This window comes from Mytilus californianus, unplaced genomic scaffold (assembly GCF_021869535.1).
Source record: "Mytilus californianus isolate M0D057914Y unplaced genomic scaffold, xbMytCali1.0.p SCAF_4, whole genome shotgun sequence".
NCBI classification, from domain to species: Eukaryota; Metazoa; Mollusca; class Bivalvia; order Mytilida; family Mytilidae; genus Mytilus; species Mytilus californianus.
The window spans coordinates 107,793,867-107,938,045 of record NW_026262690.1 but is presented as its reverse complement, the minus strand read 5'-3'; the positions used below and the strand labels follow the sequence as shown (position 1 = coordinate 107,938,045).

General features: G+C 33.2%; 3 protein-coding genes and 2 long non-coding RNA genes across 6 annotated transcripts in view; 3 read left to right on the top strand and 2 right to left on the bottom strand.

The window, feature by feature from the left end:
• Window positions 1–18,240: 18,240 nt before the first annotated feature.
• Window positions 18,241–19,327, bottom strand: LOC127737180 (ras-interacting protein RIP3-like). The gene is made up of 2 exons (XM_052247712.1): window positions 19,099–19,327; window positions 18,241–18,728 (listed from the first exon to the last, which is right to left on the bottom strand). The coding sequence occupies exons 1-2, from the start codon at window positions 19,325–19,327 to the stop codon at window positions 18,241–18,243; spliced, it is 717 nt and encodes a 238-aa protein (XP_052103672.1).
• A 53,338-nt stretch (window positions 19,328–72,665) lies between these two features.
• LOC127739053 (uncharacterized) lies at window positions 72,666–77,315 on the top strand. The gene is made up of 3 exons (XR_008000260.1): window positions 72,666–72,691; window positions 73,069–73,158; window positions 77,169–77,315. It is a non-coding gene; the product is annotated as an uncharacterized LOC127739053 (long non-coding RNA).
• Window positions 77,316–78,767: 1,452 nt separating this feature from the next.
• LOC127737179 (uncharacterized) lies at window positions 78,768–107,495 on the top strand. Its single transcript, XM_052247711.1, has 8 exons — window positions 78,768–78,917; window positions 82,008–82,097; window positions 85,145–85,220; window positions 100,980–101,222; window positions 101,661–102,146; window positions 105,365–105,471; window positions 107,114–107,406; window positions 107,492–107,495. Exons 1-8 carry the CDS (start codon window positions 78,846–78,848, stop codon window positions 107,493–107,495), a joined length of 1,371 nt encoding a protein of 456 aa, XP_052103671.1. The 5' UTR covers window positions 78,768–78,845.
• On the top strand, window positions 107,364–130,195 carry LOC127739049 (uncharacterized). Of its 2 annotated transcripts, none has more exons than XM_052250607.1 (8): window positions 107,364–107,555; window positions 109,678–110,450; window positions 111,127–111,157; window positions 111,727–111,998; window positions 114,734–114,761; window positions 121,354–121,680; window positions 123,526–123,825; window positions 128,848–130,195. In XM_052250607.1, exons 1-8 carry the CDS (start codon window positions 107,525–107,527, stop codon window positions 129,180–129,182), a joined length of 2,097 nt encoding a protein of 698 aa, XP_052106567.1. In that variant the 5' UTR covers window positions 107,364–107,524; the 3' UTR covers window positions 129,183–130,195. The 2 variants fall into 2 exon arrangements, with proteins under 2 accessions (XP_052106567.1, XP_052106568.1); XM_052250608.1 differs by lacking the exon at window positions 128,848–130,195 and adding an exon at window positions 128,486–128,553.
• A 9,938-nt stretch (window positions 130,196–140,133) lies between these two features.
• Window positions 140,134–144,179, bottom strand: part of LOC127739051 (uncharacterized) — a 4,820-nt gene continuing 774 nt past the window's right edge. The window contains exons 2-3 of the long non-coding RNA XR_008000258.1: window positions 141,897–141,985; window positions 140,134–140,908 (exon numbers count right to left, since the gene is read on the bottom strand). This is a non-coding gene — a long non-coding RNA (uncharacterized LOC127739051). The remainder of the gene's footprint in view (window positions 140,909–141,896; window positions 141,986–144,179) is intronic.

Below are 144,179 nucleotides of genomic sequence, written 5' to 3'. Positions count from 1 at the left end.
ATACAAAATGTGGTTCAAAAATTGATCAAAACTGGTCATGAATCCGCAACTGTCCCTGTAGATTACACATTACCAGATATTGAGATTGATTCTTTGTTGAGGGACCGTCAACAATTTCAAATTCCAGTTCAGTTTAATAAACCAACTTGGTTATCACAGGTACCACATGGGGAAGAGTTAGCTTTCCCATGGCTTTTCCCAGAGGGGAAAGGTGGCATGTATGATTCGCGATCAACAAAATTATCTGTTCTTGAATATTTCCAATATCGCCTATACAATAAAGATGCACGGTGGAGAAAAAACATTACTTATTTGATGTATGCAGTAAATCATATGGAACAGTCAAAGTTAAGTAATGAAATTGAAATACAAATGCGTCTAAAAAAATCAGATGGTAAATTGACAGCAGGAACTCTCTCGCAAAATTCGAATTTATCAAATATAAACAAAATTCATTTATGTTTATGAAAAACATTCGGGGCACTGTTGCTTACTGGGCAGATGTCTTACAAAATCTCTTAGCAACAGTTAAAAGTTTAGGACCACCAACATTATTCCTTACTTTATCAGCAGATGACTGTAGTTGGCCAGAGTTGAAAATGTTATTGACTGATATATCTTATGAGGAATCATTCAACATACCTGAATGTCCCAATGAAAACATGAGGAAAGACCCTCTTTTTTCATCTCTACATTTTGAAAGAAGGTGGAAAGCTTTCTTTAAGTACGTCTTCATGGGAAAAGAAAAGCCTTTAGGTAATAATGAAGATTACTTTGCACGTATTGAATACCAAAACAGAGGTAGTCCACATTTGCATATTTTTTTTTATGGATTACACATGCACCAACATTAATAAGTAGTACATCATCAGAAATAACACAATATATTGACAAAGTAATTTGTACTACAATACCATCAGAAGAAAAAGAACCAGACTTGTATTTCTTAGTCAATCGCTTACAAATACATCATCATACAAATTCATGTAAAAGAAACAATGCTTGTCGATTTGGATTTCCAAAGTTACCTAGCACACAAACAAAAATACTTGCAAATGTGAATATAAAAAGCCCATCTAATCAGGGACATTTCTATCAAACCAAAAGATCACTTAATGATCAATATGTAAATGCTTACAATCCAGATTTACTTATGAAATGGAGAGCCAACATGGATATACAAATGGTAAGTGGTGTCCATGGATTGGCATATTATGTATGCAGCTATATAGCCAAAGCTGAACCAGATGATTTAAAGCATGCATTGAGTAAAATTTATGAAGATATAAATTCAAGTCTGCACCAATATACTGCAAAAAAACAGATGTATCTTATTGGAAACTGCATTTTAAAAACAAGACGCTTGTCAGCTCAGGAAGCAGCAGCAAGGGTAGGGCATTTACAATTGATTTGGTGATCAAGGACAACTGTTTTCTTAAATACTAGGCCAAAAGAAGAACGTTTTAAAGTATTGTTGCCAAAGCAGCTTAGAAACCAGTTGCCTGATAATAGCACAGACATTTTTTGCTCAAATATAATAGATTATTACATTGATCGTCCACTGATATGGAAAAAATATCTCTTTTTAAGTTTGCATCTTGGTACAAAATGTCATCTTCTCAAACTACTCATGTTTCATCTAGATGTAATGAAAGAATTGAATTAATGACTCGTAAGAAAATAATGCAAAAAAGGAGTAAGTCTGCTATTATAAAAAACCAAAATTTCAAGGCAACAGTGAACAATATTATTACTCAATTATCATGTTACATTTGCCATTTCGCAATGAAAGTAAACTGATTCAACCCTTTTTATCAGCACAACAAGCATTTGTAGAAAAAAATCATCTGTTTGACTTGGCAGATATTTCCATTTGAAGCATATTTACATGATATTGAAAGAGCAGTTAGACTGTTGAGTGCTATGCAAGAAGATATTGGTCCTGTAGTTGCACCTAATACTCATGATTATGAAGAAAGTGATGACCAAATATCAGACGACCATTCTTTTATTAATGCAGAAAATATTGAAATATCTGGGTGTTGTGATCAAAATCTGACAAATAATTCCATCAATGAGTCTTTCCACTCGCTGCAGGTTAATATGCTATCACCCGAAGAATTAGATAACGATATAAGCAAATTAACATCAGATCAAAGAACAGTATTTACAGTTATAAAAAAACATTTTGATAATAAATGTAAAAAGCCATTACATTTATTTATTAGTGGTGGTGCAGGAACGGGCAAATCATTTCTTATTAAGATATTGGTTGAATGGTTAAGACTATTTACAGCACCATGTATTGGCTCCAATCCAGTTCTAGTATGTGGACCAACTGGTATGAGTGCTAAGAATATTCATGGAAAGACTCTTCATTCAGCATTTAAACTACCTGTACAACATGGTTCTGAACCAACATATAAAGAACTAAGTAGCAGGACACTGCAGGAATTACGTACAGTTTATCGTTCAGTACACACGATTGTAATTGATGAAATCTCAATGGTTTCAAGTCAGACATTACTTTATAGCCATAGACGCTTATCAGCAATTAAGGGAAATGAGGATTATTTTGGTGGTGTAAATGTTATTTTAATTGGTGATTTCCACCAACTCAAACCTGTAAGAGGAACTTTTGCATTTCAAAATATTGTTCTCTGGAATTTATTTGACACATACATTTTAGAAACAAACATGAGACAAACTTCCTATGATGGCTACAGTGAACTTTTAAATAGAATTAGAGTAGGAACATTTACATCAGAGGATATTGATATATTGATACCAAGATTAATAGAAAAAAATGATCCTAGATTTCATGGTGTTTTAAGAGTATATCCAACTTTGAAAGAAGTAAAAGAATACAATGAACAACAACAAAATAGACTGTTAGAAAATGCTTTAGAAATTAATACTATCCATGAATTTAGCACAAGTGATACTGTACACGATGAAGATATTTGTAATTTTATACCAATCGATGATCGAAATGCTGGAGGATTACCTAACAGATTAATTTTATCACTCAGTACAAAATCTCATAGTATCAAATCGCAATATTGCAACTGAACATGGTTTAGTCAATGGAGCACTAGGTTTTGTGCAGCATATTGAATTTGATAAAAACAAACCTTTTCGAGTATATGTACGTTTTGATAACAATACCATAGGGCGTCTTTTCTACGATGACGGTCACAATGCCACTATAATTGAACAAGTTTCCCAGGAATTTTACTACAAAGGACGATCAATTACTAGAACTCAATTTCCTATTACTCCAGCTTGGGCATCAACTATTCATAAAGTTCAGGTCATAACTTGCGATAAAATAGTACTTGGATTGGGCAAAAGTGTTTTTGCAGAAGGCCAGTCCTATATAGCTTTATCAAGAGTTAAATAATTGGATGGATTAGGAATAGAATCATTTGATCCAACAAAAATTAAGACAAATCAAGCAGTAATCAATTATTACAGTTCTATATCACCACTGAAAACACATACTCATAATTAACAACATTCACATTCATTTATATAAAATTTCTCAATTTGTACAGTTCTGTATCACCACTAAAAACAAACTCATGATTAACAACATACATGTATATTAAATTTTTGCTGTTTTAATGAAGGTTGCATATATATTCCCAAATACCTATGATTAACATTTAATCTTCCATGGTCTTAACAAACTTATTTTCAGTATCATGCTGGAAAAAATTTGTTCTTCTATAAGTTTATGTGTAATATTCATCTTCCTTCGGCGTCCATCGTTATACAATGTTATACATGTTATACTAGCCAGGAGAGTTTGCGTCTCTAATTGTTAAATTTATCCTTCTATAATTATTTTTGGCATATCTTTATTTCAAATATGTATATGAGTTTAAAAGTATAATATATACTAGATGACAAATAGATAATGATAAATTTCAAAGGTGTTGGATTCAGAAGCATATCTTGGAACAAGTGGAGTACAATTATGACCTTGTGTTACACAATATTTTAATGCACACTCGATTATAAATATTACACTAATTGTAGAAGCTTTGGGCAGTATTGAAATTTATTGTCAAAATCACAAAAGAATTGCAAAAGTTAAGACTTTTAAAGTGTTTCTAAAATTTAAAGATTGACAAAAAATAAATTAAAATATGTACATGATCTAAGTAGCAAATTTAAGCACATAAAAAAAATTTGTAATACAGCATCTCCCTTTGGTGATATTCAAAAAGAGTTTGCGTCTCTAGCTGTTTAATTTATCCATCTATAGTTTCAATTGGCATATATCTTAATTTCAAATATAAAAAAAAATAAGAAGATGTGGTATTATTGCCAATGAGACAAATCTCCACAAGAGACCAAATGACCAAACTATAGGTCACCGTACAGCCTTCAACAATAAGCAAAACCCATACCGCATAGTAAGCTGTATATGTATACATATGGGATAGAAAGTATACTTATTTGAAATTAAGATATATGCTGTTATTTATTGTAATTCAATCACATTTTAATCTTATTTCAATATTTTAAACTTTACTCAAATTAAAAATTTCAATATTTTTAACTTTACTCAAATTAAAACTATTATTATTAAAGGAGATCGCCAAATTGCAGACATCCCGCGAGGGAATTAGAAGTACGAAACCAATCAGAGTTAAGATAGTGTCAGCACAGCCTCCAAGGGAATACACCAATGCTAACAATAAGAAGATGGTTGTAGTGGAGGCAGTAATTGCAGATGACTCTGGGTTTAAGAAATTGTCCTGTTACAACAGAGTTGCATTTCCATTCTTAAAGAAAGACAATTCTATTATGCTGTTGAATATCATTGGAAAGACACAAGAAATTGTAGCAACAGGAGACAGCAAAATTATCATGAATCCGAATGTGAGAGTGTCGGAAGAAATTATTTCTTCAGCACTGACAACACAAAATATCACAACAGTTACTGCAAAAACCATTACATCTATTGAGCAACTTTTGGAAGAAAAAGAAGGAACTGTTTTTTAATATTATTGGAAAAGTGATTGAGGTAACGTTAATTGCCATTAAATTAATAATTTGTGTGATTTCACTATTATGAAGACCAATTACAAAGTATATTTGTACACGTACATATACCGGTATATAAAAACATTATTGCTTAGAATGAAAGATTGCTGAGTTAATGTGAAATACTTCTATGTTCTGTTTCGATAAGGCATGATTGCCAATGAGACAACTATTCATCAAATACCAAATGATATAGATGTAAGCAACTATAGCTCATGAAAAAGCCTGCAACAATGAGAAAAACTCATACCCAATAGTAAACTATAAAAGACCCTAACATGACAACATACCAAAAAATCTATAAGTAAATACATGTAAATTAAATTCATGTCAGTCAAACATTATTTGATTTTGTACAAAGTATAATTTCATTTTACATCCTTTATACAGTAAGACACATCATGTCGATATTTTCGTACTACATGGGGGAAAAAAAGTTGATTATATATTAGATAATATGAATATTCTAAAGTTCTACAATTATTGCACATTGTATAATAATCTTGGATTTTTTTACAGCTGGAAAAGAAAATTAATGTCACAACACAGTGGAATTCCACGGTTGACGTAAGAAATGGGAAAATAGCAGATAATACGACAGCAATCGATTTTGCCTTTTGGCGAAATTTGGCTGATTTTCCATTAAAAGAAGGGGAAGTAATAAAAATCACTAACGGTCAAATGTCAAAAACAAGTTCCAACCTGCCAAAAATCACTGGTGGAAGATACACAGCTATAGAGGTTAGTTAAATTTGATTACACCTTATGATAGTAATCACTATCATTCATGTCTAAAGTCTAATAATATTTAATGTCTATTGATAGCTTAACAAAGATTGTTACAATTTAGTGATTTAATTAGCCTATTTTTACTCAAAAAGCAGCATGAACCAATATATGAGAAACAACTGCTCATTTTTTGCGTCAGTAATAGTTTTGGTTCGGCATGCATGATGTCACCAATATCTACTCTGATTGGACGAAATTACGGAATTGAAAAAAAAAACAACAAAAAAGATATATGCTACAATCAAAGGAAAACATTATGGACATGAAATCAAACTCAAAAATGAAATTATCCAGATAAATAAAATAGATTCAGGTAAAGATGGTGTCATTATCACCACTTTCAAATTGTTTGGATTTTGTAGGCTTCGCCTTTAATACTTGAGCAGGTAAATATCACTGGCAGGTTCATTAGATCTACAATTGAAGCTAATGCTGGTCAATTAGGCTATTAATAGCTCGAGTGCTATAAATATCTTATCGACTTTGTGTACTTGCAAGTGCAGTCTAAAACTTCAAAGGCATAATAATAATCTCAAAGAGTATAAAATATTATACTTGAAATAAAGAATGTCAAAATACATATATCGCAAATTTAAATACTTGTCTAAAGCTGTATTATATAGATCATCTTTCTTTGGCGTCCGTCCATCCCCGATATACACACCGAAATAGGTTGTATCTCTAATTGTTAGAGTTGTGCTTGACATGTAGCTATAATTGACATTTCTTCATGGTTCTAAACTGTTTCAAGTTTGTTATTCATTACAGATTGTAACTTAATAATATCTTATGTTTATGTCTATATCACAGCTTCTGTCCAATAAGTCAATTCTAACAATATTTATAAAATATTGAATTTATAACCTATTATTAAAATTATTGGACTCAAAGGATTTTCTTTTTGTAGATTCTTCCAACAGAGATGATATCTGATGTTGTCACAGTGACACACGAAGATTTGTTTTCAGAAACAGCAGAGATTATCGGGATTGCATCTCTAGAGACTTACAAATCCTGCAACAACAAAAGATGCTACAAAAAAAAATTGGTAAACAACATATGTCCCACATGCTCTCAAGCAAATGATGAACAAAATAATAATACATCAGTAGTGTGCAGTGTTCTGATCAACAAAGATGAAGAATTCAAAGAACTCACTTTGTTTACTCCACAGGTGGAAGAGCTATTGCAGGAACCAATATCTCCAGAAAAGAAACAAATTGAAAACAACTTATTATCCTGCATTCCAATGAAAATCAAATATATTGAAAGCCCAAAAAAAGACAACACAGTGTCAAAAATAAAAAGACAGTAACATGTGTAACTTTAAAAAAAATCACTCCAAAGATGAAACAACTTTTCTTTTTACAATTCTTAATTGTAATGATGCTTTTATATAAGTAAGAAAAGCTTATGATAATTTATCTGATTTTGGAAAAAAACAACTTCATCACTTACTAGCTACATTGAAAAACATTAATTTTTATTTCTGCCAATTTCACAGGTATCAATTCATTTTTCTTAATGATTTAAGAGCAAAACATGTATGAGGCTACTCTTCAACAGTATACTTTGTCAATTTCATATATTTTTTATGAATGTAACTTATCTTTGTCCATGCTGAGATTGGAGTTCATAATTATATTCATACATTTGTCATAAGTAGTATTTTATACTATATTTTCATTTCATTGATGCAAAATGTCAGAGCACACTTTCTGTATATGTCTAGTCATTTACTGGTACACATCTTCACATCACACAATTTTTACTTTTATGGCCTGCCTTCAGTAGTAGAGGGGCACTATATTTATCAGACTAATTATTTTTTGTTATAAAGGTAGTTAACCTAACATTGCAAAATGTAACAGCATATGCTCTTTATATATTTAGTCATTTACTGATACAGCTCTATACATCACACAATTTTATTTTTATGGACTGCTGGCAATAGTAGAGGGGCACTAATTTTTCTGGTCAGTTCGTCTGTCCATTGGCATTTGTCCATCCACCTGTTTTTCTGTTTGTCCCATATCAAGTTAAACGTTTTGGTTAAGGTAGCTTACTCAACAGTGCAATATGAAAGAGCATACTCTCTTTATATATCTAGTCATTTAGTGGTACAGGTCTGTACATCACACAATTTTATATTTATGGGTTGTCTGCAATAGTAACACGGCACTATGTTTTCTGGTTAGTTTGTCCGTCCATTTGTCTGCCGGCTTGTGATTTTGTCCGTCCCATATGAGCTTAAAGTTTAAGGTTAAGGTAGTTTGCCAATTTGAAACATAGTACACATGATCATTGTCAGGTTAACTTTAAAATTATATGACAAATTGTGATTTTGACCCCAATTTCAATTTCACTGAACAAAGATATAGGATATTGTTAGTTGGGCATAGTATCCTATGAACATATATTATTGTTTTATCTTGTTGTAGGTTTTTAATGCATAAGTAGTATTTCAGTAATATGTCACTTTTTAATAATGACACAATTACAAAATATATGAGGCAGCTCCCAAATTGTTTTAATATAACTTGCTGACAGGATTTTTTCAATGCAAGTTATTCAAAGTTTTTATACGGAACATAGTTTAGTGTTATAGTAGTATTTTAAAGATATCATTGTTTTTCATATACATGTAGCTTTCCTAATACATGTTCAATGTATTTCTGATATGACATTTATATTTTTATCCTGATTATACATGTAGTTAATATCAGATAATTTTGAAAATACATGTATATGTAGTATTCTAAACATTTATTGATTTTCATACCATCTATATGTGATAAATATATTAGGCAACTTTTGCATTGTTTTAATCTATCTTGAGCAATACAACTATTTCGAAAACATGGAATTTTTGTTTCAATAGTTTTATCAGTTATGTTTATGTAGTATTTTAGGCATATATTTCTTTTCCGCATTATGTTTATGTAAGAGAGCTCTTATACTTTTCTTATAAATACCTTGCCATAAACATGAGTACAATTTGATTTTACAAAGAAAACCTACACCTAAATCTGTTAAACTTTGATTGGTGTTAAAATCCATAATCAAATACAAGATGATGTTTAAATTTTTTAAAGAAAGTTTTTTGATAAAATATTAGATAAAATTGTGTTGCATGGTTCCTTGGATTATCCTACTCCAATTGTAAGCTAATGTTCAATCAACCTGTTAAATTTTAAACCTGGACATCATGACCCCAAATCTAGTATTTACTGTCCATTAATTATTCTGTTCTTATATAAATTTTGCATTTCAATTCTGAAAAATATGCACAAATTTTGTACCTTGTCAAAATATTAGAAATCTTCTATAAGACCTTCCTTTCTTATCTCAAAGTTGAATTTGATTAGTTATGACTTAATGTACAATATATTTTACTTTTTGTAAGAACAATGACTGAAAGCAAATGAAAATATTATAGTTGAGTGCTTCAGCATCTTGGAAGCTTCTACTTATACTACCAATAGTTTCTAGCTTTGTTAACCATGAATTAAGTGTTAATATTAATGTAAACAGTAGTAAATGTAAATATGTTTCTTGTTATTTGCACTGGATTTTTTGACGAATAAAATGTTTAGGTGTCATCACAATATTCTTATATATTTTTGCCTTAAAATAACCAGACTTAGTAAAGAATTTCTTGTAGTAACATTCAGATGGAGATTTAATTAAAGAGGTCCTGCGTCATTAATTCATTGTGCTTCTGAAGGTTATCGAAATGATAGTTTTAAACATATACTCAAATTTAAATACGTCGGATATCTTTTTTAAAGATTGTTCTTGTTGACTTTTTGGTCTCTGTTCAGATTTGAGTGTTTATTGACAGAGTGTGAATTTCGCTTGTTTGTTGCGGATGTTGGTGTTTGTTTGGTTAAGGATGTTGTATCGGGTAAACTTGGGTGTACCAGTAATCGAGTAAGATCCTTCACTGGGGTTCTGAAAACAATCCAACAGAAACTTGAAATATAGGTGTTTATTAATTGGAAGCAAATCAGTAAGTCATACACAAATACAATACAGAGGCTGTAAACTAAAATTATGGATTAATAAAAACTATCAATGATAATCATGAAAAAATACACATTTGTGACGGATAAAAGTAAAACCTACATAGCAATACATAGCATTATTATTTATTCGTGAAACTCAATCAATCAACATTAAGACGTAATGACTACTACTGAATAAAGCGATAAAGTGAAATTCATAAATAAATGTGTATACTTTTGCGTACCAAATAAAATATAAGTTTTCTGCTTAACTGGGTGGTATTTAAAATTACGAAACATTCCTCATAATAAAACTATACTAACAACAAAAACTATCTACAACTAACAAACAAAAGACACATCTTGCAAAGATAACATATCAAAATGAAGGGTAAATAATATAGATCCTGGATTTAAGTACATGTATAACAAATAAGGGAGGGACTAGCTCCTTTATTTAGTTTTGGATAAGAGTGGACCTACATTCTATAATTTGTAAAGTAGTTAAGATTCTATTCATAAGATAAATACTTATTTGACAATTGATACATCTCTTATTAAGGGGAGATAATCATACTTTTATGCATGGGTGTCTTACAAGGCATTAATTCTACTAAAAGGGTGATAAGTTATTATGTTCTGTGAAAAACATAGATATGATTATGATTCTTTAACTAAAATGCAGTACACACTATATACATTAGAATAATTACTTACAACTGATGATTAAAACAAAATAAAGGGAGATAATTAATCTCAACATGGGATGAAATTACTAATAGTCTTTATTCTGTCAGGGGGGAATTATCCAGAACAAAACATGTAAGGAATAAAATAATATATACACTTTCATACATCAGCCGATAATACTACGATTTCTATTGCTTAACTTCACGAGTAAAACAGTGGCTACCAGTCTGCCAACATTATCATACAAATATTAAGACAAAAACAGATTCTGTATACTAGTACATAGAATATTAAGACTACGCTGTTAGATAATATTATAGAAATTCTGCCAATCGGCTTTAGGCAAACAAGTCTTACCATGATTCTAAATATCTGTTCAAAGTAAAAACTTGCTTTCATTTACAAAGCGCCTTTTCTATTTTTATCACAACAGAAATGGGTTATCGGACTTGATTTAATCTAGCTATTTATAGATAGGCTTTGAACTCTTAATAATTTTTATAAAAATGAACAGGTATTCTTAATAAAAGAAGGATAACTAATTGATCTAAATACAAAAACATATAACGCATATTATTTACAATAAAGGCTACCCCTTTTTTCTATGTCTCAAGACTTCTTTTAAATAGATATAAAAAGAATTTCATAATCAAATAAAATAAATGTAATTTCACTAACCTGAAAACAATCCAAGAGAAACTTGAAATATAGGTGTTTATTAATTGGAAGCAAATCAGTAAGTGATTTGTTTCCAAGAAATAGTATTTCAATTTCCCCATGGATTATTTTCTCTGTAACCAATCATATTTCTAGATCCTTAGAAAAATAGGGGGGGGGGGGGCTTGTCATTTCTTAAAATAAGGGCGGTCTTAAAATAGCGTGCCCTGGTCAAAAGTGCTAATTGAAATAACCTACATTTCAGGCCGATAACAGTAGCAGCTTAATTAAATCTCTGTCTTCAAGTTTGTATCTGCCAAAGTTAAATAGGGTTGAGTCAAAGGTGTTAATCTCATGACAAAGACTATTTGATAAAATTCTAGAAAAGTATTAAAAAGTAAGCTACAATCCAGATTCAAAGTAAATACAATAAAAACTTAGTTCCGTCTTAAACGCTTCAAAATGTTAACTTAAAACCTATTATATAAGATATAACTAAATCTTTATCTTGAGCCGTAATTTGGAAAGTTTTCTATGTAAATGAAGAAATAAATAATAATTTATTTTAACTATGAACTATTGAAACTATCTTTTCTCTAATAAATGAATTTATACTAGTATTTGGGGTTGGTGACTGGAAATTAAATTTGAACGAAAAATACACCATGTCAACTCCACCTTGGCCCAACTGCTTTGGACCCCAAAGCTTCAAAATGTTAATATCACTTCTGAAAAATATCAATACACAAATATTAGAAAAAAAAGGACAATACAGAAGTATCTTTCTAAAACATATATACAATTTTCAGTGTACGGTACACAAAATAAAGCATAAAAATTATAATATATATATACATATAGACAATTCCAATTAAAATATAGAAAAATATGCAGAGATCAGTTTTGTAATCAAGGTCCTGATTTATTCTAAAAATATGGAATAGCCTGATTGACTCAAATTAAAAAAAAAATTTGTATACATTTCTTTAAAGGTTATTTTCAAATGAAAGTTATGTAACAAGGTCGCGTTTACACTCATTGAACATCAATGTACAAAATATATGTAAAAATTTCCAAAAATTCAAAATAAAATAGCATGCAGTTCATATGCCATTAGAAGTTAAAGTGAAATTGTTGAGTCAATCAAGCTTTGGATACAATGATGTTGCTTCATCAACCTTTACATGTACATCATCAACATGATCATAAGACTGTGATATACAAGATGGATTCAGTGTGAAGGCAAAACCTTGATGGGTTATTAGAACATAAACATTAAATTGTTGATTTATAATCTGACTAATTTTATAACGGGTAATGCTATTAATATCTATAGTGGATGGTATTTTTACAGTCTGTCCAGTGACTCTGTTTGTAACAATAAATGATGACCATGCAACAAATAATTTTGATTGTGGAAATGCAGAAATTGAGAGATCATGTACTTTTGGTACAGGAAAATTGTAATAGGATGGACATAATGACAAACTTAGTATTGGCACTGTTACACAACTTCCACCTGAAGTTATTTCAAGCATGACTTTTGTTGACTTTTGATTTTTTGATTTGTACAAAGAGTATATGATAAAAATCAAAAATACTAATACAATGGCATTTAAAATAACAGATACATGGCTCCACGAAAACTCTTGTTTCATCAATTTTTCAATGATAGATGGAGATGAATTTTGTTTTCGACATTTGGTTTGCGATATATGAATGATGGTATGCTTTGTGAATTTATTTGTAGTGTGTGTTGTAAAATAAGCAGTGTTATTGCCATTTGTCTAACTTTACAAAACATCAAAATACAACAAAAAATTATTATTCTGGAGATACCAGCTTTAAAATCAATCAGAAAGTTGTTTGAATCAGGCCATGTTGCCTCTGATTCAAAGTTTTGTGTAAATAAGGGTAGATTTTCAATGTTCTTGGGTGACTCAATCTGGAAAGTGGGTAACCATGATTCTTGGGTAATAAATGACTGGACTTGTTCTGTAAATACATTTCCATAGTTGATCCTTTGGGTGAGTTTTCCATTTTTGGGGGACAATAGGACTGTGATGAGACTTAATATGACTATGATGGAGTAGAGAAGACTATTCTGATGAGCGAACAAGAAATCTACAAAATATGAAAAAATATTTTAATCTTTTTTTGTTTTTTTTTTTTTTTTTAAAGTTTATTTTATTTGTAACAAAAAGTTATGTGTTGATTGTCGGTGAAAGTATACCTGTACACAGTTTACAATCTAGCACTTAAAACAGTAGAACCAGCTAACTACACAAACATGACCACCACACACAATATTTCGTTTTCTCTTTAAATAAAATATTTGTTATACCAAAATGAATTTTTATATTTCTGATAAGAATAATTTTACTACCGAAGAAGAGAAGAAAAAAAAATTGACTAAATATATGCGCATTGTTGCTCATCAGAACAAATGTCTATAAAACCGGTGTGTCTATTGACCATCAAATTACCATAAAGGTTTTCGTCTAAGCCTATCACAGTAAAAGGGTGTGTGGATGGGGGGTCTGAAAAACATATGTATTCAATGTGGGATCCATATATATATATGTGTGTGTATGAGGGGAGGGGGGGGGGCTAATGACATCTAAGAATTTTCTGGGGAGGGGGAACTAATGACATCTAAGAATTTCTGGGGAAGTGGGGGGCTTATGACATCTAAGAATATTCTGAGAATTCAGACCTTTTATGTTGAGGCCTTAGGAAGGAGACATTCTTTTTGTTAAACAGTGTTCTTTTGCGTTTTCCCTTTTTGGTGAATATGCGGTCTATTTCTTCTATTATATCTGGGTCAAATCTGGTATCTGGTTCCCAGATACGTGAATTGTCTGCCCATTCTACTCGGGTTTGTCTGTGTCCATTCTTGAATCGACCTTTCAGTAGATCTTTAACTACATATTTTGTACTGGGGTCTGGAGTGGGCAGAGTTGGGGGTTATGGATTCTGTTGAGTTTTGGGGTTTGGATTCTGTTGAGTTTGAGCAACATCTTCATCTACCTGAGGTTGTATGTCATTATTGACATCTGCATTTTGTTCTGGTGGGTCATTATTTTGTGGATTTTCAGCTTCAGGTCATCATATTTTCTTCTGACAGGTCCAGGGGGTAGTAGCGTCTCAAATTTGTGGCATTTATTAGGGAAGGATAAATGCGATGATCAGAAAGTCTTTTCAACTTATATGTGTAGTTAGGGCCAAGCTCTATGATACGATAAGGACCTTCAGATTTGTCATAAAGCTTGCGTGAGAGACCCTTTTGGTGTTTTTTGTATTTTCAATAAAACTTGGTCACCAATGGATAATTCAGATATCTTAGCTTTAAGGTCATGACGCTCTTTATCTTTAGCCTTCTGTTCTGTTTCATTTTTAAGACCAATTTCATGAGCCATTTTCAAATTAGATAGAAATTCTTGTATAAAGTGTCTACTGTCTGGAGGCAAAGAATCTTTTGGTTCTAATGCAATATCAAAGGGCAATCTCATCTCTTGACCAAAAACCATGTAGAAAGGTGAGAATTTTGTTGTGTTGTTTGATGGTGCACGTCGAAATGCCATCATTATACTAGGAATCAAGGCTGGCCAGTTTTTTCTGATTATTATTGCAATACGTTCTCAAGGAGGCAGCAAGTGTACTGTTTTGACGCTCAACTGTGCAATTTGTATTTGGATGATAAGAACTTGTGTGACCTCAAATATTTCACATATAGCTCGTATGAGTTTTGAGGTAAAAGCAGCTCCACTATCAGAAGTGAGGCAGCGAGATGCCCCATAACGAGTTATAACCTAATTGTAAAGAACAGTACCTATTTCTTTTGCTGATTGAGTGCGAAGAGGGAATGCCTCACACCAGCTAGTGAAAGCATCAACGACTACAAGAATGAATTCATAGTTGTCAGCAGTTTTATAAATAGGGCCAAGAACATCAATATGCCAAATCTACCTGCTTGTGGCATTGGAGACCGGGGAGGTTTATTTGGATCATTGTTTCTTTTTGCTCTTTGACACCTGTCTCAAGACTTTATGTATTCAACTACGTCTGCATGCATTGCTGGCCACCAGTAACTTTGTAAGAGAGAAGATCTACATTTTTCAATGACAAGGTGGCCACCACCTGCTAGAGAATCATGATAGGATTTTAGAGCATCAAGCCTAAGACATTTAGGTAGGGCAATTTGTAGAATGTGACGCAACTCTTCTTGGACATTTCTGCAACGCCTTTGATACCAGTGGTATAACACATTATTTTGAATGGAATAGTATGCACTTTCCACAATAATATGCCTACTAGTTTTTGTGTCATCTGGAAGAGTTTTGTCATATAGATGTGCATAGATTTCTTTTGTAGCTCTGACAGAGATGTATTGTTACCTATGATATCATTTATATCAGGACCAACCTCTAAAGCATAAATAGAAGGAAAAGTGTCTTCAGAATCATTAGCATAGACAAAAGTGACCTCACGCTGATAGCCATCTTCATCAAATGAAACATCATTTTGAAGAGAACAAACATTAGCAGAAGAAGAGTCTGAATCATCATAAGGTCGACGACTAAGGCAGTCGGCTACAACATTACTTTTACCTGGTCTATGGACTATGTCAAAGTTAAGATATTGAATTTTTAATGCCCATCTTTCTAAACGACCTGTGTGTTTTGCAGTTTGCAACCATACAAGTTCTTTGTGGTCAGTTATTATGGTGAAATGAGTACCTGACAAGTAGGGACGATAAGCTTCAATGCCTTTTATCACAGCATAACATTCTTTTTCAGAAGTTGACCATTTTCTTTCATCTAAGGTTAAAGATTTACCTACATAACAAATGACATATTCCTTACCCTCATCATCTTTTTGACCTAGAATATAGCTTATGGCTTGATTTGAAGCATCGCATGTCAAGATGAAAGGCTTAGAGCTATTAGCATAGGAAAGAACAGGTGCTGAGATCAAGGCATTTTTGATAGTTTGGAAAGATTTTTCACAGTCCTCAGTCCAATCAAAAGATTTGTCTTTTCTAAAAAGAGCGTTTAAATGACTAACAATCTGAGAGTAGTTCCTGATGAATCTCCTGTAATAATTAGACATGCCAAGAAAGCTACGAACTTGTTTTTGGGTCTTTGGGTTAGGATACTCACTGACTGCTCTAGTTTTCTCTGAGTCTACTTCAACTCCATCTCTAGAAATAATGTGACCCAAGAACTTTAACTGTTTTACAGCAAAATGACATTTTGAAGGGTGGAGTTTGAGATTTGCTTCATTCAACCGAGTGAAAACCTGGCCAATATGTGAAAGATGTTCCTCAAATGAGCGACTGAAGATAAGGATGTCATCAAAATAGACAAGAACAAATTTCCAGTTAAGCCCTCTCAAAACGTTAGACATCATGCTAGCAAAAGTAATGCTACTGTTTCTTAAACCAAATGGCATTCTTTTCCATTGATAGACACCAGACTGAGTGATAAAAGCACTTTTGATTTGACTTTCAGGGTCTAGTGGGACTTGCCAAAAAGAACTTCTCATGTCGAGTGACGTAAAGAATTTACTTGTGCTTCTCCAATGGAATCGAACACACTATCTAGATGCAGTAAGGGAAAATTTTCTGCGAAAGATATACGGTTTAATTTTCTATAATCAATACAGAACCTGTATTCCACTTTGTCAGATTCCTTATCGTGTGCCTTTTTACGGACTAAAACAACAGGAGAAGACCAGTTAGAAGTGGAGTGCTGGATAATGTCATTTTGCAACATTTCTTCAATGTGTTTATTTGTTTCTTTCTCCATGTGAGGGGATTGTCTATAAAAGTTTTGTCTGACTGGTTGGGTGTTTGGGATTGTTTCAATGTGATGGGTATAGGATGAAGTAAGACCTAACTCACACATATCAGCAGCAAAAGTACCTCTGTGATCTTTTAGGAACGCATTTAACTTTGTCTTTTGACCTTCTGTTAAATCACTATCTGCTAAATCAAACTGAATATCATTATGATGTTTTGTTTTGCTAGAATTCATAGATGAAACAGAAAAATTGTTTGATTCATCTTGTGGTTTATCAAAAGAGTGTATTTCTGCACCTTGTAAACATTCAACTGTTGCTAATTCTCTGTTTGCTCTTAAATGTACATCTTTGTTTGTTGGGTTAAGCAATTTTAAAAAGCCTCTATTTTTGTTAACCTTCACTACACATTTTGCGGCAAGTAAATTTTGACTAGCTAGATTGTGAAGTGGTTATAGTAAAACCTCAGCGCCATGTTTTTGTCTTGAAATTTTGACTGATATAATTTCTCAGACATTTTAGGAATTATAACAGCATTTTTTACTCTTGCTAACCCAGATTTCGTGTCCATTTTTATAACAGTTGATATGCTTGGGTTGTCTGTTAAAGTAACTGTGTCTGTGTCAAAGCATAAATTTGCTTTTGAATTTTTCAAAAAATCTACCCCTAATATTAATGAATGGTGAAGTTTATTTAGCACATAGACCATTTGTTGATAGTCTCTTTCTCCTATAATTGTGACCTTGATTTTTATTTTACCTAATATTCTGACATGATTACCATTCACTGCAATTATAGATGGTATATCAGCAGGAAGAAGTTTGTCTTTTGCATATGTAGTTTTGTTTAGAAATTTAGAATGCATGACTGAGATATTTGCCCCACTGTCTAACAAAGCATGAGTTTTCGCGTCACCAACAGAAACTTGTGTAGTACTCTTTTGAGGATGAAAAGTTGTCAACAAATTTACAATTGCCTTATGATTGTGATTGTCATTATGCCCACCTATAGACCTTGGTTGCCTACAAGCAGGCTCGCACCCCTTTTGGAAATTGACAGACTGTTGAAAGTTTTGCCCACATACATACTGAAAATTACCTTGTTTACCACATTTTAAACAAAACTTATTAAATGCAGGACATTTGGACCTTGATATACAAAACTTACCACAGCCTTTACAATTTGTAGTTTGGTTTGACAGGTTTTGTGGTGACCATTGCTGTCTCTGGTTTGTGCTCTACTGATATCTTGGTCTATTCTGCTGTTGTGGCTGGAATTGCTGGCGTGGTTGGAATTGCTGGAATTGCTGGCGTGGCTGGAATTGTTGGAATTTCTGTCGTGGCTGATAGTTATTCTGGAGTTGTGGTTGGTACTGATGTTGGTAATAAGCCTGTTGTTGTGGTTGATATTGTTGTTGTTCATACTGATGGTTTTCAACTAGTCTATTGGTATTTGGGTTGTAACTGGTCAATTTTTCGTCCATGGAAGAATTGATGGCAGAAATGGTGCTTGAGAATCTTTCTGCCAAGTTGTCCATGAGTCTGGCTTCAGCTGATGCCACAAATTTTTCCACATTGTCATTTAGGTTAGTTTCATCTTGAGATTTTGTTTGGTTAACTGTCATCTCAGCTATCGAAGCAATTTTCCTTAATTCTTCCATTGTTTGTGGTTGTTGAGGAATGATTATGTGGGCAATTGAGGATCTCATTCCATTATTAGCAAGTTCTATTAAAAAAGGTACTGAGGCACTTCTATATTTATTGTATTGAATTGCCCGATGAATGTAATCTTCAATATTTTCTGTTGGAGACTGTTTTAATTTTGTCAAGTTAATACTTGAACTGACTTTTGGTTCAAATCTGCTGATGAAGGCCTTCTTGATAGTTGCCAAAGATTGTTTTGCCTCATCGGCTAGGGTTGAAAACCATTCACCTGGTTTGTCTTCCAAATGGAACGGCAATGAGAGCACAGCTTGTTTGTCTGTCATATGTTGGAGTGTGATAAATGCCAAGAAACTTTTACCACCATTGACTTGGCGAAACTTTCCCATCATACGGTTTTATGTGAACATTTATTTTATGTTCTATCTGGAAACCTGGTGGTATTGGTTGGGTAGATGGTTGAGGTGGTGGTTGATATGCAATGACTGGTGCATTAGTACTCACTGTTGGAGCTGTGGCTGTTGCTGTTGTAGGTACTGTTGTAGTTGTAGTGTTTGTTGCTGTTGAAATTGGTGCTGGTTGGAGACCAGATGCTCCTGGTTGTTGGAGGATAAGATTTGTTTCTCCAGCTGATGTTGCAGGGGTGCCATTTTCTGGAAACATACTTAAAAGCCAAGAGTGATGTGGGTCTATTGGTCCTTTGGATCTGGTCCACATATATTCTTCTACACTAGGGATCTTTAAGTCGCTCCGTCAATTGACAGAGTGTGAATTTCGCTTGTTTGTTGCGGATGTTGGTGTTTGTTTGGTTAAGGATGTTGTATCGGGTAAACTTGGGTGTACCAGTAATCGAGTAAGATCCTTCACTGGGGTTCTGAAATTAATCCAAGAGAAACTTGAAATATAGGTGTTTATTAATTGGAAGCAAATCAGTAAGTCATACACAAGTACAATACATAGGCTGTAAACTAAAATTATGGATTAATAAAAACTATCAATGATAATCATGAAAAAATACACATTTGTGACGGATAAAAGTAAAACCTACATAGCAATACATAGCATTATTATTTATTCGTGAAACTCAATCAATCAACATTAAGACGTAATGACTACTACTGAATAAAGCGATAAAGTGAAATTCATAAATAAATGTGTATACTTTTGCGTACCAAATAAAATATAAGTTTTCTGCTTAACTGGGTGGTATTTGAAATTACGAAACATTCCTCATAATAAAACTATACTAAAAACAAACACTATCTACATTCTATAATTTGTAAAGTAGTTAAGATTCTATTCATAAGATAAATACTTATTTGACAATTGATACATTTCTTATTAAGGAGAGATAATCATACTTTTATGCATGGGTGTCTTGCAAGGCATTAATTCTACTAAAAGGGAATTAGAATAATTACTTACAACTGATGATTAAAACAAAATAAGGGGAGATGATTAATCTCAAAATGGGATGAAATTACTAATAGTCTTTATTCTGTCAGGGGGGGGGAGGGGATTTATTCAGAACAAAACATGTAAGGAATAAAATAATATATACACTTTCATACATCAGCCGATAATACTACGATTTCTATTGCTTAACTTCACGAGTAAAACAGTGGCTACCAGTCTGCCAACATTATCATACAAATATTAAGACAAAAACTGATTCTGTATACATAGAATATTAAGACTACGCTGTTAGATAATATTATAAAAATTCTGCCAATCGGCTTTAGGCAAACAAGTCTTACCATGATTCTAAATATCTTTTCAAAGTAAAAACTTGCTTTCATTTACAAAGCGCCTTTTCTATTTTTATCACAACAGAAATGGGTTATCGGACTTGATTTAATTTAGCTATTTATAGATAGGCTTTGAACTCTTAATAATTTTTATAAAAATGAACATGTATTCTTAACAAAAGAAGGATAACTAATTGACTAAATACAAAAATATATAACGCTTACTATTTACAATAAAGGCTAACCCTTTTTTCTATGTCTCAAGACTTCTTTTAAATAGATATAAAAAAAAATTTCATAATCAAATAAAATAAATGTAATTTCACTAACCTGAAAACAATCCAAGAGAAACTTGAAATATAGGTGTTTATTAATTGGAAGCAAATCAGTAAGTGATTTGTTTCCAAGAAGTAGTATTTCAACATCCCCATGGATTATTTTCTCTGTAACCAATCATATTTCTAGATCCTTAGAAAAATAGGGGGGCTTGTCATTTCTTAAAATAAGGGCGGTCCTAAAATAGCGTGCCCTGGTCAAAAGTGCTAATTGAAATTACCTACATTTCAGGCCGATAACAATAGCAGCTTAATTAAATCTCTGTCTTCAAGTTTGTATCTGCCAAAGTTAAATAGGGTTGAGTCAAAGGTGTTAATCTCATGACAAAGACTATTTGATAAAATTCTAGAAAAGTATTAAAAAGTAAGCTACAATCCAGATTCAAAGTAAATACAATAAAAACTTAGTTCCGTCTTAAACGCTTCAAAATGTTAACTTAAAACCTATTATATAAGATATAACTAAATCTTTATCTTGAGCCGTAATTTGGAAAGTTTTCTATGTAAATGAAGAAATAAATAATAATTTATTTTAACTATGAACTATTGAAACTATCTTTTCTCTAATAAATGAATGTATACTAGTATTTGGGGTTGGTGACTGGAAACTAAATTTGAACGAAAAATACACCATGTGAACTCCCCCTTGGCCCAACTGCTTTGGACCCCAAAGCTTCAAAATGTTAATATCACTTCTGAAAAATATCAATACACAAATATTAGAAAAAAAGGACAATACAGAAGTATCTTTCTAAAACATATATACAATTTTCAGTGTACGGTACACAAAATAAAGCATAAAAATTATAATATATATATACATTTAGACAATACCAATTAAAATATAGAAAAATATGTAGAGATCAGTTTTGTAATCAAGGTCCTGATTTATTCTAAAAATATGGAACAGCCTGATTGACTCAAATTAAAAAAAAAATTGTATACAATTCTTTAAAGGTTATTTTCAAATGAAAGTTATGTAACAAGGTCGCGTTTACACTCATTGAACATCAATGTACAAAATATAAGTAAAAAGTTCCAAAAATTCAAAATAAAATAGCATGCAGTTTATATGCCATTAGAAGTTAAAGTGAAATTATTGAGTCAATCAAGCTTTGGATACAATGATGTTGCTTCATCAACCTTCACATGTACATCATCAACATGATCATTAGACTGTGGTATACAAGATGGATTCAGTGTGAAGGCAAAACCTTGATGGGTTATTAGAACATAAACATTAAATTGTTGATTTATAATCTGACTAATTTTATAACGGGTAATGATATTAATATCTATAGTGGATGGTATTTTTACAGTCTGTCCAGTGACTCTGTTTGTAACAATAAATGATGACCATGCAACAAATAATTTTGATTGTGGAAATGCAGAAATTGAGAGATCATGTACTTGTGGTACAGGAAAATTGTAATAGGATGGACATAATGACAAACTTAGTATTGGCACTGTTACACGACTTCCACCTGAAGTTATTTCAAGCATGACTTTTGTTGACCTTTGATTTTTTGATTTGTACAAAGAGTATATGATAAAAATCAAAAATACTAATACAATGGCATTTAAAATAACAGATACATCTTGAGCCGTAATTTGGAAAGTTTTCTATGTAAATGAAGAAATAAATAATAATTAATTTTAACTATGAACTATTGAAACTATCTTTTCTCTAATAAATGAATTTATACTAGTATTTGGGGTTGGTGGCTGGAAATTAAATTTGAACGAAAAATACACCATGTCATTATGGTGAAATTAGATTCAGAACAGCACGACATTTATGTACAGTGACGGTTACGTATTACACTTAAATGACTTGGGTGTTATGTACAAATGATAGAAGAGCAGTTTAGTATTGCCTCGTTCTAATTAACTGTTTGCTTCCTGCTCTTCTAGTCAATTTGGGGTGATACACTAAAAAGGCGATGAAATAATTTCAAACCAGCGTGATGTAGATGTAATAGATTTAGAAGGTAAGTAAACTTGTTTTGTTTTATATGTTGCTAGAAAAGAGATACTATACCCAAACGTTCCAAAAGGTTGTGCCAAATACAGCTATGGTTATATGTCTGGGATAAGAAAATCCTTAGTATTTAGAATAATTCATACTTTTGCAAACAGTAAATTACATATATATTTTCTATTCTGTACCTTTTTTAAAACAACTATGCTTTAGAACAAACACGTACATATAATATTGGTCGAGTATTCTTATACGGCTAATGTTTAATAACCATAATAAATGTATCTTGTACATTTAACTTAATTCGTGATAGCATCTGGACGACAGTTTAAAAACACTGGTTTGGTAAAGATGTTATATATGATAAACGATAAATTTGATTTGTTAAATGCAGATGAGTCCATTTGATAGATTCTGTCAGTTTTTATGGATTTTCCTTTTTTTAATTTACCATGTAGTTCCGTATTTTTGTTAAAGATGTTTGCCAATTAACTGATCAATAAAAATGAGACTAAAAATATTCCTGTTCAGTAACATTTAAATTAAAAAAAAAGGCAAGATGGTTGTGTATCAACTTTGTTTGACACCAGACAATATGCAATAAAATCCACCGATTGAATATCATGTCTGTCTCAATGACACCAGACAATACGTAATAAAACCCACCGATTGATTATGCTGTCTGTCTCAATGACACATGCCAACATATAATATAATCCACGGATTGATTATTCTGTTTGTCTCATTGACGTCAGACAACATATAATATCATCCACTGATTGATTATGCTGTCTGTCTCAATGACGTCAGACAACATGTAACAGAAAAATGATATTTGAAACAACAGGGAGAGGGACACAAATGATATCTACTGTTTTAAGCTATAATAAACCTCCATAATACAGAACCGAAAACAAAATTAACTTAAATAATACTGTTTAAGGTAAAGAATTAAGATACTTGCACACGATTAAGCGTTAAACTTGACTAAAGAAATGAAACAAAAACCATTGTTTGATAAGTTCTCGAAACAAGTTGTATTTACAGCATTGGCATAAATTTTTTTCTCCATATTACCCTTAATATAATAAATATTTACTAGACTGATGATTAAATGCATCGGAAAGTACAATAATAAAAGTCAAAACAAGTTAATGAAGAGAATAAAACGTTTGTACATGTACTTGTAATTTTGGGATGATGTCAAGTTTAAATCGTTAATATTTACAACCTATATCTTCCTGTTATGATGAGTCAACGATCAACTTATAATGTTATCACCTAGTACTTATCCTGTATCCTGTTTATACTTGTGTTCAAGGTCGACCTTAATCACTGGTGTTAAACTGATAATCGTAACTGGAATTACGACGATCCCAATATGGCGACGGCAGAAATAGGTAAAATCTTATCAGTCATTTTTCTCAAATGTAGCCCGTTGTTGTCAAGAGTTACTCAGCTGCAAGGTTTTTCTATACCATTACATCATATTTGAATCGTAACGGTGCACTATAATTGTCTAAGCGCTTAGAAAATTGCCGTCGAAAAATTCGGGATGATAATCGTAACTCGCAAAAATGATAATCGTAATTTCGGTATTAATAAATAAGAAGATAATCGTAACTGGACATAGTGTTTGATTGGTATTGACACGAAAAACGTCTATCTAATAGCATATGATGAAAATATGGTGATGAATTAATCACGAAAACGTTCCCACATCTTATGACATTTCTTTTTGTGCATATATGATTAACAGTTCTGATGTAAACAGCTACATACTAGTATATATCATAAAATTGGAAGGGGACCAGCTTCAATAAATTTGTAAATGGGGAAACACGAACCATGTTAAAATTGAGAATGGAAATGGGGAATGTGTCAAAGAGACAACAACCCGACCATAGAACAGACAACAGCAGAAGGTCACCAACAGGTCTTCAATGCAGCGAGAAATTCCCGCACCCGGAGGCGTCCTTTAGCTGGCCCCTAAACAAATATATATACTAGTTCAGTGATAATGAACGCCATACTAAACTCCAAATTGTACACAAGAAACTAAAATTAAAAATAATACAAGACTAACAAAGGCTAGAGGCTCCTGACTTGGGACAGGCGCAAAAATGCGGCGGGGTTAAACATGTTTATGAGATCTCAACCCTCCCCCTATACCTCTAGCCAATGTAGAAAAGTAAACGCAAAGCCATAACAATACGCACATTAAAATTCATGTTAAAATACTGAAAACTCCAGGAACTAGGACCGTCACAAAATATGGGAGAAAATTTAAAAAAAAATGTCATCATGATCTCTTCATGTTTAGAGTTAAAAAGAAATATTGTTTGGTATTCTATTTTAATACGGAATTGAAAACAAATGTCACACCTTTTTGAATGTGTAAAAAGTTGTATAGCCCATAAATACTATAAAGATGCTTAGCTACTTCATGACCGTCACTGACATTTCGATATCTCAGAAAATAACTATAAATTTTAACAACACTAATTCAGTTTGGCATTCTAATAATATGACATACTTAGAACGTTTAATGATAATATAAGAGTAGAGAAAAGTTGGAATGCTTTTTGTGTTATGGAGTTAAGCACATGGTGACGTGGAGTTCATTGGCAAACATGGATTTGTGTTCTTTAATAGTTCGGTCAAAAGCCCGAAGATCAAGAAATCAAATTGATGTGGCCTTAAATTACCTTAAAAGCTATACTTATTCAAAGAATGACTGCAACTTTAAGAAATCATAGCGCATTTTCCGCCATATCAGAAACAAACTGATTCAAGAAATCATAAATACTTGGTATATGAAAAATATGCTGCATACATATGTAGGGAAGACAAGTTATTGTAGAGAAAAAATAATGGAGGTAACAAAGAACATTTTTGTACTTGCATAATTACCATATACTTAGTACTTTTCTATCAAATGAAAACAAGAATTAGCCTTTCATAATTGTCATAAAATTGAGAATGGAAATGGGGAATGTGTCAAAGAGACAACAACCCGACCATAGAGCAGACAACTGCCGAAGGCCACCAATGTGTCTTCAATGCAGCGAGAAACTCCCACACCCGGAGGCATCCTTCATTTTTTTCATGCATTTTTCTGAAGCACAACATATTTGTTTTATTGTCTATTAAAGTCTTTGTAATTAAACCAGTTTCGACCGTGATGATCTACATATTATGCCTTAAGGACCAATACACAAATATATATAATATATATTTGTGTTTTGTTTTTCAGTCCTTCAAATGCTTCGCAAGACTATACGCGCCATTTAGTTAAGGCTAATAAAAACAATAAACACAAGTAACAATAAACACATGGAACAATAAACACAAGGAACAATAAACACAAGGAACAATAAACACAAGGAACAATAAACAATAGTAACAATAAACTGATAACTATTCTAGATCCTTTACCATCCACCCTGTTTAAAGAAACGTCCTAAAATACATGGGTATTTAATCAAAATATTTGAGTTTAATTTTTAAAATCATATAAAATATCAGTGTAAAACAGAACAAAAGTGAATTCACTTGAAAAATATGAACGGCTATTTTAACCGGGATACATTTCACTCCAAAATTAAACTATATGTATTTCTATTGAAATATAAGGAAAAGGGCAAAATGTAAACTCATATCCACCAATCAAAGTATCAACTGTTAAATCCAATAATGCAGTTAAGTAACTGATGGAAAATTTTGTTCATTTCTCGCAGAAATTTAGTATAAACGTTCAGTTTATAGCACACCCCACCCATTTCCCTTTTACATAATTTGTGGACCCATCCCCGAATATAAACAACAGGGAACTCAAAACTGACAGCGATCTTATGATAAATGAGGTCTGTATATGGCACGGGGGAAGGGGTGGTGTCACTTCTGGCGTGCTGCTGAAATTTAAAAAAAATTTCTCCCTTCATATATTGCCGAAGACCAAAAATCTGATCCATGTTATAACTTATATATTTATATAGGAAGTTACCCACAGCCACCCCGTGGTATAGGGAATATTGAGATAGGGGAGGTTAACTTGCCTTTATTATTGATTTAAAAGTCGATTGGATAAATGCAATATTTGAAGCAAAACATATGGCATATTGAAATGTGGTATACGGGACTTTCATTTGAAAGGATTGCACTTTTGGGATATGGGATAATGCTAATAACCTACCCCCTCCCCCCCCCCCCCTTTCCCCACTTCCAAAAAAAAAAAAACCCTAAACGCGAAAACAACATTGAAACTTTGAAAGAATTTAAATTATCTATTTACCACAATAACTGACTCGACAGCTGCTTCATTTTCCATATCTTTAACAGGTACATGTATATATTAAAAGGTTATGCATATTGTTGTCATTTATAAATCGAGATATATATACATGTAAGTAAATTTGTCCTAAATATTAACCTGTAAGTTGCTTCATTATTTTTTATTTTGCGCGTTAATGTCATCGTTTAACTGGACAGTGCCGTTTTTACACACAAATTACCATTGACAAGCTGGAAGACACATTTATTATTTTTCAGTTACTATTATCCCATAAAGAAATTACGATTATCAAACAAGAAAAATGCCATCGAATTACGATTATCATCCCGAATTTTTCGACGGCAATTTTCTAAGCGCTTAGACAATTATAGTGCACCGTTACGATTCAAATATGATGTAATGGTATAGAAAAACCTTGCAGCTGAGTAACTCTTGACAACAACAGGCTATATTTGAGAAAAATGACTGATAAGATTTTACCTATTTCTGCCGTCGCCATATTGGGATCGTCGTAATTCCAGTTACGATTATCAGTTTAACACCAGTGATTGTGTAGATTGGCCGAGTTTTATTCCTGTAGATTTGCCGTGTTTAAACTTATGTATTGACCGAGTGGTATTTTTGTAAGTTGTTGATGTCGGTTTGTTGATTGTTTAAGCGGTCTGTTGTATTGCGTACTATTCAATTGACTTAAAGAATTAAGTCGCAACTATATTGTCTAAACGTTCGTAATTATCACATGCACACACGTGTGTAAAAAGTTATTACATGCACACACATATGTTAAAAGATAATACATGTACGTATATGTGTTAAAAGTTATTAACATGTACTCACATGTGTTAAAGATATTACACGTACACACATGTGTTAAAAGTTATTACATGTACACACATGTGTTAAAAGTTGCAGAGATATTACCAACTGTAATTGTTTACTGCGACATTTAATCAAAACTGAATTTAATATCAACTTATTCATTTTTTATCTCGATATTCTTTTTGTGAATTAGTTAATGCCGATATGGTTTTGTTAAGTAATAAACCAAAAGCGCAATGTTCTTATCAAGTTTGTAAATGCCATTTGTGATTTCTGTTAAGGAATGATGCTTCCCGTACGAAATTATAAGGCGTATTACGCCTGGAAATCTGGCGTAAACCAAGCGTAAGTGGTAGTTACGTGTCCAGATCCAGGCGTAAGGGAACAGGAAACGTAAATTTGTAGTCCTTACGGGCGTAGAAAATATGGTAAACCTGGCGTAATTTGAAATAAGCAAGGCGTAAATTTTCCTACGGGCGTAAAACTGTTGTAATGGCCTTAATCATAATACCCATAATGCTTTGTTGATAAAGGATCATGGGATTTTTTTTTCAAAATTTGGCTCTTTGGTATTATTTTGCAAGCGTTGGACTTATGGCAGCTTTATATATTCAGGGATAATTTGGAAGAATTTGAAATTGGAATTATGGAATCAAATTGATTAATGAAAATTGTGAAATAAAAGGAAAGTAATATACATGGTAAAAGATAATTATGTGAGTAACTAAGTTTTATTTTTTAACAGTAATTTTGAATTCTGAAAACCTTCATCCTTGGATGATAACATTAAAATCTTTCACATTAAGTTAAATTGCAGTATTATCATTGATATTTTGGTTCAAATGACATTAATTTTCAAAACAAAACTTAGTTAAAATGCTGGTTTTATTTCAGGAAGAATTAATTGCCATAATTCTAATTTAAACTTAAACTTATTTGAGCCAGTGTCTGTCCAATATGTATTTATTTATATAACTTCTTCAATTAATGGTTAATATTTCAAGTTTCAAGTCAAACAATGAGAAATTTAAGCACTAGTACAGAAGTTTGTATCAAATACACAAAAGTACACAGCTAGGGTAATACACTGATTTAAAATAAGTGAAGTATTATGTAAGGATATTACGCCTGTTTTTTTTATTAACCAGGCGTACTCATTTGCATATAACGCCTGGTTTTCTGTGGACCAGGCGTACTCATTTAAATATTACACCTAATTTTACGCCTGGTTTCCGCCTCAGTTACGCTTGGTTTCCGTTTGGTTTACGCCTGGTTGACGCCTGGACATGCATTCCATAAACACTACAATGACGCCCTGATAAAGTATGATTTCTACGCCTGGTTTCCGTGTCATTTACGGGCGTCCCATTTCGTACAGGTTACACAAGTATTGTCGACAGCTGTTTTAGTTAATGTCTATAAAGTTCATATAGAAATCACAAAATTTCAAGCTGGTAGATGGTTGTTTAAAGCCAACGTCAAGTTAACTGTATATCTAGGACTAAACAAAATCAACTTATTTCAAATGCATTTTTCTGTGATAGCTGTAAGTTTGTTTTTTTATAAATTATTATTTGTGAGAGACGTTTTCAACATCCTTCAAATCACGAATTACGTTGTGACTAGTTGACATCTTTTGTCTGCGGAGATGTGTTGCAGTTATATGACATATTTTATGGATGATGCGAACTTGTGTTTAAAGGTTTGGATGATCAAACTATTATTTAAATATTGATAATCAGTGACAATGGCGTCGTCTTTATTTTTTATCAATGACCACAATTTTGTTTCTTAAGACATTTTTCCGTCTTACCAAGAAATATCTTCCCGTAAAGAGTAAAGTCTAGTCTCGTGTCATTATGTCCTGATTTACGATGTAAGATTCTCGTAGCTCCTGGTCAATTTAGAATTGTCAGTGTGATTGAGGGTTCATTGTCATTCTCATATTGAACCGTTCCAGTTTGAAATCAGCCATTTCAATTCTACAAACATATGTTAATAACACTGTCTTTGTTTTTACTATTAAATCAGAATATTACTTTTCTTGTACATCTTTACTAATCTCTAACAAGTCAATCGTACAAGTGAAATGTGCACGCATCAACGGTAAATAAAAAGAACCTTTTTCAATGAATGAAACATGAATTAGAAATAGGCTACTGGTGATTTGTATTAACAATATGGACGGTGAATACAATATCAATATTAAGTTTTTTATAAACGTGAGCTGTTCAATCAAGATACGCTAAGCCTGCTGACACAATATTGATTGGTGTAAATGACTCTTTGAATAACTGAGGTTTATAGTGACGTATTAACAAATGCATTTTGATACCAGAAGTATATATAAAAAAAATGCAGTAAAATGAAAGTCGTTTTTGAACTTCAAGCATCCCCTGTCAACACAATACAATTTGTGTTTATGTTTGAAAAATATTTTGATAAAAGTTAGTTGTAAGAATATTGTTAAAAAGTAACACAATCACATTACTTTGTAGGGCGCTTATAGCTTGTCCAAACATTTTCCATGTCAAAGCTATTATTAAATGTTAATGAATCTTGACTATGTTTTTAATGTTTATAAACGTTTTGAGTTTCAAATAGGTTTGGTTATAAAATACTATTAAAACATAAAAGAAATTTATTCATGTTAAAATGTTTTGATAATGTTATAAAAACTATTTTCATTTTATTTTTCATTCATCGTAACATAATGTGTCAATAATGTTTATATTTTCAAAACTTCTTTAACATATTATATTTACATCAGAAGACAAAGATCTCCCTACATCATCTTTCAAAGATTTTAAAAAGTACTCGGAAAGAACATCTTTACCATATTTAGAAAACGACTACAGACGTACCGATCTATACCATGATCTCTTATTATACAAATTGTCGGTATTCCTTTGGAAACGAATTGTGCACCTTTTCTGTTGACCTTTTTGTATGTCCATATGGGTCGGAATTCCTTCAGACAATTGTCAAAAACAAGAAGATAAAAGAAGCCAGATCCGCGTTTTCAACTGTTATCAGTGCTACCACGACCAACACAATTCAAGATAACGTGTGCCGATTGCTTAATTAGTCTAGAAAACAAGATTATTCGTTAGATGTAATATGGTTTGAACTAATTTCAATAGTTGAGATTACTCTTATATCGGAGGTTTGTGGTTATGTTTACTCGTAAATTGGTTTATTTGTGCTTCGTGCAAATTTATTTAGTTAAGCCATGTGCATCTTTTTTTTTGGCAGATTGTTCTCATGTTGTGCAGTAACACACTGTCCCAAGTTAAGAGAGGGTTGAGCGCTTATGAAAAGATGTTTGTTGGTTGTATATAGTTCATGTCTGTCATATTTGTTTTTCATAACTTGTACTTGATAAATGATGATGTTTGTTTTTTAGTTTGCACATTTTTTCATGCGGGGGTCTGTTATAGCTGACGATACGGTATGGGAATTTCTCATTGTTGAAGGCAATACGATGACCTACAATTGCTTTTGTCTTTATATACTTCTTGCAAAATCACTATCATATTTTCTTTACTATAGAACATTGTCATTCTTTGCAAATTATTCACACTTCACAGTTTTGATGATTTTTCTCATAAACGAACTGAATAAGAAGTTTTAATTCTGGTATCTATAATGAGTTTATTGGTACAAATGTTCATTCATACTTATGTTTTTCAGTGTTTACATTCAAATAATCATTAATCTCAAATGTATACTGTTTCTAAGGATTTCTAAGAAAATTTGATAAATTAAAAAGAAGAATTGAATAATTATGATTTGACCGTAAACATTTTACTTGCCTGGACTGTAAAAGTTTTTAAAATCCTGGAAACTGTATAAATAAGACATCTAACTATATCATCTTTTGCAATTAAAAATGTGTTTCTAATTTTGAAATGCTTGCAAACCTCACTATGACTCACTTTGTCACAATACTTCACTTGATTCATGTAAAATAAACAAAATATCAAAAAGGCAACACACCGAAGGTCTCGCATAGCAACCGCTTTAATAGGTCCAGATGTCTGTTTGCTTATGCGACATACTACAACTACGAAGATATACAAAACAATTTCATATATGATTTCAAAATTTATCAAGTTAGTTCAAAGATATATTTTTATGATGAGTTCGGTTGATGAGAAAATGGTTACACATAAATGTCCATTGATTATCAATAGACCAGTTTTGGTATTTCAAAAGCCTGAAAAGCAAATAGTGTAATAGTGTACTTCAGTTAGTCGCGGTTTTATCAGTTTGATTGGCTTTTGACCCAGTCAGGTTATAGACCGACAATGAATCAAAACCATTATGTAAATAGGAAAGTACTAGTTTATATAAAAAAATGACGAAACCCGTGTACATGTTAGTAACCAAAAATTTGAAATAAAGCGTCAGTCTTCGCTCACATTGTATGCTTAGTTGTACTTGTTTTAAACATTATATGCAACTATTTGTTTAGTGATTCTGTTTAACAAATCAGGAACTTGTGCAGTCAGAATCAAACAGCCGGACGTGTTTATGTCTCGTTTGAATTACTAAAGTTTAAACTAAACCTTATAGTATTACCCATAAAATTAACAATAAAACTGAAACAAAATCATATAAATGTCATTTAAAGTATCTGTAACCCCTTCTATATCAATTCTGATATCCATTTGACATCAATATCATAATAGTTGCACCGAATAAATCATTACCCCCTTTTGATTGTGTTTGCTGACACTCGTAATAATTCTAGGAATATGTTTATCAAATCAGCTTGAACTTTGATGGATAGATGTCTCTATGGCAATCCTACCACATCTCGATTTTTTTAATTGGTTATCTTCAGACGCATTTATATGTTGTACAAATGAGAGCTATTGTCACATCTTAACAGTTATTTAAACTTCCGGTATCTAGTTTCAAAATCGATTAGGACCATGTCTGTAAAGTGTTTAGAACAGCTTTATTTTGACTTTATAACGTTCGCTGTCGGCACTAACTACATCATATTGCGTCACATTAAATAGCTTACTTGACTGTACGATACATTGGAATAGAAGACAACTCACTCCATTGTAAAATTAAAAATGGTTTATTGCTTCTAAATAAAGATCTGTCAACTCGTCACTCAAATGCACAGGAGTGTAATCTAGTTAAGAAAAGACATGCCCACTCGTCAAACTTATGGGGAAAAAAACCTGTTTAATACCGCTATGTAAGGACCTAAAACCACGACGAACATGTGAAAAGACGTTTGATCCCTCTGACGAAAGACCTGCCAACTCGGTCCTACACGTGCTAAGGTTAGGAGTAATTTAATACCCCTAAATAAAGATATCAAAACTCGACTTACTAATGAAAATGATATGCAACCCTTGCTTTTTTAAGATTTCGTTATATTTATAGCCTTGAGTGAGTACTATTTTAATAAATTAAATAAAAACGCGTACATATTTTCAGCCTCCCCATCCGTAATACAGTTAATGTATACTACACTCAAAATTGAAAGCATTGGATAATACAATGAATACGGTCAAACCAAGCTGATGTAGAGAATATAATGTTATCAGATGTAACCTACGGAAGATTTCAAGTTCAAATCGTTAATATTTACACCCTTCATCTTCCTGTTGTGAATAGTCAACGTTCAATTTTGTCACGTTGTACTTATCCCGTATATAAAACATGTTCAAGGTCGAACTAAATGATAACAATAACAGAACTTTTGCAGTCTGATTTATTATATATATATTACCTTATTGTGGTTATCTTATGTAGATTAGCCGTGGTTATTTGGTTAAAATTTCTTGTATTCGTTTGTGATTCAAAATCTTTTTGTTTTTCCTAATAAGATATTTCAAAATGTTGCAAAACACTTGTCCTACCTCCAAATATGTTGTTGTCCCCGCAGATAAAGCCCCAAACAACATCGTTTGTGTGTGTAAATCTCATTACATAAACTGCTTGAAATGAATCAGGTATTGACGATTCACTTGGAAACTCAACATATACCTTCACGATACTTACCAAGGAGGACATCCTGGATATTCATAGGTATGTTCTATGTTCCTTTGGAATTTCAACCAAAGGTGAAGAACTTGATCTTCCATCACTGTACTGGATATCTAAACTACAAAGATGGATATTTGCACTGCTGAACAGGATTAGAAAAGCCGATTCACGGTGAAAAAAATATTTGCTATCTCCGAAACTTTAATTAAGAAAAATTTGATATAATTCATATTTTCAAAAATCATTAAATTGCGTTACCTTCTTTGTCTCAGTACGATTCAAATGATTTTCATTACTGCAATAACTAACTTTTATTAAAAGTCTTGAAACAATAAACAATTTGATATATAGAAATGAAGAATTGTAAATCCTGACGCCTTTTAGAAATATGTTGAAATGACTTACAGGGATGTTATGATGTTATTTTCTTCCGAATGTGAATCAAATACGCGTAATGATCTTCTTTTCAGTAAATGTTAATCTCTCTGTTTAATTTTTAACAAAATGACAGAAATTTCATCTGTACATTAGTTTCAACTTCCTTTTAACAGGATGTTTTTCTCGTCAATTTGAAATTCTGATAAATTGTAAAATCCATTAACAATGAAAAATAGGTTAAGGATTCTTAATTCTTGGAAGTATATTTATATAGACACAACTTATGAATACTAACCAACTAATAAGGACAAGTTGCGAATATCTGATAACGCGTTACGGACTTAGATATTTGTAACACTCGTTTCAATTACAAAGTTATGATGTTATGAAGACAGATAGTTACGGATTGTTTTTTTTTTTTTTTTTTTTTTCCTGACAGAATATTGATATATTGGAGATACAAAGACTTTCAGAATGTATCTTAATAATCATATCTGTGAATTGTTGTAGAATTGTTTTGATTGTAAGACAACTCTTATCTATGGTGTCCATCTTGTATCTGACTGAAATTTTAATTAGGACAAAAGTAAAATAACCATCTAATTGTTTCTTATTTAGACTATTTATCTTTTACCCGACGCGTGAATTTCCTTTACCATAACTACTTCAAAATGCAAAACAATGTGATATTTTGAAATTTTCTACAAATATGTTATGCTAAAATAATTGTCATTATAATGTTATTTTGTGGTTACGAAATTTAGAAACGTATATGTATATTTATCATTTGTTCATTTTATAAAATATATCGAAATTACCATTTCCATGCAAAATACATTGAGGGGAATTGTGATGAAGGACATTGTGACAGTGATCACGAAGATGAGAAGATGACGTAGTAGGAACACATGTCGTGGTATATTCTTTCTTTTCTTTCTTATTTTCCTAATTGTGATTGTGTCAGATGATGTTTAGTTACTTATTTTGGTAGATCTGTTACAGTATCATTTTAGTATTACTACCCAGAATACATTGTTTAATATGGTCATCAAACAACTTTATATTCTAACCCGTCCTCCAATTCCGAAGAATTCATATTGAACCTTACGTTAGAATTGACATCGCCGTTGTTTTTTTATACATATTATAAGTACTTAAAGATGCCAAAGTTCAGCAAGTTACAATTTCAATTTATCATTTAAATGCATTGTAAGTTGGGATTGAAAAAAGTAAAATAACAAAAATACCGAACTTCAAGGAAAATTCAAATCGGAAGTCCCTTATCAAATGTGTGACACAATGGAACACTTGTACTCGAGGAACACAGATAATGGTATATGGATAAGAGGAGACATTAACCTACCATACATCAACTGGAAAACTAACCAGATTGAGGGCCATCAATACCCAGTTCCTATCAGTCAAACGTTCATTGATACTTTCAGAGACATAGGAAGCCAACAGGTCATTGATTTTCCAACACCTCAAAACAAACAGTCTATTACTTGTAAGCACATGTACTGCAGTACCCGGCCTAAGGGATGACGACATCATCCTTATAGACACCAAGATAATAGCAAAACGGCGACGACCAGTAAGAAGACTCATACAAATTTGGTCGAAAGCAATTACTGAAGACAATTTCAACGAACTGGAACAGTACTCAAAGACCCTACAAGAACGAAAAATTACCAATCAATACGTTGGTGATCAATTTTAAATCTATATGTACAACTACCATCAACAAACATGTACCATCAAAATACACATCAACTAGATAAAGCTAGCCTTGGTACAACCATAACATCAAAAAGCATAGTAGAAAAAGAAGAGAGCTCATAAGAAGGCAAAACAACCCAACACAAAAGCAGACTGGGATAGATACCGTAGAGTCCAAGACGAAAGTAAAGATGTATGCAGGACAACCTACAACAACTACATCAATAACATGGTATCAGACGATAAAACAAACAAGAAATTCTACTTATTTATCAAAAGCAAACAATCTGACAACTCTGGTATTGCCCCACTACTTGACGAGGGCACATTACATTCAACACCATCAGAAAAAGCGGAAATACTGAACCGCCAATTTCATCAGTCTTCAAAATCGAGAACTCAAACAGTATGCCACACCTTGGGGATTCACCAAACAGCCAAGCACCACACATTACGGTTACAGAGAATGGTGTACAGAAATTGTTGAAAGTTTTGAATCCTCATAAAGCTAGTGGACCAGACAACATACCAACCGTGTTTCTGAAGACTATAGCGGCAGTGATCATTCCAACTTTAACAATGCTGTTCCAGACATTAATTGATCAAGGAACTGTCCAAAATGACTGGAAGCTAGCATTCGTCACTCCAATATTCAAAAAAAAAGAGATAAAGCCAAGGCATCCAACTACCGTCCTGTATCACTAACATCAGTTTGCTGTAAGGTTGAAGAGCACATGATTTACAACCAAATCATCAATCAGCTAGAGGCTAATAACATACTTACCGATTAACAGCATGGTTTCAAGAAAAGGCGATCATGTAAAAGCCAGTTCAATGACCTCGTCAAGGGACTGAATTCAAAACAGCAGATAGATGCCATCCTGCTTGATTTCAGTAAGGTTCTCGACAAAGTCCCCCATGAGAGACTAGCTATGACATTGCACTACTATGGTTTTTGAGGCAATACCCTGCAGTGGATTACTAGCTTCCTTGCAGACAGACAGCAGCAAGCAGATGTCGATGGCGTGTCATCGTAGCCAGTTCCTGGAGTGCCACAGGGAACAGTCCTTGGACCATTCCCTTTTCTAGTCAAAATAAATGACCTACCAACAAAAGTCCGGTCTAGAACTAGACTATTTGCAGACGATTGCCTTATGTTTAAAACTAGTGAGAGCTCTAAAGATGCCAAGATATTACAACACGATTTTGATCAACTGCAACAGTGGGAGAAAGACTGGATGATGAGCTTCAACCCTGAAAAATGTCTTCTTACATTTGTATCATATCGTCTTGAGGTTTAGTCGAAGACTTTTTATTGTAAGAGTTATCTTCCCAAACACTTTTTTCTTTGTGGTGATATCTCATCCGTAGCCGTAAAAGAAAGCGACAAATTTATTTTACTAAATTGCTTGCTATATCTTCAGGATTTTTGTCCAATTTTGACGGAGCGATACGAAGACTCCATATGAAAGTTATTTCCCCTAATGCATTTGAAATAAGTGATATGCATGTGTTACTGGTAAACCATAAGTGATAGAGAGGGTTTGTTGATTTGAGGTCCTTGGTCCAAAGAATAGAAAACTAGGTAAAGGTCAAAGGTCAAAGGTCAAATTCTAAATTTTGACTTTTCCTTGTTCCTTGATCTCCTCTGTCACTTTTAAAGATATTTATAAAAGAACTATGCAAAATGTTTGCCTGATTGTGATTAAGATATGCCTGCATACGGAGTAAGCAGCGCCTGCATACGGAGTATATATCTCCCAATTGATACGATATTCCCGGGCTTGTATTTCCTATCATGATTTCCTGGATAGAGGATTGCTGCTCACAAGGAAGCTATTAAACCAAGAGTTCCAAATGGTGAAGTTGAAATCATCCCTTCGTTAATTTTACGGACGCCATCACGAGTTGGTTGACCGTTATGGAATAACTGTTTCACAGATGATATCGGATATGTTCCTTGTGTCCCTACAATACCCTTCCCTTTTCACGAATGTGACCTACCGAATTAGACTGTTTACCGGATTTGTTATAACATAAGCAACACGACGGGTGCCACATGTGGAGCATGATCTGCTTACCCTTCCGGAGCACCTGAGATCACCCCCAGTTTTTGGTGGGGTTCCTGTTGCTTAGTATTTAGTTTTTTATGTTGTGTCATCTGTACTATTATTTGTCTGTTTGTCTTTTTATTTTTAGCCATGGCGTTGTCAGTTTGTTTTCGATCTATGAGTTTGACTGTCCCTCTGGTATCTTTCGTCCCTCTTATATGACACATTTTGTCTGAAACAATCCAATGACATCTTATAAGAGTTATTGGACCTGAAATGATTCAATTTAAGGTTAATTGATTATTGCTCCAACTTGGTACATGATAAAGCCATAGGGTCTTTTGAAAACTGTTGGTTGACATATGACATTGTAGAAAATCAACCGGAAGTGACCTTGAGTAAACCGGAAGTAGCTATTTTTTGCACTTATTTCATGGAAAAGTACCTAGAAACTAAATATCTTTTAAATATGCATACATAAACCTATCACTTGAGACCGGAAGTGAATTTCACTAAACCGGAAGTACCTAATATCTTTAATATTACAGGCAAAAGTATATAGAAACCATATATTTTTGGAATCAGTGTAAATAAAGCTATCATGTGAGACCGGAAGTGACATTTTAAACTTTTTGACAATTATCTCCCTTATTTCAGGCAAAAATATATAGAAACATTTTTTAATTGAATCAGTTTGAAGAATCATATGCTTAGACGCCAAAAGTATCTTTGAGTAAACCGATAGTAGCTTCTCATCAATAATTTATAAAATTGCTGTGGAAAGATCTTGTTCAGAGAACAATTGGTTTTTAATTATATCTGCCTTTTTTATGTGTGAATTATGGTTAGAAATTCTTAATTTACAATCTCAGATAAATATTCGTTTGTAAGCTTGTAACATGTGCGTAATTGGTTTTGGTCTTCACCTGATAAACATGAGAAGAAGTATTGTTCATATCTTTCCAGTCATCTTTCTTTTCATCGGAGATATGGGCTTTCTTTCTGACAGTGTTCCTTTATTAATCCAGACATGATCAAAATCAATGAATTTTAGAAACTGAAATATGTGTGTGTTAAAGATACAGTCAAATTCTTCGATTGATTTATATGCTAATTTTTTTCAAAAATTCAAAAGAGGTTCTTTATACAAATATAGCAAGTAGTTAAGAGACAGCAAAATAGTAAATATCACATTGGGTAGCGACTAAGTTCTGCCATATTGTCAAAATTAGAAGCATATTTAATGCCACCAAGTACAAAACAAGTGTGAATCTTTGCAGCAATCTAATTAAAATAAAGAACTCGGATTCCGTTTTACTTCATACTCATATGGAGTATAACGACATCAAAGTTTAGATAACTAATAATAACACATGCATGTGTTAACCATATTAACTTATCGTTTGCGATCTTTATTTCCATGCAACCTTAAGATAACTACCTAGTTTCTTAAATAAACTTCTTTGGCCCAGCTTGTAACAAAAAAATTACCTTTCATGTATTTGGCAACAAACAATAATACTTTGGCAAAAAGTTACATCTGAGTGTTCCATATGCAGGACACATCAACATAAAATGGTATTCATCTTAAATATTATTCATTTTACAACATCGACAAATACGTTTGTTTCTGGGAAAATTGTCATATCGACCTGTTTCTTAATTTAATTTTAAGCTTCCACAACGTAATTTGGAAAGTATATTGGTATTAAAATAATATCGTTAATATTTCTCAGTACAATAATCTACTTTAAAATATTTATAGATACACAGTTTTTTTCACTAGCATTAATATTTGCATACCAAATTTGGTAATAATGATCGTTAATACGAGATTTAATAGAGTCAAATGATACATTTATATTATTTTGGTCAATCCATATATACTTCAAACCTAAACTAAACAAAAAGGTCTCTTACATTGGATGCCCAATTTGTTTTGCCATTCGAAGCATCAATACATAACATTTTAAAGACATCAAAAACAATATAAGGTTGGTCAGGAACCAAACGCAACCATTATTTAACAATTGTTTATTCTCTTCTTTCTTAAAAAAAAAAAATGCTATCGTGAACCTCAATCAGGAATCTGATGTTCAGTAGTTGTCGTTTGTTGATGTGGTTCATAAGTGTTTTTCTCGTTTCTCGTTTTTTTATATAGATTATACCGTTGGTTTTCCCGTTTGAATGGTTTTACACTAGTAATTTTTGGGGCCCTTTATATCTTGCTGTTTCGGTGTGAGCCAAGGCTCCGTGTTGAAGACCGTACTTTGACCTATAATGGTTAAACTTTACTTTTATAAATTTTGACTTGGATTGAGAGACGTCTCATTGGCACCCATACCTTATCTTCTTATATCTACTCAATGCCTGTTTTGCATGAAAGATCAAATAAAAGTTCAATAGAGATGCATGGTTTTACCTCTTTTTTGATGTACAAGATATTGAAACTGACATGGATTGTTAATTTAATTGCTCTTCAATGTGAGGCAAATATTCTTGTAAATGAATCATTTATCTTTCTCCCCTCTCTCTCCCGACTGATAACATTATAACACGCTAAATAGGTGCCTCCCACTGGGCTGAATATTTTTGAAATTAAAGTATTGATTTTCTAGCTAAAGTCGAAATGCAAACGTCAAGAAATGTTATTAAATTTTTCATGATACTTTTTTTTGTAGCAGTTTGAAAAAAGAAATTTCTCAGCTGTATTCTTCATGTTCTTATTTGATAATCCCGAACTAAAACCGTTCTTGAAAACCAATCAACCTGTTTTATATGGTTTTATCATAAGTTATCATACTCAAGATATGTACATGTATCATTTCAATATATGTATACCACAGGCGACAAACTACTACAATATGCTTTAGGAGTGAAAAAGTTTGAAACCTCAACTTTATATTTGTTCAAAAAAATCTCAAATGTTCATTTCTAACTTCTGCGTTTGTAAATTAGCCAAAATAAAATGAAGTTGTTGTTTTGTTGTTTTTGTACGGTTGTTTGATAGACAGAAGGGTCAATGCAGTGTATGTCCAGTTAAACATGCTGTTTTATCAATTGCCTGTCCGTTGAATACGGATATCTATTTTTTAGAAAAATAATTTTTACTCAGCTGGATCCTTTTTTATAAAAATTTCAGAGGGCAAGTTTTTGTATCGCCTTATGTGTTAGCATATCGTCCTATTTTGTTGCCAAGCACATTCTATGCCTCTGTCATCTAGACCCTCTAACCTGGCTTACAGACTCCTTGAAAAATTATGACAGAATTATCAGAATCTTGCAATGATTCTCTTATAGATGGAAAACGAAGTGGTGCTTATCTATTAATCAACTGTTTCAATATGACATATTGTGTTTTTGCATTTTGGGCCAATTAAAAGTAATTCATAAAGTTTCATCCCTGCGTGCCCCTCTGAAATCGTCTTGCTCCGATTGTTTTTATTTTAAAAAAAATGCTATTTCCGGATTTTGTTCATTTTTAATACCTGTAACCGCCGATAATTTTTTTTCATTCAGAACTTGCGGTTTCAAATTTCGTTTTTCAAGTTTCTTCGAGTTATATAATCAAAATGATTAAGTCGACATATTCTACTGCTCATTGATGACATTATCTTTGAGAATTAAGATTAATTACTAGAAGGGCGTGACATATTTGGGTTATATTTAAGTGACATATTATGAGTTATAGATGTAGAATAGGTGGTGTCCAAAGCGTAAATATCAGTATAACACAAATTTCATTGATTAGGGCGAAATCATTTAACTTCAAGGATAAGTTATGAATTTTTTTTTCGCGCAAAACACGATTTTTTTTTTATCCCTGTACAGTGCGAAACGAAACAGAGCGAAACAAAACGAAACATTGCTTAACGAAACGAAACGTAAAAAACTGAGAAACGAAACGGAACAAAATTTGTATTTTTAGGAACCTTTTTTTTTATTTTCGTCTATAAAACAAGTGAATGCCTAGCTTTGACAGTTGGTGTCCTTATCATATATTTTTATAAATTAAAACATTGTATGTTATGTTTTTGATGTCTTAAAGGGCTACTTCTTTCAAAAATTAATTATCATCCATGAAAAATATTGAAGCGTGAATTCCGAGGTTTTTTTGCCTTGATCTTTGCCGCTAATAATATATCAAATAGTCATATAAGTGAGAGCACAATCTTTGATGTTTTATCCCTTTGATTTTTCAACTGGAACAGATGAGTGGTTCACATAACCAGATCCATCAGCTCACTGAAAACATTTGACATAGCAGGTTGGAAGGCAAATCCTCAAATTATAAACATTAATTTAGGGCGGAGAGAATTGAAAATATTAATTGTATGTCTATATTAAGGCCTGAGATTTGGTATGATTGCCAATGAGACAACTATTCACTAGACTCCAAGTGAATGTAAGCAAAGATAGGTTACCGTACGGCCATCAAAAATGAGCAAAACCCAAACTTTCTAGTCGTTAATTAACAACCCGACATTACAAAATGTTAAACAATTTAAACGAGAAAACCAGTATACTGATTTATGACTTAGCCATTCAAGAAAACCAAATATGACAGACAGAAACCAACTACAACCACTGAATAACAGGCTCTTGACTTGGGGAAGACACATTTTGATATGGCGGGGTTAAACAATATTTTTTTCTTAACATGGGCTGGTGGTGTTGTGGCATAACATTAAACAAAATGCAAAAATATGACAACAAACTGTCTTTGGTGCTGTGTTCAATCAATTGTTGTGTAAAATTGCGTACTTGTTTCAATTTGAATTTATATCCGTTTGTAATCAGAACTTAAAGATGTCAAAACTCCAAATTCAATGTTACATTTTAGTGAGGATTTAACGCTTGTACCTCCATCCCTCCTTCCTGCACTGGGGGAAAGCGGCCCAATATGGCAGATGACCGTACCGATATGATTTTATATTTCCTTAATACTTTTGATCAAAAGCATTGTTGGTAGAGAAAATTGGTAAAAGTCTGTATAATATGTATGACAACACAAATGTCAAGCGTTCTGGAGATAGAATACCGAAATAATGGTTTTATACGACGGTAAAAAAAAACAAGAAGCCGTACGTAACTTTAAGAATGAAAATAAAAAAGTTTTTCGTAACGTATTTTACGGCCGTGCGTAACTTACATATAAGTTTATTGATTTGTCAACTGTATACTGAAAACTGCTTTCAATTTAACAATTGTAATGCACATATTGCCCTGTTTTCAAAATACGGACAAGTCGTGGAATGCGGATACAAAATAAAATAATATGTACGGAAGTTTCCGGTCATGAATATGATTTATAGTAACAAAATTACTGTATATAAATTAGATTTATACATATTTCTTAATGAGCTTTACATCTAGACACTTTACTATTTTATATTTTATTTGCCTGCCCACTGTCCAGCCCCTCCCCCAAGTTATTGACACTTCAATTGAAACTATACTTTGGTGAGTAGAATTAATTTTCTATAATAAATTTTCCCAAATCTGCTTGAAGATAAAATGAATTGAAAATATGTTCTACAGAATGATTGTTAGATTTAATGCAATACGTTTTCTCTAAAAAAAAAAAATGATAATTTAGTCTAAGATACATGGTGTATTTTTATAAGTTGTTATTGGCTTTGACCTAGCTGTCAGTTACTGTGAGTACTCTCAGATCTGTACTTATTGTATTTTTGTTGTTGGGATGTACAAGTACCCGGCTACGTTCACTCTGTGTTTCTGTTAGATGTATTTCTATTTGTATCCATCTGATGAGTTAAGTCTTTTTAACTGATTTTTATTGTTCGTATTTATGTTGTACTGTTACACCACTGTCCCAGGTTAGGTGAGGGTTGGGATCCCGCGAACATGTTTAACTCCGCCACATTCTGTATGTTTGTGCCTGTCCCAAGTCAGGAGCCTGTAATTCAGTGGTTGTTGTTGTTAGTTTAAACATATTTTATTGTTCAAAGTGACAAATTGATCAGACACAAGTTTTACAACTGATAACGTCTTCTTGCTGTGTTACATATTTGTTTTTTGTTCATTTTTGGACATGAATTAGGCCGTTAGTTTTCTCGTTTGAATTGTTTTACATTAATTTTGTCATTGTGAAGAGTTGTTTCATTGGCAATCATACCACATCTTCTTTTTTATACAAACATGAATGATACCATCATGGAAGCCGTTTATGTTGTAGTAAGTATAACTTTGTCTGGTAATTAGTAGAACTTTTATTTATACACATATATATATATATATATGAAACTAACAACTTTTTATCAAAATAGCAGTGTTTTAATCTATCTGTTGAAATGGGATCAGTTGAAGTTCTAAATTTTCACATTATTATTATTATCATTATTATTCTGATAATAATTATAATATATTTATATACACACTTTTACACTGTTTTTAGAAAATTAGCAAATGAATAAATGGTGATTCTGTATCTTTTGAATTTTACTTTTATTCAACTTTATTCAAAATCCAACTACATACTATGATTTAAAAAACATGTTTTACATGACATATATAGCGTCAAATAAAAATTACGAATACTTTTGTATATTTATATCTAGATTTCTATTGGGAAGGTAGTGTTTTCTTATATATGTATGTATGGTCATCCATATTATCTGTCTGATCTCTATTCAATGCTCTGTTTTTATTTAGTAAAATGTCTTTCTGTTACTTGTCAAATAAAATAACAATACTACATTTCGATTTTCGTTTAACGTTACGAACATCCGTTCTATATAAATACTTTACGTTGCGAACGACTACCTTTAAAGTTACGTACGGCTTCTTATTTTTTTTGCCGTCTTATAAAACCATTATTTCGTTATTCTATCTCCAGAACGCTTGATATTCGTTTTGTCCTACATATTATACAGACATTTAAAATTTTAAAATTTCTCTACCAACAATGCTTTTGATCAAAAGTATCTAGGAAATGTAAAATCTTATCGGTACGGTCATCTGCCATATTGGGCCATACGTAACGGAAGTTACGAACAGCCGCTTTCCCTCAGTGTTCCTGGATATCATTCATATCCGACAATTTACACATTCTCTTTTTAACCCTAAGTCCGGTGGACAAAAACGAGATGCAGTTTTTCGTGTTTGATAACAAACTCACTCGAGGTAGAGGGGATTTACAGATTATGCTGGATACTATTGCAATGATTCAATCAAATGAAAGTATGATCAACAGGGGCCGATACAGGATTTTAGTTTAGGGGCGCAAACTTAAATTTTCGCCGAGCGAGTGGCAATGTAGATATCTCGCCAAGCAAAGCGTGACCAGAAATTAAAGTTTCAAGCTAAAACCGCCTAAATCCACCACTGACAACAATCTATACAATCACAATAATTAACAAATCTGTGAGCTTCTATTCATTGAGACTACCCCCATATATTTACTGTAAAACGAGACTGAAGACAAGTAGAATAGAAACAGACCTCAATCCGGAGTACACAAGCTGACCCTTCATATAAAAAAAATCAAGCGAATGTAATGTCAATGGTTGCTGGGAAAACTGGTGTTACACTCATATTAGTCAATCGAATATATTCGGGGGGAAATTAAGTAATGACGTAATTGATATGTATGCGTGCAAATGCAATACTGGAATGCTTGCGGATCCTCCAGATCAAATATCAAGTGACTGACTGACGGATGGATGGATGAAGTGAGGTGAAACAATATGTCCATGTTTCCACGAAGAGCCTATAAAGTATGATAACAAGGTCTCCTTTAAACTTGAAAAATCAACAACAATCTCCTAATATCCCAAAGTGAAACGCGCCAGATGACAATAGCTCACTTGACCAATATTAGATTTTACAAACGAAAATGTCTACTTTTACCAGCGATTTTGAATTGTCTTTTCATAATTACTGTTTTTATTTTTTTTATTTTACGAGGTCGTGTCAGACTTAGTATTGCTGTGTGTTTCTTTTTTCTACATTGGCTAGAGGTATAACATGTAAAGGAGGAGGGTTGAGACCTCGCTAAACACGTTTTACCCTGCCGCATTTTTGCGACTGTCCCAAGTCAAGAGCCTCTGGCCTTTGATAGTCTTGTATCTTTTTTAATTGGAAGGTTCATTTATATGTTTTGGAGTTTAGTATGACATCCATTTTCACTGAACTAGTACACATTTTTATTTAGGGGCCAGCAAAGGGCCCACCTCCGGGTGCGGGATTTTCTCACCTGCGTTGAAGACCCATAGGTTGCAATCGTCTGTTGTCACCTCTTTGGTCGGGTTTTTGTCTCTTTGACATATTCCCCATTTCCATTCTCAATATTTTCAATATATACTGATTTCACGGCAAACCAATAAAATCAGAATGAGATGCTTTTACGAAGTTATGTTTATTTTCTTGGGATCCCATGTAATATGGTAGTACGGACCGTTTCTGCATACTTCGGCAAAAGTTTTAGGTTACAAGTGAGAAATATATATAGACACAGAGATATTAAATAATGATACAAAATAAACTAAATTTCGCTTGAACCAGTATATCTATCTTTCATTAAGAAAGAATCTAACTGCTAAACGCCTTTATGTGTTTCTATTTGTATCCATCTGATGAGTTAAGCCTTTTTCAACTGATTTTTATAGTTCGTTCTTATGTTGTACTGTTACACCACTGTCCCAGGTTAGGGTAGGGTTGGGATCCCGCTAACATGTTTAACCCCGCCACATTCTGTATGTATGTGCCTGTCCCAAGTCAGGAGCCTGTAATTCAGTGGTTGTCGTTTGTTGATGTGTTACATATTTGTTTTTCGTTCATTTTTTGTACATAGATTAGGCCGTTAGTTTTCTCGTTTGAACTGTTTTACATTTGTCATTTCGAGGCCTTTTATAGCGTGTATAGCTGACTATGCGGTATGTTCTTTGCTCATTGTTGAAGGCCGTACGGTGACCTATAGTTGTTGATTTCTGAGCCATTTGGTCTCTTGTGGAGAGTTGTCTCATTAGCAATCATACCACATCTTCTTTTTTATATTTAATATTTGTCATATAACGCAGCGACCGCGTTTGACACACCTTCCTTTGAAGTTTTTTTTATATTTGGGCATGGAACCCATTTTTTTGGCTACACTGAGAAAAACAGTCTATTTAATTTGACATATTTACAATTTTCTACAATGTATAGACAAATAACAAGTCTCAACAATCCTTAACTAATCGATTACAATAACTTATCTACTTTCCGCACGAACCCCAAGTGAAAAAAGAAGTGGAAGAAAAGTTATTGTAATCAACTAGTTACGTCTTATATGTCTTTACATTGTAGAAAAATTATATGACTTAGCTCTTTCTTGTACGACTTTTATATTACAGTGGGACCAAAAAAGGGGGGGTCAATGCCCCGAATACCTGTGTAAGGGAGCTACCATTTGATTTTTATGGGGGGGGGGGGGGCTAGGATGAAATTTGAAAAAATAGGCAGGACAGGAGTTTTGAGTAAAAAAAAAGGCAGTACTTGATAAATTGCATGCATATATTGGTGATTTTGAATCTGTTCAAAGTTTTGATTTTTCTACCCTATATACCACTTTGCCTCATATTCTTATTAAGAAAAAATTCACACACCTATTTAAATGCGCATTTAAAAAGTCGGAATGCGAATACATATGTTCAATCTCTTTTAGATTATTTTTTAGTAGCAACAAACAAAAGAGCTATGTCAATTGGACATGCTTTGATACTATATCTGCCCTTGAATTTTTACTTGATAACATTTTTGTTCGCTTTGGAGATTCCGTATATCGTCAAGTTATCGGAATTCCAATGGGGACTAACTGTGCACCACTTATTGCGGACCTGTTTTTGTATTGTTATGAGTTACAATTTATGACTAAAATCAGCAAAGACCCATCGAAACAACATCTGATACAAAAATTTAACAATACTTTTAGATATTTGGATGATATATTGGCTCTCAATAATGACAACTTCAGTATGTATACTAAAGAAATTTATCCTGTTGAACTTACTTTAAATAAAGCTAATACTAACAATGACCACTGTCCTTTCCTCGATCTTGATATCTATATCATTAACGGGAAGCTTAATACAAAAATTTATGATAAAAGAGATGATTTTTCATTTCCTATCGTTAATTATCCATTTTTAGATGGTGACGTTCCCTTGTCACCATCTTATGGTGTTTATATATCTCAACTTGTACGATTCGCTCGTGTATGTAACAACGTATTAGATTTAAACGAGAGAAATTTATATATTACTGAAAAATTATTTCACCAGGGTTTTCGATATCATAAACTAGTCAAAACATTTACTAAATTTTATCATCGTTATAAGGACATCATTCGTAAATATAACTCAACATGCAGACATCTTATACGTTCGGGTATTTCACATCCAATCTTTTATGGTAATATTCTTTACAAAGCTCAAAAATGTCAGTATTCACCTCAAAAGCTAACAAAACCTTTAAACAGACTTATTAAGAAGGGATATAGTTACGATACTGTTGTCAGGTCATTAAAGATTGCATATTTTGGCTTTAATATTGATTCACTTATAGGGTCTTTGCATCGGAATTAAACATACTTATTCTAAAACCAGTTGTTGGAATGACACGGGTTATGTTCTTCTCATATATTTTATGACGGTATAATACTAAACCCCTAACAGGAGGGATTGTGCTTGATATTCATATGATGAAGACATAATCTTTCAATCAGTTTAATTGAGGTCTGGAGCTGGCATGTCAGTAACTGCTAGTAGTCTGTTGTTATTTATGTATTATTGTCATTTTGTTTATTTTCTTTTGTTTCCTATTCTGACATCGGACTCGGACTTCTCTTAAACTGAGTTTTACTGTGCGTACTGTTGTACGTTTGTTTTTCTACATTGGCTAGAGGTATAGGGGGAGGGTTGAGATCTCAAAAAACATGTTTAACCCCGCCGCATTTTTGCGCCTGTCCCAAGTCAGGAGCCTCTGGCCTTTGTTAGTCTTGTATCATTTTAAATTTTAGTTTCTTGTGTATAATTTGGAGTTTAGTATGACGTCCATTATCACTGAACTAGTATACATATTTTTTTAGGGGCCAGCTGAATGACGCCTCCGGGTGCGGGAGTTTCTCGCTGCATTGAAGACCCATTGGTGGCCTTCGGCTGTTGTCTGCTCTATGGTCGGGTTGTTGTCTCTTTGACACATTCCCCATATCCATTCTCAATTTTAGGATGAGACACTTGCAATAAAAAAAAAGTCAGGATGACAGTTTAGGTAAAAAAAAGTCAGGATAAACTTTAAAAAAAAATGCAGGACCGAATAGAGTGAAAAATAAAAAGGCAGGACAAAGATTACAACTAAAAAAAAATGCAGGACAACATTTTTCATCCTAGCCCCCCCCCATAAAAATCAAATGTTAGCTCCCTAATATTTATAGAACTTAAATAAACCGTAAGTCAGTTGATTAGTTATTATGCTGATTCTGTTAAACTTACTGTTTTATATACTTTGAATGTTAAAAAAACGGATGGAATGTGCGATGGCATTATTTTCGTCGTATCTTCAGATACTTTATTCAGCTGAGGACAACCCATGCTTTACAAATTTTAGGGGGAGGGGCACACGCCAGCCAAGCCCCTGCCTGAATCCGCCCTTGATCAAATCATGTAAAAGGAGTGTCAGCAATTGTCAATACTTATTATCCATTTCCGTCATTTAACACGTGCAAGGCCGAGAACAAAAGGTGGTGTTGGGTATATATTAATGTTTCAGCAACCCTACGACAAAAACAACCAGAAGACATATTATCTTTAACAAAATGTATGCATGAGTCAAACTCTAAACTACCCAGAGTCTATAAGGGTTGTTGATATTACAATTGCTGAAAAATTAGATTAGCATACTGAATAAAAACCAATACTTTATAATTCAATTATCTTTGGTCACGATTTGGTCTTTAATATTGCACATAATACATGTATGTAATCTTATTCATTAATGATGAAAAGTTTGAATATCGCCTTCTCTGAAACAAAATAAACATTCCAAAATATACTCAATCAAACTTTAAACAATATTCTAAATTATTGTTTCAAGCATGTCAATGAGACAGCAACATATCGACACAAACAACCGAAAGACATCTGGAGGTAAAAATGAACAATAGATAGGCGTTTATTCATTATATCTAAATCATCGAAATAGCAACATGAAATACTATAACCGTTTCCTAGTAATATGATGAAACAGCAGCATATAACAATACTAAAAAAATATACATATTGATATTCAACCGTAAGAAAATTATTATTTCTGTTATTCATCGTTCTCTTATTGTCAAGGGCTGTTCAAATCAAACATGAAATACTATTCATACATCAGTTATTACAATTCTATCTGTTTTCTGATCAGATTTAGGGTGTCCTTTGGCAATTTTAGGCTACTATAATTGCAAACCTAGACCTTGGTGTAAACTTTCCGCCTTCTTCGTTGCCAATACCGAATATTTCATTCAACTTAGAAAATTGGACTTACCATTTACATTGGTATCTACGTGCATAAGTGGCAATTCGTCATCTTTTTTTGTTAAATGTGAGGCTTAGGTGCGTCAGCTATGCTACAGATACACATACGAAGATATGGTATGAGTGCCAAAGAGACAACTCTCCATCCAAGTCACAATTTGTGAAAGTAACCCGTTGCAGGTCAAAGTACGGTCTTCAACACGGAGCCTGGTCAAATATTAAGGCTTCTTGTCATGTGCAAAAATGAGGAAACATTGAAATTAGAATAGCTGTTACTGTGGATCGTCTGAATATCAGTCTCAAACATAATTGGCCGTTCTTTCCTTTGTGTTCAAGTCAACTCGAAACTATAGACAAGTTCGTTATGACATTGTCTTTTTGAAATATGTGCTAAAATAGTTATTTGAACCATAATTTGCGACTCAATGAACATGTAAATGTGATATTTTAAGCGATTGATACTGTTCTTTGGATACATGTTCTTGTTTTTCTTATTATTTTTTCTCTTAGTTTCAGAGATATTTATTATAGCAGTCCATGGCAAATTTTTTTAATGTGGTGCAAAGCAAGCAAGGCATAATCTCGTTACAAGTTCAATTCATATTATCCTTTTAAACTACTTGCAACAGGTTCCATCGACTTCAACTTCATGGAGAGACCGTATGTACTTCGTAGTTTCTCTTTTGAAAATGTGGTAGATACTAGCTAGTAACATGCGTCTGTCAAGATAATTGGCGAATAACAAAACACAATGTATTAGCTTTTTCGTGGGTTAATTAATTTAAAAGAAGAAAGTAGAATATGAAGAGTCGAACATACAATATGATATAAATAAAGGAGAAACAGGATGCTTCAGTAGGGTAATCACCTGAGGTCACAAGTTCACGATTAAAAATTTCTTCGGGTATCCAGGTCACTTTTAAGCAAACTATTCAGTTCTAAACTGATTTGATACACGATTTAAACATTTCAAAGGTCACATGTACTTTCAGAAGAGACGTCAGGTTGCAAGATGGCCAATCGACCTACACCTCTAAACCTAGCAGGTCGGATTTGACCGTGTTGTAGTCGGACATAGGGTGAATGATCCAACATTCAGATCCTACTACCGTGGCAAAGTGACCATACCATTTATACATTTTGGCTATGGTTATTTCACTTGGAATACTTAAGTGTTTCATTCATGAATACAAATACTTTAATTGGCACAAACTCATTAACAATAAATGGTAAAGACCTATTGCAGATTATTAAAAGACGTGATAAAATGCAAAGTTATACATACTAATATATCATAATATTATTAACGATAACAACGTATGGGACTATAAAGCATTGACAAATACAGAGCACAATATGGATGTAATGCGTTCTTTCTAGTGCGGCAATCAGTGAAATTAAGTCAATTATGTAATGCGTCTTCGAATAAACCATTAATTGTGTAGTTATGCATACATTCTCTTAGGAGTAAATCTGATCTTTTGTAAAAAAAAAGCAGAGAGAGATCCAGGGTTGAGGGGAAGGTAGAAGCGTAACTGTTCAAAAGACAAACATACCACAGACTATCTTTTTGACGATTTTTAAGCAAACCATTTGATTTTTTCCGATCATAAGGGCCCTCTAAACCGCCCTCAATGATCTTCGGCTATGCACATATACACATTATACTACACTATCTCGTCAGGAAGATGTTTTTATGGGTCGTTCCTCAATATACAGATTTTGTTCCGTTTCTTTGTGTTTCGTTTCGTTTCACCGTGTTTCGTTTCGTTTCACTGTGTGTTGTTTTGTGTCGCTGTGTTTCGTTTCGTTTCACCATGTTTCGTTTCGTATCGCTCTGTTTCGTTCTCTGTTCCGTTTCTCACTTTTTAGGGACAATGTTTTTTTTACTTTTCCGACGCTATCAATCACATTTTTTTTTCAAATTTAACATTATACGGTATGTGGAAAATCTGGATTCAGAATATTTTGTTTCGTCATCAAATTGAGTATCAGAATATTTTTTTACGAAAAAAACATAACCCCCTGTTGAAGTTAAAATGGTCGTTCCCTTAGAAAATTGTTGATTGTTTTAATTTTGCAATGACTTTGTGTCAGGAAATTTGAACTATGAAATATATCCAAAGCGCATGAATCGTGGAATACAGTTGCATTGGTACAAAAACATGACTGGAATAAAGTGTTTGACACAAGCACGAACTTATGCGATGTACGACCGGTCTGTTTTTCAAGTACTTTAAGCAATTGGTCAGCTACATTTGGTGTATAGAATAATGTTAAGGTGTACATTGTTTACATGTCTGTCTGGAAGGTATCATCTTAACTTGTCCTAAAATTTATGGTTCATCTCAATAAGTTTTTGTATTTTTGTCTGTTTTTCAATTAGCATATGCAATAGGTCAACTTTATTTGGTGTTTACCAAAATTGTAAGGTGTATATGTCCGTCTGACCATTGTCATAGATTTAAAAAAAAAACATGTGTTTCTGTAATGCTTTTAATAAACTGTTTTATCTTTAAGACTTTCAGCATAAAATCAGTGGTCAGTAAAACAGGCGAGACATTTCAGCGTGTGCACTCTTGTTTTTCATTGTGACTTTTTATCTATTTAACTATAATAAATAGACAGAAACTATAAAGAAAAAAATATAAGCTAGACATGTTCTACATATAAGTCTAATGGTTGAATTCGTTAGTCCCCTCCTTATTATAGTTATGACCCTTTGATGACGATTTTTTTCCAAGTCTTTGTGTTTTGCCTTATAATTTAAAAATTATAATAGATAGGTAGAAACCTAAACCGGCAAATATTATCAGCAAGACAAGACCTACAATTAATACATTATGATGGAAATTGTCCCATGACTCCATTTTGGAGTTATTGCTATTTATTGCAGAGTTTTACCATTTTATTAGTGTTGTGCCTTATATTATGACAATTAAAATAGAAAGGTAGACAGGCCAATAAGCAAAATTGATTAGCAAGACAAGATCTAATAACAAAACAAATTTTGCCTATACAGTTAGTAGACTGTCACCCTTTAGAGGAGTGATTGCCCTTAATTTAGGATTTTTTTAACCCTCATTTGTGTTTTGAACAAAAATTAAATAAGATAGAGAGAACTAAAAAGTCTAAATGATTAGCAATACAAGATCAACAAAACAGAATTTTTATCATGAATTCTATTCTCGCCTACAATGTTGGCGAGTGTCATTTGTTGAATATGCATAAAGACCAAGGTGATCGACTCAAGCTCTTTAGATCCTCTTGTTTTTAATATTATTTACACTGATGGAAGCTTCTACACATCCAGAATGTGCTTTTGGAGCATGTTTTAGTCGGATGCAGCAATGTGCACGTCAGTTTTGCAGACTAAACCTATCTACTCTGCAATATCACTTTTTGTATGACCGAAAAAAAAATTGCGTTCGTATAATGTTATCATGTCGTCGTCATCGTTGTCGTTGGCGTCGTTGTCCGTAGACACATTTGGTTTCCGGCTGATGCACAATATTTTAAACAGGGATGTAACAAATTGAATGAAAAATCAACTTGAATAATGCCTATAATCTGGTCACTGTTCTGAAAGAGTTACCGGTATGTTTCTAGAAAGAAATTCTTTGTGTAACCTCTTCTGGATGTCCTGTACTGAATAAAAAATATGGAATCACACTCATGCTCTTTTCCATTTGCTCGGAAGTAGTGTTATGTTTGAAATATGAATGATAACATCAATAATTAAGGTTTTTTTTAGTCTTTATCAATTGCAAGAATGATAATGTATTTATAATTAGTATCTAAACAAATTGGTGATGCATTTGTACACATTAATTTTTTGGGGAAAAACAGATTTTTGGCTGGGTTCTCCTTTTTCAGAAATTCGTTCATACTTTTGATAAGTTTGCTATACATAATTTGCTTTTATCAAAATAAGAACCATTTAAACTGATTTTGTCACACATATAATGTTCAAAAGGAAAACCTTTTTACTAATATCTTTTAACAGTTTTTAGAGGTCTTTGAAACGTTACAGACGATACATTTATTTTCCAATTGCTTTGATTATATCTTGTTATGTTAAAATTTTGAAAGATATCATCAATAATTAAAGGTATTTAGGCTTTTCAATAATTGCAAGAATGAAAATGTATAATTATTACCTACAAAATTTGGCGATATCCTTATATTTTGGAAAGAATTGATTTTTGTCCGTGTTTTCCTTCTTCAGAAATGTGTTCATTCTTTAATTAGATTGCTATTAAAATAAATTATTCTAATAAAACAAGAACTTCTTTAATTTTTGGGAGTTCTCAACCTTGTATTACTATTTTTGATATTGGGCCCCATATGTAAATTGGCCTACTCTGAGGTCCAAAGGGTTCAAAATTAAACAAACTTAATTTCATCAAAAACTGAATTATATGCTGAATCTTATAGTGCATTTATATTTTTTTTTTTGTTCCCTGTTAAGGATGTTCGCTACTCTGTTTCAAAATAACAAGCTTTTTAAAAGACTATTATAAATTGATAGTATATAAATAAAGGAACTGAAAAAGCAGAAAAAAATGTAGGGTCCGTGTACTTGTTTTAGAGATATAAGCCATTGAAAATTTGGCGGGAAATAATTCTCTCTAGACTTTTCTTACATTTAACATTGGCACCCTTTTTCTTTTAAAATTTATGAAAAAATAACAAGGATTTGATAAGATTTTCAAATATGGCTTTTTAAACTATTTGTAATAAAATCATAAAAAGAAAAGTAGGGGTTAGCGGGGAAATTTTTTTAATGACACTACATGGATAAAACCAGAGGATTTCGAATATCTGGCAATAATTTCAAACCCAATAGGAGCGAACATCCTTAAAATTAAAGTTTTGGTGGTTTTTTTTTTGCTGAATCCAACTATGTTGTTAGATTTTGGATATCAGACCATTCTAGGTAAATCAAATGTCCGGTTTCAAAAATTTAAGATCTTTGACCACATTTTTTTTGTGTAAGAAACCTATATTATGTCACTTATTTGATCACAATCCAAATTCAGACAGTATCAAGTTTGAATATTGTGTCCAAACTTGTCCCATTTGTTCTGGGTTCGACCTCTGCAGTCGTATCAGGCTGTGCCCGGCGAAGCTTTTTTTGGGAGAAAATATCTTGATTTTCCCTTACATTGTACATGATTGAACTCTATTTTTGAAAGAGCATTTTTCAATTTAGCTGCGAAACCATTATGTAAATTTAAACTATCTTCATAGGCATTTGAAGCATATATTTCTTCTTTTACATTCAAAATCAATTTGAACCAAAACACTACAGAAGCCTAAAACTGAGCACTAAGCACTGTGTTAACTGCAGCTGTAATTACACCACGATATTATTTAGCATTTTTTAATTTAAAATTATAGGTTAAGGTTTGAAACAACTTTTAAACAGTATTAAATGTGGATAAATATTAAGTTTAATAATCAGAGATTTTTTTTTATCAAAATCAGTTACAGTATTTCAAGTAAAATGAAATCTAATAAGAATAACAAAATGTATAAGTTGAAGTTAAATTTAAAAAGTAAATACAATTGTCTTTTGATATACCTCGCGTTGTTGTAATTTAGAATTTAGTAAATCGAACCAAAATAATGCCAATGTAGTTGTTGATAATTAACTCCATTGGAATAGGTAGATTCCTGCGAGCTACATGTATATACGAGAAGGGTTGCTGTGGTACACTGCTGGCTAATAAATACATGTGGAGAATGTCCCCACCGGAACAAGTCCTGATCATATATACATGTGGAGAGTGTCCACACCGGAACAACTCAAGATCATATATACATGTGGAGAGTGTCCCCAGTGGAGCAACTCAAGATCATATATACAAGTGGAGAGTGTCCCCACCGGAACAACTCCTTATCATGTATACATGTGGAGAGTGTGCCCAGCGGAACAACTCCTGATCGTATAAACATGTGGAGAGTGTCCCCACCGGAACAACTCCTGATCATATATACATGTGAAGAGTGTCCCCACTGGAACAACTCCTGATCAAATATATACATGTGGAGAGTGTCCACTTCGGAACAACTCCTGATCATATATACATGTGGAGAGTGTCCTCACTGGAACAACTCCTGATCATATATACATATGGAGAGTATCCCCACCGGAACAACTCCTGATTATATATACAGGTGGAGAGTGTCATCACTGGAACAACTCCTGATCATATATACATGTGGAAAGTATCCCCACCTGAACAACTCCTGATCATATATACAGGTGGAGAGTGTCTCCACCGGAAAAACTCCTGATCATATAAACATGTGGAAATTGTCCCCACCGGAGCAACTCCTGATCATATATACATGTGGAGAGTGTCCCCACCGGAACAACTCCTGATCATATATACATGTGGATAGTGTCCCCACCGGAGCAACTCCTGATCATATATACATGTGGAGAGTGTCCCAACTTGAACAACTCCTGATCATATATAGATGTGGAGAGTGTCCCCACCAGAACAACTCCTGATCATATTAAATGTGGAGAGTGTCCCCACCGGAACAACTCCTGATCATATATAGATGTGGAGAGTGTCCCACCGGAACAACTCCTGATCATATATAGATGTGGAGAATGTTCCACTGGAACAACTCCTGATCATATATACCTATGGAAAGCTTCCTTTCCTGAACAACTCCTGATCATATATACACGTGTAGAGTGTCCCCACCGGAACAACTCCTGATCATATATACATGTGACGTGTCCCACTGGAACAACTCCTGATCATATATACCTATGGAGAGATTCCTTACCGGAACAACTCATGATCATATATACATGTGTAGAGTGTCCCCCCTTGAGCAACTCAAGATCTTAGATACATGTGGAGAGTGTCCCCACTGGAGCAACTCAAGATCATATGTATGTGGAGAGTCTTCCCACTGGAGCAACTCAAGATCATATGTATTAGCAGAGTGTCCCCACAGGAACAACTCCTGATCATATAAACATGTGGAGAGTGTCCCCACCGGAACAACTCCTGATCATATATACATGTGAAGAGTGTCCCCACTGGAACAACTCCTGATCAAATATATACATGTGGAGAGTGTCCACTTCGGAACAACTCCTGATCATATATACATGTGGAGAGTGTCCTCACTGGAACAACTCCTGATCATATATACATATGGAGAGTATCCCCACCGGAACAACTCCTGATTATATATACAGGTGGAGAGTGTCATCACTGGAACAACTCCTGATCATATATACATGTGGAAAGTATCCCCACCTGAACAACTCCTGATCATATATACAGGTGGAGAGTGTCTCCACCGGAAAAACTCCTGATCATATATATATGTGGAAAGTGTCCCCACCGGAGCAACTCCTGATCATATATACATGTGGAGAGTGTCCCCACCGGAACAACTCCTGATCATATATACATGTGGATAGTGTCCCCACAGGAGCAACTCCTGATCATATATACATGTGGAGAGTGTCCCAACTTGAACAACTCCTGATCATATATAGATGTGGAGAGTGTCCCCACCGGAACAACTCCTGATCATATATAAATGTGGAGAGTGTCCCCACCGGAACAACTCCTGATCATATATAGATGTGGAGAGTGTCCCACCGGAACAACTCCTGATCATATATAGATGTGGAGAATGTTCCACTGGAACAACTCCTGATCATATATACCTATGGAAAGCTTCCTTGCCGGAACAACTCCTGATCATATACTGTGGATTCATTTTTATTCGTGGTATACCAATTTTCGTGGGTTTCGTGGGTCACAGCGAACCACGAATTTAAGAATTCAACGAAGAATAATCCTGAAAAATGTGTATGGAGTCGGATGTTTATTTCCGGTTATGTTATGCAGTTCTGGTATAGTGTTGACTAGCGATAAACATTGTAACATAACACGTGTTTTTATTGAAATAAGATACAAGTATTTTGATAAAATCAATAATAAATATATCGACTATCAGTGATAGTTTACTTTTTAAAATTGATTAAAACTCTTCATGAAAAATAACTGCAAGTTGTTTATTACCGTGTCATAGTTTGGTTTACTGGTGATTAACAATCAATAGAATTAATTAAGTACGGGGATATTGCCCGTAGGTAATATTGTTTATGACAGGAACATTTATTTTCACACCTTTAACTTATATGACTGTTAATTATATCGTGATTAGGGAAATGAGCTTTCAATCAAAGAGTTTTGAATGCCTTATAAAATTCCGACAAGAATTTATAAATTGTAAAACAAACAAATAATTTGTCTCTGCCCACTATTGTAATAGAAGTTTTCAATGAACACTTTCACCTAGAATGACCAAGTGAAGATTTTTACAATTCAAAACTTTTTTAATGATTCCTATCTTTTTGGTTGTTTTTTATTGATCAAACCAAGGAGGTTATATGATTTTCTAAATCAAAAAGAAATCCACGAATTACGTATCTATTTTTTTTTTGTGATCAGCGATCCACGAAATTACGTATACCACGAAACGTCTTTTTTTCTCTATCCACGAAAATTGATACCCACGAAAATAAATGAATCCACAGTATACACGTGTAGAGTGTCCCCACCGGAACAACTCCTGATCATATATACATGTGACGTGTCCCATTGAAACAACTCCTGATTATATATACCTATGGAGAGCTTCCTTACCGGAACAACTCATGATCATATATACACGTGTAGAGTGTCCCCCCTTGAGCAACTCAAGATCTTACATACATGTGGAGAGTGTCCCCACTGGAGCAACTCAAGATCATATGTATGTGGAGAGTGTCCCCACAGGAACAACTCCTGATCATATATACCTGTGGAGAGCTTCCTTACGGGAACATTTCCTGATCATATATACAGGTGGAGAGTGTGCTTCTCCCCACCCGAGCAACTCCTGGTCAAGTTTTAGAGAAAAACTTATAACTTTAAAGATGTATTTAAAAATATGATATTGAAGAAATATCAAATATAAATGACTCTCTTATAGTTGTGGCATGTTATATATTTCTTGCATGAAGAGATATATCTTGTATCAGACTCACAGAGTAAGATACGAATAAGTGATACGAAAAGTGCATTAATTTAATTGGCTTATACAGCATCATGAAATGATATTACGACATTTTCATTGGCTATTCGTTAGGTCATTGATAACTTTCAAAGGTTAGGACGATGTACATTTCTTTCATGGCAACAGACATATGTGATTTTTTTTAATAATATATATACAAAACACTCACACATTTCACCTGGAAATCTTCATTTTATCAAATTTCATTACATTCTGAAGCCTACAAAAAAGTTTTTTTAAATGTCTAATGTTAAAGTTTGACACTGGAATAGAACATATGACGTCACTCCTGGTATGTACAAAAGACTAGATCAACGATTCACATAATTTTTAATTTAACACAAAAAGAGCGTTAACCATATAAGAGAAGTGGGTTTAACAACTCGTGAGAATTTTATATCGCTTGAAATTGACTTTTGTTATTTAGTTAGTCCCCTACCGGATAAGTCGAAGGGGACTTTGTATTTGCACTTTGTCTGTCTGTTTGTCAGTCGGTCCGTCCGTCCGTCCGTCCGTCCGTCAAATCAGTTTTCCACACTTTTTTCTTCTTGCTTGAAGATATTGATTTAAAATTTGGTATATAGTTTTATCATTTTTTTCTATAATAAATTGTTTATTTACTTTTCTGTAATTTGAGTGACAGTTTATATACTTTTCTGTAATTTGAGTGAAAGTTTATATACTTTGCTGTAATTTGAGAGAAAGTTAATATACTTTTTTGTAATTTGATATAATGTGTCCCAAAATTAATATTGATTGATTGATTGTTGGTTGCTTAACGTCCAGTGGAAAATATTTCATGCATATTTAGGACGAGAACAAATTAACAATAAATACAATAGGTAGGTTCTATAATAGAGGCGTCCGGGATTAAGGTCGGAGAAGTTTAGACTGCCACGGGAAATGAGGGTATATTGGATAGGGACAAATTTATTTAGCCTTGCAACAGGTCACCTACGGACCCCTCAAAAGAGTTGTTGCAAGGGTTCTTAACGTGCATAAGAGCGAGGCACTCTCTTCACATGAGGCATCGGATTTAACGTCCCCATTCTGACCGGACGTGGCTGAAAATTTGTACATCCAGCACAGCCAAACGGACGCCCCACTTTGACGCGGGTTTTACTGCCGGTCGGAGGAAGACCAATGGTGACCATACTTCTATTCCCCAGTCACCCGTGGGGTCCCAAAATTAATACATTACACTGTAAACATATTTTTTTGGATAGAGCAGCTGCGATTTTTTTTTTAATTTGCCTTTTCTGTCTTAATACTCTCAGAATGATTGTCTAATTAGTAATGATAAACTCGCCGAAGGCTTGTTCATTAGTATATTGAAATTAAACAACTTGAGTTGATATCAAGCGAGAACTGTAAAATATGACAAACATGAACCATCAACAACCACTGAACTACAGGCTTCTGACTTGGGACAGGCACATATAGAATGTTGCGGGGTTAAACATGTTTGAATGCTTCAAGACAATATAATATAACATATCATGATCAGTACAGCAGTTGTGAAATTTTAGCTTGCACCTCTTGGTCATCTAACATTTATTATTTTTACATGAAGTTAATTTTATGTTAAACTTTATTTGCATATTGTTATTAACCTGTGGCATCTCGTATTCATGCCATGAAGATACCGTTTAAAATAAGACGAAGTTGCAATTGAAGTTTGATGAAGGATTGTTTATAGTTATTGACAGTTTCAGAACTAGAACCAACAAACTTCCGTTTGGGTATTTCATCGTACTAATTATAGGTTTCTGATGTATAGGTGTAGGTGTCTTTTTTAAGACATCCACCACAGTGAGTCTTTTTATAAGTAAAGTAAAATATCTTGGTAGCTTTGATGGCATGAGCCAATAACTAAAAACATTGCAGAATCATCTGTGTCATTCAAGTAATGTAAAACTACGACGGAATGATGAAATATAACAAATCAATTATTGTTAAGCAAAAAAGATATTTAGTCCAAAACCAAAATGTTGCACCTGTACCTAAATATTTACTTAGTCGATAATCTACCAAAATTGTCCAACATCAAGACCTATGTACAAATAAAGAAAAGTCAAACACATCAACATGAAGTTGTAACCACATTGTTAGACAACACTTTGTCTTCTGAAAAAAAAAAGATTCAGAGTCAAAGGTCAAACATCAACATGAAGTTGTAACCACATTATTAGGCAACACTTCGTCATCTGAAGAAAATAAGATTCAGAGTCAAAGGTCACATATCAACATGAAGTTGTAACCACATTGTTAGACAACACTATCTTCTGAAAAAAAAAATGAGATTCAGAGCTCAAGGTCAAACATCAACATGAAGTTGTAACCACATTGTTAGACAACACTTCGTCATCTGAAGAAAAAAATAGATTCAGAGTCAAAGGTCAAACATCAACATGAAATTCTAACCACATTGTTAGACGACACTTGGTCTTCTGGAAAAAAAAAGAGTAACAGTCTAGAAATACGAGGACCATTGTCATTCACTTCCTAATGCAACTATTGATAACGACTAATACAAGAGAAATATTTTGATGTAAGGACAATAAATCAGTCAAATTAATCTTCTCATATATATAAAATTAAGGAGATGTGGTATGATTGCCAATGAGACAACTATCAAACAATGGTAAAAATTAAGTGGGTGTTTAGCGATTATAGTCAACTGCACTGCCTTTAAAATGTGACAACCCATACTGTACAGTTGCCTTTAAAAGACACAGAAAGACTTTAAAAATCCCATTAAAAGACATAAAAAATGTGAAACAATTTACTTGAAATTAAAAAGCCTGATTTAGAAAACCACTGAACTACAGGTTCCTGACTTGGGACAGATACCCCTATAAGGTAAGAATATGGCGGGGTTAAATATCTTGGTGAGTGCTCAACCCTCCCCTACCCTGGGACAGCGGTGTTACAGCCCAACATAAGAACAAGCTCACAAAATAAGTTGCAATTGGCTTTTAAACTCAAGATTGTTACGAGTCATAAACATACCTTACATTAAAATAATAGACACAAAGCATCGAAATAAGAGTTCTTGCGATTACTGAAAGCTAGTCCAAAGCCATTTACAACTAATAGATAAATCCTTGACCTCATCATGTAAGGTCCAAAAATGTAATCACATTTTTTCGTTATACAAATTTTGACTTCTATAAGTCAGTAACCAAAACATACTTGTTAATGTCTGAGGTCTGACAGATGTTTATACTTACATAATAGTTATTGAAAAACTGGGCATTATCGTGATATATGGACTGCCCAAAGGACAGTGGTATTGACTAAGACAGCGATAATGACTGAGCCGTATACGTAGGCGAGGCCATTATCGCAGTCGCAGTCAATACCACTGTCCTACGGGCAGTCCATGTATCACGATAATGACCAGTTCTTCGATAACTATTATGTTTATTTCATTGAGGAGCCATGTTTTTAAAATTCTCATAAATTCAAATTGTTCAAAACAAACTCGAGTTATTGTACAATTTCTATAGGAAAGAGTGAAGACCAGTCATAATGATAACTATAAGTCACTACCATTCATTTAAGACCAGACTCAAGCTAGCGACCAATTCCAGCGACCAATCAAGCTAGCGACCAATTCTATCGACCACTAAAGTTAGCAATGATAATCAACTTGTCAAAGAATCATAATGCGGTATGTGTGAAAACCACAAAACCCCATTATGAAGAAACGTTCTGTTAAAAAAAAATCTATCTACCAGTACGGTATATATTGTTTTTTGACGTTTAAATGACCAGAGATGTCCAGCATTTGAAGTGAAAGTGGAACACATCAACACCAATGACGTCTGTAACTCAATGCTCTGACTAGCTTGCTTGCTAAATGCCGGGATATTGATATCAAGGAGTAAAGAAATATATAGTTTCTATAAAAAAAAAAACGTGTCAGCAATTCGAAAAAAGTCCAAATATCTTAATTTAGCCTGTGTCAGATGTATGATGTTTGATGAAATTTTGAATATGTCTATTATTAATACAGTCTTTGTAAACAAACTATTTTTATTCTGCTGCATCTAAACACATACTAAATATTATCATACATGTATTTATATAAATGAAAGTGCACCCCCTCCCCGGATTTTACACCATCGGGAAAGGGACAAGTTGGGAAAATAACCATATTTTGACGTCTTCTTTACGTTTTCTGTATTTTCCATACTCTAAACCTATCATATTGTAAACTTGTATCAGTTATTGCAAATAAATATTAAAGACGTCTATCTCATAAGCATATAATGGCTATATAAAAGCACATGACGGATCAGAAATGAGAATGAAAAGTAAACAAATTGAATTTGAAAAAAACAAGAATATCTGTTCATGATGATTTGCTCGCACATCATTTTCCATATTCAGTGAACCGTAAAACTTGTGTCAAAATGTTAATGTTGGCATTCAATTTAGAAAGATCACATTAAAATGAACATGTGTACTACGTTTCAAGTTGATTTGACTACAACTTCATCTTCAACTACATTCATTAATAACGTTAATCTAATGCAGTATGAATGGACGGACGGACGGATAAAAGAACGATCGAACGGATGAACGGTGAAACGAACGAACGAACGAATGAAAGAACACACAGACCAGAGAATATCATGCGTTTTACTATCGTAGGCCGAGCATAAAAATATATATTTAATTTTTTGGGGGTTAGGCCCATTCTGGAATTGTAGGGGTTCAAAGTTGTTGTTAATAAAAAAAAATACGTGTCCACCCAACACTCTTTCGGTAAGCCTCGACAGCTTCGTACGGCAAAGTTCTTTACCGGACATGGCTCAAATGAAAGGTAATAAATCAGAGCAGAGCCCACTGAAATAATTTTTTGGGGGTTAGGCCCATTCGGGAATTGTAGGGGTTCAAAGTGTACATTTTTCCTTTAATCAGAAGTCTTTTTTTACCTGTCGATACATTTATTTCAAGTAAAGGTGCATGCCGTACAAAATAGTGCACGTATAATTTCATTTGAAAGTACTTATTATCGGCATGAAATACACCCTTACAGCTTGCTCTTCCATATGTTTTCATATTTAGTATAGGAAATAGACATTAAAAGGTCCTTTTCTAAAAAGTACAGGATATTTGAGGATGCCGAGTGTATGGAAAGCCAGTATATAGTAATTCTATCGCACATAGTATTTTTCTTATTTCATTTATTTGAAAGCATATATATTGTACTAAGGAACAAGTTTAAGTCAACTCACATTAAATATATATTTTTATGCTCGGCCGACGACGGTAAAGCGCATGGTCTGTGTGTTCGTTCATTCGTTCGTTCGTTCGTTTCACCGTTCATCCGTTCGATCGTTCTTTTATCCGTCCGTCCGTCCATTCATACTGCATTAGATTAACCGTTATTAATCATGAATGTAGTTGAAGATGAAGTTGTAGTCAAATCAACTTGAAACGTAGTACACATGTTCATTATAATGTGATCTTTCTAAATTGAATGCCAACATTAGCATTTTGACACAAGTTTTACGGTTCACTGACTATGGAAAATGATGTGCGAGCAAATCATCATGGACAGATATTCTTGTTTTTTTTAAATTCGATTTGTTAACTTTTTATTCTCTGATCCGCCATGTGCTTTTATATAGCCATTATATGCTTATGAGATAGACGACTTTAATATTTATTTGCAATAACTGATACAAGTTTACAATATGATAGGTTTAGAGTATGGAAAACACAGAAAACGTAAAGAAGACGTCAAAATATGGTTATTTTCCCAACTTGTCCCTTTCCCGATGGTGTAAAATCCGGGGAGGGGGTGCACTTTCATTTATATAAATACATGTATGATAATATTTAGTATGTGTTTAGATGCAGCGGAATAAAAATAGTTCGTTAACAAAGACTGTATTAATAATAGACATATTCAAAATTTCATCAAACATCATACATGTGACACAGGCTAAATTAAGATATTTGGACTTTTTTCGAATTGCTGACACGTTTTTTTTTTTTATAGAAACTATATATTTCTTTACTCCTTGATATCAATATGCCGGCATTCAGTTACAGACGTCATTGGTGTTGATGTGTTCCACTTTCACTTCAAATGCTGGACATCTCTGGTCATTTAAACGTAAAAAAACAATATATATACCGTACTGGTAGATAGATTTTTTTTTAACAGAACGTTTCTTCATAATGGGGTTTTGTGGTTTTCACACATACCGCAGTATGATTCTTTGACAAGTTGATTCTCATTGCTAACTTTAGTGGTCGATAGAATTGGTCGCTAGCTTGATTGGTCGCTGGAATTGGTCGCTAGCTTGAGTCTGGTTCATTTTAGTGCAATTTTCAATATATAAAAACATAATAAAGTTTTCTATAATTTTGAACTTAACGAAAACATATGGTAAACAACTCCAATATATTAAAAAATGAAACCAGGAAAATGTTTTAATAAAGGGAGATCACTCTAAACAGAGAAACCACGCCCCACCGGTCATTAACATGTAAAATTCTGTTAAAGACTAAATTTTCTATGTGCCTAGTTAGGGAACACAGCCAGACATATGTTATTTCTGGTGGTGTAACATGTTAGTATACTGTCCTTGTCATGTCTGCGTGCCTTGTCAGTGTAAGTGCTGGACAGATATTGTTTCTAGTAAAATACACATATAAAAGGGGAGATAATCAAATTAACTTTCTTAAGTATACTGTCCATATGTAAATATGCCTTGTCGGTGTAACAGCTGGACATATATTGTTTCTGGTGGTCTCATTTAAAGCCTTCTTCTCTAATGAGAAAGGTAAATATGCTAGATATACTTACTGGAGGTGTGATGGGATGATATGAAGCTGTTAATTTTCTCCTTGATAATATTTATGTACGTTTTGGCAACAAAGTTTTTCGACAGGTTGTAGGTATTCCAATGGGCACTACTTGCGCCCCTTTATAATTGCAGACTTGTTTTTGTACTGTTATGAATCACAGCTTGAAAGGAGCCGTGGTGTAGTGGTTAGCGCATCGGACAACTAAGACAAAGGTTCCTGGTTCGATCCCCGTTCCCGGGAGAAAAATTTCAGGGACTGAATTTTCGGCTCTCCCTTGACACCATTTGCGAGTATGGTCTTGAGAAACGATGATAGTCCGTCGGAAGGGGACGATAAATGACTGACCCGTGTTAAGAGAGAGTCATATCTCTTGCACGTTAAAGTCATCCTTGTAGAATTCCAAAAAGAGCAGGCTAATGCCGCTACAAAGCAGCACTCGCACCCGCAAAGTGGAAAGGGATTAATATAAGTTGCAATAACTTGTTTCCCAATCCACTATAAATAAATATGTTTAAACTAATCACAGTTTATGACCAAACTCAGTAATTACCTGTCTAAATTGCATTTAATTGATAAATTCAACAACATTTACCGTTATCTTGATGATATTTTTTCGTTAAATAATCAAGAATTTTCTAAATATACTGCCGAAATTTATTCAAAGGAACTTACTTTAAATAAATCAAATTTAAACGGTAATAACTGTCCTATTCTAGATTTAGATATTTCGGTTTTACACGGGAAACTCCACACTAAAATTTACGACAAAAGGTACGATTTTTCGTTCCCTATTGTCAATTTTCCCTCTTTGGATGGTGATGTTCCTTTGGCACCACCTTACGGTGTTTTTATTCCACAACTCGTTCAGAATGCCCGTGTCTGTTGTGACGTTTTTGATTTTAACGAACGTAATCTATGTATTACTGGTAAATTATCAAGCCAGGGATTTCGTTACCACAGATAACTTAAAACCTTTACTAAATTCTTCCATAGATATAAAGATTAGGTTTTGAAGCTTATTTCATATGGGATAGCACATCCTCATTTTTACGGAGATGTTGTTTACCGTGCCTTAGAAACGATCCTGGTAAACTTATCGATCCTTTAAATAAACTTATTATAAAAGGATACCAATTTAACACTGTAATTAGATAATTGAATATTGTTTTTATTAGCTCACCTGGCCCGAAGGGCCAAGTGAGCTTTTCTCATCACTTGGCGTCTGTCGTCCGGCGTCGTCCGTCGTCGGCGTTAACTTTTTACATTTTGAACTTCTTCTAGAGAACCACTGAATGGAATGAAACCAAACATGGCATGAATGTTCCTTATGAGGTGTTGACCAAGTGTTGTTACTTTGTAGCGGATCCATCATCAAAGATGGCCGCCAGCGGGGGACTTAGTTTAACATAGGACCCTATGGGAAATACATACAAATGTCTTCTTTTAGAGAACCACTGAATGGAATGAAACCAAACATGGCATGAATGTTTCTTATGAGGTGCTGACCGAGTGTTGTTACTTTGAAGCCGATCCATAATCCAAGATGGCCACCAGCGGGGGACTTAGTTTAACATAGGACCCTATGGGAAATACATACAAATCTCTTCTTTTAGAGAACCACTGAATGGAATGAAACCAAACATGGCATGAATGTTTCTTATGAGGTGCTGACCAAGTGTTGTTACTTTGAAGCCGATCCATAATCCAAGATGGCCACCAGCGGGGGACTTAGTTTAACATAGGACCCTATGGGAAATACATACAAATGTCTTCTTTTAGAGAACCACTGATTGGAATGAAACCAAACATTGTATGAATGTTCCTTATGAGGTGCTGACCGAGTGTTGTTACTTTGAAGCCGATCCATAATCCAAGATGGCCACCAGCGGGGGACTTAGTTTAACATAGGACCCTATGGGAAATACATACAAATGTCTTCTTTTAGAGAACCACTGAATGGAATGAAACCAAACATTGTATGAATGTTCCTTATGAGGTGCTGACCAAGTGTTGTTACTATGAAGCTGATCCATAATCCAAGATGGCCGCCTGCAGGGAACTTAGTTTAACATGGGACCCTATGAGAAATACAAACAAATGTCTTCTTTTAGAGAACCACTGAATCGAATGAAACCAAACATGGCATGAATGTTCCTTATGAGGTGCTGACCGAGTGTTGTTACTTTGAAGCCGATCCATAATCCAAGATGGCTGCCAGCGGGGGACTTAGTTTAACATAGGACCCTATGAGAAATACGTACAAATGTTTTCTTTTAGAGAACCATTGAATAGAATGAAACCAAACATGGCATGCATGTTCCTTTTGAGGTGCTGACCAAGTGTTGTTACTTTGAAGCTGATCCTTCATTAATGATGGCTGCCAGATTGGGACAATGTTTAACAAAGGACCCTATGGACAATACATACAAATGTCTTCTTTTAGAGATCCACATACTGAATGGATTGAAACCAAACATGGCATGAATGTTCCTTATGAGGTGCTGACTAAGTTTTGTTACTTTGAAGCTGATCCTTCATCCAAGATGGCCGCCAATGGGGGGGACTTCCTTTAACATAAGACCCTATGGGAAATACATACAAATGCTTCTTCTAGAGATGCACTGAATGGAATGAAACCAAAACATGGCATAAATGTTTCTTATGAGGTGCTGATTAAGTAATGCTTCTTTGTTGCCGATTTTCTGTTCAAGATGGCCACCAGGATTTTTATTAAATTACAGGACCAATATTAAACCAAATTTGGCCTCACTCATTATTAGTGTATCTTTTATGATTTTAATCTATTTTTACATGATTTCCAAAACCAAAGTAGAATCAGGTGAGCGACACAGGCTCTTGAGAGCCTCTAGTTAGTATTAATATTGATTTTATATTCAGTAAATTAAAAGCAAACTAAATATTATTGTTATATACAATACACATTCATGGATCTACAATCTGTCGATACCTGAATCTTGGCATTGCACAAGGTCATCATTTTCTCTGACTGTTTATGACGTCTTTACACTAAATTCATTGGATGTTGGATGTGTACTGATTGATAATTTAGTCTTAGATGCATGATTTTTTTATGAGTTGTTAGTGGCTTTGAAGTAGCTGTCAGTAACTGCGAGTACTATCAGATCTGTACTTTTTGATGTTGGGATATACAAGTACCCTGCCACATTCACGCAGTGTTTTTTGTTAGATATATTTCTATTTGTGTCCATATGATGAGTTAAGCCCTTTTCAACTGATTTTGATAGTTCGTTCTTATGTTGTACTGTTACACCACTGTCCCAGGTTAGGGGGAGGGTTGGGATCCCGCTAACATGTTTATCCCCGCCACATTCTGTATGTATGTGCCTGTCTCAAGTCAGAAGCCTGTCATTCAGTGGTTGTCGTTTGTTGATGTGTAACATATTTGTTTTTTTTTTTTTCCTTCATTTTATTGGACATCAATTAGGCCGTTAGTTTTCTCGTTTGAATTGTTTTACATTTGTCATTTAGGGACCTTATATAGCTGACTGTGCAGTGTGGGCTTTGCTCATTGTTGAAGGCCGTATGGTGACATAAAGTTGTTCATTTCTGTGTCATTTGGTCTCTTGTGGAGAGTTGTCTCATTGGCAATCATACCACATCTTCTTTTTTTATATAAAATGTTAAAGGGGAGATAATCAAATCAACTTTCTTCAATATTCTGTCCATATGTCTGTGTGCTTTGTCAGTGTCACAGCTGGACAGATATTGTGTCAAATGGTCTAACATGTTAAAGCGGAGATAATCAAATCAACTTTCTCAATTTTCAATTTGATTGATAGTTTGCCATGTCAGGGGTCTAAATATCTTTTCAATGAACAGACTGTTTATTTATTTAAAGCAGCTGATCAAAAAAAGGGGGCTAGGGTAATTGCTCCCCGAATTGTTGATTTACCTTACATTGACAATGGTGCACTCTGAGGCATTTTCAGACTATTTACATACAAGTGCTTAAAGAATGAGGTTTTATAGTAATGTTATCTTTTTTTCTGCTTGTAAGGTCATTCTTGTGATTTTGCTTATTTTAAAAATCCAAATAAAAATATATCAATTTTGATCTTAAAATTGTAATGGTATTGCCAGATTTTACAAAAAGTAAGAAAGCAGTGGAGGGGCAGCATTAATTATGATACCAAAAAAGAATCTAGAAATAACCTAAACACACAAAAATAATCTATCCAAACATTTTATATCATGGCCTTATATAGATGACTATATGGTTTCGGGTTTTCTCGTTGTTGAAGGTCGTATGGTTGCCTTTTAATTGATACATCCACTTCATTTGAACTTTGGTAGATAATTGTCTCATTAGCAATCATACAACATTACTTTTTTTATTTTTTATATGAAATCATAGGCGGTTCCAGGGGGACCCTGAGTGGCCCGGGTCCCCCTGTGCGGGAAAAATGGTTGATTATATAGGGAAATCTGAAGCATGACTGTAGCGGGCCCCCTCTTATGGCTGTCAGTGCCCCCTTATAAAATATTCTTGATCCCCCACTGGAAACATAACACAATGCATAAGCTGCCTTTATCTGTTCGTGTGCTAAGGAAGAGGCCAGGATAAACAATAAACAGCTTCCATGAGCGCACAATACGCCCGTTGCTTTTTTAAAGTTCAATGTCATATCAGAAATTCTTGTAAAACTAAAGAGAGGTTATTGTAATAGATATAAAACAGTCACCAAAATTTCATGATAACTGATAAAAGCGTTCTCCGAAAACTGGGAAACAAAAACTTTCTTTATGAATAAAATCACATAACTCGGAAACGGAAAATCTATTTTCTTTTTAAAATCGATAGGGAGCTTATGTCATTAGATATAAACAATTCACTAAAGTTTCATGAAAACTGCTGAAGGCATTTTTGAGTTATTGTCCTAAAACTTGAAAATCCCCCCTTTTAAGTGAATAAAACCCCGGAAACGTAAAATCGAAAATTAATAAAAATCGAAAGGGAGCTCATGTCAATAGATATAAAGAATTCACCAAAGTTTCTTGCAATTTGGTGAGTGTTTTTGATTTCTTGTCCGAAAACTGAAAAATCCCCCTTTTTGTAATGAAAAAAAAACCCCTAAAACTCGGAAAATTTAAATCTAAAATGTATAAAAATCAAAAGGGAGCTCACGTCAATAAATATAAACAATTCACCAAAGTTTCATGCGAATTAGTTCAAGCGTTTTTGAGTTATTGTCCGACATGTTGACGACGGACGGACGGTAAGACGGAAGGACAACGGTATACCATAGTAAGTCCCGTAAACCTGCGTATAAATACACTACTTAAACACTTCTAATCTTCACAGGCAGGACCCATCCTAGCTTTGGTAGTTTTTTTTAAATAGTGGGTTAATAATAAGCAAGGGAAAAAATATTACTTATAAAAAATACAACCTTTTCTCTAGCCTTGACATTCACCCTCCTCCCTGTTTTTTTCAGTAAAACTTGAGGGGAAAAGTCCACTTATAAATACGAATTTGGAAGCATTCCTCCTCTCTTAGCTCTTAGGTTCCTTTGTTGATCCCATCCCCACCAATGTAAATATTCGGTGAACCAGTATATAATTCTGTTTAAAGAATAGGGACCATCTTCAGCTTACCCTTTGGTATGAAGGTGCCATGACCATGGCTGTTGATGTACATTTTTGTAAGAACCATGGATACCCTTTGGTGATATTTTATCCTCATTGGATTGTTGTCTCTTTGACTTTAATAATATTTGCTTTTTTTTTTATTTCATTGGTCATTTATAAGTTTGCCTTTGTGTTGCTGAATACTAAATAGTTTAAGTTGAACTTCAAACTAACTACATGCATGTAACTTCATATTGAGTATGGTCGAACTCCTAGGTAAATGACTATTGGGGTGCTGATATTATAAATCATAGAACTTTTATACCGATAGTGATACTATGTACATTTGATGCAATTATAAATGCTATTTAATGACTTGATAATAGAACCAAATCTTATACTCTAGCTCCTCTCACTTTTCAGTCAGAGTTCTTTTCTTCTATTTCAGTTGATAAACATACATGATCTCCAACTTTTTTTCTATGTTTTTAAATAAGGCAACAATAACATTTTTTGTCATTTTTTTATTAAACAAACTTTTTTTTCTCTTCAGTGATATTTGTTTAAAATGTTTTCTTTTCTTTTTACAGGATATAATGGAATATTGGGGTCAGGTAAGATTTTCCTCTTAACAGTTCACTGGTCATTTGACCTATTTTGTTTATAAACTGTACAGAAAGACACATGTGTAGTTCATTGTATTCATAGAGGGAAAATAGAAGACAATCAAAATGACAAAAGTTATAAGAATGTTAATGTCAAAATCCAGATATATTATACAATCATCCAAAGTTTTTTTCTTCTCTGAAAAAAATATAAACAGCGGTTTTACTGTCTTAGTCAGATGATAGTCACTGCATTTGCAATGCAAACTGTAAAAGTGAACATTATATGCAGAATAACTAAAAGTAGTTTGTTTATTTGAATGATTACATTTATCATACATTATTATGTACTGGAGAGAAATGCTTAAGCTTTTTTTAACTTATAGAAACTTTGTGATGCTGCTCAGGAGGGAAATCTTAAAGATGTGGAATTATCTTTACAAAATGGAGCTAATTTGGAATATAAAGGTGAATTTGTAAGTAAAGTAGAAATATTTAAAACATATAAAGGTATTTACTAACAGAACACCGCAGTCAATCATATATAAATCACCCTTGTTTGTTCTGAGCGATTCATTGTTAAACATATTTATTGTTTATTACATGTATTTCTGTATTTTACATAAGAAATAAGAAACATTGTTACACAATACAATACTTGGTATTTTGTGTACTTAACTCCGTACACAAAATACCAAGTAGGCAATCAAAACACATAAGTGGAAGAAGAATAACATGGTGGAAAGACAAATACAAAACACAACAGCAAGAAAGTAAAATAACAAAAATACTGATATATATCATGTCTTGTGTTATGATGAATTGTGTAAGGAAGAACTGATATATCTCATGTCTTGTGTTATGATGAATTGTGTAAGGAAGAACTGATATATCTCATGTCTTGTGTTATGATGAATTGTGTAAGGAAGAACTGATATATCTCATGTCTTGTGTCATGATGAATTGTGTAAGGAAGTACTGATATATCTCATGTCTTGTGTTATGTTGTTTTGAATATATAACACAAGACATGAGATATATCAGTTCTTCCTTACACAATACATCATAACACGAGACATGAGATATATCAGTTCTTCCTTACACAATACATCATAACACAAGACATGAGATATATCAGTACTTCCTTACACAATACATCATAACACAAGACATGAGATATATCAGTTCTTCCTTACACAATACATCATTACACAAGACATGAAATATATCAGTTCTTCCTTACGCAATACATCATAACACAAGACATGAAATATATCAGTACATTCTTACACAATACATCATAACACAAGACATGATATATCAGTACTTCCTTACACAATACATCATAACACAAGACATGAGATATATCAGTACTTCCTTCAACAATTCATCATAACACAAAACATGATATATATCAGTTCATTTTTACATAATACATCATTACAAAAGACAAATGATAGATAAGTTCGTCTTTACATAATACAGCATAACACCAGACATGAGATATGCCAGTACTCCATTACACAATACATAACTCAAGACATGATATATATCAGTACTTCCTTACACAATACATCATAACACAAGACATTCGATATATCATTTCCTACTTACACAATACATCATAACACAAGACATGATATATATCAGTTCTTCCTTACACAATACAAATGTAAACAATTTCTGTTCTTAACATACAAACACTTTACTTACAACTTTGAATGATAAAAACTAATACTGATTTACCACATCTATAATGCACAAGACATAAGACACTGGTTCATAAAATATACATTTATTACTCCTGTACTGAACATGACACGTGACACCTTATTATACAACATACATTGACCAATCCCGTACTGAACATGACATGTGACACCTGATTACACATCTTACATATACAACTTCTGTACTGAACATGATATATGACACCTAATCATACAACTTGCATTTACCACTTCTGGAATGAACATGACACGTGAAACCTGATCATACAACATTCATTTACCAATCATGTACTGAACATGACATGTGACACCTTATCATACAACATGCATTTACCAATCATGTACTGAACATGACATGTGACACCTTATCATACAACATGCATTTACCTCTACTGTACCAAACATGACTTTTGATTCCTGATTGTACAACACTCATTACCACTCTTGTACTGAACATACATGTGACACCTGATCATACAACATGTATTTACCACTCCTCTACTGAACATGACATGTGACACATGATCATACAACATTCATTTACCACTCCTCTACTGAACATGACATGTGACGCCTGAGTGTACAACACTCATTACCACTTTTGTACTGAACATACATGTGACACCTGATCATACAACATGTATTTATCACTCCTCTACTGAACATGACATGTGACACATGATCATACAACGTTCATTTACCACTCCTCTACTGAACATGACATGTGACGCCTGAGTGTACAACACTCATTACCACTCTTGTACTGAACATGACATGTGACACCTGATCATACAACATCTACTTACCACTCCTGCACTGAAAATGACATGTGATACCTAATAAAACAACATTCATTTACCTCTTCTGCACTGAACATGATATGTGATACCTGATCATACAACAATCATTCGCCATGCCTGTACTGTACATGATATGTTACACCTGATCATACAACATACATATACCACTCCTGTTCTGAAAATGATATGTAATGCCTGACAACATACATATACCACTCCTGTACTGTACATGACACATGACATGAGACACCCGATCATAGAACATTCATTTACCACTTCTGTTCTGGACACGACAGGTGACACCTGATCATACAACATGCATTTACCACTCATGTACTGAACATGATATGTGACACCTGATCATACAACATTCATTTGACAGAGCAATGCCACTCTTATACCCAACACCAACATGTCACATAACAATGACACTCTTAAACTCAAACAGGTGGTATATCCGTTACACTGTTATACTTAACACAATTATATTACATGGCCATGGCATGCATATGCTTATACTCGACACAAATATCTGACAAAGCAATGCCACTATCATACTCAACAAAAACATGTGACATAGCACAGACACTCTTATACTCACCACCAGCATGTGACATAGCAATAACACTCTGATACTCAACACAAACGTGTGACATAACAAGGACAATTTTATACTCAACACGCACATATGACATAGCAATGATAATCTTATACTCAACACCAACATACGACATAGCCATGACACTCTTTAATATACTCAACACACACATATGGCATAACAATAATACTCTGACACTCAACACCAACATGTGACAAGCTATACCATTCGTATAATCAACATCAACATGTGACATAGCAATGACATACTAACACCAACATGTGACATTGCAAAAAACAATCTTATACTCAACTCCAACATGTGGCATAGCAATGACACTCTTATATTCAACACCAACACGTGACATAACCCTGAATGCTTATCCTCAGCCCCAACAAATGACATAGCAATGACACTCTTATACTCAACACAATCATGAATCCTAGCCATACCACTCCTATACTTAACACCAACATGTGACATAGCAATGACACTCTTATACTCAGCACACTCATGTTATATAGCAAAAACACTCTTATACTCAGCACAAACATGTGGCATAACAATTACACTCTTATAATCAACACCAGCATGTGACATAGCAATGAAACTCTTACATTCCTCAAAAACAAGTGACATATCACATTTATAGGCAACGCAAACCAAAACATACAAACATGGCTTATTGAAGTTCTGCACTTATACTCAACACAAACATAAGCCATTGCTATATTACCATAATATGCAACATCACATTTGATATGAAGCAACTGTTATACACCAAACAAACATTTTACATGGAAATACCACTGAATACTTTTTAAGCTTTGATCATTAATCTAAATCAACACAACATACTGTTAATCAGACATGTGTAATGGACAACAAAAACTTGTTAAAATTATATAAAGTGGGGTCTCATTTTTCCTGTCTCATTAATCTGAATTAAGAAATATAACTCGTTTTTATTTTTTATTTAAATTGTTATTTTTTTAACTTTGATCATTTATCATTGTTAATCAGACAGATTTGATAAATAACAACAAATACTTCTTAGAATTATATAAAGTGGGTTCTCATTTTAATTGTCGTGCTGAGTCCATTGATATGAATATTGTTTGTGTTTCTGGAAAAAAAAATCCTTTTAACCTGACAGTTCTGATGTAAGTTCTGATATCTCACAATAAAACATGTTGTTTATTTGTTGTTTATGTAGAATATAAATACAAGTGTGACTGGTCATTTTTTCAGTTTTGACCACTGATTCATGTGATATATATATTGTGTTTATATTTATTACACAATATTGTCCAGTTTATGACATAAGTTTTGATGTCTGTTATATGTTGATATTACAGGGTAGAATGACACCATTAGTTTTGTCTTCTTGGTACGGACACCTGGAGGTGGTGACGTATCTTGTCACTCGGGGCAGTCAGTTAGAAGCTACAGACTGCGTAATGATAAATATTATCTCTTTACTCTGACCAAACTCCATTTTATAGGGAATCTACACAAAATCATGTTGTTATTCAGACAGGTTTATAGACAACAAATATTTGTTAGAATTATATAAAGTGAGGTCTCATTGTATTCGTAACACAGAACCAATTCAGATAGTAAAGGTTTCATTTTGTTTCTTGACAAAAAATAATTTTGTTAATATTTGATCTTTTATTAAGTTTTTGAGAAGAAGTTGTGTTAACATCTTTAGTCAGATAATATTAATTCTACAGATCTAATGTAAAACAAAATATTTCACAGAATTATATAAAGTGTGGTCTTATTTTTCCTGTCTCGTCGTACTCAATTAGAAAATATTACTTGATCATTCTATTTATCTTGAAAAAAGTTTTTTCATTTTGTCATTCTTCGGAATCATTGTTGATTAGATATATTTAGTGGAAAACGCATACTTTTTAGAATCATATAAAGTTGGGTCTTATTTTAATTGTCTTGTTCAGCTGAGTTCATTGATATTAATATTGTTTATTTTTCTTGAAAACAGTTTTTTTTAACCTGACAGTTTTGATGGAAGTTCTGATATTTCACAATAAAACATGTTGGTTTTTTAGTTTTTTTCAAATATAAAAACAAGTGTGAATGGTCATTTTATCAAGATCAAGACCACTGATTCATGTAATATATATTTTATATTTGTTACACAACATTGTCTAGTTAATGATGACACAAGTTTTGATGTCTGTTATATGATGATATTACAGGAGGGAAACACAACATTAATGATAGCTGCTGGTAATGGACATCTGGAGGTGGTGAAGTATCTGGTAACTCAGGGCAGTCAGCTAGAAGCTACAGGCTATGTAATGCCAGATATTATCTCCTTACTCTGATCAAACTCCACTTTATACTGAATCTACACAAAATCATGTTGTTAGTCAGACAGGTTTAATGGAAAACAAATATTTGTTAGAATTATATAAAGTGGGGTCTCATTTTATTCGTAACACAGAACTGAATCAGATAGTAAAGTTTTAATTTTGTTTCTTGAAGAAACATTATTTTGTGAACAATTGAATTCAATGGGACATTTGTGAGAATGAGTTGTGTTAACATCTTTATAGTGATCATGTCAAAGATCTAATGTAAAACATCTTTTAAAAATAACAAATACTTAACAGAATTATATAACGTGGGTCTCATTCCTGTCTTTTTAATGATTCTTGAAAACGTTTTGTTTTCAACTTTGATCATTAAACAGAATCAACACAAAATCATGTTGTTATTCAGACATGTTAGATGGACAACAAATATTTAAACTTTGAATTGTTAGACTTAAATTAAGTGAGTTTTATTGTGATGTTTCCTGTTTTGTTGAACTGGATCAGAAAACATATATTTAGTGTATATATCTTAATCTACAATTTAGCGTTTTTTCTTTCTTACCCGATATTATACTTTTTACATTTAGATTAATTGTTTGACTCCTCTCTTGATTTATTATCACAACACATTACCATGTTTATATTTTCATATTGTCATAGGATGAAATAACAGCTTTACATTTTGCTGTTATGGATGGACATATTGATTTAACAAAATGGTTAATAGATCAAGGATGCAGTCCTTGGGTGAAAACAAATGAGGTAACATTCAGTTTTATTCTTATTCACTATATTTATTAATGAAAAATGTATACATTTTATAATGATATATAGAACAAAAATGCACTTGATATGATGTGAACCAAGTATTTAACATGGAGCAGTCACTTGATTGACAAACATTAATCATACCAACCCACATATCATACTTCAAATCACCAATCAAATGTTAACACACTGACAAGTAACCAAAGTATTTAACATGGTGTAGTCACTTGATTTACAAACATTAATTATACGATTACCAACCAGCAAACCACATTACAAATGATGTCAACCCACAGTTCACCAATCAAATGTTAACACACTGACATCCAATCAAAGTATTTTACATGGTGCAGTCACTTGATTAACAATTATCAACATAAGTCGGAAAAACTACACTACCACCAGACCATCCACCAATCCTACACTACCAACACACCATCCAACAATCCTACACTACCAACACACCATCCAACAATCATACACTACCACAACACACCATCCAATATTCATAAAATACCAACACACCATCCAACAATCATACACTACCATCACACCATCCAACAATCATATACTACCAACATACCTTCTACCAATATATACTACCAATATACCTTCCATATACTACCAACATACATATACCTTCCACTAATCATACACTACTTATATACCTTCAACCAATCATACACTACCAATATACCTTCACCAAAAATACACTACTAACATACCTTCCACCAATCCTACACTACTCACACACCTTCCACCAATCCTACACTATCAACATACCTTCCACCAATCATACACTGCCAACATACCTTCCACTAATCATACACTACTAACATACCTTCCACCAATCATACACTACCAATATACCTTCCACAAAAAATACAATACTAGCATACCTTCCACCAATCCTACACTACTTACACACCTTCCACCAATCCTACACTATCAACATACATTCCATCAATCATTCAATACCAACATACTTCCATCAATCATACACTATCAACATACCTTCCACGAATCATACACTACTAACATACCAACCACCAATCATACACTAACAACATACCCTCCGCCAATCATACATTTCCATTACACCTTCCAAGAAGCAAACACTACCCACATACCATTCCACAAATCATACACTACCAACATACCTTCCACCAATCATATGCTTCCAACATACATTCCACCAATACTACACTACCAACACACCTTCCATCAATCATACACTACTAACATACTTTCCACCAATCATACACTGTCAACATACCTTCCACCAATCATACACTACTAATATACCTTCCATCAATCATACACTACCAACACACCTTCCACCTATCATATGCTACCAACATACACTTCACCATTCATACACTACCAACCTATCTTCCACTAACCATACACTGCCAACTTACTTTCAACTTATCATACACTACCAACACACCTTCCACCAATCATATGCTACCAACATACACTTCACCATTCATACACTACCAACCTATCTTCCACCAATCATACACTACCAACTACTTCCACCAATTATACACAACCAACATCCCATCCACCAATCATACATTACCGACATGCCTTCCAACAATCATACATTACCAACTTACCAGCGACCAATCATACACTACCAACACACCTTCCAACAAGCATACACTACAAACTTACCTTCCATAAATCATACACTACTAACATACACCTTCCATTAATCATATACTATCAACATACCTACCACCAACACTCTTTACATCACTCATACTCCACCAACACAACAATAATGTAAGCATACTCCACCAACACACTTTACATCACTGAAACTCCACCAACACAACAACAATCTAATCATACTCAACCAACATACACTACAAACACATTATCCACCATTCATACACTACCAACACACCTTCCACCAATCATACACTAACAATATACATTCCACCAATCATACACTACCAAGACATCTTCCAACAAGCAAACACTACCAACATGCCTATGACCCATCATACAATACAAAAATACCTATGACCCGTCATACACTGCCAATACACCTTCAACAATCATACACTACCAAAACGCATTCCACCAATCATAAGCTACCAAATCACCTACCACCAATCATTCACTATCAACCACACCTCCCGCCAATCATACACTGCCAACATACTTTCCACTAATCATACACTGCCAACATACAATGTACCTGTCACCAATCATACACTCCCAATACACCTTCCATCAATCATACACTATTAACATACCTTCAACCAATCATACACTACCAACATACCTTCCAACAATCATACATTGTCAACATACCTTCCACCAATCATACCACTAACAATATACATTCCACCAATCATACACTACCAACATACCTTCTACCAATCATACACTAATAACACACCTTTCATCAATAATACACTGTCAACATTTCTTCCACCAACACAATTTACATCACTCATACTCCACCAACACAACAACAATGTAATCATACACCACCTGATACTCCAGCAACACACCTAACACCAATTATACACTACCAACTTACCAAATCTACCATCTAATCATACTCCAGGAACACATCTTTAACTACCAACTCAAATACCATATAGCACAAACAAGAATAATGATACTCGACAGTCACATATTTCAGACTTTTATGCAGGTGTCATTGTGCTTGTGAATAGAGCACAAACTATACTAATTATACTCGACAGTCACATATGTCACCGTTTTCATCATGTGTCATTATGATTGTGAAAAGAGCACAAACAGCCTTTTACTCATATATCATAATGGTTGTAAATGCAGCATGTACTAGACTAATTATACACTCACTGTCCATGTGATTCGAACACAAAATCAAATAATGACACTCCACAGTAACATATGTTAGCATTTTTATCATGTGTTATTGAACTTGTGACTTTAGCGCAAACAAGAATACCAGACGTATGGTTTGAGCACATATATTTTTCACACACAAAAATTATTATCTTTTATTTACAGTTTTGCATTACAAGAAGATGTATATGTGTATGATTGATGAAAGATTATTTGATTGTATTTCAGGGCCAGACTCCTTATGATATGGTAACAATAGAAATATATGACTCTGAAGAGAAAAAAAGGAAGAAGAAAGAATTGATGGACTTCCTAAAGGTAAATATTTTGACTTTATAAAAATAGAAATATTCACAAATATGTTACAAAATTTACAGATTGTTAGAGACACAACAGACTTGGTACTAAGATGTAACAATAAAGCGGTTGCTTTGAGTTGTAAATGTCGTTAAATAATAAGGGGTCAAAAGGGGACAAACAAATATATTTTGTTGGTTTGCAGGCAATAACTTGAGTATAATTGTATGGATCTCTATTAAATTTTAGCACAAGCTTTCATACCACAATAGGAAGGTTTAAGTTTATTGTGGGGGTTAATAAAGTAGCTGTTTAGGAATGAAGGGCAAAACAGGTTGATTTTTGGGATCATGGTCCAACCCGTTTAATAATTAAGGTCAGAAAAGGGGCCAAAAACTAGGATTTTCTGGTTTCAGGAAATTACCTTGAGTACAAGTCTGTGTATTGCTATTTCATTGTCACAAAAGGTGTTATACAATAAAATAATGTTAGGGATATATTTTAGAGGTTATGAATCATTTTACTGATTCAAAGAAAATAAATTGGTTCACAGACAAAGACTTTAGTAGCAATGTATGGCTCTGTATGAAATTTTATGACAAGGTTCCATTCAACAATAGGAGGGTTGCTATTTATTTTGGGGGTTATTGTCGTAGCTGTTTATGAATTTGGGGCCAAAAAGGACTTAACAAAAACATATGTGTTTGGTTCACAGACAATGACTTGAGTTATAAGTATGTTAATTTTAGCAAAAGTTTCCATACCCCAAAAGGAAGGTTGGGGTTTATTTTTTAGGGTTTTTGTCATAGCTGTTTAGTAATTAGGGGCCACAAACAAGTAATGTTCATGTTTCAGGACAATAATTTGTGTATAAGAGTATAAGAGTATAGATCTCTATGAAATTTTACCACAAGGTTCCATACTTCAAAAGGAAAGTTTTGAATAATTTTAGGAAGTCATGGCCCAAACCCAATAAGGGGTCGAAAAGGGGACAAAAATTAAGATTTTCTGGACAACAATTATGCCCCTGCCGTATCGGAGGGGGCATTAAGTTGTATCCTTGTCAGTCTGTACGTCAGTCCATACGTCCAAAATTGGTTTCTGTTCTCTAACTTTAGTTTGCCATAACCAAATGTTATGAAACTTATACACAATGCTTATTACTACAAAACACGGATCAAGTTAGAATTTGAGTAGCGTCACGTTTACCATTATAGAGTTATGCACCTTTACAAATGGAAAAATTGGTGAATATTTAGTTTTTGTTCTCCAGCTGTAGTTTGCCTCAACCAAATGTTATGAAACTTATACTCAATGCTTATTACCACAAAACACTGATTAAGTTCAAATTTTGGTAGTGTCACTTTTACCGTTTTTGAGAGTTATGTCCCTTTATAATTTAATATGCAAGCGGGGCATCATATGTGTCCCATGGACACAATCCCCATTTATTTGAGTATAAGTCTACTTTTTGCTATTTTATTGTGCCACAATGTGTCCATTAAATAAAGTTTGGGACTAAATTTAGGGGTTATGACCTTAAAGGTTTAGTTAAAAGGGGCCAAAAATGTTTTTTTTTAATAATTTGTATTATTTCTCTAGCAATTTATTGGAGTTTAATTCAAAGTCTTGAATTCTTTTGGTTCTTTAACATGCTGAATCTAATTGGGTACTTATTATTTGGATTTTGGGACTGCTTTCGAATTTATCCATATTAAGGTTCAAAGGTCCAAAATTTAACTTTGTTTGTTTTTTTCAAAAATTGAATTATTGGTCTATTTAGATATGCCAAATCTAATCAGGTATTTAGATTTTTGATTGTGGGGCCTGTTTTCAAGTTGGTCCACATTAAGGTCCATAGGTTCCAAAATTTCGCTTTGTTTGATTTAGAGAAAGAAAAATTAAAATGGGTCATAGTTAAAAATAGATATAGCATCATATTCTAATTTTAGAAATTATGTTTGAATATAGTTTGAAATTTACTGTTCATTATTACATATTTTGAAAAGAGGTAAGTTTTATAGATATTTTAAAGACACTGTTTTAATGATGAATTTTATTTTTGAAATTGATTTTTTTCATTTTTTTTTTCATTATTTTGAAGAACTTCGTGGTAGATTTTAGTATTATTCTATATAAATTAATTTTCAGAATGTTATATATATATTTTTAATGATGCAAACTACTTTAAAACTTAGCTAAAATTGTCCATTAACAACTAAATAAATAAAAAATCTTGGTGTACTAAGATATTATGGTTCATTAATAAATAAATAAATTAAATTATTGGTGTACTTGAATATGCTGAGTCTAACCATCCTAACCGTGTATTTAGATTTTGGAAATTGGACCATAACAAGTAAAATCCAATTTTTTTTTCTTCAGTTCTTTGACCAAATTTGTTCTGTGACAGAAACCTTTGCTGTGTCAAAAATTATTAAAATCACAATCCGTATTGAGAGCTGTATCAAGCTTGAATGTAGTGTCCATACTTGCCCCAACTGTTCAGGGTTTGACCTCTGTGGTATATCCAGCTGCGTCTAACGGAGCATGTTATTTCAAATTAACAAATTAATCACATCATTATTAATAGGCATGTGGTGTAAATTTCACTTACGTGTGGTATGCACAAAAATAAAAAATAATTACTGTAAAGTAAAGGATTCATTTATTTTGTATGCATCCACATATGAATCCATGACATTATTTGTATTGTATATTTAGAAATAAAAAAAAAATCAAATAATCTGAAGAAGGACAGAACATAACAAAACATTTTAAAAATATTATTTGTAGTTTCTCGTTCTGGAATTAGGATTTATGATCCGAGTCACAAATTTGAAATTGTTTCTAAAATCTTTATTTTCAATGGCAAAAATGAATGGGACTTTAATTTAAATGGACCTTACTTTGACCTATAATTTGAATTTTTATACATTGTGACTTGGATGGAGAGTTGTCTCTTAGGCACTCATACCACATCTTCTTATTTATACTTAAGATAGATGTAACTATTTGTCAAGTTTTCACATGGAGCATGATAGTTTAAGCATATTTTTCTTTTGTAGACTGTCATGTCAAAGACATCCCCAGAAGTAACTCCTGACACCCAATCACGGGAACCTGCAGCCCCAGTAGTTGAAGGTAATCACATTATGTTAATTATTTTGATGCTGGCTTGAATAAATAATATTTACTATTTTCTGGTATATGGAAACCTTGATATCTGCTTATAATGAAAAAAAAACAAAACAAACAAACAACAAATTGATGGGAAAAATGAAGTAGGTTATGGATGAAAATTAATTGATTAAAGATCACAATCACCTTAAATAAACTTCTCTCATTGTCATCCGATTTATACTTTCCTCAACCTGTTTATTGTATTTTTGACTATCAACAGGTGGAGCGTTTTGCTCTCATCTTGTTCTCCCTGACCATTGTATTTTGTTAGTTACATCATTCCTACTTGTTCCTCTCACAAGTCATGTGACAGTACTATCATTCTTACTCGTTCCCCTCACAAGGCATGTAATGGAACTGTCATTCCATCTTGTTCATCTCACAAAGAATTTGACGGTACTATCATTCTTACTTGTTCCTCTCATAAGGGATGTTATGGTATTATCATTCTCATTTTTTCGTCTCACAAGGCATGTGACTGTAATGTCATTCTTACTTGTTTCCCTCACAAGGCATGTGATGGTAATGTCCTTCTTACTTGTTCCTCTTACAAGGCATGTGACGGTAATATCAGTGTTACTTGTTCCTCTCACAAGGGATTTGACGTTAATAGCTTCCTTATTTGTTCCCTTAACAAGGCGTGTGACGGTAATATCATTCTAGCTAGTTCCTCTTACAAGGCATATGACAGTGCTATAATTCTTACTTGTTCCTCTCACAAGGCATGTGACGGTACTGTCATTCCTACTTGTTCCTCTCACAAGGCATGTGACGCTACTATCATTCTTACTTGTTCCTCTCATAAGGCATGTGACAGTTCTATCATTCTTACTTGTTATGGTACTATGTCTATCATTTTTACTTATTCCTTTCAAAAGGCATGTGATGGCACTATTATTCTTACTTGTTCCTTTCACAAGGCATATGACGGTAATATCATTCTAACTTGTTCCTCTCACAAGGCATGTGACGGTACTAACATTCTTACTTGTTCCTCTCACAAGGCATGTGACGGTACAGTCATTTTTACTTGTTCCTCTCAAAAGGCATGTGACGGCACTATCATTCTTACTTGTTCCTCTCATAAGGCATGTGACGGTACTATCATTCTCACTTGTTCCTCTCACAAGGCATGTTATGGTATTATCATTCTCATTTCTTCGTCTCACAAGGCATGTGACTGTACTCTCATTCTTACTTGTTCCCCTCACAAGGCATGTGATGGTAATATCCTTCTTACTTGTTCCTCTTACAAGTCATGTGACAGTACTATCATTCTTACTCGTTCCCCTCACAAGGCATGTAATGGAACTGTCATTCCATCTTGTTCATCTCACAAAGAATTTGACGGTACTATCATTCTTACTTGTTCCTCTCATAAGGGATGTTATGGTATTATCATTCTCATTTTTTCGTCTCACAAGGCATGTGACTGTAATGTCATTCTTACTTGTTTCCCTCACAAGGCATGTGATGGTAATGTCCTTCTTACTTGTTCCTCTTACAAGGCATGTGACGGTAATATCAGTGTTACTTGTTCCTCTCACAAGGGATTTGACGTTAATAGCTTCCTTACTTGTTCCCTTAACAAGGCGTGTGACGGTAATATCATTCTAGCTAGTTCCTCTTACAAGGCATATGACAGTGCTATAATTCTTACTTGTTCCTCTCACAAGGCATGTGACGGTACTGTCATTCCTACTTGTTCCTCTCACAAGGCATGTGACGCTACTATCATTCTTACTTGTTCCTCTCATAAGGCATGTGACAGTTCTATCATTCTTACTTGTTATGGTACTATGTCTATCATTTTTACTTATTCCTTTCAAAAGGCATGTGATGGCACTATTATTCTTACTTGTTCCTTTCACAAGGCATATGACGGTAATATCATTCTAACTTGTTCCTCTCACAAGGCATGTGACGGTACTAACATTCTTACTTGTTCCTCTCACAAGGCATGTGACGGTACAGTCATTTTTACTTGTTCCTGTCAAAAGGCATGTGACGGCACTATCATTCTTACTTGTTCCTCTCATAAGGCATGTGACGGTACTATCATTCTCACTTGTTCCTCTCACAAGGCATGTTATGGTATTATCATTCTCATTTCTTCGTCTCACAAGGCATGTGACTGTACTTTCATTCTTACTTGTTCCCCTCACAAGGCATGTGATGGTAATATCCTTCTTACTTGTTCCTCTTACAAGTCATGTGACGGAAATATCATTGTTACTTGTTCCTCTCACAAGGCATTTGACGTTAATAGCTTCCTTACTTGTTCCCTTAACAAGGAGTGTGACGGTAATATCATTCTAGCTAGTTCCTCTTACAAGGTATGTGATAGTGCTATAATTCTTACTTGTTCCTCTCACAAGGTATGTGACGGTACTGTCATTCTCAATTGTACCTCTCACAAGGCATGTGACTGTACTGTCATTCCTACTTGTTCCTCTCACAAGGCATGTGACGCTACTATCATTCTTACTTGTTCCTCTCATAAGGCATGTGACAGTTCTATCATTCTTACTTGTTATGGTACTATGTCTATCATTTTTACTTGTTCCTTTCAAAAGGCATGTGACGGCACTATCATTCTTACTTGTTCCCTTCACAAGGCATATGACGGTACTATCATTCTCACTTGTTCCTCTCACAATGCATGTTATGGTATTATCATTCTCATTTCTTCGTCTCACAAGGCATGTGACTGTACTTTCATTCTTACTTGTTCCCCTCACAAGGCATGTGATGGTAATATCCTTCTTACTTGTTCCTCTTACAAGGCATGTGACGGAAATATCATTGTTACTTGTTCCTCTCACAAGGCATTTGACGTTAATAGCTTTCTTACTTGTTCCCTTAACAAGGCGTGTGACGGTAATATCATTCTAGCTAGTTCCTCTTACAAGGTATGTGATAGTGCTATAATTCTTACTTGTTCCTCTCACAAGGTATGTGACGGTACTGTCATTCTCAATTGTACCTCTCACAAGGCATGTGACTGTACTGTCATTCCTACTTGTTCCTCTCACAAGGCATGTGACGCTACTATCATTCTTACTTGTTCCTCTCATAAGGCATGTGACAGTTCTATCATTCTTACTTGTTATGGTACTATGTCTATCATTTTTACTTGTTCCTTTCAAAAGGCATGTGACGGCACTATCATTCTTACTTGTTCCTTTCACAAGGCATATGACGGTAATATCATTCTTACTTGTTCCTCTCGCAAGGCATGTGACGGTACTAACATTCTTATATATTCCTCTCACAAGGCATGTGACGGTACAGTCATTTTTACTTGTTCCTCTCAAAAGGCATGTGACGGAAATATCATTTTTACTTGTTCCTCTCAAAAGGCATGTGACGGCACTACCATTCTTACTTGTTCCTCTCACAAGGCATATGACATTATATATCATTCTAACTTGTTCCTCTCACAAGGCATGTGACGGTAATATCATTTGTACTTGTTCCTCTCACAAGTGATGTGCTGTACTATTATTTTTACTTGTTCCTGTCTTAATGCATGTGACGGAAATATCATTCTTACTTGTTTCTCTCACAAGGCATGTGACGTTATTGGCATTCCTACTTGTTCCTCTCACAAGTCATGTGACGGTACTATCATTCTTACTTGTTTTGGTACTATCATTTTTACTTGTTCCTGTCTTAAGGCATGTGACGGTAATATCATTCTTAATTGATCCTCTCACAAAAGGTGACGGTACTATCATTTTAGGGATACGATTGCTGCCATGCAATCTGTAGACCTTTACCATTGACTCCCTTCCAAGGCTCTCACGTCAACTGTTTTGTGCTTTACATTAAGGAACAACTCAGATTCTTACTATTTTCTGCTATAAAAAGTAAAAACAAACAAACAGATTGAATTTAAACAACTTTCCGTTAATTGTTTCCTCATAATCCTCATGTTTTGATATCTGCCTTTTTTATTTGCGTTTATTTTTCAATACGGAAAATCAGAATTAAGCAGTATTTATATCTAGGGTTTTATATATTTAGAATCACGTCAAAGAGGGAATTCTGCGGTTTTGTTAAATATGGTTCCAAATAAACCTATTTCTGTCAGATAAGTACTGAAGTAGTGTTTTTCCTAATATGTTACCGTTATGAACTTCCTTAAAGAAATGGAGAACCACAATCAAGGCAGATAACTAACATATAATTTACGTCCTTCCTACAATTGACCTCAATCAAATTACAATTCTAACGGTTTGTTTACGTGATTTAGCGCATGCGTAGTTTTCTTGACCTCGAGGGGTATCAGCCTAAATGGTTGACCTCGATTCCCCACTCCATTGATTGATTTGAAACTCTAAAGGTCCTTTCTGTGTTTATCTGCTATTTAGGGTTATTGTTGTTGCATGATTTTAAATCATATGCACATTTGAATTAAAAAAATATAGTCAACAACGCAATGGTAGAAGTAGAACACCCGTTCAGACAAAATGGAGTCTTCCATATTATCAACGTTAAGAAACAACATACCACTTGTTGCTCACTGTTGATCAAAAGCTTTTAAAAAGTCAAATTCATTAGCATGTTGTAATATTTAAGTAATTATCAGAGGTGTTTATTTGCTATTATTCCTGTTTTGTTAAAATTTTGAGTAAATCAATAATGAACTAGGTCATTGATAGACTGTAAACATGTGGATAGACTATTCCATTTAAGTCAGAGGTATACTATTGAATAGACTATTCAATTCAAGTCAGGGGTGAAAATGTGTTAAAACTGACTTGTAATAAACAAAAGACAGTGTCCAGTGCAAAATGTAGAAGAAAAAAATGTATTTTCCTGTGTAGAACTTGTAATTGGACTTTGTTGGGTAATTTGCTGTTAACTTTTAGTTTAAAATTAAAAATTAAAGGTTTTCAAACATCAGTTTGACATTTCAAAATTTTCCAAATTTCATGGAATTTTATTGTTCTACCTGGATTGGGTAAAATGCTTAGTTTAATCCATTTACATTTTTTGTTAAATTGAATTGTGCAAATCGCTGTCTTAAAATCTATTTTAAGTTCCAGATATATGTGTTTAAATGTATCAATATATGTCGACGGTCATTAGCTTTGCAGGTTATTTATTTTTTCAACTGAATTGCTTGCAAAAAATTGTAGCTCGAGATACTGTTTTCCTAAAAGCTTTCATACGTGGTAGAATTTACAATCTTGACCACGGACATCATTTGAATGTGTGCAGTTTTGGAAGACGTCTTTATTTTAATATTTTAGGCCATATGAATCCTAAACCCAAATAGAAAACAGATTGACTTTTTGTGTGCTCGACAAATGTATATTTTTGACACTGAGTATGTGGGATTGATAACATTCAGAAGGGATATCTTTAAAATGAGTGGGTTTGAATTTCTAAGAATCAAGCAACCGTAGAGCAAAATTAAAACACAATAATTTCTTTGTTCATGTATAAATATACACTTGTATCAGAGATTTGCTATTTTTTAAAGTTGAAAAAACTATATTCAGATTGAACCAAATAGAGAATACATGTGCAGTTCAATTATTTTTGAGAAGAATACTAGTATCAATGAAAACAATGGTGATCGCATTCCTTAGAGCAATCATGCTCTTTGATTAGCTCACCTGGCCAGAACTTTTCTGATCACTTTGCGTCCGTCGTCCGTCGTCCGTCGTCTATCGTCCATCGTCGTTAACTTTTAGAAAAATCTTCTCCTCTGAAAATACTTGGCCAAATTAAAGCTAACGTGGCTACAATCATTATTGGGGTACTTTGTTTAAGAAATGAGTCCAATGACCCCGCCTGCCAACCAACATGGCCAACATGGCTAAAAATACCACATAGTGGTAAAATACAGTTTTTGGCTTATATCTGTATAACAAAAGCATTTAGAGCAAATCTGACAGGGTCAAAATGTTCATCAGGTTAAGATCTATCTGCCCGGAAATTTTTAGACGAATCAGACAACCCGTTGTTAGGTTGCTGCCCCTGAATTGGTTATTTTAAGGAAATTTTGCAGTTTTTGGTAATTATTTTATTATAGATAGAGATAACCTGTAAACATCAATAATGTTCAACAAAGTAAGGATTACAAATAAGTGAATATGACCAAAATAGTCACTTGTTCCCCTCTCAAGGCATGTGATGGTACTGTCATTCCTTCTTGTTCATCTCACAAAGCATTTGACGGTACTATCAATCTTACTTGTTCCTCTCACAAATGCACAAGGCATGTGACGGTACTATCATTTTCACTTGATCCTCTCACAAAAAGCATTTGACGATACTATCATTCCTACTTGTTTCTCTCACAAGGCATGTGATGGTAATATCCTTCTTATTTGTTCCTCTTACAAGTCCTGTGACGTTAATATCATTCTTACTTGTTCCTCTCATAAGGCATGTGACGGTACTATCATTCTCACTTGTTCCTCTCACAAGGCATGTTATGGTATTATCATCCTCATTTCTTCGTCTCACAAGGCATGTGACTGTACTTTCATTCTTACTTGTTCCCCTCACAAGGCATGTGATGGTAATATCCTTCTTACTTGTTCCTCTTACAAGGCATGTGACGGTAACATCATTGTTACTTGTTCCTCTCACAAGGCATTTGACGTTAATAGCGTCCTTACTTGTTACCTTAACAAGGCGTGTGACGGTAATATTATTCTAGCTAGTTCCTCTTACGAGGCATGTGCCAGTGCTATAATTCTTACTTGTTCCTCTCACAAGGTATGTGACGGTACTGTCATTCTAAATTGTACCTCTCACAAGGCATGTGACGGTACTGTCATTCCTACTTGTTCCTCTCACAAGGCATGTGACGATACTATCATTCTTACTTGTTCCTCTCATAAGGCATGTGACAGTTCTATCATTCTTACTTGTTATGGTAATATGTCTATCATTTTTACTTGTTCCTTTCAAAAGGCATGTGATGGCACTATTATTCTTACTTGTTCCTTTCACAAGGCATATGACGGTAATATCATTCTTACTTGTTCCTCTCACAAGGCATGTGACGGTACAGTCATTTTTACTTGTTCCTCTCAAAAGGCATGTGACGGCACTATCATTCTTACTTGTTCCTCTCATAAGGCATGTGACTGTACTTTAATTCTTACTTGTTCCCCTCACAAGGCATGTGATGGTAATATCCTTCTTACTTGTTCCTCTTACAAGGCATTTGACGGAAATATCATTGTTACTTGTTCCTCTCACAAGGCATTTGACGTTAATAGCTTCCTTACTTGTTCCATTAACAAGGCGTGTGACGGTAATATCATTCTAGCTAGTTCCTCTTACAAGGCATGTGACAGTGCTATAATTCTTACTTGTTCCTCTCACAAGGTATGTGACGGTACTGTCATTCTCAATTGTACCTCTCACAAGGCATGTGACTGTACTGTCATTCCTACTTGTTCCTCTAACAAGGCATGTGACGCTACTATCATTCTTACTTGTTCCTCTCATAAGGCATGTGACAGTTCTATCATTCTTACTTGTTATGGTACTATGTCTATCATTTTTACTTGTTCCTTTCAAAAGGCATGTGACGGCACTATCATTCTTACTTGTTCCTTTCACAAGGCATATGACGGTAATATCATTCTTACTTGTTCCTCTCACAAGGCATGTGACGGTACTATCATTCTTATTTATTCCTCTCACAAGGCATGTGACGGTACAGTCATTTTTACTTGTTCCTCTCAAAAGGCATGTGACGGCACTACCATTCTTACTTGTTCCTCTCACAAGGCATATGACGGTAATATCATTCTAACTTGGTCCTCTCTCAAGGCATGCGACGGTCATATCATTTGAACTTGTTCCTCTCACAAGTCATGTGCTGTACTATTATTTTTACTTGTTCCTGTCTTAATGCATGTGACGGAAATATCATTCTTACTTGTTCCTCTCACAAGGCATGTGACGGTATTGGCATTCTTACTTAATCCTCTCTCAAGGCATGTGACGGTACTTTCATTCTTCTTGTTCTTCTCACAAGGCATGTGACGGTAATATCATTCTTACTTGTTTTGGTACTATCATTTTTACTTGTTCCTGTCTTAAGGCATGTGACGGTAATATCATTCTTAATTGATCCTCTCACAAGGCATGTGACGGTACTATCATTTTAGGGATACGAATGTGCCATGCAATCTGTAGACCTTTACCATTGACGCCCTTCCAAGGCTCTCACGTCAACTGTTTTGTGCTTTACATTAAGGAACAACTCAGATTCTCACGATTTTCCTGTTATAAAAAGTAAAAACAAACAAACAGATCGAATTTAAACAACTTTCCGTTAATTTTTTTCTCATAATCCTCATGTTTTGATATCTGCCTTTTTTATTTGAGTTTATTTTTCAATACGGAAAATCAGAATTAAGCAGTATTTATATTTAGGGTTTTATATATTTAGAATCACGTCAAAGAGGGAATTCCGCGGTTTTGTTAAATTACGAGAGTGGTTCCAAATAAACCTATTTCTGTCAGATAAGTACTGAAGTAGTGTTTTTCCTAATATGTTACCGTTATGAACTTCCTTAAAGAAATGGAGAACCACAATCAAGGCAGATAACTTACATATAATTTACGTCCTTCCTACAATTGACCTCAATCAAATCATAATTCTAACGGTTTGTTTACGTGATTTAGCGCATGCGTAGTTTTCTTGACCTCGAGGGGTATCAGCCTAAATGGTTGACCTTGATTCCCCACTCCATTGATTGATTTGAAACTCAAGAGATCCTTTCTGTGTTTATCTGCTATTTAGGGTTATTGTTGTTGCATGATTTTAAATCATATGCAACATTTGAATTAAAAAAATGTAGTCAACAACGCAATGGTAGAAGTAGAACACCCGTTCAGCCAAAATTGAGTCTTCCATATTATCAACGTTAAGAAACAACACACCACTTGTTGCTCACCGTTGATCAAAGGCTTTTAAAAGGTCAAATTTATTAGCATGTTGTAATATTTAAGTAATTATCAGAGGTGTTTATTTGCTATTATTCCTGTCTTGTTAAAATTTTGAGTAAATCAATAATGAACTAGGTCATTGATAGACTGTAAACATGTGGATAGACTATTCCATTTAAGTCAGGGGTATACTCTTGAAGAGACTATTCAATTCAAGTCAGGGGTGAAAATGTGTTAAAACTGACTTGTAATATACAAAAGACAGTGTCCAGTGCAAAATGTAGAAGAAAAAAATGTATTTTTCTGTGTAGAATTTGTAATTGGACTTTGTTGGGTAATTTGCTGTTAATTTTTAGTTTAAAATTAAAAACTAAAGGTTTTCAAACATCAGTATGACTTTTCCAAATTTTCCAAATTTCATGGAATTTTATTGTTCTACCTGGATTGGGTAAAATGCTTAGTTTAATCCATTTACATTTTTTGTTAAATTGAATTGTGCAAATCGCTGTCTTAAAATCTATTTTAAGTTCCAGATATATTTGTTTAAATGTATCAATATATGTCGACGGTCATTAGCTTTGCAGGTTATTTATTTTTTCAACTGAATTGCTTGCAAAAAATTGTAGCTCGAGATACTGTTTTCCCAAAAGTTTTCATACGTGGTAGAATTTACAATCTTGACCACGGACATCATTTGAATGTGTGCAGTTTTGGAAGACGTCTTTATTTTAATATTTTAGGCCATATGAATCCTAAACCCAAATAGAGAACAGATTGACTTTTTGTGTGCTCGACAAATGTATATTTTTGACACTGAGTATGTGGGATTGATAACATTCAGAAGGAATATCTTTAAAATGAGTGGGTTTGAATTTCTAAGAATCAAGCAACCGTAGAGCAAAATTAAAACACAATAATTTCTTTGTTCATGTATAAATATACACTTGTATCAGAGATTTGCTATTTTTTAAAGTTGAAAAAACTATATTCAGATTGAACCAAATAGAGAATACATGTGCAGTTCAATTATTTTTGAGAAGAATACTAATATCAATGAAAACAATGGTGATCGCATTCCTTAGAGCAATCATGCTCTTTGATTAGCTCACCTGGCCAGAACTTTTCTCATCACTTTGCGCCCGTCGTCCGTCGTCCGTCGTCTATCGTCCATCGTCGTTAACTTTTAGAAAAATCTTCTCCTCTGAAACTACTTGGCCAAATTAAAGCTAACGTGGCTACAATCATTATTGGGGTACTTTGTTTAAGAAATGAGTCCATTGACCCCGCCTGCCAACCAACATGGCTAAAAATACAACATAGTGGTAAAATACAGTTTTTGGCTTATATCTGTATAACAAAAGCATTTAGAGCAAATCTGACAGGGTCAAAATGTTCATCAGGTTAAGATCTATCTGCCCGGAAATATTTAGACGAATCAGACAACCCGTTGTTGGGTTGCTGCCCCTGAATTGGTAATTTTAAGGAAATTTTGCAGTTTTTGGTAATTATTTTATTATAGATAGAGATAACCTGTAAACATCAATAATGTTCAACAAAGTAAGGATTACAAATAAGTGAATATGACCAAAATAGTCACTTGTTCCCCTCTCAAGGCATGTGATGGTACTGTCATTCCTTCTTGTTCATCTCACAAAGCATTTGACGGTACTATCAATCTTACTTGTTCCTCTCACAAGGCATGTGACGGTACTATCATTTTCACTTGATCCTCTCACAAAGCATTTGACGATACTATCATTCCTACTTGTTTCTCTCACAAGGCATGTGATGGTAATATCCTTCTTATTTGTTCCTCCTACAAGTCCTGTGACGTTAATATCATTGTTACTTGTTCCTCAAACAAGGCATTTGAAGTTAAAAGCCTCCTTACTTGTCCCTGTTACAAGGTGTGTGACGGTAATATCATTCTAGCCAGTTCCTCTTACAAGGCATGTGACAGTACTATAATTCTTACTTGTTCCTCTCACAAGGTATGTGACGGTACTGTCATTCTCAATTGATCCTCTCACAAGGCATGTGACTGTACTGTCATTCCTACTTGTTCCTCTCACAAGTTTCTCTCTTAATGTCGTTCTTACTTGTTCCTCTAACAAGGCATGTGACGGTAATATCATTCTTACTTGTTCCTCTCACAAGGCATGTGACGTTAATATCATTCTCACATGTTTCTCTCACAAGGCATGTGATGGTGAATCAGTTTTACTTGTTCCTGTCACAAGGCATGTGACGGTACTATCATTCTTTCTAGTTCCTCTCACAAGGCTTTTGACGATACTGTCATTCCTACTTGTTCCTCTCACAAGGCATGTGACGATACTATCATTCTTACTTGTTCCTCTCATAAGGCATGTGACAGTTCTATCATTCTTACTTGTTCCTCTCACAAGGCATATGACGGTAATATCATTCTTACTTTTTTCTCTCACAAGTCATGTGAATGTAATATCATTCTAACTTGTGCCTCTCACAATGCATATGACGGTAACATCATTCTCACTTGTTCCTTTCACAAGGCATGCGATGGTAATATCATTTGTACTTGTTCTTCCCACAAGTCTATTCGCACCGCGGGTAAATTATCAGGTTGTGATTGGTTTAACGCCGTCACGTGGTGACCTCTTATGGATCCGTAGCGGGTTAGTACATTTCATAGGGGGTTCAGGACGTCACGTCAACTATAAATGGTGACGTCATCTATTAATGTTGTTGTGTTTCATTGTTTATTTTTCTACAAGACACAGCCTTCGGCCTGACCCCCTATGGATTTTACTAACCCTCTATGGATCCGTAGGGGGTCAGTAGCGAACCATATAACTTATAATGTGCTGTACTATTATTTTTACTTGTTCCTCCCTTAAGGCATGTGAAGGTAATATCATTCTTATTTGGTCCTCTCACAAGGCATGTGACGGTACTATCATTTTAGGGATACGATTGCTGGCAAGCAATCTGTAGACCTTTACCATTGACCCCCTTCCAAGGCTCTCACGTCAACTGTTTTGTGCTTTACATTGAGGAACAACTCAGATTCTTAAGATTGTCCTGTTATAAAAAGTAAAAACAAACAAATTTAACAGATTGAATTTAAACAACTTTCTGTTAATTTTTTCCTCATAATCCTCAAGTTTTGATATCTGCCTTTTTTATTTGCGTTTATTATTCAATACGGAAAATCAGAATTAAGCAGTATTTATATTTAGGGTTTTATATATTTAGAATCACGTCAAAGAGGGAATTCCGCGGTTTTGAATTGAATTGTGAAAATCGCTGTCTTAAAATTTATTTAAAGTTCCAGATATATGTGTTCAAATGTATCAATATATATATATATATACATGTCGACTGTCATTAGCTTTGCAGGTTATTTATTTTTTCAACTCAATTGCTTGCAAAAATCTTCTCCTCTGAAACTACTGTGCCAAATTTAACCAAACTTGGCCACAATTATTATTGGAGTATTTTGTTTAAAAAATGAGTCCAATGACCCCGCTTGCCAACCAACATGGCCGACATGAATCAAAATAGAACATAGGGGTAAAATGCAGTTTTTTGTTTATATCTCTGAAACTAAAACATCTAGAGCAAATCTAACAGGATAAAAATGTATATCAGGTTAAGATCTCTCTGCCCGGAAATTTTTAGACGAATCAGACAACCCATTGTTGGGTTAATGCCCATGAATTTTAAGGAAATTTTGCAGTTTTTGGTATTTAACTTGAATATTATTATAGATAGAGATTAACTGTAAAAAGCAATAATGTTTAACAAAGTAAGATCTACAAATAAGCTAACATGACCAAACTTATAAATTGACCTCTTAAGGAGTTATCGTAAATTTTTGTAATCTTTTACAAATATCTTCTCCTCTAAAACTGCCGTGCCAAATAGAATCAAACTAGGCCACAATCATCATTAGGGGTATTTAGTTTAAAAAATGTGTCCGAAAACCCTGCTTGCCAACAAAGATGGCCGACGTGGCTAAAAATAGAACTTATGGGGTAAAATGCAAGTTTTGTCTAATATTCTGATAACCGTTATAAATAGAGGAAATCTGAAAAGGGTAAAATTGTTCAGAATGTTGAGCTCTACCAATTGTCTAATATGTCAAAACTGTCAGACTATATCATGTAGGAGTTATTGCCCTTAAATGAAAAATTTTACCACTTTTTTTCATTTTTGCCCATTAACTTGAGAACGATAATAAATAGAGAGAAACTTTAAATTGCAAAAATGATTAGAAGGACAAATAAGTCTTATGGTTGAAATCGTCAGTTGACTCCTTATTAGAGTTATTGCCCTTTGATGACGATTTGTACAATTTTTTTTCCGTTTTTCCGAGTTATTGCTCTTAAATTATGATTTGTGTACCCTCTTTTGTGGTAGGAGCGAAAGCTAAATAGGATACAGAGAAACTAAACAGACTTCAATGATCAGCAATATAAGATAAAAAAAACACAGAGATTTGTGTCATTAATTCTAATCTCATCTACAATGTTGGAGAGTGTCCTTTGTTGAATATGCATAAAGACCACAGTGAGTGACACTTTGAGAGCCTCTAGTTACTTGTTCCTCTCACGAGGCATGTGACGGTACTATCATTCTTACTTGTTCTTCTCATTAAGCATGTGACGATACTATCATTATACCCCATCTTTAAAAAAGTGGGGGTATACTGTTTTACATCTGTCTGTCTGTCCATCCGTCCATCCGTCAGTCCGTCAGTCTTTCCGTCGGTCCCATGAATACTTTTCCTTTATCTTTCTTAGGAACTACATTACAAGGATTTCTGAAATTTGGTTTCAGGGTTTATATGAGTCAGCTTTACCGTGTGATGCGTTTTCAGAATCATCACTTAACAACTTCCTGTTTACCTGATATTTTAGCGGGCAGGGGTATCATTAGTGAGTAGTAGCTCACAGATTCACTTGTTTTACTTGTTCCTCTCACGAGGCATGTAATGTTACTTTCATTCTGACTTGTTCCTCTCATTGAGCATGTGACGGTACTATCATTCTTACTTGTATCTTTCACAAGGCATGTGACAGTACTATCATTCTTACTTTTTCCTTTCACAAGGGATGTGACGGTACTATCATTCTTACTTGTTATGGTACTATCATTTTTACTTGTTTCTCTCACAAGGCGTGTGACGGTACCGTACTATCATTCTTACTTGTTTCTCTTACAAGGCATGTTACGGTACTGTTATTCTTACTTGTTATGGTACTATCATTCTTACTTGTTACTTTCACAAGGCATTTGACGGTACTTTCATTCCTACTTGTTCCTCTCACAAGGCATGCGACAATAATGTAGTTCTTCCTTGTTCCTCTCACAAGTCATGTGACGGTACTATCATTCTTTCTTGTTCCTCTCACAAGGCATTTAACGGTACTGTCATTCCTACTTGTTCCTCTCACAAGGCATGTGACAATAATGTCGTTCTTACTTGTTCCTCTCACAGTGCATATGACGGTACTATCATTCTTACTTGTTCCTCTCAAAAAGCATGTGACAGTACTATCATTCTTTCTAGTTCCTCTCACAAGGCTTTTGACGATACTGTCAGTCCTACTTGTTCCTCTCACAAGGCATGCGACATTAATGTCGTTCTTACTTGTTCCTCTAACAAGGCATGTGACGGTAATATCATTCTTGCTTGTTCCTCTCACAAGGCATGTGACGTTAATATCATTCTCACATGTTTCTCTCACAAGGCATGTGATGGTGAATCAGTTTTACTTGTTCCTGTCACAAGGCATGTGACGGTACTATCATTCTTTATTGTTCCTCTCACAAGGCATGTGATGGTACTGTCAATCCTACTTGTTCCTTTCACAAGGCATGTGATTGTACTATCATTCTAACGTGTTTCTCTCACAAGGCATGTGACAGTACAATCATTCTAACTTTTTATGGTTCTATCATTTTTACCTCACCTGGCACAATGGACTAAGCGAGCTTTTCTCATCACTTGGCATCCTTCCTCTGTCTTCGTCGTCATCGTCGTCCGTTACCTTTTACAAAAATATTCTCCTCTGAAACTACTGGGCCAAATTTTACCAAACTTGGCCACAACTATTTTTGGGATGTGCAGTTTTAGAAATGTGTCCGATGACCCCGCCTTCTAACCAACATGTCCACCATGGCTAAAAATATAACGTAGGAGTAAAATGCAAATTTTATCTATCATTTTGAAAACCCTTATGAATAGGAAAAATCTGACAGGCGCTGAAATGTTCAGAAAGTTGAGCTCTACCAAGTGTCTATATACGTCAAAATTGTCAGACGACTTTTTATAGGAGTTACTGCCCTTAAATAACAAATTTTAGCATTTTTTAATTTTTGTTTATTTTCTTGAAAGCTATAATTGATACAGAGAACATTAAATTGCAAAAATTATTAGCAAGACAAGTTCTTCAAATAAGATAGACTGACAGATCAACACATTCACAGACTGAAACATCAACACATTGACATATCGACATACTGGCAGTTCAACACATTAACAGACTCATATATCGACACATTTACATATTGACATACTGACAGATCAACACATTAACAATCTCATACATTAACACATTGACATATCGACACACTGACAGATCAACCCATTAACAAACTTGCACATCTCCTGTATCATAAGAATTAAAAAAAAAAGTGGAGAAATTATCTTTTTTGGTGTTCATGATGTATGCATACATTTTTATTTTCACATACATGATGAAATATAAAATTTCAAACTTAATTTTTTTTTTTCAGATTTCATCGAGAAAGGGAAACAGTCTGCCATGTTAAATCGTTTACTAGGGAAGGGCAGCTATGAATCATTTGATATGAGATGCATGGTGACCGGCCAGTTTTCAGTTGGAAAGTCGACTCTTGTGAAGCTGTTAGCTGGGGATGTCATACCAGAAGGGCGACATCCAACTGATGGAATTTCTCTCGTTGAAGGTCGCTGTGGTCTTGATATTGAGACAAAAAATTGGATTCTTATTGATCCAGGTGAGAAAAGTCACACGTAGAAACATCTAACCATATTATAAAAAAACGCTGTGTAGACCGTTGTGTTTTGTCAGAAGACATGGTATAGCTTTGATTTAAATAGTATCACATTGTAGCCATATATTTTGTTACTTCTTTTCAGGCACCAAATTAATTTAATATTAAATCTTTTTTGTGAATGAATTATAACGATTTTTTGAAATTTAATTTTAATGTTAAAATCATGCAATGAATTGACATTTATTTTCCATAATCAATGATTTCTTCAATCAATCAGTTAAAATGCCTCTCTTTAAAATAAATTAATAGCATCATGTAAATGTTACACCTGATAAGATATGTTTTTTATCTTTAATTCTGATTTTTCTTAAATTCTTCACTTGGCTCTGACAGCCTGTTTTGGATTTGATTTGCCTGGTGTATTAAATATAATTTCAGAGGCTTATAATGCACTGGATGTTGTGTACAATAAGGTGTTAATGACCTCTCTGGAAGAGGAGGAAAGTGAATTAACCGAAAAGTTCGACCAGGCTTCAGATACAAGCCCAACTGGTTATGCCAAAGCCACACTTTCATCTTTGCCCTCAAAACAGTCTGCAGCAGCACAATCTCTACCACCTCAGAAATCCTCCAATGCGCCTCTCACGGTAAAACAGATGAAAGAGAAAATGAAAAGCAGAATGACTAAAGAAGAAATACGAAGGAGAATGGAAAAAGTCCTCAAAAGTGGGAAGTATAAGATGAAAGTTGGACGTCTTATTTTCTGGGATTTTGGTGGACAATATGTTTACTTAACAACACACCAGACATTCATGACGTTCCGAGCGTTGTTTCTTGTAGTATTTGATGGGAGCAAAGATTTGCATGAACAGGTCCTTGGTGTGATGTGTTTTCCGGGGCAGCACATGACGCCAACTCCAGCAGGTAATGTGCATGTTATTTACATAGCGATAATGCAAACAGGGTATATTTCAATAACAGCAAGATAGAAATTATATTAAAAGATTTTAGTTTTTCCTAAAAACAATTTTTGTTGAAACTTTATATTAAATAGCTGCAAAACAAATGTTATCCTTATTTGTGTAAAAATAATTTTTTTGTTGTAAAAATAAGTTAACCGATGTAAATCGATGTATAGTAAAATCCACCATTAATGGCCTCGTCATGTGGAAAAAAATGTTTTCCCGAAGAAATTCAGATTGTTTTAAATGAGTTTTAAAGCAGAAAGATTTTCAATGTTAACATGTTAAAATACTGATAGCATCTGTATTGAACAACATACATCGTAAGTAACCCACATATCCACATCTCCATTTATTTCATTGAATTAAACATTTCTAGTGTAACCCTCCTTCTTAGAACTGATTGAAATAAGACCAAAACTTATATTGAATATTTCATTAACATCAAATTCTGGAAAAAATGAGGATTTGTTAATTTTCAGTTTTTACTTCTTAAAACAACTGACTTTGAACATAAATCTTAGGAAATGTGGACTACTTTTCAATAATATTTCTTTGCTTTAAAATGTCAGTTATAAGGTTCAGGGACACAGTTATCGTCCTTTGGTTTTCGTTGTCTACAAATAGAGTCCCTACTGTGGACAGTGTATAACTTGCAATTTTTTTCATACACCTTCCAAATTTATTTCTTTATATGTTATGCATACATTGTAAGTAGGGGGATGAAATAACATGTGTAAAAAAACTTCGGACATGGATTTTGGTAAAGTATGGAACAAAGTTTGAAAAGGTCAACAATTAGTATATCTGAAGCTGTCAGAACAAATTATAGACCCCCTTAACCTAACATTGTCCATATTTCGAGGAAGCGCCGATAGATTTTTCTATAATGTTGTCATAAAGTGTCCCTAAGGTGGCACACTACACTATAATAATCTGTTTTGGATAGAGCAGGTGCGATTTTTGTCAAGCCTGCAACTTTTGTTGAAAGCTCGACATAGTGAAAGTGATCTGGCGGCGGCGGCGGCGTTAACTAACTTCTTTAAAGCTTTATATTTTAGAAGGTGAAAGACCTGGATGCTTCATACTTTGTATATAGATGCCTTATGTTATGAAGTTTTCGTCTGTCATATGTCCATTGTCCTTGCCCTCGTTTCATGGTTCAGTGACTACTTGAAAAAAAAATTAAGATTTTTTGTAATGTTAATTTCTTTCATATAATGAGGAATAGGATAACTATATTTAGTTTGTGCGTACCTTGCAAGGTCCTTATGCCCCTCAGACAGTTTTCATTTGACTTCAACCTCATTTCATGGATCAGCAAACAAGGTTTAGTTTTCGTGGTAATGTCCATATATCAGATAATATAAGCAATAGGTCTACTATATTTGGTGTATGGAATGACTTTAAGTTGTACATGTCCAACTGGCCGGTGTCATCTGACTTTGACTTCATTTTCATGCTCAGTGGTCAAAGTTAAGTTTTTGTCTTTTTGTCTTTCTTTCTAATACTATATCATGTGTATGAAATGGGTCAACTTTATTTGGTGTATGGAAATATTTTACGATGTACATGTCAGTCTCGCAGGTTTTATTTGACCTTGACCTCATTTCACGGTTCATTGCTCAGTGTTAAGTCTGTTTTTTTGTATATTTTTCCTAAACTATAAGCAGTAGGTCAATATATAAATAACACATAGCTGAGAGGGTGATAGAGCAGATTGTAACCCCGTGAAAACATTGCCAACAGAGACAAAGCCAAGGTTGACTATCCTTTTTCGATGGGTACCAATCTGCTCCATCACCCTCTCAGCCATGTGTTAATTTATTTTACTGAATTTTCTATTATCATTTTCTTTTACAGTGTAATTTTAAATTATTAAGGATTTTACTATCACATCACGAATATAACAACGTTATGGGTATTGGAAAAATCAACAAAAGTGAAGCAAGTTGGTTTTTTTTTTTGACAGTCAATGAAAAAAGTTCTGAGCCAAAACGTAGGACTTAAGCATTGTCCGTAATTTCTTGATGTTTATTCAATTCATTGTCCTTTGAATTATTGGTTTTTTATTTGTCTGCACGAGAGGGTGACATTAAAAAAAATGTCTCCCGCTCAGCCATGGGATAGAGTAGAATTATCTCCCTCGTATTAGCCAATCAAAATCTGGCATTTTAACGTGAAGTATAATAACTATACTTGTTGTATGGAATGATTGTAAGGTGTATATGTCTGTCTGGCAGGTATCATCTGACCGTGACCTCATTTTCATGGTTCACTGGTCAATGTTGAGTTTTCATGGTTAAGTTTGCTTCTCATATACTATAAGCAATAGGTCAACTATATTTAATGCATAGATTGATTGTGAGGTGTACATGTCTGTCTGGCATTGTTCATCTGACCATGACCTCATTGCCATGGTTCATTGGTCGATGTTTAGTTTTCTTGGTTAAGTCTGTTTCTTAGAAACTATATTAAAGCAATAGGTCAACTATATGTGTTGTATTGAATGATTGTAAGGTGTACATGTATTTCTCCTTTGGTTTATCTGACCTTGACCTCATTTTCTTGGATCATGTTAAGTGTATGTAATACTTGTAGTAAAGCTTTATATTAAGGACTACATGTATCAACCTAAAATCAATGGTTAGTAAAGAAGGCGAGACATATCAGTGTGTTCACTCTTGTTTAATTTCTTGTTTGATAAAAAGCAAGATAGCGATAGGAACAAACACAAAATTCAAGGGCTGCTCCATAAAATATTTCACAGGATGGCAACTTGAACTGGCCATTATTTGTGTGGTGTGAAATATTAGTTTATATACGTTTTAATTGTATGCAGGTCTTTAGTATTGCTACCTTATTTTTAATTTGCATTCCTTAATCTATGTGTTGATGAAATAGACTGAAGAACAAATACAACAATATGGTATATAGATATACACTGAAATAGTTGTCACTTTTTGACAGATAATTCATCTGAAAGGAAGACTATTATCAGCTGTTTAAATGAATGAGGTTGACAAAGTATTCGGCCATTTTTTTGTTTGTTTTAGATAACGGGTTAACAAGACAGAAGAAATGAAAAACTCAAACTGTTGTATCACAACTATGAAAAATGCAGAATTTATATACTTTTTTTGTACTTCTTTTATGACATGTTTTGATTTTATTTTGTAGTATTCTTGCAATATTGGGTCAATTCCATCCTGACCTATTGTAAGATTGTATATGCAGGCATTCCAAAGATCTTGTTTGTTGCCACTCACAAGGACAAAGTACCAAGGGTGAGTGATCTAATGTTAGCTATATAGTAGTAAGTTATCGGCATTTGGAATACGTTAATAATGTGTACAAATTGCCTCATAAGAGCTCTTAGGCTTACATAATGATGTATGCTCATATGTCTTAATTTGACCAACATGTTTTTGAAACTACACTTTTGAAAGAACAAGATCTCTATTGATTTGTAGGTAATACACTAAAGATCATATTACAGGGCCTATATATATAGAGTAAAAGATATGAAAAAACCACTAATAGATAAGTAAATTATATTATGTATGCCATTGTATCAATATTCAATTTGGTACATCTCATTTACATGGAGATTAGTTAGCCCTGAGACTCTCATTGATGGTCAATTGTTGAGTTTAAATGTTAAAGATTTTTTTTAAGTCAGTTTTATTTCGACAAATGTATTGTCAATAATAAACTCTATCATTTAGTAGTACTGCACCAGATGCACTCCTCAACAAGTAATGTCTCTTCATTGATGTTAGAGGCCAACATATTTGAAAGTCCAAACCATAATACAAATATTGATGAGTTGGAGAAAACAAAATAGACCGGAAATAAAGCAAAATCTAGACAAGGAATGCATAAGGACGAAACATGCTTTATTTTCAGATAAGTTCAATTTTGTATGCTCCCGCCATAGCGGAGGGGCATTAAGTTTTACCCTTGTCCGTTTGTACTTTCGTACGTCCGTAAGTCCCAACATTGGTTTCCGTCCTCTAACTTACGTTTGCTTCAACCAAATGTTATGAAGCTTATACACAATGCTCATTATCAAAAATCATAAATCTAGTTTGATTTTTGTAGGCTACACTTTTGCCGTTCTAGAGTTATGCCATTTTAAAAATGGAAAAAATGTTGATTTTTTTGTTTCTGTTCCATCACTTTAGTTTGCCTCAACCAAATGTTATGAAACTTAAACAAAATGGTTGTTACCACAAAACACAGATCTATTTTGAATTTTGATGGCGTCACTTTTACCGTTCTAGAGTTATGTTCCTTAACAAATGGACAAAATGCTAAAATATTCGTTTCTGTTCTCTAACTTTAGTTTGCCTCACTGGGTAGCGTCACTTTTACAGTTCTTGAGTTCTGTCCCTTTTTAGCGTTGGCATCGTTTGTGTACCTTGGACACATTCCCCATTTATTTATAACCGCAAATTTAAATCAAACAATATTTTTATTTTCACGCAAATACCAAAATTACTGGCTAGTAGGCTTTTAATATCCTCTTGAACTGTTTAAGATTTATTGCCAATTTATTAAAATGTAATTTTTTTTACTAGTGTTTCTAAACTATGTAGGTAAAATTGTGAATAACAAAAAAACATCAATAGCAAGTTCTTCTCCAAAAAATATTCTAAAGACCCTAATATCACTTTATTCCTCTTGGAATGTAAGATTAGACAACTGTTAACAGTTTCGGAATGTTATCTTTAAAATTATAAGAGCTAGGTTAAAAGTAAAATTGACCTGTAAGGGTAGATGTATCTACTCTGGAATGTGAGTTGAATCTAATTATATTCTAGTTGGAATGTTCCATCATTGAAGATGCATGTAGATCATGGTGTGCGATACATGTTCTTTACAGCCTCAAGTTTATTTATCTGGCAACTTTTTATGTTTTAATAGGAGAATGTTGAGACACGACGTGAAGAGCTTTACAGTGGAATTGAGGAGTTGTTTAAAGACCATGAAGTACAGCATCATCTGGTCCTTAGGCCTCTAATATTTGTCAATGCCAAAGATCAAGCTGACCCAGAAATAGAAGTTCTGAGGAAAACAATTACAGAACTTACTTTCGACCACCCATGTTGGGGAGAAAGGATGCCGAATGCTTGTGTACCACTAGAGCTCGAGATCGCTGAAGGGAAACAAATTATGTCATTAGCTGAAGTTAAAGCATTAAATGCCATCAGCGAGGTGTCTGTCCTGTCTCCTGAGCAGCTGACCGATTTCCTACATTTTCAACATTCTCTTGGGAAGATTGTCTATTTTGACACCCCACAGTTGAGAGATAATGTTATCATAAGTCCCCTTCTTATGGTAGAAGTTATGAGATCTTTCATTACTGGTGTGTATATATTTTCATTGAGTAATGATTATATTGCTGTTAAAAAATCAACATACCGAAATATTGTTTACCAGCCATTAAGATCACTGGAGACTGTTAAACGGTGCCCTACACTAATCTTCTTGTTGGTTTGTCAGAACGTTTTATTATACAATTAGTCAAAATTGGTCATTTTTTTTGTATTCACAGCGTCAATACTTGTGAGTTAAAGCTAATTGTTTTATTATGTTTTGAAACTTTGGAGAGGATGGCTATTTTAACTTACGTTTTGTAAAAACATAATTGCAAATTGTGAAAAAAATTCAAACTGAAACTGATATTAAATAGTTATAAAGGTGAAGGTATAACTTTAACATTACATGGTTTCTAAATATAGAATACATTTTATGAGGTAACGTTCTTCTAAATGAGAAAGGATTCAATTTTGATCATCAAATGCCTTGAATAAGGAAAATTAATTTGTTCTAAAATAGGACATTTTATAGAATTATTAAGGTAAGTTTGTTTTCCGGTGCTGATATAGGTGAGCAATATAGCTTTTATAGAGAAGTAATACCTTATAATATAAGTATTTGTTTTACTTTTATGTCAAGTCACAAGGCCACGCCAATTAAATTTTATTGTTCTACGAATTTTTCCACTCCAAAAATTGGGGCTAGCTAGCGATTTGAAAATTTTAATAAAAAAATAATTAATTCGCAAATTTTTGAGGCGAAGTTTGAAAAATAATGGCGAGGGATTAAATCTTTTATTGTTGCAAATATTAATTTATAGGTTCTGACAATATTGATCAAAACAAGATGGTATACAACTTGATTTACCACTTGTACATATAATGTCCACATTTAATTGCAGCATATTTATGACTTCTTGTATTAGGGCATGTAGGGAGCACCATTTAACTTCAAAAAGGGGGCTATGGGTTTTTTGTCTGAGTCAGAATTTTTTTCATGCAAAGGGCGATCAATTTTATTTAGTTTTCAACGCTTTCAATCAAATTATATTTTTCAATATTTAACACTTGGATCTTGGATTCAGAATATTTCTGTTTGTCATCTGCTTGAGCAGAATTATTTTTTTCTTCAGAAAATTGGGGATCAGAATATTTTTTTTAGAAAAAAAAATCATAACCCCCCTTTTTTTTTATGTTAAATGGTTGTTCCCTTACTGTTAGTTTCTGATGATCTCAGATCTTGAAACTGAAAATTGCTTTAAATGATCTCCATTTAATTGTCATAGATGTCTTTCGTCCTTCACAGGACATGACTTATAACTTGCAAAAAGCAGAAACTGTGTTTATCTCCAGTTTTCTGGGGTTCGAGCTGTTCGTTGATGTGTGTACATTTTAATTTTTTTCTGTTTTATGTTGGTTATCTGTGTCTCCGTCGTTTTGTTGTTCTCATTTGCTCTTTGTCTCTTTGGCACTTTGTAATAATAGTATATAAATAAAATGTGGTATGAGTGCCAATGGCAATGAGACAATTCTTCATCCAACTCCCAAGTTATAATGTATTTAAAGTTAACAATTACAGGTCAAAGTACGGCCTTCAACACGGGGCATTGGCCCAGAACAAACAGCAAGCTATAAAGGACCCCCAAAATGACTAGTGTAAAACAATTCAAACAGGAAAACCAACAACCTAATCTATATATACGAAAGGAGAAATACCTATGTCTATGAACCACACCAACAAACGACAACTACTGTGACAACAGGCTCCTGACTCGGGACAGGTGCATAAACATGCAGCGGGTATGGATAGTTTTGTTCCGCCGGCAAGCGATATTGCAGTTGAAGGCAACACTTCTCCTTCTGCGTACTTTATTCTAATAACGAAAATCGACATTATTTTGATATTAAGAAATCTTTGTTAATGCTCGATACAGTTTAAAGGGTCTCATCTGACATTAATTTAAACGCTCTTGCTATCGCTTTCTATATTATTTTTAAATGTTAAAAAAAAAAAACGCGCGGGAAATAGACACGATTACTTTTCCGAATGCGGGAAGCGGGAATATAAAAAAAAAAAAATTTCATTTATAAAAAAATATGTGCGGGCGGATTCGTCGAACAAGGAATTAAATTGGTGTGGCCTAAGATAGATTATTTTCATTTTCATAGATGTTGAATTCTGGCCAAAAGAAGATAAAACAAGAAAAACCTTCAAAAAGATGTCGAAAAATGGAATGATACAAAAATTAGACCTATACCAGATTTGGGAGCAAGAAGAATTTCGTCAGATTTTACCATTTAAAGAGTACATATTTGATATGCTGATACACCTTGATATCGTATCTGAACAGCGTAGATATGATACAAAAACAGGAAGTCGACTACCAGTAGAACACTTCTTTGTACCCTGTATGCTTACACAAAGAAATGATACAGATTTCTTGTTACAAGAATGTACACCAGAGAGGACTGTTAGTTTGGCCTTTGTTTTTAACGGAACCATTATACCTCCAGCTTTACCGAATCGTCTCATATGCGCATGTCTCAGTATGTGGACATTGAAGCAATACCGTGGAAGGAAACTTATGTTTTCTGGGTTTGTTGGGTTATCATTTGATAAAGAGCATGATATCGTTGTCTGTGTAGAAGGAAATAAGATCTTATTGCACCTAGTCCACAAGCGCTCCAAGGGTTTGATAATGCCTGATATAGCCACCAGTGTCCGGGATTGTTTGTTTATTACTTTAGAGAGAATCTCCGAATTTTATCAGTCCTCCATCCATTGTAAAGCCAGCAGCAAGTTACCCTTCCACACCGAGTATTCCTGCTCGAAATTAAACTGTTTCACTTCAGAAAACAAGATGGCTTCAGAAACTGAGGAATGTCTTTGTGAACACAGTGAAAACATTAAAAATAACTGGAGTATTTGGAACAAGAAAAGGGTATGTATATACTTTTATTGGTACATCAATGAGAGAAATTTAGAATTTGATTTCTAAGCCTGCGCATATGTTGCGAAGTTCCCTTATTGTAGAAGATTGGTACCCAACTTGCATTTATATGTTAGACAATCAATCTTTCAACTTTATATACGAAATACGATATGGTATATGATTGTCAATGCGACAAATCTCCACCATAAACCAAATGATGCAGAAGTCAGCACATATAGGTCGCCGTAAGGCCTTCAACAATGAGCAAAACCTATGCCACATATCAAGCTCTTAAAGTTGTTATGTAACAAATGTCCATACATTCAGAGACAAATTTATATCTGTACTAACTTGTTGAAGTTGGTATGATAGTTACTAATTAAACAGCAAAAGACGAATGTATAAGACAGAGGGAGAAAGGAATGCTAATGTTGCTATGACACCTCTTTGTTTAAACCTTTTTATGTAAGGTAGAAGAGCGGATTACTATTTATAATATTTACCTGACTTTGCTTGTAGTAATTATCAGCATTTGTCAATATTGTATTTGTTTATAATGTGTGCTTTTGTCATTAGTTTCACACATTTTACAAAGTGAAATATTTTTGTGGACCGATGAGCAAGTAGGTTGCCTACATGGAATTATACAAATACTTGAATTGTAGTGTTATTTTCTATTTTACAGGAACAAAAGCAGTGTGATGCTAATTGTCAAGGTAAATGTATCATTTATCTCTCTGCATTTGCATATTATTGACCAGAGTTAACATTTAACTTATGAAAATATCCAATTTCAAATCTCATGTCATAGACCATGCTACTGATGTGATTTAGTGCTGATAACGCTTAGACAATATAGTGTTTTCAATATAATGATATTTCACATATTTCAGATTGGAACATCTGTGGAAAAGTAATGGATTTTTACCATCTGAGTTTACAATTACCAAAGATACATGTATTAGAAACTTTCAATTTAAAATATATCATTTGCAAGTTTAGTTAAGATTAATTGTTGTAAATAACTTAAATATATCCTATATGTCTTATGAGTAAATTGTCTACGATTATTGCTGTCAACATATAAACGTATGTGCTACATTTAAGATAATATATTTAGGTGTATTTTGTGAACATAGGTTCGAAGAAATTAGAATTAAATTACTGCATATGTTGCTAATATTGCGTACCCAATTACTTTTAATGTTGAATAGCTATCTCATCTTATCTTAGTATTTTAACATACTATCTTTACAAAGTTTATGTGTTTTTAAATCAATTTTAGGTTTGAGCGAAGATGCATTATCTCAGATTCCAAGTAACACAGAGTTGCTTCGATTGTCTGTTAATTGTGAGACACGCATGCTTCATGATTTGGCTCTTCATCTTGGAATGGAAGAGATGGTATGGAATGACATGGAAGACAACTACCCAGGAAATATACAGATTGTCAAATTTTTGACACTTATGCATTTGAAAGAGAATGATGAAATCAGTTTTGCAGAATTTAACAACGGATTGAGAGAAATGAAAATAACAACACATAAATTATGTGTGGTAAGTAATTACTGCAATGGACTGGTGCAATTGTATTTATCTTTTTATATTTAACTATATTTGGCATATGGTATGGTTTTAAGGTGTACATGTTTGTCTTGCAGTGTTCATCTGAACTTGACCTCAAATAGTTCATCGGAAAGTACCAAGACCTAATATATACAAATTCAGTGTCATATTAAGTTATAGATTCTGGTTCTGAAGTTGTGTATCTTACAATTGTACCTTAGTTTCCCCTTTATTTGTCCTCTTGCTATCATGTTTCTTTTGATCTTATGAATTTTGATATGACTCCGTATCTATACATCCCCCCATCAGGTTTTTAATTTTTTCTAGCTTTAGGCATTCCTGGTGCAGAAGGGTCCTGAGGTTCGATTTTGACACAAAGGTTTTTTTGCAGTGTCCGTCAATTTTGTTTACCCTTGTATTTATATCTGCTTAATTCTTATTTTATACTAACAATAACCAAACCTTTTGTTGACATCATTGTGAAATTTAAGATTAATATCTACTATCGTTTTTTTTTTGCTGAATTAATTTGTATTTTTGTTTGATTTTTTTGTTATTTGTGTTGTATGTCTGTGATGAATGTAACATAGTTTTAGCTGATGGATCTTAATTGAATCATATGCGACTGTCAAACAAGTGAGGGGTTTAGCTAGCTAAAAAAAACAGGTTTAATCCATCATTTTTTACATAAGAAAATGCCTAATATGACAGTTGTTATCCGTTCGTTTAATGTGTTTAAGCTTTTGATTTTTCCATTTGCTTAGGGACTTTTCATTTAGAAATTTCCTCGGAGTTCGGTACTTTTGTTATTTTACTTTTTACCTATTACGCCTATTTGAGTCAGTCACCCAATGGTGTCAATTTAATGGAAGTACAAACAAATGTCATACAAGTGTGAGGTTTAGCTGGCCTATAAGCCAGGGGTAACACGCTTTTTTCGTTGTAAAAAAATGCCTGTACAAAGTGATGAATATGGCCGCTGTTTTTCACTTGTTCCGTTGATTGATATCGTTTTAATTTCTCAATATTTATGGACGTCCTGTTTTTGAATTTGTCTTTTGAGTTCGGTACTTTTGTAATACACTTTGTACATGGATCTTTGATAAGGTTGATATAAAAAAAGAAGATGTGTTATGATTGCCAATGAGACAGCTCTCCACAAGAGACCATATGACACAGAAATTAACAACTATAGGTCACCGTACGGCCTTCAACAATGAGCAAAGCCCATACCGCATAGTCAGCTATAAAAGGCCTCAAAATGTGATATTAATCTTTAGGTAAAACCTTCATATTACATACTGCCAACATGGTCAACATAAATGCGACCAAAATAAGTAAAGTAGGCGAGACAGATGGATTTGGCTATTTTATTCGGTTATTTCTGGTCATATAGCTCTTCAATTGTTTCGGTTCTTATATATGGCTTTGAGCGTTCCTAATGAAGGTAACTCCAGAAACGCCCTTCGGACGTATGAAGTTTATATAACGTGTTGTTTTCATATTTTTCAGTATGTTGTATTATGCTTGGGAAGGACGAGATGGTTAAGTTTTTAAAGGGACATTAGCTGTCAAATTTATGTTCCCCAATTTGACTCAAATTCTCATATTTGATTTAAATTTACTAAAACGTATATCAAAATAAAGTTTAAAATAAACAATTAACAATGCATATATTTTCATATGATGAAGACATAACTTTTCAATCAGATTAATTGAGGTCTGGAGCTGGCATGTCAGTAACTGCTAGTAGTCCTTTGTTAATGTATGTATCATTGTCATTTTGCTTAGTTTCTTTTGTTACCTATTCTACATCGGACTCGGACTTCTTTTAAACTGAGAAAGCTATATAGAGGTATAGGAGGAGGATTGAGATCTCAGAAAACATGTTTAACCCCGCCGCATGTTTGTGCCTGTCCCAAGTCAGGAGCCTCTGGCCTTTGTTAGTCTTGTATGTTTTTTTAATTTTAGTTCATTTATATGTTTTGGAGTTAGTATGACGTCCATTTTTACTGAACTAGTACACATTTTTATTTAGGGGACAGTTGAGGCCAACCTAATATTGCGGCATTTTCGCGCTGCGTTGTAGACCCATTGGTGGCCTTCGGCTGTTATCTGCTCTTTGGTCGGGATGTTGTGTCTTTGATACATTTCCCATTTCTATTCTCAATTTTATTGATAGAATGTATACATTTTTCGTGTGTATTTTAGTCTAATTAACCATTGAGAAGACTTCCTAAGACTGCTATATAAACATATATATGAATAGTTAATGACCATGTGCAAATGGATTTTTCTAGGTCTGCTTGATTTCATATTAAGCTTTAAAAAATATGCTTATGATTGTTTTTTGCTACAATGTACCTGTATAAGAATGATTTTTTATGGATCGAATCCATCTACCAAATGGTTCACCCTTGTTTCATTTTCAGTGTTTACAATTTTTCTCTTTTTAATAGCTAAACACGGCTAGTACATGTGTAACTCATTTCTATCTAAGTGGTAAATTGTAGGTCACATAAATACGGATTCAATTAGTATTAAATGTGTCTTAATCGTAGCGTACCTCATGCCCTTAACGTAATTTGAACATGTATTTTGCATCTGGTCTAAACCCTTTTCTTCTGTAATAACTTTAGGAACTTGTTTTCATATAACATCCATTAATGATAGATTTAACTCATCACCCTGAAATAAATCGATGTTTAATATTATCATATTTTCAGGTACGTCGTAGAAAACAAGTGAAATCTAGTAAGTACTTTGATATCTAAAGGTCTTTGCATGGTATACTTAAAAAGGATTTTTTCTTACTGTTCTGTATTGAATACATCATAAATGTTATGCTTAGCTTGGCACAATATCTGATTAAGGTGGTACCCAACACCTTGACTAATATTAATTTGGCTCGTTTAATTTTCATAAAATTTTGACAAAATGTTTACTTTGACCCTTTGACAAAAATATAAAAATTTCAAAAAATTTGAACCAACCACTTTATCAGAAAAATTTCATTGGTTATATAGCAGTTTGACAAACACTAATTTTGATCATTGAGAAGCTTAATATTTCCTTAACAATACAACGTAATTAAAACGTTTATCTGATTTTTACAGAGTTATCTCCCTGTAGTGTTAGGTACCACCTTAAGGGTATATTATGTAACAATTAGTCATCTTGATTCCTTTTTACATAACTGTGCAACTTGGAATCATAATGTTATCGTCTTTATCATTTGGATATGTGTCTTTTCTGATTACAAAGCAGTAAGCACATACCTTCGAATTATAAGCACACCTTTTTGGAAATGTTTGGCTTATTTAATTACAAAGCAGCTGAAAGAACATTCATCAAAATATGATCACTCTCTTTACAGATGTTATTTTTCTTCCATGCATGATTTGGTTGTAAACATAAAAAGTCCTTACTGCTTCCCTGAATTTATTCCAATTAATTCATTATAACTTTAAGAGGGGCACTTAGTGCATTATTAGCTGCCTTTGTTGTAGTCCCTCTTTCATATCCGTATACTTTCATATAGCCGATGTGAGCAATTGTTAACAGTTTGCGTCATTTGCCAGTCAGTCATTTTAAACCTCATCTTCAGAATCTACTTTTCCAGTCGACACCAAACAACGAGAACATAAACTTTATTTTTAAAATTGTTTAGGTTTAGATGTTTTACCTGTGGAAATTAACTACGATGAACTGAATTTGCTTTCATAACTAGTCTATGATATTGTGGTCAAATTTATGTCCAATCTGGAAAATCATTAAAGATGAAAGAATGGGGTATGCTGCATATCATGGATAGGTTATATTTAAACATGTAAACTATGCAAAACATTCAAAGTTTCTCCGTTACAACAGTGTATTGACTAATTACTGTGTCCGTCATCTAATTTTATTAAGATCTTTACCATGTCAGAAACTATTGAACCAATATAAAAAAAACTTTGAAAGAAAATTCTTTAGAGTTTGCAGCATAAATGTTGTTTTGTCAACAAACATGGCTGATATGACTAAAAGTAGAATATATGGTTACAATGATTTGTTTTGTCTAAATACACATTGTACTAGCAGATGAAAAAACTATAACAGGGGCAAAACGGTTTTTTACCAATTTTCCTAACTTTAGAACTTAGTCATTTTTAACACAAATGTATACAATTAGCAATTGTGAATTCAATAAATCATACAACTTATTTTTCTACATTGTGTTCTGCATACTGTTGTTTGTCTTTTGTCATTTTTGTCACAATTGTGACAACAGTTGCTGAATGTGAGACAATCTAGTGGAGTTAAACTATTCTATTAAGCTTTATATTTCAGAAAGTAGAATACTGAGGTGCTTTAATTATACCTTGTATGCAGATTCCTTACGTTACAAAGTTTATGTTTTGTATGGTCCTCGGCCTCATTTTCATGATTCAACGGATGTTTGAAAAAACAAAACTTTCTCTCTTATGATTAGTAATATGATATATAATATGTCTATTTGTCAATCGGACAAGATTCACCTGTAATTGACCTTAATTATACCCCACGCAACGAGTTGCGGAGGGTATAATGTTTTGACCCGTCCGTCCGTCAGTCCGTCCGTCAGTCTGTCCGTCACTCCGTCCGTCAGTCTGTCCGTCCGTCAGTCCTGTTTCTTGTCATCGCAACTCCTCTCAAACCACACAACAGAATTTCACGAAACCTTTTTAGATAAAAAGGACATATTATGTATTTGTGCATATCGACAGGAAATTACGATTCAATTTTTTTTCTAGGAGTTATGCCCCTTTGAACTTATTTGCTTCAATGTACTACTGCAACAGTTTGTCATCGCAACTCCTCTCAAACCACACAACAGAATTTCACGAAACCTTTTTAGATAAAAAGGACATATTATGTAGTTGTGCATATCGACAGGAAATTACGATTCAATTTTTATTCTAGGAATTACACCCCTTTGAACTTATTTGCTTTAAGGTACTACTTCAACAGTTTGTCATCTCAACTCCTCTGAAACCACACAACATAATTTCATGAAACTTTGTAGATAATAAGAACATACTACGTAGATGTGCATATCGACAGGAAATTACGATTCATTTTTTTTCTAGGAGTTACGCCCCTTTGAACTTATTTGCTTCAATGTACTTCTGCAACAGTTTGTCATCTCCACTCTTCTGAAACCACACAACAGAATTTCATGAAATTTTGTAGATAAGAAGGACATACTATGTAGATGTGCATATTGACAGGAAATTATTATTCAATATTTTTTCTTATACAATTTTTTTTTTTACACTTATTTAATTTCTCCAATGACAATGTGGGGACGTGGGGTATGTGAGCGTGCTCACTAATGTTCTTTAATTCATGAACCAATGATTAAGGTTCTGTTTACATTGTCAAGTTCGTATCTCAAAAGTCAACTTTATTTGGTGAGTGGAATGAATGTAACATGTACAATTCTGACTGTTCTTAACCTCATTTTCATGGTTCATTTAACTTGTCAATGCTATGTTGTTTTTTTTTGTTTTTTTTTTTCTAATTTTCATTTTTTATTGAAATCTGTACATTTTTTAGTAATGAAAACATCGAATACCGGTACCTTATCCCGGCCTCGTTAATGTGAGCAATAGAAAATGTACATATATATCTGTTAGTATTTGTTAGTTCATTTTACAAAACATTATATCAGCTGTAGTGACTTAATATAATACCACATTTTTAATTTGCATTTAAAAAGTAAAAAAAATAACATAATTGAATGTTCAAAAAAGGACCACAAATAAATATATGATCAAATTAGAATAATTTTTTTAACAAACATACAGATATTCTAAGTTTTATAGTTTTTTTAAGAATGGAAATATTGAGGAAAAATAAGTGAATTTAAAAAAAAAATTAAAAATTTAAATACATAAAAAATAAAATAAAATAAATATATTGTTCTGATGAATATTTTTTATTTTAGTTAACAAATCAACATTCCATCATGTTATTCACATATGAATTATAATAGGACTTTAATTACAATCGAACAAATAAGTAAATTGAATCCACAGTTTGTAGAAACTCTCAAGTTTATTGTTTCTTACTGCTATACACTTCTCTAGATTATAAAGATCTTTTAGTACTTTCTTCACAGCATGAATTGATAAAACTTTCTGGATATATCTTGTATTATAAATATATTGTTTAAGACACAGAAAAATCAGGTTTGAAATTTCACCCTTGTATACATGTGAGACATCACCAAACAAATAATTCTTTTTGGTGAATGAGATACTTATACCATTAGATAAAAACCATATATCTATTTCTTCTATAAAATTCTGGACATTTTCACAATTCAATAGTACATGTTCTATAGTTTCTATTTCTTCCTTACAAAAATTACATAGTTGACTATTAATGACATTAATTTTACACAAAAATTTGTTTGTAGCTAATATCCTATGATTTACTCTAAACTGTAACCATTGTAATTTTGTGTTATTAGTAACTGTAAAAGGGAGTTTGAAAATTTCTCTCCATTCGTATTCATCAAGTTCCAAAATTTCATTCCACTTTTTCTGCCCATTAGGAACCACTTTAGGTATTAACATCCAGTTTATATCTTTAGTTCCCTTTTTTCTTTTTAAAATGGTTTGAACAAAAGAGGGAATAAAAGGTTCTGCGAGCTTATTATCTCCCCTTGAATACAGCTTCTTTGTCTGATTTAATGCTGATATGATACTATTATACATCATTATATTACCAGAAATATCAAATTTGTCTTTAATTTCCCCATAGGAGAGAAACTTTCCACTATTACTAATCACATCATTTACAAAAACAATACCTTTATTATACCAACTTCTATAAAATACATGTTTATTATTGGTATTTATATTCTTATTCATCCATAATGGACTAGCAAGAAAAAATTCCCATGTAGAATTTATATCTTTATCTACAAAATATTGCCATGCTTTAAATACATCAATCCAAAATTTGTTTTTGACATTTGAAATAGTGTTTGTTGTGTAACTATTTCCTAGTTTGAACAATTTCTCTTTATCTATATTTGTAAATAAAATATTTAACCATTTACAGTTAGAACTAAACAATTTTCTTATCCATGTACATTTTAAAGCTATCATAAATAGATTAATATTAATCATCTTTAAACCACCATTCTTATAATCCATGTGTAACACTTCTTTTTTTACTCTATGGACTGGTGAGTTCCACAAAAAATAATAAAGAGGATCATTAATTTTCTTAATCATCTCAGCATTTGGGTTTGGTAATGTTAAAAAGAGATGATTTAGTATAGGAAGAATAAGAGTTTTAACCACCGATATTTTTCCAATTACTGTTAAGTTTCTTTTAGAACATGTATTAATCAAAGTTTTTATCTGAAGAAACTTATCAGTATAATTTAAGTTTAACATTTTTTCAAGATCAATATCGAAGTTTACCCCTAACAGCCTAAAAGAAGTTGACCTCCATGATAAATTTCTGTTCTGGCATAACATTTCTCTACTGTATTTTTTACTTCCAATCCATACCACTTGAGTTTTTGTAAAATTTATCCTTAGTCCAGAAAGTTTTGCATACCAATCAAGCTCTAATAAAGCTTCTTCCATAGATTCTTCACTTCCATCTAAAATCAGTGAAGTGTCAACTGCAAACTGAGATAGTTTATGTTCAACTTGAGAAATTTCTATACCCTGTATTTTCGTATTACCTCTAACCTTTATTGCCAAAATCTCTGCACATAATATGAAAAGGTACGGGGATAGTGTGTCACCCTGTCTACAGCCTCGTCCAATACCAAAGAACTCTGTTAAATTTCCACCCTGAATTATCTCCCATATAACGCCCACTTATGAAATCAGTTTGATGTAAATTAATAAGTTTATCTAAAACTTTTTTTAAATCTATTTGCAATCACCCCTGACCCAATTTTATAAACTGTATTTAATAATGAAATGGGGCGCAAGTTCTTCAGAAAATGCTGTGGCTTATTATCCTTTGGCAAACATGTGATAATGCCTTGTTTTTGAGTGACTGATAATGATCCAATGTGAAATCCATAATTTAGAGATTCTACAATAAAATATTTTAAATCTTTCCAAAAAAATTTGAAAAACTCAGTTGAAAAACCGTCAGATCCAGGAGATTTATTATCTTTCATTTTTTGTAATGTTAAACCTGCCTCAGCTATAGTTATCTGCCCTTCTAAATCATTTTTTTCATCCTCTGTCAATTTTTCAAAATTTAAATTTTTTAAATCATTTTCTAACTGTACAATTTTACAGCCATTTAAACAACAATCCCTATTTTTATATAGTGTTTCATAAAATACTTTTGTTTCTTTTAAAATATCACATTGCTTTGTTATAATCCTTCCATTTTCTGTTTCAACTTTTGGTATAATTTTACTAGTAAAATTTTTTGACTCAAGACCACAAAAATATTTAGTTGGCTTTTCCCCTTCTTCAGTCCATTTGACCCTTGAACGTATTAATTTACCCTTCATCTTTTCTTTCCTTATATCCTCCAGTTCAATGCTATTTATTATGATCGGGCATTTTTTCAGATACTATTAGAAATACGTCAACTCTATTTAATGTATAAAATGATTACAAAAATACAAATGTCAATCTGGCCTGATTCATCTGACCCTGACCTCATTTTCTTGCTTCTATGATCAAAGATGAGTTTTCCTGGTGAAGTCAATATCACAGATCCTATAAGTAATATGTCAACTATATTTGATGTATCAAATGATTGTAAGGTTTATATGTCCGACTGGTAGGTTTCCTCAGACCCTAATCCCATTCTCAGGATTTATTGGTCAATGTTAAGTTTTGGTGGTTTGCCCTGTTTCTCTAATACTAGTATTCTAAAATGTATATGGTGGATGACTGTATGAGTGAATTGTCTAAATTTCAATTTCGATTTTAACCAGGAAGTGAATGAAATGATAATAACGATCGATATATAATGATCTCTTAAATGCCGGCCATGACCCTTCAAGAATTATCCAGTAGACCACTTAGAGAATTGGATGAGAAAATAATTAAAAGTTGGCAGTCAAATATATGGAACAAAGAACATGTCCTTCAATAATGATAAAATTGCATTGAAGCAATGCGGGAAATAATTAATACATTACCATATTTGATTTTTAGTTCCAGCTGGAAAATGAATGCAAAGTTTTACCCTTTAATTCTCACAAGCATAACACACGTTTAACTGTCCAGTATAAACAATATTCATTTGTGTTAAAAGCATTCAGGGTAACACTGCAAGTTTTGACGAATTCTCTGTAGATATATTTGATTTCTTATTCCAGGTATTCCTGACGATATTCTAGACTGTATTCCATCAGATGAAATTTTAGATAGATTAGCACCGCTGATTGGCAAGATAGTCTTTCAACTAGGAATAGAACTTGGACTGTCTGTAGAAGAGATAGAGAGTATCAAAGAGAAATGTGATCGTGATTTGACAGCACAGAATAAGGAAGTGTTGTTTACATGGAGGAAAGACAGAACAGTGAAACCTACAATACGGGTACTTGAGCAAGTTTTTGTAAATATTGGTAAAGGAGCAAGGTGTTTAAAGGAAGTTGTAAAAGATGTTGATCCAAATACACTTAGAGCAGTGGAAATAGTTACAGGTAATACTATATGAAAGATCTGAGTAAATAAATAACACTATTAGGTATAATTAATTCATTAATTATACCCCCGGTTAAGAAAAGTGGTGGTATACTGTTTAACCTCTGTCTGTCCGTCAGTCCGTTCGTCCATCCGTCAAGTCGTCCATCCGTCCGTCCCATGAATTGTTTTGTTGCATCTTTCTCAGGAACTACATCATAAGGATTTCCGAAATTTGGTTTACGGGTTCATATGAGTCCTCTATACCGTGTGTTGCGTTTTCAGATTCATCACTCAACAACATCCTGTTAACCGAACACTTATATCATTTTACACATGATAGCCAAGTTGAAAATTTTCGTCACATTTTTCTCAGAAACTTCAATACAAGGATTTCTGAAATTTGGTTTCACGGTTTATATACGTCAGCTATACCGTGTGATGCGTTTTCAGATTTATCTCTCAACAACTTCCTGTGTACACAAATATTTGGGCGGGGGTATCATCAGTGAACAGTAGCTCGCAGTTTCACTTGTTTAGTACAGGAAATATGTATATCATAGATTTATAACAGAAACATATAAAATCAGTGCTACACTACTATTTGTAAAATAGTTTTGCCTAGTAATATACAATGCCTCTCTGAAACATCATCTATATGGAAAAATCCAAAACTGCATCGTTGGTGCTCTGTACTAATGAGTGCTAATGAGACAACTCTCCATCCAAAATACAATTTGTAAAAGTAAACCATTATAGTTTATAGTACGGTCTTCAAGACGGAGCCTTGGCTCACACCGAACATGTTTATCTTGTAATATACAATTACAGTTGGGTGCAGACCAAGCATTATATAAAGTAAACGCACGTTAATGCCGCATGCACATATTTCGCTAGTTAAATTCTATTTTCGCGTTTACTATAATTACGTTAACGCGGTCAAAATGGAAATTTCTAATGTCTACCCGAGTAAACGCGTGTCCATATAGTCAGTAGTAAACGGGCGTTAACTTTAGATTTCACAAGTTTATTTCTACGTGCAATTAAAAGTAAACGGGCGTTGACTACAGATTTCAAAAGTGTATCTTAACGTGCACTTGAAAGTAAACGCGCGTTTACTTTTCGCGTTAAAAGATTGTGTAAATTATGAAATAAACTTCGTGAACATTTGTTCATTTTTTTTATTTGTTAAAACGACTTTTATCTTAAAGTCATATAAAACTTCAAATTAAAAAAACCATGATACATATGTTTTTTTTTTTATAACTAAATGGTTAGTTTTCATTATAAAACTTATGTACTTATACCTTTGGAGATAATTCTTTAATTTGTCCAAATTTAGAAGAAATTTAGTTTTTTTGAATTGTTCGCTTCCAGCCAACAATTCGTCGACACGTTTTCCATATGCAGTTACCTCAGCATGACCTTTCTCGTAAACATCCGGTGATCGCAATTACGCAAGTGCGAAAGGGGAAAATCATATTGGCACAGAGAGTAAACAAACGTGAACATCGCTCCGTCATCGAAATAATCTATATCTTATTGTACATATTATACACGTGCTTACCTGAATATCCATGCTTCTTTGTTGATTGTTTACAAAGGTACCAATCGGTAAACTTCGGCATAAAAACATGACCATTAATAAGCTGCCATATGTTCACAACAACATTGACCGAGTAAAATATTTTTTTGACAATTATACGAAATAATAATACATTGCATTGTAGTTTCCTTATAAATAATGATATGTTTCCGGGCAACAACATTTTATACACAAAAACAATGTAAGATAATTGTAAGCATTGTGTTACTTGATGATCCACTAAACTTTTTTTTTATTAAACCGATCTGCTTATTTACAGATAGAATCAGAGAAAACGAAAACAGAATCATACAAGACATACAAATCAGTCAAATTTTAGACCATATGATGACACATCTGGTGATATCAGCAGACGACAGACGTGATATTGAACATTATCCTCGACAAGATGACCAAAACAAAGCATTGCTTGCTATAGTGATTAAAAGGAGAGAACCTTCTTACAGTGTGTTTGTTGATGGATTACGTAATTATGGATACGAAGATATCGCTAATGATTTGAAATGTGATTCACACAAAATCAGTCCAAGTACAACATTATTATCTGCTTCAAATGAAGGTATGGCTACAGGCTTTATTATAAACACAAGCCAAGAAGGTTTTTACTGAAATTATAATACTATGGTGCTTCTGCATGTTCTTGTGACTTTCAATACAGAGTGTATTTGATTGATATCTTGTAGATGTGCAACAGTTCCTCGAATGTTTTTTTTATTTTTGTTTGGCTTGATATATTGTAAAACAATAGAATATCAAATATCACTACATGGTGAAAAAATCAAATATGACTGCATATATATGAGAAATAAATTGTTCGTAAATATTTTCTCACATTAATTACCTTTTCACTACATATAGATCAACAATTATATTTCATATTGCTGTATATTAACAAACATGTATCCATATCAATGAAACATATAAACTATCGAACTATCGATGGATTAATACATTGGATATCAATTTAGGAAAATTCAAACAAATTATTGGCTTAAATCTTGCTAGTGTCATGTGCTCAAACATACCAAAGTTACTGCTACACTCAGGCGTTTCTAATGTAAAGCCATCTCTGTTAATGGACTATCTCTATCCAAATTAACTTGTTCGATAAATAAACTAATTAGTTCATTATGTGTCAGTTACTACAAATAAAGGAAACCCGCTGCAATTGTTTGCACCTGTCCTAAGTCAGGAATCTGATGTTCAGTAGTTGTCGTTTGTTGATGTGGTTCATAAGTGTTTCTCGTTTGTCGTTTTTTATATAGATTAGACCGTTGGCTTTCCCGTTTGAATGGTTTTACACTAGTAATTTTTGGGGCCCTTTATAGCTTGCTGTTCGGTGCGAGCCAAGGCTCCGTGTTGAAGACCGTACTTTGATCTATATTGGTTTACTTTTATAAATTTTAACTTGGATGGAGAGTTGTCTCATTGGCACTCATACCACATCTTCTTATATCTATATATTATTTTACAAAAGAACAACTGTCTAACCTTTAAAGACATTTGGTCTGTAGTGGACACACTACAAACCATTGAAAGTCTGAAATGGCCTATATTTGTACTCGACTGTACTGATTTTTACTCGACCAGTCTGAATTGGTCTGGATTTACTTGATTATACTTGAATGTAGTCTGGACCATACTTAACAGTCTGAACTTGTACTCGACCACACTCGACCAGTACTTAACCATTTTATTTGCGTCTGAGCCATGCTCGACCAAGTCTGAACAATGCTCGACCTAGTCTGAACAATACTCGACCTAGTCTGAACCATACTCGACCTAGTCTGAACCATAATTGACCAAGTCTTAACCAACCTAGACATATTTTTTGTATCTATCTATTATATTTCATCAATTTAGGAACTGTTTTTAAAAGCTATTTCCCCTGGCTAGAAATTTAAACAACAATTTGAAATTTAATATGAAATATTAAAATGTATTCAATATGGCATTGAAACCAAAATTTCACAATAAACATAATATAAATTCAACACCATATTCATCAACATTTACATATATATATATATCACCTTTAACATGTTTAAAATAAATATAAAACAAGCTGATCCAATAATCTCAAAACTGAATTGTGACTAATATTTTCAATGTTATTCAAAATTTTTTGAATGTTTCAGATATATTTTATGGTTACTGGACAATTTTCACCATTTACTTAAGCCTTGTATAGATTTATGACCGATTTATGGTGTCAGTTGAGTTTAGTTAATAATGCAGTGAACATTTTTTTTTATTAAAATATATTTAGAATAGTATATAAAGCAACTTAATAAATTTAAAAGATCACACATTTTTTTTTGGTAAAACCAAGAATTTAATATAATCAGGATTATAGAACTTCCGTAGCAATCCTTGATAACTATTTAAAAAAGTAAATGTGTTCCGAAGTTGCAGAAAACATTTATTTCAATCAAATTTAAATAACTTTTGTCAAAATAAAAGACATGGCATACAAGAAGAACTTTAATAAGGTTTAATTACCTCAGTACATGTGTGTTTTACAGGTAAAAAGAAAGCCATATTTATCTTAAACTCGTGTATTACTTATCTAGTGAATTCAAAAGGCCTTGCGATTTAAATTTTACAGGATGTTGCAATTTTTACTGAATGTTAATTAGAAATTAATTCTCTCTGACCAGGTGTGATCTTTTTAATGAGTTTGCCCCAAGCAGGAGGTATTACTTTATTCTTTACCACTATTCAGAATTATTTTTTTTATTTATTTCTTTAACTTTTTTATCCCTTTTTGATATATATCCCAAATTATAATAAGAATAGATATATTTCTAATATAAGGTTAAACAATTTCAGTGATTTTTTGGCTGTTGTTAACTCATATAAAAGATAATTATATAACTATTGTATGTAACCATAAAACCTATGTAGTTTTTCTTTAGGAATTTAGGAAATTAAGTTTAAAAAAACCAAAAAAAAACATATGCCAACCAAGAAGCACCTTAATAAGGTTTAATTACCCTCAGTAAAGGTGTGGTTTTTAGGTAAAATAATCTTTTTTTTAACAAAACTCTACAACTTAAAATTAATATAATTAAATTATTATATAAGATAATTTGATTTAACTATCTCTATTTGATAAATCTGAGAATCATGTAAGGATGTAAAAATATGTTTTTTATATATATCTTTATTTTATTGTGGCTGTTATCATGTCAGAAAAAAAGAAATTAATTTTAACAGCTAAAATTTAAAAAAAAGTAGAGGTTATTTGGTCAAGTATGGTTCAGACTGGTCGAGTATTGTTCAGACCTTTGGTCGAGTATGGTTTAGACTGAAAAAATAGGTCGAGAATGGGTTAAGACTGTTTCAGACTGGTCGAGTAATAGTTCAGACTATTTTCAATGACAAAGATAAGGGTCAAGTACAAATCAGTACGGTCGAGTATTATTAAGACTAGGGTCGAGTAATGTCGAGTAAAATTCAGACCAATTCAGACTGGTCGAGTAAAAATCAGTACAGTCTAGTACAGATATAGGCCATTTCAGACTTTTTCTGGTTTGTAGTGAGAGTTAATGTCTCGTTTGTTCTGTAGTGGAGAGTTAATGTCTCATTTTGGTCTGTAGTGGAGAGTTAATGTCTCGTTTGGTCTGTAGTGGAGAGTTGATGTTTCATTTTGGTCTGAAATGGAGAGTTAATGTCTCGTTTGGTCTGTAGTGGAGAGTTAATGTTTCATTTTGGTCTGTAGTGGAGAGTTAATGTCTCGTTTAGTCAGTAGTGAAGAGTTAATGTCTCGTTTTGGTCTGTAGTGGAGAGTTAATGTCTCATTTGCAATCAAACAGTATCTCTACTGTTATACTCTTTAAAGGAGAGTTCTACTGTTACAAATGTTTTGTTCTTAGTTCATAAAGTTCAACGAAATTGGTCGTGATTATAGTTTGGTTGACTGCAATGGAGTATCAATGTCAAAGATGATCAAAGATTTCGTCCAACTATTGTAAGCTTCCATTCTGGTTTCCATTCCTCTTCTACGATATCATAAACACAATTTATGACAAGATTTTTACATGACAAGTGGGTAAGAACATAATTTATTCCTCATCATATCAGACATTTTCACGTTTTTGTTGAAGTTAGTGATAATAATAATGAAACTTTATTCAGAGGTTATGCAATTTATAGAATATACATTTTTAAAACAAATTTTAAATACATATTGATAATTGATTATTATGTAGTATTGTTGCATGTTTTTTTTTCTCTCATGTTTTTTTGTCTCGTGCTTAAAAGAAGCGCATGTGTGATCCAAAATCAAACACTGTATATGGGTTTGCAAATAAACGTGGATACATGTTTTTAAAGTAAGATTCCTATTAATTTGTGTTATTATACATTTGTTATATGAATTACTAAAAATAGACTGAAAAGTATAAAAGTGGCTTCTGGCTGATACATACTACAATTATGATTGCAAACTTAGTATTTTGTGTCTTTCATTAAATCTGCTGCTTTGATTTGCCCTCCAACAGATGTAAGGGAGCAGTTCGATAAACAAATAATAAAAGCCATATTGTTCAATTTTGTTTCTGAAGTTTGTATGATAAATTTTCCATTTCTCTGCATTTTCTTTTTTCTATTTCTCCAATGGGTCTATGTTTTTCTTATTAAACTTCACTTGGAATGTTAAACCCATGGAAAAGCCCATGATGTATATGTCCTAAACACGGGTAACGCTATGTGACCAAAAGGGACATAAAGTAGCAAGATTCATCTGAGGTCATATTTGCCTGATTCGTAACAGGTACTTAATGAACCATGACTTATAACTGTAGAAAAGAATCTCGATCATTTATGATGCAAAGACATTAGTTTTGGTTAACTATAAATTGTTTTCAGATTAAGAACAAAAATACCAAACTAAATTAGCAATAAACCATACATTGTGTATATGTATAATTACAATCTCTCTTAAAAATTTAAACGGTTATCATATGTGTCTGATAATTTCAACGCAAAAATCTAAATTTAAATTGTGCAATTTGTTTATAGAAATATTAAGATCTGTCGACATTACATTTTATCTGAACATTCAGCCTTCGTGAGATATTACATTAAGACTTTGCAGATGTCTATCAATTGTTTACTTGTAATATTCACAAAACCTAATCTGTTTTATGTTTTTTGTCATGAAAGATCAATAGCACTAAACATCCCTAAGAAAAAAATATCTTTATATTTTGTAGACTTATCAGACTGGAATGTTCCATTGTATAAAGCTCGTCACAAAATATAGCCAAATCCATCTAAGACCATTTTTGCGTGAGGGATTTGAAACCTTAGTTTCTATATAATTTTAGAATTTATAAACGAACAATTTCAGAAAGGTTTGTTATAAATCATGTCAGTACCGAAGTACCGACTTTTGAGCTAATGATACCCTCAGGGACTGATAGTTCACCTACAGAGGTATTGACCCAGTGCTGTCAAAAATTTAAACAACAAGTTATAAATGTCACGCGTCCGAAACATTTTTCTGGATTTACTTTCATCTGTAGTCATGAAAGGTCAATAGGACTTAAGAAAAAAAAATCTTTATATTTTGTAGGCTTATCAGACTGGAACGTTCCATTGTATAACATTCGTCTACAGAAGAATTACCTCAAGATCATTACTGATATTCAACATAACAGCATAGTAGATCATCTAATAACAAAAGAGGTAATGTCGGTTGATGATGGGAAGAAGATAGAATCGGGTAAAACCCCACAGGAAAAGAACAGGAATTTAATGGACATGCTTTTGCATAAAAATGAACATGGATTTAATGAATTTATCAAAGCCCTACGAAAAGACCCAATTTATGCAGATCTAGCAGATCAAATAGAAAAGACAGACGTTACGAGCACAGATATAGCAACCCTTCATAAAAGCTTGAAATAAAATAGATGTAATTTCATTCAGAAAAAAAACTGTACACGACAAGACAGCTAGGACAAACACATGTAAACAGTGAATAGAAGGAGGTATTGTCAATCCAATGTTCCGTGATTTGGTCATTTAAATGATCAATGTGAATGGATTACAATATACTAGTAATTTTATATTATATTATGTATGTTGGCGTTTGTTTTTGTTTCAGTCCAGTGTTTCTGTTGTTCTGTTGTTTTCCTCTTATACTTGATGTGTTTCCCTCAGTTTTAGTTTGTAACCCAGATTGATTTTCTCTAAATCAATGTATGACTTGTGAACAACGGTATACTACTATTCCTTCATTTATATTAAACATATTTCATATGTGAGTGTCATGCATAGCAAGGAAAAAGCTAAAATATGTACTAACACCCATTGAACGAGTTTTCATTCCTAAACATAAATCCCCTTTATGAGTGTTCGTGCCTCAACAGATATGATAACGATGAAACAGTCATGACATATTTTGTTCAAGAAAATGATTTTAATGTATTTTAAAAGAATTATTGGAAACCAGTAATTACCACAGATTATTAAGGCCACATACGCGTAGGGGAACAAACCTTAGTGTTTTTGATAATGCAAAATTTAGTAAACAGACAATTTGCAGACCTGGTATTTCAAGACAACAGGGAAGTGTTGACTACTGAACTGGTGATACCCATGAGAACGTAACATCCGCCAGCAGTGGCATCAACCCGTTGGATGTAAAAAAAACTCGTAAAGTATACTTAGTTTATAATTTGTTATGCAAGTGGATAAATCAGCAGAGTTCAGAAATCAATTAACTTTAAAATAATCTTCATTTGTATAATTAAAAAATACCATTTAGATATCAGGAAGAGATCAACCTGATAAACTGCTAGATTACCATTGTTTTCAAATAGATTGCTATTATAATTCTTCGCCATGTAATGTGTAATGCAAGTATCCATCTATATTTGGTCCCCATTTACAAAGGTTGCAAAGCTGAAAATATAGACAATGCAATTTCTCATATTAACTTCTTTTACAGCTTATATTGTACCACTTTTACTATGTTTCGTAAAAATTATATAAAAAAAAATGGAAAGTTCATATGCACTACTATTTTATTCAAAGGTCAAACATAAGGCTGTGTGGCATATTTTCAACATTTATATACCTCAAACTTCTAAGAGTTAAAACTTATACTAAAATTATGTACTTCCTCTCCCTTCACATTTGGTTCCACTCAAAATTTAATTTTGTATTTATACTGGTTAGGTTCCCAAGATGTGTCTCTTTGAGATGAAATATAGAGGTTATACCTGGGAACTAGTAGGTAAACAAAACAAAATATCTAGCAATAGTATATATATCTAATGAAGGGCGTAGTTTGTGAAATAGCTGTATTTACAAAGTGCAATATAAAGGAAATGTCATAACTTGATACAAAATACTATATATATTATTTGATAAATTTTGAATAACTTACATAGTTGCAATTAGGTTATTACCAATTTCATGTCATTTATAACATTGTATGTTAATCTCTTAAAGGTGTTAAATGTTACCTTCATACACTACTGCATAGTCACCCATTAATTGGCCATTAATTGCTACCATTAAATTACCATTAAAATGTCATTAAAAAAAACATTAAAAACTCCTTAAAGGCACAAAATTAAGACCCATTAAATCAGTGTTCTTTATGTTAAAAACCATTAAACTACAGTCAATGGCCTTGAATTTTGACAGTATTAAACCCTTGAAATATATTTAAAAGTCATTAATCAGGACAAAATGAAAGCCATTAAAATTCTGTTTAAAGGGCATTATTTTGACAAAATAAACCCCATCAAAATATATTTCATGGCCATTACATTGTAGGTTTCAACCCATGAAATTTACAACTAAAATGTAATGCCCATTAAAACAGTTCTATTTAACGCCCATTAAGAAACAATAAATTAATGGTCATTTAAAAAAATGATGGGAAATTTAAACTTAACAGTTTTTATAGGTACAATATTAAGACACATTAAACTAAAATTACCGAAATTAATGGGTTTTGGCCATGTTTAATGGCTTATTTGAATGGCTGTTACATTCCCATTAAAATAAAATTGCCTTGTATTTAATGATCCTTAAACTTCCTGATAGCAAACTTCTTGACCATTTTTAATGGCTGTTAGATATTCAATTCCCAGTATAATGGTACCCCCTTAACCCTTCAAGTGCAATGTCCAGTAGCACCTTAAGGCAGTCCATTGTCTTAATTGTAATGGATACTCAATGTTCACCATGGCTTACTGATGCTCGCTGTTCAGTTTCAATAATTGCAAGATTTGTTTTACCATTTTTTTTTACGTTGAAGCAGAGTTAAATACCCCAAATTTCCTCCCATTAACACAAGGTATTAGTATATAAAATAAAAATTTTGGATTGACTGAAAAAAAATAATTAAATGCTTACAAAAAAAATCTTGCTTGGTACAACACTCCTCCCCTTTTCCCTAGAAAAAAAATGGTATGTGCAAACAAGATAATAGTGAAAATCTGACAAAAATTGAAACCTGACCAGCGAACATTATTAAACAGTGACTATGGTCAGCTTAAGCCTCACCCAAAAAACTGAATACTAATATTAGAATTATGTGTCAGATAAAAGGATACATGTAACTTCTTTTCCTTTCTGTAATTAAACTTGTACTTTCAACAAGAATTGCTGAATAAAGGTAACTGAAGTCTGCATGAAATCTGTTTAATATCATTACTGGCAGCTAATTTAAACATTAAATCCCCTAAAAGTACAAAAAAAATCCACGGAGAATCAATTGTTCAAGACGTTAGGAAGCAATAAATTCCAAAGAAACATAATTGCATATATCATATATATATATATATAACATTTGAAGCCATTTGGAATTAGATTATTTACCCCCCCCCCCCCCCCCTCCCCCCTCCCTTTGTTTAATTGCCTGAAGATAAAACTGGCTACTAACAATTTTCGGCAATGAATCATTCGCAAAATTCAATTTAATTTTTACATATCTACCAGTTATACATGTTACGAATATGATAACAATTATTCATTGTTGTGTATAATAATAAATATCTATTTTCAGTTTATGCTGCCAGACTCTCTGATGTTGATTTGGTCAAATTAAAACTAGAAAAATTTCAAAATGCCTCAACAAATCATATTTTATAATCATTATATGTTATATTAAATTTCAAATATACTTATCTCAAAACATCTTCAGATCGGATTTTCCATTTTGAACCTCCAAGGGCATTTGCCTACCCAGTTCCCCCTCCCCCCTCCCTTTGTTTAATTGCCTGAAGATAAAACTGGCTACTAACAATTTTCGGCAATGAATCATTCGCAAAATTCAATTTAATTTTTACATATCTACCAGTTATACATGTTACGAATATGATAACAATTATTCATTGTTGTGTATAATAATAAATATCTATTTTCAGTTTATGCTGCCAGACTCTCTGATGTTGATTTGGTCAAATTAAAACTATAAAAATTTCAAAATGTCTCAACAAATCATATTTTATAATCATTATATGTTAAATTAAATTTCAAATATACTTATCTCAAAACATCTTAAGATCGGATTTTCCATTTTGAACCTCCAAGGGCATTTGCCTAACCAGTTCCCCAGCCAGGCTGTGACAGGTCAAACTATCATACATTTAACCTTCCCCAAAACATAATTCAATGCAGTAAGATAGATCATACAAACTCACACACTCACCTGAGTTTCTGCAATCAATGTCTGTTTATCTGATATTTTTTTAAGTTCTTCTGTATTCCGGAATACGATAAGTGTGGCATATTTACGAATTTCGAGAAATATTCAGAATTAACGTTATAAATATTGAGAAAAGAAAATGTAAGGCCACCACGCACTACTTGGAAATAGCATCGTAAGTTCCCAAATTAATTATCATTTAAAGCGTTTCTCTGTCATAAGATTCAAATATGTTTAATCAAGAGCATCGTTGATGTTTAGACTATATATTAAAGCATGATAAGTGCCTCTTCTGTGATGCCATACCTAATATGAAACATTTTCAAAGCTGTGCTAATAAATAATAAAAATAAAAACATGTGGTTCGGTTGCCAATTAGAAAACTATAAAATCCAATATTCATCAAATGCAAGTTCAAATATTTGGTACCAACTGAAATAGAGTACTAAACTACAAAATATGTAATTAATAAAACCAACACAAATTGGCATGATCAAAAGAGTGGCCACACCATCAAACAATAAAGGGCAATCAGTGGTGAAAGCTAGATCAGACTACATAAGATTGTGTTACAATTCATGGTATGGAATATTTATGATGGTCATTATTAATAATTGTATTAACAGGAAATCATCTAATGGCCATCAAATATTAAAGTTTGAAATTTTATTGAATTGAACACTTTTAATGGCCTTTACATACAATTAATGGCCATTACATGTTAACGCTAGAGACAAACAGGATGGAAATTCCATTTTCGGTCATCATATTATATGTGTTAGTAATTAATTGGCATTAAATTACCACTAATTATTTTTCATTACAAAAAAATAATGGTCATGATATAAGAACAGGTTTTGGTAAAGTTATAATAATGGCTATTAAATGGCATCATAACTAGATTGACCTGATTTAATGGCAATTAAGTAGGATTGTAATGGGTTTTTTCAGAACCCATTAAAAATGTCATTACAAATTTTGACAGGACTTTTAATGGGTTTCTGAGATTTTAACAGGATTTTAATGGGAATTTAATGGTTTGACGTTGCAGTAGTGATAGTCAATTAAGGTTGATTTAAATTAAATTTCAAATATACTTATCTGAAAACATCTTCAGATCGGATTTTCCATTTTGAACCTCCAAGGGCATTTGCCTACCCAGTTCCCCAGCCAGGCTGTAAATTTAATTCTAATGAATTATAAAGTATACACATACGAAGTAACTAATTCATAGACCGAATATTGTCCTAAGGTGTTTCTGAATATTTTGACTGTAGCTTGTTGTAAAGGAGTTTATCAGACAGCTACTTTTAAATGTACATTTGTTAATAAAAATGTCTCTTCATCAATATAGTTTTGAACAAAAATGCAACGATATGATCTTATCATGTAAATATAGTTGCTACGTAACATCTGATTTTACAACTAATGTTTTTGACATAACACATCTGTTCTGTCAAAGGAACTTATCTTTCATCCATCAGACAACAGGATGTTTAATCCCAACAGATCAGTGATAATTGTTTGGTTATATTATATTTATCAATTATGGACTTTTGACGAGGTCAATACGATATATATGGACCTGTTCAGATTATATTGACCGAGGAGGAAGTCCGAGTGTCAATATAATCTAGCAGATCCATATATAACGTATATACTGAGTAAAAGTTCTTGATTTATCCATTACATAATTATGTAAATAATGTATTAGGAAAACGGACTTCAATGTTTTTGCTGTGTATTTTAAATTGTATTTTGGAAGATTTTTAACATGCCAGTGAAAATATGAATATTTTTCGAACAACTGCACAGCTTGATGTGTTAGCTTTCTTGTATTCTTAGCGTCTGCATTTCACATCATATGAAGGTATTTTCTTCTGACAAACTTGCAATTTTTATTTACTTTTCATCTCCTGTGGTGCTTCTTCCATTGTTGTTATGTGTGACGTCATGACGTAGAGTAATTTCGGACCGGAACGGCTTCTAAATTTAAAAAGATTTTTTATATTGACCGTCAATATACATATAAATAGAAACATCGCGTCAAAATACTTAAAAATAGGAAACATAGCGTCATACTTAAAAATAGAAAAAAGGCATCAGATACATAGAATTACCTTTGTAGCACGTGATCGTAATATCCAATGAAAACAAGAGAATGCTACAGCATATGTAATATGTTCAAATTTTTAAAAGTGTGTCAGAAAATATCAAATGTCAAAAACATTTGTGGACCTACACCGAAGCAAATGTTTGGCCTGTACCAAGTCAGGCTATCTGCACCATGTGTTGTTTGGTGGTGTTTTAGCGCAATGCTAAACAACGTTCTGCTTGATTTGCCCTTTTAACATTTGTATTCGATCGTCACTGATGAGTCTTTTGCTAAAATTCATCAGAAGATACAAAGACCTTGTTGATAAATATTCCTTAGCAACTTCACCAATAATACATCATGGTCTTGAAGTATAGATTTTAGTTACTGACGTTGTTTATCATCCTAATTACGAGTTGTAGTGTTCTTTTATTCGTCTTTGTAAATTACTGTTACTGTATAGTCCTTTTTTGGTAATACCCTTTTGGTGTAGCTCAGTACTTAAACATCCCGCCATTGTGTTATTGTGCTATGGTTATTTTTGTATTCATGTCTATCATTTTTGCCTATGTGCTTTAGTCTATATGCCATTTTGTTTTTCTTTGTTTTTTTGACATTTTTATCTAGCATGTCTTTGTTTTGTTCACACATTGTTGTCAATATAATAGAATTGTATGTGACTGTCATTCAAGTGAGAGGTTAAGCTAGCTATAAAACCAGGTATATTTCACCATTTTCTACATAAGGAAATGCCTGAACCAAGTCAGGCATATGACAGTTGTTTCCCATTCGTTTGTTGTGTTTGAGCTTTTCCATTTGACAAGGGAAATTTTCGTTTTGAATTTTCCTTGGAGTTCGGTATTTTTGATATTTTACTTTTTTTTATAAACGAAGAATACAATGACGTTCACAATGATTGAATCTTTTGAGTTTTTTTTTATGTTGTACGTCTGTTTTATTTAGAGGAGTCGAGTGTGTAAAATCTAAATTTCAGTATTCATTGTCAGTTTTACAAAATTTAACCCCCTTTTCCTTTCATCGCCAATATCAAAATTTGTATACAAAATTAAGGAGATTTGATATGATTGCCAATTAAACAACTATCCACCAAAGTTCAAATAAAGTGGATGTTAGCAATTATAGGCAACTGTACGGCCTTCAACAATGAGAAAACCTATACCGTATAGTCGGCCCCGACATGGCAAATACGAAACAATTCAATTGAGAAAACTAACGACCTAATTTATAACAAAACAATTCATGAAAACAAATATGACAGACGTGAACCAACGACAACCACTGAACTACAGGCTCCTGCCTTTGGACAGGCACATAAAGAATGTGGCAAGGTCAAACATGTTGTGAGCGCTCAACCCTCCCCTTACCTGGTACAGTGTTCCATAGTTATTTCATTTTCTTCCACTTATTCCTTTTTTCCAATTTTTACCTATTTCTATTGGTTTTATGTGAACATGTTTATATATTCTATAATATTTAATAGTGATTAGATTTTGTCAGATATGATTCCGTAGCAATAATAATAGACTGATTTCATGCTTGAAAATTTTCTCCTTGTACTCAATCACTCCAAACGTTTTTATAAAATACTAAGCCAGATTTGTCATAAATTTGTCTACCTTTTTCAATGCTTATACATTTTGCCTTCAAACTGTTTGTATTAGCGCAACTATTTCATTTTAAATACATAGTGACTTCGTAATTTACAAATGTTTTATGTTATAATACAGTTGTGTTTGTTGTTGTTTATGTGATTATTGTAGCACTATATGTGTTTAAGTAGTGTCTTATACTTGTATATATGTATAAACTGTTCATGCATTCTACTGCCCTTAACATGATGTAAAACCAAAACTGCAAACATGTTCTTGTTCTTATTAATTGTACCAAAAAATGAAAGCAGCATCGACACAGTGAGCCTGACAGTCCAACCATCCACAAAAGCAGAACCTAGGAGAAAGATACAAAAGGCATATTCAAACTCATTAGTCGAAGACAAGCTGAAAATGCCATGGCAAAAAAAATGCGACCAAAAGACAAACAATAGTTTACAAAATGCAACATAATAAACTAGACTGAGCTGCACAAAGCCTAGCAACAAACTGGTAGCTAGAAGCTCTTTTTTGAACAACGAAAGGGATATACCTTGGTTAAACCTCATGTTTATCAGTAGAAAGAAGACCTGATGAAAATAAAGTTTCCTTTGCGGCAAAAGAAATCATTATTTATTTTTACAATTCCCTAATCAAACAATCGTCCTAGATAGCAGATGTTTTAAATCATCAAATTTATCAGGGGTTTTGATGTGTGTAAACCTACATCCGCATTTGATAGGGATCATACAAAACATGGTAGTAATATCGTGACGACATGAAATAACATATGTTTTCACAAGACCATCCCTCCAAAAAAAGTCCCTATTAAAATTTGTATTGATTCTGACACTGTGGTTTCGTTGAGTGAAAAATGTCAAAATAGTTGGCAAATGATTCGACAAAAATTCAATTAAGTTAACAGTCTGATAAATACAAGTTTTATTGTCGAGCCTGAGACTTCTGTTGCAGAAAGCTCGACAAAGGAATAATATTCCGGTGGCAGCGGCGTTAACTTACTACTTAAGGTGGTACCTAACACTACAGGGAGATAACTCTGTAAAAATCAGCTAGACGTTTTAATTACGTTGTATTGTTAAGGAAATATCAAGCTTCTCAATGATCAAAATTAGTGTTAGTCAAACTGCTATATAACCAATGAAATTTTTCTGACAAAGTGGTTGGTTGAAATTTTTTGAAATTTTTATATTTTTGTCAAAGGGTCAAAGTAAACATTTTGTCAAAATTTTATGAAAATTAAACGAGCCAAATTAATATTAGTCAAGGTGTTGGGTACCACCTTAAAAGCTTTATATTTTAGAAGGTGGAAGACGTGGATGCTTCATACTTTGTAAATAGATGACTTATTTATGAAGTGTCCGTCTGCCATTTGTCCATTGTCCTTGACCTCATTTTCCTGGTTTAGTGGCTACTTGAAAAAAAGTTAGATTTTTTGTAATGTTATTTTATCTCTTATTATAAGTACTAGGATAACTATATTTAGTGTGTAACTACCTTGCAAGGTCCTCATGCCTGTCAGACAGTGTTCATCTGTTCTCGACCTCATTTCATGGATCAGTGAACAAGGTTAAGTTTTCGTAGTCCAAGTCCATATATCAGACAGATACTTTAAGCAATATGTCTACTATATTTGGTGTATGGAATGATTGTAAAGTGTACATGTCAAAATGGAGGTGTCATCTGACCTTGACCTCATATTCATGGTTCAGTGATTAAAAGTTAAGCTTTTGTGTTTTGGTTTTTTTTTTTCTAATACTATATGCAATACGTCAACTACATTTGGTGTATGGAAATATTTTACGATGTACATGTCAGTCTGGCAGGTTTTATTCGACCTTGACCTAATTTTTACGGTTCATTGCTCAGTGTTAGGTTTTTGTGTTTTGGTCTGTTTTTTTTAAACTATAACCAATAGGTCAGCCATATTTGGTATATTTGGTATATGGAATGATTGTAAGGTGTATATATCTATCTGGCAGGTATCATTTTCATGGTTCATTGGTCAATTTAAAATTTTCATTGTTAATAAAAATGAGAATGGAAAAAGGCGCACACGGAGGTGGGCAACAGCTGGCTCCTAAATAAAAATGTGTACTAGTTCAGTGATATTGGACGTAAGTTTGTATCTTAGATACTATACGCAATAGGTCAACTATATTTAATGCATAGATTGGTTGTAAGGTATACGTGTCTGTCTGGCATGGTTCATCTGACCTTGATCTCATTTTCATGGTTCATTGGTCTACGTTAACTTTTCTTGGTTAAGTTTGTTTCTTAGAAACTATTAACCATAGGTCACCTTTATTTTGTGTATAGAATAGTTGTAAGGTGTACATGTATTTCCTGTTTGGTTTATCTGACATTGGATCATGTTAAGTTTATGTGATACTTGTAGTAAAGCTTTATATTTAGGCCTATCAACATAAAATCAATGATCAATAAAGCGGCGAGACATATCAGCGTGTGCACTCTTGTTATAGATTACCGGCGGACTGTCCACAGATAATATTTGTTCCATCAGTAATTATCTAATCCAAGATATTTTTATATGACCGCAAATATTTGCGACCGTATAATGGTATGGCGACTGTGTCGTCGTCGTCCGAAAAAAAGTGGTTTCCGGACAACCACAAGGCTCCACACCACAAAAGGAAGGTTAGGATTGGTTATTGGGGTTATTGTCTAAAATGGTAATGAACAAAAGGCCGAAAAGAAGATTGTTTTCTTGTTGCAGGACAACTACTTTAGTATAAGAACAGTCTCCGGGACAAGTTTGCACTTCCGCTGAGTGCAAAAGTTGTCACCTTAATTTTTGGAGTTAAGTCAAAATGAAGTTGATAACTTGGTTGGTATTGGTTCCCTGATATTTGTCCTAAAATTTTTTGACTCTAGCACCACTGTTGAAAAAGTTATGCCCCTTTTTTCAACAATTTCCTCAGAGGAAAAGTAGTTTTCCTCAAGGGAAATCAAATTTCCCTAAAGGAAAAAGATTTTTCCTTAAGGGAAATTGTATTTTCCTCAAGGGAAAAAGATTTCCCTTAGGGAATTTGCTGCATTAATATTTCCTTTGAGGAAATTCTATTTCCTCTGAGGAAATTTGCGGCTCCAAATTTTCCTTTGAGGAAATTCTATTTCCTCTGAGGAAATTAACGGCTTCAAATTTTCCTCTGAGGAAATTTGACGCTTCAAATTTTCCTTTGAGGAAATACTTTTTCCTGTGAGGAAATTTTGTCAACTGCAATTTCCTTAGTGGAAATTTTTAACAAACACTTTTCCTTGAGGGAAAATTCAATACCACAAATTTCCTCTAAGGAAAACATTGTTCTCCAAATTTCCTCTAAGGAAATTTCTGTACATCAACTTTCCCTGTTGGAAATGTTTTCCCCTATTTTTACTCATTGTAAATTTCTTCACTATACAAACAGTATGAACATAATGTTTACAAGACTTAATAAATGATACAAATGAAATTTAAAACTTTAATAAATTTTTGACTCAAAATTATCATGACATACAAAAACAATACAGTGAGTCTGACTGTTTAGGTCAAGGTATTGTACATACTTTATATGACTTTAACTTTGATTTATAAAATATTTTTTTGTAGCAAAGTATTCTGTTTTCTTTGTTATTGTTTCAATTGTATACATTAATAAGCAACCAATTTGAATGTCATACCATTTGTGGTGTTCATAAGAATGCGTTCATATTTGCAAATTAAATAATAAAATAAACACTTTTCTTGTAAATTTTAATTTTCCTCTGTTTCAGCTGCTGTGTACAGTTATTCAATCCACTACGTAAAAGTTCAATGCATAAATTATTACATTCACTAAACAATTTCCTTCAATTCTTAGAGAAAACATTTTTGTAATTTGTTCTTCGAAGATCTTCTCCAGTATATTTGATATGAGGGAGCGATGTAAATGAGTGGATAAAGCTGGTGTTTCTTTCAACAACAAAATACTATTTTTTTCTTCATTTCTCCCTTCTTTTGGCGAATATATATAATATGTTGTTGCATTTATACAATTTTGTTTTTCTGCATCTATGATAGAACTCCATTTTGTTTCTAGCCATTATCATGTGATTATGATGAAATTTCCTATTTCAATTTTGCAGGAAAGCACACATTCCATTTCACATTAATCCAATTAGCACACCATGTAGATAGATATCAACTTTCAGTTTCCTCTTCAGTATTGACCTATTGATCATGAAAACCAAGATGTCTGATCACCTATAAATACACAAAATAAACAAATAAAATGTTATAAATGGAGAGAGTAACAGCGATAAAAAAGCTTATTTTTTCATGATTATGAACATTTTAAGAATATTTCCTTTCTTACTTGTAATTCTCTTAATTCCGTGCTTTTTGTCTATGGGTTTTTATATTAGTTGATTTTGTGCATTTTATCAATCTTTCGAGTTGAGTCAATTGCAACAATTATTTTACAGTTTGTTCTTTATATGTTGAGCTGTTAAACCACTGTCCAAAGTTAAGGTAGGGTTGAGTGCTCACAAACCTGATTTTTTTATTACATGTTTTAGTTTTTATTGATTTTTAACTAGCTGTCAGTAACTGTGAGTACTAACAGATCTTTGTGTCTTTTCGATTAAGGAAAGGTATAAATTTCCTGCTTAGTCCGGACTGTTTATTTTTTGGCAGGAAATCTACTGGTATGTCATTTGTTGTCTGGTAAAGAGTTGTCTTATTGGCAATCATGCCACATCTTCTTATTTTTGTATAACCTTGCCATATTCTGATTGTGCCTGTCCCAAGTTCGGAGCCTGTAGTTTATTCTGACACTAAAATTTAGTGGTTGTTGTTGTTTCATATCTGTCATATTTATTTTTTTTAATTTGTTTTGTTATAAACTAGGCAATTAGTTCTACAGTTGGGATTATTTCAATTTTTTGTCTGAGGACCTTTTTGCCCTTTTATAGCTGACTACTTTGACAATAGGGTATGTATTTTATAATTATTGAAGGCCGTCACAGCCTATAATTGCTTTCTTAGAGCCATGATCAATAGTTTCATATTTAATATACCACATCTTTTTATTTTTATAATAATCATGATAATCATCTTTCAAGGGCAATAACTTTTATGAAAATGGCCTTATGAGTCTTATCGAGCATCACTGAGGAGTGTTTTGTAGACGAAACGCGCGTCTGGCGTAAATACAAAATTTAATCCTGGTATCTATGATGACTTTACTTACCATTTAGGTTTTGTTGACTTCTGCAAATTTTAAATTGCCTTTCATTTCTGCTGTTTATAATTTCTCTGTATCTTCTATAGTTGTTGTCCCTACACATAAAAAGAGTAAAATATATTATTTAATGACATCTTGCATCAATAATTAATTTGCTGTTTAATGTATATATCAATACGTGTTTAATAAAAAGCTGTACCATGAGTGCTTGATAAGCTTGTTGCCCTTATAGCTTGGGTTTATGCTTTAAATGAATTTTAATGATTAACTACATTATAGAAAAACTGTGAGCACTGCGCAACTAAACCCCCCCCCCCCCCCCTAAAAAAACAAAACTACAGGCTCTTAAGAGCCTGTGTCGCTCATCTGACTCTATTTGGGTTTTTGAAATCATATAAAAAAGATAAAAATCATAACAGATACTTTAATAATGATTGAGGCCATATTTGGTTTAATATTGTCCTACTCCGCTGGCGGCCATCTTGGATGATGGATCGGCTACAGAGTAAGAACACTTGGTCAACACCTCATAAGGAACATTCATGCTATGTTTGGTTTCACTCCATTCAGTGGTTCTCTAAAAGAAGACATTTGTATGTATTTCCTATAGGGTCCTATCTTAAACTAAGTCCCCCGCTGCTGGCCATCTTGGATGATAGATCGGCAACAAAGTAACAACTCTTGGTCAGCACCTCATAAGGAACATTCATGCCATATTTGATTCCATTCCATTCAGTGGTTCTCTAGAAGAAGTTCAAAATGTAAAAATTTAACAATGGCAACGGACGACGGATGCCAAGTGATGAGAAAAGCTCACTTGGCCTTTCGAGCCAGGAAAGCTAAAAAAGGACATGCACACAGAGTGGTATTCATTGAAACAAAACATGAAAATAATTTGGCTCCATTTAGGGATATCGCAAGTGTATATAAGTTTAAGGCCGTGATTTTTGAACAAATACAATTCTGAAACCTTCCAAAGTGTGAAAATGGACAATTTTAAACAATTTTCCAACAACTAAAATTCCATAACTCTGCATCTTATATAAAAATAAATAGGGGATGATACTCCGGCTTGCATATCATATAAAGTTATAAAGGAAGATAACTGAAGAACGGTAAAATTTATACTACTAAAATTATAACTTTATCTGATTTTGTGGTAAAAAGTATTGCGTTAAAGTTTAATAAAATTTGGTTGAGACAAACTTAATTTAGTGGACGGAAACAAAAAATTCATCATTTTTTCCATCTGTAAAGGACATAACTCTAGAACAGTAAAAGTGACACCACCAAAATTCAAACTGTTTTTAGTGGTAATAAGCATTGTGTGCAAATTTCATAACATTTGGTTGAGGCAGACTAAAGTTAAAGTTAGAGAGCAGGAAACCAAAAATTCAGCAATTTTTCCATTTGTAAAGGGGCATAACTCTAGAACGGTAACACTGACACCACCAAAATTCACACTTGATCTGAGTATTGTGGTAATAAGCTTTTGTAAAAGTTTTATAACATTTGGTTGAGGAAACTTAATTAGAAAACAAAAATCAATGACTTTGGGACAGACGGACAGACGGTCAAGGGTTGACCCACTATGGGTCATAAAAATGAAAAGGGAGTTTATGTCAATATATAAAATCAATTCACCAAAGTTTCATAAAAATTGGTGAAAACATTCTTGAGACTATCCAAAGTCCCAATATACAACAAAAACTTAAATCAGAATTTTTTTTAAATTGAAAGGGAAATTATCATCATTATGTTAATTGGCAATATTAATAAATGCATGCAATAATTTCTGAAATTTACAGTATATAGGCTTTTAACCCCAAGTCAGAAGCCTATGGCATTTGTCAGTTTTGTACGATTTTTAATTTTAGTTTCTTTTATATATTTCGGAGTTTAGTATGACGTCCATTATCACTGAACTAGTATACATTTTTGTTTAGGAGCCAGCTGAAGCTCGCCTCAGGTTGTGGGATTTTCTCGCTGCATTAAAGTCACATTGGTGACCTTCGACTGTTATCTGCTCTTTGGGCGGGTTATTGTCTCTCTGACACATTCCCCATTTCTATTTTCAATTTTGTTTTAAATTCTATTATAAATGTTAAGCTTCTTGTTGATTTGTGTTACATTTGTCATTTCGAGGCCTTTTATTATATTTACAGCTTTCTATATGCATAGGTGCTTGAGGACAGTATCCTGTTTTGAGCCCCCCCCCCCCCCCCCCCCCCCCCCCCTTATTATCATAAATCTTAGATTTTTCAATATATATCACTTATTTGTACCATA

Coding starts and splice junctions, on each gene's coding strand:
- LOC127737179 (XM_052247711.1), top strand. CDS start 78,846: ATGGATGGACATATTGATTTAACAAAATGGTTAATAGATCAAGGATGC. Junction 85,221..100,979: donor TGCAGCCCCAGTAGTTGAAG/GTAATCACATTA, acceptor TTTTTTTTTCAG/ATTTCATCGAGAAAGGGAAA. Junction 105,472..107,113: donor ACAAGGACAAAGTACCAAGG/GTGAGTGATCTA, acceptor ATGTTTTAATAG/GAGAATGTTGAGACACGACG.
- LOC127739049 (XM_052250607.1), top strand. CDS start 107,525: ATGGTAGAAGTTATGAGATCTTTCATTACTG. Junction 107,556..109,677: donor TATGAGATCTTTCATTACTG/GTGTGTATATAT, acceptor TCATTTTCATAG/ATGTTGAATTCTGGCCAAAA. Junction 110,451..111,126: donor GTATTTGGAACAAGAAAAGG/GTATGTATATAC, acceptor TCTATTTTACAG/GAACAAAAGCAGTGTGATGC.
- LOC127737180 (XM_052247712.1), bottom strand. CDS start 19,327: ATGTTTCCAGAAAATGGCACCCCTGCAACATCAGCTGGAGAAACAAAT. Junction 18,729..19,098: donor TACCCAACCAATACCACCAG/GTTTCCAGATAG, acceptor CTTTTTTAATAG/AACTTGCTAATAATGGAATG.